Raw genomic sequence first — 141,220 nt, 5'->3', positions numbered from 1 at the left:
AAGATAAAAGAAGAGATGGTGAAACATGGTAACATGGTAAAACTCCCCTCTTGAGAGCACACCTTGGCAAACCAGCAGCTTGTCCAATATAGAGAATTACTGTCTAACAGAGGTTGATTGTTTTGTGAATTCTTATTGTTGCAATTGTTCCACTTGGAGAAAAACATTCCTTCCTTTAAGTGAGTTTATTCGATTATGAGAAGTATGCTGGAACAATAAAAACAACATCCATGCCTCTCCTTGGTAACAACCTTTTTCACTTATGAAAAGCACTTTTTTTAAAAGAAGGTAATTGATTTACTTTGCATTCCTGTGTTGGTACACTTACATTAACTTATGTTGTCCCTCAGTGATGGAGTGTAAACTGTAGTTGGTGTTTTTTGTTTTTGTTTTTTAATGCATTTGATTATTTTATGGCTTTATAGATACCTTTGCTTAAAGGTTTTCAACTGCTTTTTAAGGTGTATGTTGTATGTTTTAGAATAAAATAAAAATATTCAGATTTCTAACCGTTTTTAAATGTTATGTTATATTATGGACTAGTTTTAAAATAAAAAAATGGTTATCTAAGTATTTTGTCCTAATAAATTGGTCCTAATTTGCTAGCACAATATAAAGTAATTTACCACATCCTGTGGCCCTGAAAAATCATTAATAATTTATAACTTATAACACCTGCAACAAACTGCAATGCACAGTGTATTCAGACACTTTTCTATCAGAACCAGCATTAATTTTTTTCAGTAGCTCATCTGTTGGGTCAGACCACACAGGCCGGCCTTTGCTCCCCATGTGAGTCAGTGAGACCATGACCCTGTCGCTGGTTCATCACTGTTCCTTCCTTTTGATAGATACTGACCACTGCAGACCAGGAACACCCCACAAGAGCTGCAGTTTTGGAGATGCTCTGATCCAGGGGTCTAGCGACCACAACTTTATTACTGAACTCAGGAAAAAAAAAATCCTTTCATATTTCACAGATTGGCTAATTTAACCAAGAAAAACAACATAATTATGTAAGGCCAGAGTATGTAACAGCTGCTTTTCAGCAACACACAAAACTGCAGTATTTTATTAAAATAAAAAAAGCTATACCAGTCTTACACTGTTGTTATTCAGATATTTACATTACCTTCACCAAGAGGAGAATTAAGAGGTTCAAACACTGCCTTACCCAGTAGATCAATATTTTGACATCCTTAATTTCATTATTAATTTTTTTTAATATAAGCTCTCGAGTGTTTAATTTTTGTTCTTTGGGCATGTTTTGACTTGGTTGTATTTTAGGTATATTTTCTTGTTTTACACACACACACCGGTTTTAGACACTTAGATAATTCTTATCCATCACACTATACTAGTCACACTATACTAGTGCACTAGCACTAGCAAGGCCAGATATATAGTCATATAGAACCACGTACCACAGGAAGAACAGATGGCCACCACACACCCCCACACACCCACAAGTTCACCATTAGGGAGTCAGAATAGGGTTACTTGAAAAGACAGAAGATTCTGAGGATGCTGAAATCCACAAAAGAACTCTTGTCATTTAATTTGGTGCACCTTGTTTAAATCTATCAAATCACTTGGAGTTAGTCAGGGAAATATATATATATATATATATATATTTAACTATCTTTGAATCCTCTTTCGCTAGTTTAAGCTGTATGTGACTTTTGCATTTGCATTTTATTACAGTCTTTTAGCTTTGAGATGTTATGACAGTGCTTGGAGTTTGCATATTTTGTCTGTGCCTGTGTGGGTTTCCTCCTACAGTCCAAAGATGTGCATGTTAGACTTGTCTGTCCCTCTGTGTCAGCCCTGTGATGGACTGGTAATCTCTCCATGGTGTGCTCCTCCTCTTGTGAGGTGTCAGCTGGGCTAGGCTCCAGCACCCCCACAACCACAGGATAGTGAAGAAACTGAATAGATGGATGGATGGGGACCTATGCACAGCAGTCATTTTGATGCCTCATAGCAGGGGCAGCACAGGCGTTATTAATAACATCAATCACAGCTTCATTTATTGATCTAGACTGAGGGCCTTGGTATTGCACAGTGAAGAGGAAAATGGCTACTGTTGATGCAGTCATTTGCTCTGGCTACATTTCTGCCATGACATGTCGTGTTCAGCAGATACAGGAAGGTTTAAACTAAATCAATAAGAATCCTGAGTCGCTGATTTAGTCTTACAGCAACCAACAGTTCTGTCCAGATTATCCAAACGTTCAGCAGGAGAATGTGAAAAATGGCAAATCACAGGATCTCACATTAATAGCGTGACAGCTTTGTAGACAGACACAGCTGGAAGCTGCATATGACACTGAGCGTACATGTTTAATGCAGGAGTACATACATGTACCACATTTCTATTGGATAAAATGTGACAGTCATTTCAGGCTTGCCTGCTAATCTTTTGGTGATAGTAATAAATGTTATATTGAAAAATTAAGAGGTAACAATGCTTAAAAATAAAATTTGCATCAATATTTTTCGATATGCAACATATAAGCAATTCATAAAGAAAAAACAACGACAAAAAGTGACTTCTATGAATAAGCATTTCCACATAAATTTCAGCATGACATGCATTTCCTTATTTGTAATGAATTTTAGAGACTAAAAGAAGCAATCGGTGTCAATTAGAAAAAATTTAGATATTCTGAAGTGACTATTTTGGCTTTATGGATATTATTGTGCAAAGGTATTGAGTCAACCCTCTTTTCATATTTTAGAAAAATGGGAAATAGGCACAGTGATTTATTGAAACATACAAACATACATAGAAATACAGTGTATAAGGCAAAAACAGAGTTTGTACAATTCTAACAAGCTTGAAAGTCAATATTTGGTATGACCACCTTTATTCTTCAGTCTGAACTCTCTTTGGCAGCTTTCTTGTCATTTAAGTAGTCTTCGGGAATAGTTCTCCAGGCTTCTTGAAGGACATTCAAAGCTCTTCTTTGGATCTTGGCTACCTTTTGTTTTGTTCTCTGTCAAGATGATCCCATACTGCTTCAACAATGTTGAGGTCCGGGCTCTGGGGAGGCCAATCCATGACTGATAGCGTTCCACTCATTGCTTTTCTATCCAGGTATGCTTGTACTGCATTGGTAGTATGTTTGGGATCATTGTCATGCTGAAAAATAAAGGATTTACCAATCAGATGCTTTCCAGGTGGTATTACATGATGGATCACAATCTGACTGCACTTTTCTGCGTTCATAATTCAATTCATTTTTTACAAGATCTCCAACACCACTGGCTGAAATGCAGCTCCAAACATAACAGAGTCTCCACCGTGTTTTACAGATGGCTATAGACACTCACTGTTGTACCTCTCTGCTGACCTCCTCCGTAAATATTGATGTCAATTTAAACCATTTTTTTAAAATTTGGATTCATCACTCCATAAGACCCATTGCTACAGATCTTTTCTGCTTGAATTATTCATACATCAGTTTTAAGTGTCTTAAGAACAACAGCAGCAGCAACACAAAATCAAAACAGAAAACAAACATTGCTATGAAAATGGTTAGGTCCAAGGACTGGATTGAAAATGACTGAAAAAGCAGCCAATGCCCAAAGAAAACCTTTGAAAGACCTTCAGAAAGTCCGGAGCTCAAGAGCACTTAAAGGTTACAAGAAAGTTTGGCTCCTTGGAAGCAAAATATAAAGAAACAAGGGGCTGGTCAAGACTGCACATAATCTTGTTTTATTACACTGAAATGTGTTCATATGCCATTCTTGCAGAGTTTTAATGTCTGTTTGGCTTTAGAATGGATTTGAATGGCTTCAGACTTTTGCACAGTACTGTGCTTTATTTATCCCAAAAGATGGTAAATTATTGAGTCACAGTAGCCAAAACATTGAAAGAAAAAACAGAAAAAAGCACAATAAAATAAATGTAGTACCACAAAACAGCTCAGAAAGGTAAAAAAAAATGACACAAAAGAAGATCAACAAAATACTATGTCCCGCAGTAGTTGCTAGGTGGCGCTAAAGCGCTGTGCCGCTTTACCGAACAAGAAGGTTTGTCCAAACGGGACTCCGTACTTACTAGAGCGTTCAGGAGGAAGCATGGCGGCCGCCTTGGCACGGAGGTTGTCAGGTGTGTAACTGCAATTTGGCATTTATATATTTTGATTTCACCCTCTTGATACGGTGCACGTTTGTTATCTGTGTGTTACCGAACAGCACAGACAGCAGCAGTAGTTGAAGTCGGTTTTGTATTCATGTGTTTTCCTGTCGTTGTCCTTGTGTTTGACCAAGGGCTGCTGAGGCCGCTGTCCGTGTCTATCTGCGCCCGGACCCCGCACACCTGCCGGCTCTCCGGCCTTATCCACCCCGCCCCACTCTGCAAGTCTGCTACAGCCGCTGTCCGCGCTCCTCTTCGGGGCGCAGTGTGTCAGACACCCCGCTACAACCTCCTGCAAAGGTAACGCAAATACGGGGCTCACTCTGTCCTCCAACCGAACTGGAAGATTTCTAGTACACGTTTGAGAAACTGTTTATGTGAAGTTAAAAGTATTTGGAAGTAAAGTTGCATCCTTAATTAAGTGTGTTTGAGTAATTACGTTCCCCCAATGTAACAGGTTAGGTTACATTGCACCTAATCGTGATTAGGTGCAGGCTTTCCTCCAGGAAAAAGTTTCACTGAATTGGTAATCCGAACTAATCTCATCTTGTGGCACTTGTTAGTGGTCGACAGCTGGCCCACTTATTAAATACAGCACAGAGGGCTTACAGTAACAGAGCTGACTGTGAATTTGGTGCTTTGTTTCATTAAGTTTTGTTGTGACTTATTTATACGGTTGGCAAAGGCTATAAAATACCAAGAAACTGAGATGAATAAAATGCGACCTCATCAGCTGCTAAATCAAAGACTCTTTATAATCAAAATGCTTTGCAGCAAGGTCTGAAAAATAATGCTGGCATTTTTTTTTATGCTTTAAGCACCTTATTATGTGCACGAGTAGATGTTAGGTGTTACAGTTTTCTTAATTACGAGATGGCCATTACTCTGTAGTCATTGGTCACTTTATTGGGTACACCTTACTGGACCCAATTTTGCCCTCAGAGCTGCCTTAATTCTGCGTGACATAGATTCAGCAAAGTGCTGGAAACATTCCTCAGAGATTTTGGTCCATGCTGATATGATAGCACCACACAGTTGCTGCAGATTTGTCAGCTGTCCATCCATGATGTGAATTTCCTGTTCCACCACATCCCAGTCTGGTTATTGTGGAGGCCGTTTGAGTACAGTGAGCTCATTGTCATGTGCAAGAAACCAGTTCGAGATGATCTGAGCTTTGTGACATGGTGCGTTATCCTGTTGGAAGCAGCCATCAGAAGATGGGTACACTGTGGCCATAAAGGGATGGACATGGTCAGCAGCAATACTCATGCAGGCTGTGGGGTTTAAATGCTGCTCAGTTGGTAGTTTGGGGCAAAAGTGTGCCAAGAAAATATTTTGGTGAGCCAGTGCAAACTGTAGCCTCAATCTTCTGTTCTTAGGTGACAGGAGTGGCACCCGGTGTTCTACTGCTGTAGCTCTGCTGCGTCAAGGTTTGACATGTTGTGTGTTCAGAGATGCTCTTCTGTATATCTTGGTTGTAGTGAGTGCTTGAAGCAGTCTGGCAATGCTCCTCTGGCATCAACAAGGCATTTTCACCCAGAGAACTGCAGCTCACTGGATATTGTCCCTTTTTCAGAACATTCTCTGTAAACTTTAGAGATCGTTGTGTGGGAAAATGCAGGTAGATCAGCAGTTTCTGAAATACTCAGACCAGCCTGTCTGACACCAACAGCCATGCCACATTCAAAGTCACTTAAATCACCTTTCTTCCCCATTCTGACACTTATTTAAACGTCAGCAGCTCGTCAGCATGGCTAAGTGCTGCTATGTGATTGGCTGATTAGATATGTGTTAATGAGCAGTTGAACAAGTGTACCCAACAAAATGAGTGTATGTTCTTTATAACAGCTGTTCTGCTTCTGTGTCGTTGCAGGGTGTCAGCACTTGTTCCTAGTCTAAGTCAGCAGCCGAGCAGAAGTCTGACGTACTATAGCATCAAGAAGGGGAAGAGAAAGAGTGTCAAATCTGTCACAGACAGGTTCATGAGGCTGCACTGTGGCCTTTGGATCCGGCGCAAGGTGCGTGCATTTTACAGTTGCCTGAATAGTGTTTACTTAAATTAACATGTTTAAAAACACAGTTTTGTCAATCTGAATACTTTATTTTTAATGCGAACAGGCTGGATACAAGAAGAAGCTCTGGAAGAAGCTGCCTGCCAGACGAAAGCGCCTGAGGGAGATTGTATTCTGCAACAAAACACAGTGCGGGCTTTTAGATAAAATGACAACCTCGTTTTGGAAAAGGAGAAACTGGTACGTCGACGATCCATACCTGAAGTACCACGATCGGGTCAACCTCAAACCCTAATTTGCTGATTCATGTAATAACATCTCATCTTTTGCTTGTAATGTAATGATGTTGTGTATGTATCAAATAAATCCCTGTGTTTTCGAATTGTTTTCAGTTTTCTTTTAGAACATGTAGGCAAAAAAGAAAACACACAAGTTTTGCTTTATATTTAATGGTTGCAAATTGATTTAACCAACAGAAAGATTTAAACGAGTGAAACAAATTGATAGTCATAAACCAATATGTCATCACATCACTGCTTTTTGTTTTATATAATTCACAATTAAGTTTTAAGTTGAATTAACTTCACATTCTGGCCTGCCAGAAAAAAAATTGAGGATACGTTGGTACAATAAATTGTCTCCCCGTTAATAAAGTGTTAAGTGGCTAATTTACCAGTTAATAAGACATGTTTGTATGTGTGTGTATATATATATATATATATATATATAACATTTCATTTTTTTTTCAAATCAACTAAAAATAAAAAATGTTTACCAGCAAGGCATCTGAAGACACCAACAGCTTCACACAAAAATACTTAAGAAATCAAATTAACAAAACATCATGCAATGATGAGTTTATCAATCTACACACAAGTATACAAATCTGCAACGTTGTAACATTTTTTTCCTGTTTTGCTTTGCATGAGTTTTAAAGAAATCACCTCCAACACTACCACAGATACTACTAATGCTTAAACACATTTGATTTTTTTTTCTTGTTTCTCCCCCCCATTTAATTTTTTTTAACCATTTATCCATTAAAAGAGCATTTCATGTGCATAAGTGTATCTACAACATCAGACTGAGTGACGTGTAAACAGAACAGTTGTACCTGAGAAGCTTTTGTTTCAAACCACCTTAAATGATGCGGATACATAGAGGAAGGTACGGTGGCCCTGACAGGTCAAACACACTGCAACTTAAGAAGACGCCAACAAATAGTAAAATAAAACACAACGGAAATAGAAGCAATTAAAGTTGAATAAAACACAATAGAAATGTGAAAAAATGCTGTAAAAGCTCATAAAAACAAACTCACGAAACAATGGAAGTGGGTTTTGGGGAGTCAATAACGTGATGGAACAGCTGCATAAGTGACAATATAACAGTAAACAGCTAATAGCAAACATGCATCAGTATTATATGAATCGTGATTAAAACACACATTACCCTTCATGTTTTTCTCTCTCCGCTTCTTTTAAGCGCGTCTCGGTGCGATCCTTCGCACGTTTTGCTTTTTGTCACTTCCGCAGCTGTTCTGTCAGGTTATTGTCTCCCCAGAAACACTGCTGTTGTGTTTTTTGAGACTTTTTGCAGCATATATGCCGGCGTTTTCTTAAGTTGCAGTGCATTTGACCTCTCAGGGCCACCGTAGGAAAGTTAGAAATCTACTGCGCAAATTCATCAATCAACAACCAGCACAGTGATACTTTAGTGTAGAATGTTGCCAAGGTTCGGGCTCGGTGAGTAATGTTCAGGATGAAAACAAGCAATGCTTCACCACGCACTACTAATTTACAGAAACTGTAAACCTGAAAAACACTGTAGTCACTCTCATGATTTTCTAAATAACAACAGAAGCGAATAACGGTAAGAGAGTCAGGTTTAGTGTTGCTCAGTTCACAGCAGAACATTGCACAGTGATTTTAAACATGGAAAAAGAACCATGTCAATATAGAGTTAATGTTTAATCATGTAGTATCCTACTTTTGCTACAGCAGAAAGTGACTTAATCCTAATTGCACTAAAACTGCCAAATAAATGACAAAACATGCTTAGAAACTAAACAGATTGTCAAAAACAGTCTGCTCCACTAACATAACATCTTATGCAGTGACCTCTTTTTTTTTTTTCTTTTTTAATCTGTGATACAGACGTTACACAAAAACAATTTCTTTGCCACAGAAGAAATGCACAATAATAAAAGTGACTGATGATAATGCTTTTTTCTATTTTTTTTTTGTGATTCTCTTTTATTGTTTTTGGCTATTTCAGATTATTGAGGGCAGTGATTTATATTCTAAACATAGTGCATATTAACAAGAACTCTGCTGGAAATGCTTTTACCACACATAGTGACATTTAAGTCTCTGCTATCTTTTTTTTTAAGGCTTTAAGAGAGAGGTAATTAACATAATCGTGTCTGTCACTGCTATCTAACATCTCATAATGAAATTTTCTTGGATAACTGAATGATTTATCAATACTTTGATGCGATAATTACTGAGTGCAGAAAAGCTGCTCTCCAAGAAAACAGTTTAATATGGGTTAAAAACTGCCTTGCCTATTCTGTTGATCCTCAGCTTCTTTCACATTCTCTTGCAGTGACTGTTGCTCACTGTGCCCGCTGTAATATTCAGTGACAGTACATTCTGTTTAATAACAGTGGACTGATGCCTGGGAAGACACACATGCAATTGCCTGCCCAGACTGGATAGATTAAAAACAATGAAATCATAGAGATGAAGTACACATAAACTGTACATAAATACATATTCAATCACCAACAAACTCAGTGTCTATCAGCATGGCACCCATTCACTCTTTTGTCCTACTTCAACATTTTAAATCATGAACCACTTGCTATATACTGTATATAGAGGGGTCATCATAGGTCACTTTGGTAATACCTTATTCCAAAGCAGGGCTGCTTCAGTCATGTAGCTTTTGGCCATTCAGTATTTTCTTTTACTTCTTGCAGCAAAGGCAGCTGGAGTAGTTTTGAGGACAGTTTCACATGGCTTCATTGTTCGAAGAAAGAACACTCCTGGATCTTGTGAGAGGCCTTAAGACTCTATGAGGAGGCTAGAAGGGATGAGAGAAGTGAACAGGGAGATGGAATTTAGTCAGCCAATAGCTGCAAGGAGCTGCGAAGTATTTAACGGATAAAAGCTGGCATTATTTTCCGTTTTTCTTATTGTCAGAAAAACCCAAGATGAGAGCAAAAATAACAGTGTGTTTGCCTGTTTTTCAACAGTTGCCTCCAATTTGCCTCTCAGACCAAAGCCTGTTTATTTCTACTGAAGTACTTAACAGGAGAGGAGATTGCAAATATTTACTTTAATTGTTTTCAAGGGGGAGACAGCAATTTTTAAAAAAATGGACTGTAAATATTTGGAAACATTACAAAACAGAAGTAAACATTGTTTTAGTGACTATCTTCTTCTCTGGATTAACCCCTTCCAGCTCAGTGTCCTGGGACCAGACTATCGTAAAAACACAACACGCAACATTTTCAAAGGTTGCCAAGTGTGGAGTTTTTACCAAAGAGGCTGCCTAGACCTGCTGTGACTATGAATGTAGTAACTGTTGCGTTTAATTTACAGTCTTCACACTTTATTAGGTACATCGGTTCAACTGCTTATTAACACATACATATGAGCAGCCAATAAACATGGCAGCAACCCCGTGGATTTAAGAAAGACATCCTGCTGAAGTTCAAACCGAGCGTCAGAATGGGGACAAAAGGTGATTTAGGTGACTTTGAATGTGGCATGGTTGTTGCTGTCAGACAGGCTGGTCTGAGTATTTCTGAAACTGCTGATCTGCTGGGATTTTCCCACACAACCATCTCTAGAGTTTACAGAGGATGGTCTGAAAAAGAAAAAATATCCAGTGAGCTGCAGTTCTCTGGGTGAAAATGCCTTGTTGGTTTCAGAGGTCAGGGGAGCACCACCAGACTGCTACAAGCTGATAGGAAGGAAACAGTAACTCAAAAAGCCGCTCATTACAACCGAGGTATGCAGAAGAGCATCTCTGAACGTACAACACGTCAAATCTCAAAGCAGGTGGCCTACAGCAGCAGACGACCACACTGGGTGCTGTTTCTGTCAGCTAAGAGCAGGAGACTGAGGCTGTAATTAACGGGGGCTTAGAAAAATCAGACAATAGGAGACTGGAAAAATGTTGCCTGGTTTGAAAAGTCTCAATTTCTGCTGCAACATTTCCATGTGCAACATTTCTTGGCACACTTTGGGTCTCTAGTGCCAACTGAGCATCACTTAAGCACCACAGGCTACATGAGTACTGTTGCTGGCCATGTCCATGTATTTATGAGTACAGTGTACCTATCTTCTGATGGCTCCTTCCAGTAGGATAACACACCATGTCACAAAACTCAGATCATCTCAAACTGGTTTCTTGAACACCACCAGTAGTCCAGTCACCAGTACAGCCCCTTTGGGATGCAGTGGAACGGGAGAGTCACATCATGGATGTGCAGCTGTCAGATCTGCAGCAACTGTGTGATGCTAACATGGACCAAAATCTCTGAGGAATGTTTCCAGCACCTTGTTGAATCTGTGCCATGAAGAATGAAGGCAGTTCTGAAGGAAAAATGGGGTAATAGCACAGTGTACCTAATAAAGTGGCTGTTGAGTGTATGTTGCATCAAATGTGACACAGAATAGCTTCAATAACATCAGTGTTTACTGACTGTTAAAAGGCTGTTAATTAGTCTAATTAATAGCTTTGATTAGGAGCTTAGAAATAACAATTTTGCCGGAGTCTTTAAAATTGTAATTTGGCCTGGTGGTTGGGAGAGACTCAACAGAAGAGTAATGAATAGGTACATTTGGCCTTGCATCCATGGAGCGGTTACTAACTAAACCGGGGGAGGATTTTTTTTTTTTTTTTTGCTTTGTTTTGTGTTCTTTTGAAGAAAAATAGGTCTTTAGGCATCAGGCTTTGGCTACACAGACAATACTCATTTGTAGTATCAGTTCATTGTTGTTTTTATTTTTATGTAATCTTCTGACAACTAAAAAATATTGCCAGCTTTATCCTTTAAAAAAATGCTGCTTTATTTAGCTGAGCACTGGGAATGCCAATCAAAGGCATATTAGATGCTGAAATTTATGAATGAGTACTAGTTCATTCCAGGGAAGGATTTCACACAAACATTTACACATCAAAACTGAAAGTTATTCTAAGGGGTGAAACACACTGGAAGGCAATCCATGTAATTTTGTCAACCATGTTTAATATTTTCAAAAAAACCTGAGTCACTCCAATCACACATTCATTTGAACTAAATAATATTTCTACCATGTTAATGCATGATTCAGTTTCATCAGTGCAGAAATTCTATTAGCAATCTGGCTCTCCACCATTGCATAAGGTACTGGACCATGATGATTTATTTAGACACGCAGCCGTAGAAATTAGTGAATCAGTGAGTAAATCACCACTCTCAAGGGACAGTTAGGATCAGACAGCAGCTGAGCAGCCACGTTCACAAGGCAGTATACCTCAGGAGCCTTCCGCTTAGTCAGCCTGAGCTGAGGAGAGCTTGATGCTGCCTGCACCTCTTTCCTCACCTCCTCAGGCTGCTCCTGAGTCACGGGAGTGGGGGGCAGAGAGGGTGCGGAGGGTGGGGTGGACTGGGGTATCATAGTGGGTGTCATAGGTGTGGACTCAGACTCAGAAGTTGAAGTGGTCTGGGACAGAAACTCCTTGGAGTCCCACTGGTCCAACCCCAACACCTCAAACTCAGTCATGTCAAAATCCTGGCCTGTACCGTGGAAAAAGGTCGGTAGCAGGAAATGAACAACCAGTGAATCAGAAGCCCAATGCTTTCCATGTCATTACAAAAGAGATGGAACTCATTTGGTCAGCTGGGAATTATGAATGTTCACATCATAATGCATTAGCGTCCTGCACGCCACACGGCTGAAGTCAAACAGAATGAAAACCGGAACCAATTTGCTGCAGCAAAAACAAGCATAGCAAGGCTGTTCTTATTAGCTCTGCTTTGTTCTTCTTTCCATTATTTGAAGAGTCAGAGTAAACCTTCTTAGCCTATTTTCCATGTCAAATGCTGCCATGAGAGAGAGAAAAAAACACGCTCTTCTAATGTAGCTGAGAAATACTTCAGTAGCTTTGGTGCTTTTGTGTTTTGGTGATTTTTGTTGTAGTCAACAAATCCAATGATCTCATAAAAAGATCAAACCCAGAAACGCAACTTTCTGATTCCTCTGTGCCTTAAGCTCCACTGCTGTACATAAAGTATTAAAAACACATTCATGAACCACATCTTAGCTCTGGGTGACATTTATTATGATTCATATTTATTTTAACTCCAGCCCAACACCACTGTGCTGCTCCAAATACTCAGCAGCTCGCCAAATGTGTGTTAATCCACAGCTGAAAATAGTCCCCCAACAGGTCTTTCCAAATAGCTACACTACCCAGCTGTTTAGGAAATTATTTAGCCGTATAAACAAAACATGTGCAGCCTTAATAGGAACCACGGACAATGTCTAAGTCAGAAAGTAGTAGTTTTGGTCTTTTTAATTGGATTTGTTGGCACTAACAAACATCCTCAAAGTTGGGCAAAATTCAAACATGGAGTCAGATGTTTACAGCAGTTTGGTTTTAGTATTATTTTACAAATATTAACAGAAACACTGTCACCAAGAATCCATGTTTACTAAGGAGGGTATGTTTACCTTTACTCCACAGTTGTTATGTCTAAATGTAATTACAGAAAAAAAACTATTATCTGAAAAATATGACACCAAATTAGGACAAACAATAACTGATTCCATTTGAAAAAGTTGGCGCAAATGCCTCCAGCCACATGCGAGTTTTGTCATGGTGAGCCCTGTGAGGCCTGACGTGATCCAAACAGGAAGGCAGAGCTGAGGTTATGAGGCCACTCAGGAAAGCTGAGGTACTAAACAATATCTGTGGGCTTAAACGAGTTTGAACAGGAAAACAGATATCGGTGTGATAATCTGTCTTGCACAAACTGAACAGGCACTGCTACTGCATTGTAATGGCTCCAACAATGTGCTTATGGAGCCTATATTTTCATCGGTACATTGTTATGAAACTGATTTTTATTTTATAAGGTGGTTTTATAACTCTGTTATTTCTTAGCTGTTGCTTCAGGCGAGGACGCTTTAGTTTTCAGGGCTACTGTAGGTGGCGGGAAGCAGTATGGAAATCATGTCTCCTCACCCTTGTTGTAGCTCTCTGACTTGCTGCGCATCATAGGCCGGGTCCGGTGCTGCGCTGCTGCAGGCTGCGTAGTGTCTGAGCTGTTGTCAACAGGGTCGGACTGGTAGGAAGAGAGATCCTGCATGCTGAAACTCCTGAGTCTGTCTGACAGAACTCCTTGACCCTAAAGCAGGAAAAGCTAGGTTTTAGTGTCAGCAGCAATGTGAGACAGACTGGGGCTGACATGGCATATTTACATGCATAAATAAATAAACATTACAATAATCTGCTGTATCCTCTGCTTTAAAAACAAATGTTCAAAGCGTTGTGAATGTGAATGGCCATATGACCTTATTTACAATGTCTGAGCACTGTACCCCCCCCCCCCCCCCCCCCCCCAGGTCAGTACAAAACAAATGTCCAGAGTCTGCATTACCTTTGTTGCAGCCATGACTGCAGCTGTGGCTGCAACATTCAACCCTTTTCTCCCAAAATGCACCAGTGTGTCATAGCTTTTGTCCTTTGCTTGGCAGATATACTCATCAATGTCCTAAACAAAGAACAAAAAAAAAAAAAAAAAAGAAATCACATGAATATGGTGCCTCTCATTGGCATTGTGTAATTGTTGGACAGCTGTTTCATGTGTTGCTTGATTGCACCATTTCATTCAGTGACTTTCGATCTTCAGAAAACTCATTTATCCGTTTCCTGACTCACAGAGGGCAAAACAGTGAAAAGGAAAGGTGGAATGGAAGAACACTGTGACATTTCTTCTCTCCTGTCCAGCAGACACATTTTTTTTTAACAGCTTAAGTGGGAAAGTGAATTGGCACAAAGGCACTTTTGTTCCCTAGACTGTCTCAAAACTCAAGTTCTTTAAGATACAAAACCACGCATCCTAACTTAGAGACTAGACTGAACATTTTCCCCTTAGCCTTTCCTTTAACCGCACCAGAGGAAATAAAGGAAGATATGACAAAAGGAAAGGGATTTCACCTTTTCTTTTGAGGAAAGCGTGGGATGGACAAATTTCCTGTATAGCACACTGGAGCCTTTAGTGTAAGGGGATAGCAGCCACACCACAAAGGCTATCTTTAGTTCATAGTAGAAAGGAAGCCTGCAGTGAAAACACAGAATAGCAGTAAAACATCATAATATAAGGATTTTTTAAAAAAAGATTGTAAAGATGATAACCCAACAACAGTCAAGTCCAGAGGTAAAATATTTTCCCTGGAGCACTTCCGTATAATCATTCACACAAAACATCTGCAGCCACCTACCAACAAAGAAACATGTCTGTAAATACTTCCACAGTAGTGAATAGGGCAAATATTATCCAGTACATCATCCATTTCACCTGCAATGTCATAGAAAAGTTAAATCTGTTAATGCAGATGCACATAAAACGTTTATATTTATGAATATGTCATGCTCTCATTATTTTACAGCTAAAAAATGCGGGTATTATACTCACGTATTCTTTCACATCTTTTGATTTCACAGCTTTATAAGAAGAGTATGCAGGATATAGTGTACCAAAGACAAGTCTAAAAGACAGAAAACCATTCAGTTCCATTTTAAGACCAAACAGATGTTTAAAATGTGCAGGAATGGCAGATTGACACATTTCCATGTAATAAAACATGAATATTAACAATAGAGAAGTTTTGAGCCACCCCTCTAACTCAAGGGATGAACCAGTGTTGTGTCATTCACACAGCCAGGGGATACTTTGGCATGCAGACTGGAGCAGCCAGTCCTAGCAAAATATAAAGAAATAAGGATGGTTCGAGACTTTTGCACAGCACTGTGTATTGTGGATTAAAGTAATCCATGTAGAGATATTTAAAAAAAAATTGTTTTGTTTTTTTTTTGACATGCTGAGTGTAACTATTTCTTCTGAAGCATTTCCATGTGCATATATTTTAAATCTTTGGACCCCCTGTAGCCAAAGGAAAATGATGGACAGGTTGTCAGGTAAGGTGAGGTCAATAATAAGCTGTAAAGCCTAAATGTTAGGCCGTGGCTAATACAAGCTTGCCAGCTGACAGATAAGATCAAGTAATTTCAGGTAAAATTAGCTCGCATATGTTGTCTTTAAATTTCTCCTCTTGTGCAAACACCTGTGCTGCTGCTGGGTGTCCGGACAGAGACGTGCTACAACCAAGCAACAGCTGCGTTAAGTGCGACCTGATCAGATTACTGACCCACATCATGTTGCTCGGGCCTGGCCAGCTAACTCGGAGTTTAGAAACACAAGGACACTTAAAATATCAGGTCTGGGCGACGCATCTAAACCTTTCTCCAAAATGACCTACATAGTCAGGTTTTGAACCGCCAAACCTCTGGTCGTCCAATCAGTCCAACAAATTCTTGTTATCGAAATGTAATTGCTTCACTATTTTGAGATTAGAGCTTGCTGTAGGTGTACTTTACACGGTCTGCAATGGTGCTGATTCATACTTTGTGCGGGCAAAAATAGCCATAACCTACTGTAATAATATGAAATAGGTTGCTATATGCATGCACTCCCAAAACATGAAAAGCTCTAGCATTGTAACCTGAGAAGGGTGACCCATCCCTTTTGTTTTTTTCCAATGTGGGACATCAACACTCAATATTGCTCCACTCAAAGACCGCTCCTGTTGTTCATGCACCTCGCCACTCAGTGACATTTAGGGCTTCTGGCTATGAAAGAAGCCCTTGATTTCAAGATCGGACTCATTTTATCATCTCATATGATGATAATACATTATTCAGTCAATCACGTCATCTCTTTGTCTAGAATGAAAAAAAAAATCCACTTGAAAAACACAAAGAGTGCCAGACTGCTGCGCGCTGCCAGCCTGTTCAGAAATACAGTAGGTCTATACAGGCCCGGCGCACATTCCTGCTGAAATGACAAAGTACAATCCCCTAAAACACGAGCTGTTTTCAGTCAAAAATGTAATAGTGCGACACTTGCTCTCTATTTTGAGGTCTGATTTTGATTAAATAGGCGGTTAGACAGAAATGCGGGGGCTTGAAAAGCGCGCAGCTTTTCCATGGTTACTGTGAGTCTCAATATGCCACCTGCAACAAATAGACGATGCAATCTATTCACATCCATCTATGACAGAGAATTTGAAATTAAAGAAAAAAGAAAAAAAAAAAAGACTTACACCACAAGTCTAGAGATGATCCAGGAGACCATTGCGCTGGGAAGGCGACAGGACGCGTTGTCTGTGGGGAGGAGTTTCCTCCAGATGACAGGCGCGTCCAGGCGGCTGCGTCTGGACGCACACAGGCGGCAACGTGATGCGGGATAAACAGTGAGCGGCCCGCAGCTTATATCCATAGATGGCAGTGTTGCATTGCACAGACAACAGATCAACATGCCGGAGCGTACAGATGAAGCCTCAAGTCCACACGGGTGTCTAGATGTGCTGATTTTATGCAGGAGCAAAATAGCTCCCGTTCGCCCACTCCATGCTCCCTTTGAGTGCGTGTATTCTGTAATACAATTAATAGTGCCTCCCAATTACTGTAGAGCTACACGGCCAACATGCGTTAATATGAGTCGTTTTCTGGTAATTGTAATAAATCAGCTATTTATGATTATACACACACTTTGCTCCAACATTTTAAATACAGATTTACCTACAGTTTAACTTCTTGACTGGGTGTTCTGTTAACTGTAATTTCCCCATTGTGGGACTAATAAAGGTATTCGTATGTTTTGTTTATGTCTAAATAATAAAGAGTATTATCCATTACACTATCTCAGAGCCAAATGTTTTAGTCTAAACACTCTTCAAAAAGAAATTTATTTTTGGGGGTTAAACAACTGTAAAGAGAAACTAGAGAATGGTTGGTGGTGTTGTACAGTAGCTGATCCACCCTAAAACAATGAGCAAGGAGCCAAAATATTTCAGATTCAGCAAAATTGCAGTCATGGCAAAGAGGAAATTTAAAGCCTGATTTCCATCTAGACCTCAAAAACCCCATTAAAAAGACCTCATAAAAAGTTTTGAAAAAAGTGACAAATGTGGATAAAATGTCTGAGATATTGCCTGGCCTTGAAATTCTCGTGCCCTGGTAACAAACCTGAGAGCACCTGCATTATTAGAGCTACAGTACCTCGGCTTTGTCTAGCCTTTCACCTGCAAACTGAAGCCAGAGAACAGAGTCGAGGTTCGGTTACAATCCAAAAAAAAAAAAAAAAAAGCTGCCAAGGGAGGGCTGTGGCTGGCAGAAACCTGACCTTTTTGTCCATTTTAACAAAATGCCCCCCCCCCCCCCCCCCCCCATACAAAACAAAACAAAAAAACCCCAAAAGAAAAACATTTAAAAACAAAAAAAAACACAGGAATTGGTTTGAAATGGGTGAACTGAAAATATAACCCACCTAAAAAGTATATTTCTGCTTCTTTAAAGAGAAAAAACAGGCAGGTATTAGTTTATCATAGTTTGACTCAGCTTCTGCATTTCATTGGACTGCAGTCTTTGGACTAGCCTAGTCTTTACTGTTTATATACAGTTTGTTTGTTTTAATCAAAGTGCCAATCACAGACAACAGATACCAACCCAAGTGACATTTCATCTGCCAAACAGCATTAAATTGACTGTGTGCACTACAGTTTCTGACCTGCTGAGTGGGATGATGCTAGCTGGCTGAGTCACATTTCCCAAAAGGCCTACTCTAATGAGAAGAGTCCTAACATTTAACATTTCCTGTGATGCCAAAAAAAAAAATAATTTACATAGGTTAGTGTGATCAATACTGCAAGCAGAAATGGGCAAAAACAAGTTAGTGGTAACTGTCACCTTTATTCTTAAAAGTTCATTTATTTTTTTCTCTCCAATGACATAGAAAAAATATACACACGGTACGTCCACAGTACATACGTTCTGCACTAACCAACTTATTTCCTCTGCACGTTCTTGTGGAGGAAGGAGTCATCGCAATGAACTCAAACATGTAACGAGCTGAATGCCGATGTAGAAAACGTGTTAAAGTAGTATGCGTGCATTTTTCTGATCAGTGTACTTGACATGTATAATCACACATCGAACAGATATATTTTGACTGTACAGAAAATAAAAAGTGAACTCCACCCACCACCTCTAGTGTTTTGGATTTTGTAGGTTAATTCCAGGTGAACAGAACAACTGTTGCTTTAAAAAAAAAAAAAAATAATAATTTGATCATAAGAGATTAAAGCTACAGCTGAATGGTCGTCTAGAATGTGACTTATCATCAACAGTTATTCAATCAGTTTGGATCATAAATACCCAAATACCTCCACAGCCAGTCCACAGTAACTTTGGACAGAAGAAGAAGATTATGATGAAGCACTGTAGGCACAGCAGGCATTTCTTACTTACATTATGTACACCTTCTTATGCTTCTGCTTCACTTTGGATAATAAAGACTTACCAAGGGTTACCCCTGATAATTACACACAAAAAGCAAAACCTGGCTGAGTAAACCAGATGGCTATTAAAAAAAAAAAAAAAAAATGAACTGTCATAGCAAAATGTTAACCCCAAACGATTATGTGAATTCATAACATGAAGCAACGAGGATGCTCAGCACTGTAACCCCTGCACCAGAATCAACTCTGTCCTTTATGGAGTGAGCCATCCGACTTTGACAGGCAGAACAGTGGCAGTTCACCTTAGCTCCTCAGGGCTGCCAATCTTGACTGCATCTCTTCAATGTCCTCCTCTGACTCTTCATCTGAAGCCGCAGTGGCTCCGGCGGGCTCCATATCAGGCAGGGCGTCTGTGACTTTGCTCGGCGCTTTGCCAAGGGCACCTGACAGAGGAAACAGAACCAGACGTTTCAGTATTTTTACTTCCCGGCCTATCCGGGGTTCAGACTTAAACTCCCTACAAAAGAAAAGCAAAAACCACAAAGCATAAATGTGACCATGAGCTGTGATTTTGTTTGACAAAGCTCTTTACCTGCTGTGATCTCGAAGAGGATCCTGTCAACTTCCTCCTCTGCTGCTTCCTCCATCTCCTCTCCATCTTCCATGCTCTCAAACGTGTCTTCCAGCATTTCCTCAATGATGCCAGCCTGAAAGGTGAATGAGTGTACATGATGGCAAGCTTTAGCAACATTGTTCTTCGAAAGAAATATGACAAGATAGAATGCTATTTTGTTAATCCCAAAAGCTGTGGAATTTCTTTGTTACAGCAAAGTTAAAAGCTGAACAGAACTTATAACTAAATATCTGAAACGTGTAGAATAGTGTATAGCTCTATTTTATAAAATGTATTATGATGTAACTAAAGTAAATACAAATTTAAATAAAAATGTCAAATTTAACAAAGCAAAATAAACAGAATTAAAGTATTGGATGACATTAAATTGGCATAGTATAACAATATAATGGCACATGGAGAACAGAGTGACTGCTGACCTTCGTCATCTCCTTTGATAGCTCCCTCATGGTGGCCTGGATCTCTGGGATTTTGACTAGATTCTGCATGGCTTTCATTACATCTGTGCTCTTCTGCAGGGCTCCGGCAACACGTGCCACAGCTAGAAGCACACCAGGAGATTTCCTCAATGACAAAGCTGAGCAGTGATAATCACAGAGCAGGTTCTCTGATGGCATTAAGTGACATACTAAATATCCCCACCTATCTACTGAACTGCCACACTCACCAAGCTGATTCTTCATGCTGAGAACTACAGAGTTCATCTGGGCTTTGGAAGCATGAAGTTTTGTGATAGCTCGTTTGGACTGAATCATCTCCTTTGCAAGCACCACACACACATCTTTCTGTCCCTTTTTGGCAGCATCTTTGATGGATCGTTTAACTTTTTCTTGTTCTCTTTGAATATCTGGAACAAAAAGGTGTGTCATTGTCATTACACAGACAACAACACATAGCCTATTGTTCTAATCAAGTCTTTGACTAAAGTACATTTATACAAAGCAAATCTGGCACCCACTTAGGGAGTATGCAACTAATGATTATTTTACATCTTTCTGACCACTATTCCACTTTGCCACAGCAAATGCATCCTTGTCATAGACTTGTAACCCTCCTCCATTTGTTCATCAGACATCTGGAAATAAGGTGAGTGTGATAATAGACTGTCTTACCTCGAATTTGTCTGTCAATCACTCTCATTTCCTTCCTGATTTTGTGATTCCACTCTCTGACCTGAAACAGCACATTCCGTTACTACAACATACATCAATCTTTACTTCCTGATCAGCTACAGGCTGTATGTAATGTTCGCATTACAATAACGCAAAATGTCCTGCTGCTAATTTGTAATTCATCATGATGTCGGTTAAAGTGCGGACAATCAGGATTTGTTTACATGAAGACTTTTATTAGCAGGTATGCTAACTGGCGCTCTACTAAAGAAACCACAAATCGGTTAATAAAGATTGTATGCAAACGTGTCGCGTTAAATACTGTGAAAATAATGTAGCCTAATGTCACAAGCTTGTTTTTAACAAAACTGTGAGTTGGCTACTGAAGTATCAACAGACTGGACGGACAAACCCTAGCTATCTGACAGCTAGCGTTAGCGAGGTTAGCTGAAGGCAGTGTCTTTATTTTCTCTGTCTTAGAGACAGGTCCTGGTCTCCATCGGTCAGTACTCACTAGGTCAGCTGGTGGTTTCTCCTGGGATTTCCCGAACAGTCCCATCGTAAGTACTGAGTTTAAAGCCAAGCTAACCTATCTGAGTAAAACTAGCTGGCTAGCAGAGCTTGTTAAACTATCACTTCCTGTTCTAGCTCGGGCGCCCCGGGCTGAGTCCGAACATGAGGAAACATTCGTATCCTTAACAAGGAAACGAGGGGACACGGACAAGTGTTCAAGTGAAGCTGAACCCAAATGAGACCATCAGCAGTGACGTGTTCTTGGTTTGAACCATAGATATGACTATATACATGCTGAATCTGATCTGTTTTGTGGAATGCTACAGTTTAAAATGGTTCTGTCTGGTAGGCTGCTCGCATTCGCTATCCTAATAATAATCCTGTAATGGCAGAGCTGATCAACCTGGTTAGCAAACTTTTTTTTTCTTTATTTCATTTCAGTAAAATCTACTTAAATCCAAAAGGGATAGTGAAAAATGCACCTACATCCCACAGCCCTGTTGTAAGGATTTTATAGTTTAAAAAGTAATAAAGTTGTATTAATGGTTTTATAAATCTTCTCCCAGACACCTCACGACCTTATCACCATCTACAGAGTTGATCCTCTTCAAAAGCAAATCCAGACTCTCTTCTAAGAGATAGATTTCATGTGTGTTACATTCATTCTGTGTCTAGATCAGGTGGAGGTGAGGGGGAACAGCAGCTTCACCTTCAGTGAGGAGGTGGAGCAGATGAATGGTGTTTTGTCTCTATCATCACATTTCCAAACCAGGTTAGTGGCTGTTTACTGTGATGCTGATATCTGTATTTGTAATCGTCATGCTTTGTCACTCCAAATTTGAGCATAATTCCTTTTACATGTTCCTATGCCCAAGTTTGACCACAGCAGGGCTTCATGTTTGTGGGATGTAACATTTTGCTTTGTCTTCTAAAATGCACACATGCACACACTCACAGTGCAGTGTGTGACATTGAACAAAGTGAAAGAGCACAGCATGCATAGTATGCTTTGTAAAATATTCCACAACATAAAGGTCTCGGCACAAACCTACACAAAGAAGGCAAATTTGAATTTTTACATGTTCTGTGAGAATGTGGAAAAGTGAAGGAGAGCCTTAAAGTCCTTCAGTCAGAGCTGTGATTGGATGTGTCCATAAAGTTTGTGTTTTAATCTGCTTACTTAAGATATCATTAACAGTATCCATTTGTTTTTAAAGGATCAGGAGCTCAGGGCTCCCTGATGGATTTCCAGGCAAAGATAGAGCACCTTCATCTGTGTGTCTAGCAGACCAGAGTCTTTGCAAGAAAACAGGTACTTAAATGTGTCAGTGGTCATAATGATTTTTATTGCAGTACTATATTGCTCCTGTTTTGTTTTCACATTTTATTTGCAGGTGTGTGTTGGTGGTATGTATATTTTTCCTTAACAGACCAGTAAACAGCAGAAGATGTTTTAGTGATGAATTAGAGGCAAAAACAAAATCGTCTCTGCTTCATGAATCGATGCCACGGTACAAGCAATAGAAAGAGTGGAAGTCTTCACTGCAAGTTGTACTTTCCCATGGCAGCTGCTCTAGAAAGCCATTGTGGTATACTTATACTAGATTATAATATTTTTATAATATTTTTATTTTTATTTTAGAGAGTTTGATTTTCTGTTACATGGCACTGAACAGGAGTGGCCCTCCAATCTCATTGTACATCCTGTATAATGACAATAAAGGCATTCTATTTTATTCTATTCTATTCTTATGCTTGTATGCATAAGAGAAACCTCCAGTTTTAGCTGTTCTTCATGTGCTTAAAACCTGACTTTCTCTAGTTTCTTTCATGTGGCAGTTTTATCATGTGAGAAGTGATTAAAGGTTCCCGACTGACCTGCTGCGCTGTGCTGCGTGATTCAGGTCTGTGTGCACATTGAGCTGGAAGCTAATCTGCACATGCAGGTGATGGGCGTCAGAGGGGAATACCTCAGGATCCACACTCCCGGGATCATGCAGTGACTTAGTGAGCTGGTGGTACCTCCCGCAAGTTATGTTACGTTTAATGTTATGCGCCACCATCTCTTCACACATTAACTAGATATCAGTAATGCTGACGTCATGGATATTACAGTTATATAGTGTTCATTTTGAGGCACGTGAGGCCTAAAGGTGGAAACTGTACCTGGCAGGTTAAATTTAGGGCAAACCGCACGCAAGGCCCCTGCCGCTGATTACTGGTTGTGACGTACACGACGGTCCCCTTTTCCAGGGGGTTCTAGATTTTTCTGTTATCGATTGGTTGTCGCACCAATCACGTGAGGACATTGGGTGTGACGCAGCCAATCGCAGACGAGTGTGGGCGGGCCTGAGGAGCTACGGTCCGTCAGAGCCGCTGGGTGATGCTAGGGCTGCTTGGGAGTGGGAGAATCCGCTCTGGACATCATTGCTCTCCGGGATTACGCTGAATGAGTTTGCTATAAACAGCTTTACTTACATAACAGCTAGTAATTCAGTTGGTGCACTCTCAGCTAGCTGTGTCGTATATTTTCAGAGCAGAAGGACACGGTTAAATAAATTTAGAAATAGACCGCCGCTGTAAATAACATTTTTTTCCTCCTCTTTGGTGAGAGTGCGGTCGCTGCGGAGGATAACTTGGGTGAATTTAAGAGCGCTCAATATGTCAGTGGTAGGCATTGATGTGGGCTTCCAAAATTGTTACATCGCTGTGGCAAGGAGCGGTGGCATTGAAACCATTGCCAATGAATACAGTGACAGATGCACGCCGTAAGTACAGCCTAAATATTGACAGACATCATCGCCGTGTAGTGTGGTCTGGCTGTGAGTTTGTTACGCAATGTTTGCAACTGGAGGCGCACTGGCTGAGCGCTATGATGCACAGGAAGGCAGTGGGGATGGTGGCGGTAGAGATGAGGGAGGCCTTAGAGCGTTCCCCGTCACAGCAGGTTTTTGTAGGTCATTTAAAAATTTTTTTAATGATAATTTATTATCAAAGGCTGTTGAGATAAGCTCTCCTGGTGATCACAACTGAGCTGCGCAGTGCATGACTAAGTTGACTTAATTAACCAACTTAAACGTGTTATTTATTTTACTAGCCATATACTGTAAGCTGCACAGGATAATAAATATATATATATATATATTTTTTTTTTGACGTGACATATAGATAATGCGTCAGTTGGGGCCTATCTACACGCCACATCTTTAACGTATGCAAGTGCTTGATCAGAAGTGACAGTGAATTCATGTCCCAGGGTCTGCATAACGAGTCAACTCATCTGACAATAATAAATACTCCCCAAGTGGGCCTCCGTTTCTGCAAACTGAGTTTGCTGCAGCATCCTGCAAACAGGGATGTGCAGCTGGAAAGGAGAGCGAGAGGAGCATTGCACCTTTAAGTGGATGAGGATAATTTTTTGTGGCAAGGTGAAGCTAGCCAGTGTGAAATGGATCCTTGTGTGATCAGAAGCGTTCAACTTTGTCAGTAAACACAATGATTTGCTGTTGTTCTGCTCCAGAAATTAGTTTTTTTTTTCTTCTTCTTTTGGACAGGACACTCCCCTGTGAAATCTCCCTTATGGCAACACTCAACATTTCAGTTTGTAGCTGTCAATTGGCAATTCACCTGCCACATCTGTTAACATGAATACTTGTGTTTGTTTCCCATTAAGGGCCTGTGTGTCTTTGGCCTCCAAAAATCGCATGATTGGAAATGCAGCCAAAAGCCAAGTAAGATCATCCATGGAATTTTGTTTTTGCAGATGTATTACACATTCAAACAGTTGTCTTGTTTTTGATAAGTGTTTCCTTTCTTCCAGATTATAACAAACTTCAAAAATACAGTCCATGGCTTCAAAAAGTTCCACAGTAGAGCATTTGATGACCCATTTGTCCAAGCAGAAAAACCAAAACTGCCTTACAGCTTGCATAAGCTGGCCAATGGAAACACCGGAATTAAGGTAAAATGCTTTACATCTCTACATCTTTTTCACAACTTTCTGTTTTTATTTTTGTCCTTCTTGGTTCTTTAAATCAACGTCCAAGCAGCTGATCACCTTCACTTCAGTTTTTAATTTGTCTTCAGTCATCCTAAATCCTGGCATGTTTTCAGGTGCGTTATTTGGAGGAGGATAAAGTGTTCACAGTTGAACAGATCACGGGGATGCTGCTCACCAAGCTGAAGGAGACGTCAGAGAACGCTCTAAAGAAGCCAGTGGTGGATTGTGTCATCTCTGTAAGTGATGAAGACGCTACACAGGACTGTCAGTATAATTCAGAACGTGGTTTGAGGAAACATAGTAATTTGCGCTCTGCTTTACAGGTCCCAAGTTTTTTCACAGATGCTGAAAGGCGGTCGGTGTTTGATGCTACTCAGATTGCCGGGCTGAACTGCTTACGGCTAATTAATGACACCAGTGCAGGTCGGTGTTCTTGGATAAATTGGCAACTTTATGGACTTTATGAAATTATTGTGTGGGACTATTTTTTTTATCCTCCTACACAAAGTAAAGTGATGATATTGTCATCATACTGTCCATCTGTCCATCCATCTGTCATGAGGGTTTACCTTTCTGGTCTATAGACTCCAAAACCACAAGGAGTTGAGTCATGAAATCTGGCATATGTGTTCTTTACCCTTCAAAGATGTGCAGCACAATATTCATATTCCTGGATGTTTAGTACCCTTTGTATACTTTGGCTGTATTTATCTGAAGTGGTGAGTAAGCAGCATGGATTTCAGGCTGCTAATGCTATGATAATATATGCTAACAATGTGCAGCCTCTTTCTCATGCATGATTGGCTTAGCCTAATCATGTGATCATATTGTGCTGTGTGATTGGTTGCACCTATTTAAATTATTGACTGAAATAGAGAAATTGGGGATTCCTCATATCTAGCAACTGACCCTAGGTTACTGAACAGCTGGCAGATTGTGAGAAACTGGGGAATCTCATATTTCTGGGTAAATAGCCCGTCTCTTTATAGTAAGATCACTTCTGGACTTATTGATTAGCCTGTGATGCCAATGTCTGGACAGGGATGACTCGTGGCCATCAATAGTACAGACTATGACTGATCATTGAGCAATATTAAAGCCTTACCTACTGCTCAGCAATATTACTCAAATGTAAACAACATGGTTGCATTATGGTTTTTTACATGGGTGCCTTATGATTATAGTGGCATTATACATAATACAGCAGATTCTGTAGTTATACTCCTATACTGAAGAGTTTTCTATTAGGAAATAGGGGCTGTAATGTTCTACATTTATTTTATATATTCATGAATCGCAGGAGGATAATCCCCATCAGTGATGGGTCTTGTTGAATGATGCCAAACTTTGCCAAGGTCAAACACTGAATGCTAAATGTATGAGACATTATATAATGTATGTTTAACAGAATAGGTTGAAAATTAATCTTCTCCTTATGAACAGTGGCTTTGGCTTATGGGATCTACAAGCAAGACCTACCTACTCCAGAAGAGAGGCCAAGGAATGTGGTATTTGTGGACATGGGACATTCATCATTCCAGGTTTCTATCACTGCCTTCCACAAAGGCAAACTCAAGGTTAGCTTTTTGCCTTCCTCTTCCTGCAGCTGTACCTACACTTATGTTCTTAAACTCTAAGCTCAATATCAGTCTGGTTCTTCAGGTTCTTGCCACAGCGTTTGACCCATACCTTGGAGGGCGTCATTTTGATGAGGCATTGGTAGATTACTTCTGTGAGGAGTTTAAGGGCAAGTACAAGCTCAATGTGAGGGACAACCCGAGGGCTCTGCTGCGGCTATACCAGGAGTGCGAGAAACTGAAGAAGCTCATGAGTGCCAATTCCTCCGACCTGCCTCTAAACATAGAGTGCTTCATGAATGACATTGACGTTTCCAGCAGGATGAACAGGCAAAAAAATGTTTTTTTTCATCTTAATAGTGCATGTCTAATGTGGAAATCTGGGATTATAAATGTTTTTTTTCCTCCCTCATTTAAATCCTCTAGGTCTCACTTTGAAGAGATGTGTGCGCAGTATCTCATGAGAGTTGAGATTCCATTGAAATCAGCCCTTGAACAATCAAGTATGTCCCTTAGAGTTATTAATTAATTAATATTAATATTAATATTAAATAAAGGAAGAATTCACTCAGGAATGTGTGTTTTTTTGTGGCAGAGTTGAGTCGGGATGATATCTATGCAGTGGAGATAGTTGGAGGAGCCACAAGAATCCCGGCTATCAAAGAGAGGATCGGCAAGTTTTTCTGCAAAGACATCAGCACCACACTCAATGCAGACGAAGCTGTAGCAAGAGGCTGTGCACTTCAGGTTGGAGTATTCTCAGAACACCTGTAATATTTCTTTCCAGTGTAATATACGAAAAAGTCTGCAGTTGCTTATGATAAAATGCAGTAAATATGTGTTTATCTGTGGGGTATTGTTTGTGTGTGTAGTGTGCAATTTTGTCACCAGCATTTAAGGTTCGGGAATTCTCTATCACTGATGTGGTTCCCTTTCCCATTACTATGCGCTGGAAATCACCAACAGAGGACGGATTGGGGTAAAGACATCCTAATTAGCAACAGTATACAAGAGACAATATTTCTTTTGGGTTATGTGTTTGGAGGACAAAAAGTGGTTTATGTATGTTTAAATAAATATATGTATTTCTACTCCTGTAGTCCTAACCTACAGTACTGTGCAAAAGTCTTGAACCACCCTGCAATTCTTTATATTTTGTTGGGAAAATTTGAAACATGTGCAGCAGTACATGAAAATACAGTTCATAAATGCAAAAGCACAGTTTGTACAATTCTAACAAGCTTGAAAGTCCACCTTTTATTCTTAAACACAGCCTGATGGCTGTAGACATTCACTGTTGTACCGCTCTCCTGACCTCCTTCATACATATTGAAAACAATATGAAGCAAAATATTTGACATTTGGATTCCACTGATACCTTCCACTGATACCGTTTCAAAAAGACCCGCTGCCACTGATTTTCCATCCATATCTTGTGTAATTTGGCATACCTCCGCCTTTGCTCCCTGTTTCCCTTGCTTCTTAACAGCCGCCCTTCCACTGATAGATCTTTGCTGGATTTTGTTTGTTTTTTTTTTTGCTATTTCTTAAAAATATGATTTTAAGATACTGTTCATCTGCTGTAGAGAGGTGTTTTTTAGGCCTGCCACCTTTTTCTTTTGTCTTCCACTTGTCCAGTTTCCTAATAAAGTAAAGTGCACACCATCCTGAGATAACAAAGTGCCTAAAGATACAATTTAAAATTGGTTCTTTGCCAAGTTGTCTGTTATGTGTAGACACAACACTGGTTCATCACTTGAGTTAGGTGCCGTTTTTATGCTTGAATGATTCACAGCTCAAGTGTTAACTGGTTCATCAAACAAAAATATTACCCTGAAAATGGTCAAGGACTGAATTGAAAATGAGTGAAAAAGCAGCCAATGTCCAAAGACAAAAAGTTGACAGACCTTCAGAAATCCTGGAGAACTATTGCTCAAGACTTTGCACAGTACCGTAAATAAAAAATGTAAATGCTGAAGTAGCCTATATGAAAATTGGTATATGGAAGGCATTAATCTAGTGACCTTTTTCATTACCAAATATTATACTTTTTTTTTTTCTATTTAAGTATTGTTACATAGTGCTCTCCAAAATGTTTGGGACAAAAATAAAATTTTTGTAGCTTTGCCTCTGTACACCACCACAGTGGATTGTAAATCAAACAATCATATTGTAACTGAAGTGCAGACTTGCAGCTTTAATTTAAGGGATTTTACAAAAACTTTACATAAATGGTTTACTGACACAGCTGCAATAAAATACCCCTGTGTAAATACCAGTAACTAGAATTTTATATTTTTAACCCAGATATTTATATATTTTTGATCTTGTGTACTGTGACGTGTAAATTGCATATTTTATTCCTATTTATATATTTCCACAGTGTGTGAGTTATTTTTATTCTTATTTATAGATTTTTACTTTTTACTATTGGTCACAGGTACAAAATACATTTCACTGTGCATTGTACTGTGTGTAACTGTGCATGTGACAAATAAAGCTTATCTTAAGACCATTTTCTTTTTTACACAGTTCATTTTAAGAGGTTCAAAATTAATATGACAGTCTAAGCATAAATTTAAATATAAACACTCTTCTTAATACTTGGACTAAAAAAGTTTGCAGTTAATGTCTGCCTGAACTTTAGAACCCATGGACCTTTACTGTAGCCACCTTCAGTTGCTGCATGTTTGTGGGTCTCTCTCTCAGTTTTGTATTTAATGACTGAAAGGCATGCTCCGTTGGGTTGAAATGAAGTGACTGACTTTGCCTATGAAGAAGATCCCATTTCTTTGTCTTGAGAAAGTCTTGGGTTACCTTGTTGTAAATCCTCTGTATTTCCATTTATGAAGTCGTTTCTTGATTCTAAACTTTGACAGTGATACACCTGCCTTCTCAAGAGTACTATATCTGCTTCATTTTTCATAAAATAAGGGAGCAGGCCTCACCTGGCCATGAAACTGCTTGTCAGTCAATTGTTCCTTTAGTTTTGGACCTCTGAAAATAGTGGACTGTGTATAAAAATGGCTGTAATTCTTAAACAGTTCATGCAAAATTTTTGTAAAACCCCTCAAATTAAAGCTAAAAGTCTACACTTCAGTCACATATTGATTGTTTGATTTACAATCCATTGTGGTCGCCTACAGAGGCAAAATGACCAAAACTATGTCTTTGTCCCAAATATAATGGAGGGCACTGTATGTATACTTACCTGTTTTTGCTCCTCCAAATAGGCGAGTCAGTTCTAGGACACAGTATCTGCTGACTCTGATTACTTTCCGCAGCCTGACTTTGCTTTTTTTGGCTAATTTGTGTTCCAGAGAGTGTGAGGTGTTCAGTAAGAATCATGCTGCTCCTTTTTCCAAAGTGATTACCTTCCACAAGAGAGAACCCTTTGAACTTGAAGCCTTTTACAGCAACCCTCAAGAGCTCCCCTACCCAGACCACAGGATAGGTAAACGGTTGTTGCTTAGTTTTACATAGACACTGGATGTATGCATATATCAGGTTCCTTTTACTGGCTGCACAAGTCTGCAGAAACAGGTGACTGATGTGGGTACACCAAGTAGCTGCCCAACAAATTGGATGGCAATTAGGAGTAAGGCAAGCAGGTTCTCGTGTGACTCAGCCAAACAGTATAATTATCTGTATTGTGTGTGTATCAGCATGTGGTGGGTGGGTATGTTTTCTCAAGTGGGATGTAATTTTTTTTTTTTTTTTTTGAAACTGCCAGTGTTCTGTCACAAGAACATCTTGAGGTCCTATTACAGAAGCCGCTCATTTTCTTTCCATCTGCTTCCAGGTTGTTTTTCAGTACAGAATGTGGTTCCCCAGCCAGATGGTGACAGCTCTAAGGTGAAAGTCAAAGTGCGTGTCAACATCCACGGCATCTTCAGCGTGTCCAGCGCTTCTCTGATTGAGAAGCAGAAAGGCGAGGGAGAGGACATGCAAACTGATTCAGAACCAGTGGTGCAGAATGAAGGCAGAGGAGAGGAGCAGGTAGGCTGACTGTTGCCACCGTTGCTTTTGTGATACCACACACGTCACCAAGTCAGTCTGTCTGTGCCACACAGAGTAAAAGCACCCTAGTTGTTGGATAGATTGTGATGAAAATGGGTACTGTTTCTCAACACTAATTAACAAGTTGCATAGCAGTTCTGATCCTTATCATATTAGTGGATTTTCAGCCATGCAAAAAGCAGCTGTGTGCACCTTGCATTCACATTTTTTTAAGTAGTTTGAAAGATACTCTCTCTTCTTTAATTGATCTTTTACAGGCAATTCAAATATCAAATACTGCGGCACTCGACGTCAATCTTGCATAAAATAATTATGTACGTGTCTCAGACCAAAATGCAGGTGGACCAGGAAGGCCAAATGCAAGGGGACCAGCAGAATGAGGACTCCAGTTCCAGCAGTAAGGTTAGTCAGGCTGAGATTTAGGGATGCTCTAAAACTGCATGTTTTTAAGACTGTCCTTGTTTGTATTTGCTCGTAGCAAGCAAGATCCTGATACTGATATCGTAGGGCCACACATTAACCTCTTGAGACATGGAGGTGATCGAATTAAGTATTTTTGTGCAAAATTATTTCTGTTTCATTAGTTTTCATGTATTGTCACAGATTCTGTGCGCAAGCTGCTGAATTCATGTCAGCGCTGCTTATCGATGCGTCTGTGCTACAATTACATGGACTCATCCAGTATTAATTAGTCAAAAAAAAAAATAGGTGATTATTTTGGCAGTGTGCCCCATATTTGAAAAATCCAAAAAGGCCCAATTATGTTCTCTGGTTTCCAAATTTAGGAGGGAGCAGCTGGCGAGAAGCAGGACCCAACAGCAGGAGGAAGCAAGCTCAAAGTCAAGGTGAAGAGTATCGATCTCCCCATTGTGATCAACAACATTCGACAGCTCGACAGTGATGTCCTTTCTAACTTTGTGGAGTATGAGGTGAGTGCTGCTGGTGGCCTTTGATAAAAGCCGAGTCATGCTCTGATTGAAATGCTGATTACCATAAAGGGTAAAGAGCAGTATTAAAACATTGACATATACGTATGAGCATCTACTATTGTAACATATTTATAATAGAAAAACAGAGTGGCTTTATTTAGGTATATTGTAATATTGAACAGCATCTGCTCGGTTGGTTCAACTGTAATATCTTTGTTTGTGTTTTTTCATCACAGCGTCAGATGATTATCCAGGACAAACTGGTGAAAGAGCTGAATGATGCAAAAAATGCTGTGGAGGAGTATGTATACGATCTGCGGGACAAACTCTGCGGGATCTATGAAAAGTATGTCACTGAGGCGGTAAGTGCTACCTTTTCTCCACACGTCTGTAACAACCTATTATTATGACTGAGGCAATGTACCAAGAGAATGATCTTTATAAACATTTTATATTTGTCCAAAACAGGACAGTAACCAGCTGACACTGATGCTGGAGGACACAGAGAAGTGGCTGTATGAGGATGGAGAAGACCAACCCAAACAAGTCTATGAGGAGAAGCTAGATGCACTTAAGGTATGTTTGCATTTATTACAAGAAGGAGTTTTTTGTTTTTTTTTAAATTTCAGATGTCATTTTGCAGACTACTAGAACATTTGTTCATTTTGCCCAAGTCACTCAAGGCAGATGCCCCTCTGTCTGGTCCTGCTAGGGACCATTTGCTAAGTGCTGATTCAAAGGATATCATTATATAATCCTGTAGATTGTAATTTATGCTGTGATTTGAAGCCATATAAAAAGTTTAGTTGAATAAAGAATATATAGAAATCTACATATTTTAAAGTGGCAGCTTTCACCATTAGCATAAATGTCATTATTTTGCAGAGGTTGGGTCAGCCCATTCAGGACCGGCACAGAGAGCACGAGGACAGGCCGAGAGCATTTGAGGAGCTGGGAAAGAAACTGCAGCTTTACATGAAGTTTGTAGACTCTTACAAGCAGAAGGTAAACCCTCTTCAATCTGTGATGTCCTTCAGTTAGTCCTTCACAGGCAACAGACAGAAGTGGGAATTGTGTTTGAAAGTGATGCAATTTGCATGTTTTGTACAGTGCTTTACAAATCCTGCTTTACGCGAACAGGAAGCATGTTAATCATCTATGTACACATAGATGATTGATGTTATGATACTTATAAGAAACACCTGCTAATGATTTTTTTTTTTTTTGTTCAAAACTCCCTCACAGGATGAGCGATGCCTTCACTTGAGTGCAGAGGAAATGAGCACTGTGGAGAAGTGTGTGAATGAAAGCATGGGCTGGATGAACAGCAAGATGAATGCGCAGAGCAAACTTGCTTTAACTCAAGATCCAGTCGTTAAAGTAGCAGACATCATTGCTAAAATCCAGGTGTGTGATCAGCTGTTTAAGATATAATCACCTTCCTCCTTTACTAAGAATGACGGCTGCTGATTCTCCTTCGGAAAACCTGCTTCTTTCCTTACCAGGAGCTGGAGGACGTCTGTAATCCAGTAATCAACAGGCCAAAGCCCACAGTGGAGGAGGCCCCCGAGGCGAACGACCAAAGCAGCGGAGCTCATAACGGCCCAACGGCTAACCAAGGAGGAGCCGAAGGAAAGAGAGAAGCAAAGGGAAGCCAGCAGACGAAGCCTGGCACAAAAGAGATGGAGGTGGACTGAGATCTGTGTCCGACAAGCAAACTCCGCAACAATCGCTGCGTTTCTCGACACACAACAGCTAGACAGACGCAGAAAAGTCAACACCCGGGATCATTTCTCAGTCCTCATCAGCCACTTTTGTCGGTCAGGTTTTTTGTGTCCCACCCATTGGATTTTACCATTTGAGGTTTTTGTTTTCACCCTTATGTGTGACACTGGTGTGCTGTAGTCTCTCAAAGGTTTGACATACTAAATAAATTAAAGAATGGCGCAATAGATTAAAATATGAGTCTGTCGTAAAACTGAGTCCTTCGTACCTCGCAGGAGGGTACGCTTTGTATTTGCATTCCACGTGTCCAAGTAAGTGTCCAATATCGCCCATAAGAGAGATAGAAAGTGCTGTCCGTACCACTGCTAGTGCAGAAGTTTTAGTTAGTATACAATAATACAAATTATATTTGTATTGAATGGGTTTGAAGAGATGTCCTGTGTCTACATACTGTAAATATTATTTGAGTAAATAAAAGCAGCCAGCATAGATATGTATATAGAGAACATATTCCTAGTGTTACAATGGAAATGCTCGACACACCAAATTTTCTTTAGTGGTTGGTTGCCTATTTCCTTTTTTTTTTTTTTTTCTTGCATTTTTCCATATTTAAGTAATAGGCTTTAAAGATGGAAAAAAATAAATGCATTTGTCTGTAAGACAAAATTTTGTACGTCTGAAATTCTTGATTTTCAGAAGGTGAATTTGTCCAGAGAAAGTGACAATACCTATGCTGTACTTATGTCCTTGGATCTGATACAGATAGTTAAAAAAAATGACATTATTAATTAATTTTAATATCTCCGCTCCCTAAAAAGAATTTGCATTTTGGATCTGTAATGATCTGTGGCATTTTAAACTTTGGTTTAGCCAGAGTAAAACTGTTGAAACTAAGATTATTAAACATGCATCAACCTGGCATGTTTATCGATGGCATGAGAAACCAGAGCTCCTGGAGAGAAGAACATGAATAGTCCATAAAGAAGGGCCCTGACTGGGTTATTTTAAACCCGGGATCCTCTTGCTCTAAGTTTTCCATTTAGTGGACTTTATGGCTCATCATTTTTGTTTTAAAACATCCTTTCTTTGTCAGCAAACCAAGACAAACATGACAGATCAAGTCATGTGTTTAGAATTGACAACATTTCCAAAGAACTAGCTGAATTTAAAGCTACTGGGTTGTTTCAGAATTTGATTACCTTTTATTTAATAATTTATTTACATTTTTTTTTATTTAGACCGCTTATTTTTTCTACTCTGGTTCTCCAAAGTTCAGCTGACAAAATTTCAGGCAAAAACTTGTGTGCAAATGTGCAAATTTACTAAAGTTACCCTGTATTTCTTAAACCTTATTTTCGTCAGAAGCACTTTTAATCAGTTTTTTTGAATACTAACCGGTGATTCCATATATGCAGTTTCTGTATCTCGATGACCACTGAAATTAAATTCATTTAGATAACAAGGGAGTCATGTAACTCCGCCGCAACCATGGGAACCATGGAGGGGGCGTGACAAACTTGAATGCTGTCAAGTGACGCGAGGTGTGACGTGTACACGGAGTAACGGGCGGATATTTTCAAAATGGAAGATATGGCAAAGTTTTGGAGGGGAACGCGAGAACAACATGTATTCGCCCTCTGAGGAATCCTGCAGCGGCTATCCATGAACTCTGCCGATCGGGGAGCATTACTACGAACCTGCACGCATATGCGAGGCGAAAACCCGCCACGATGAGTGTTTCGATCGGCGACAAAATTGAGGTGAGTGCTTTTGTTGGGCCAGCGCCCACAAGCTAGCGTTGACTCTGAGTGAAGGCTTTTTCTCGCGTTAAGTCAAAGGCTGGAGATACAAGTTAGCTGCATAATATCTTGCTGAAAGGGAAAATAATACTCAGCTTGCTAAATTTAATGGGGATATGTCAAAACTTTATTTAGCAATAGCTAAATATTGTACTACTAATAGCAATTACTGAGGGGATAGTCCAACTTTTCGTCTTAGCTTATTGTTTCTTGTGTCTTTAAAAGGTCGCTCGTTGCCTAAAACTATTATTATTACTAGTAGTACTAGTATTATTATTATTGTTAGTGTTGAAAGTGTCAGCATCGTTTTTGTACCCGGTGTGTAACCTTACCCAGGCTCCCCCAGGACGAACAATGTTGTCTCTCCTCAGTGCATCAGTTTGGGGACCCGTCATGCTGCTTGGAAACGGCCACAAGTGGGTCCTCATTAGCGGGAAGAGAGCCGGGATAATTAAAGGTTTTGGTTGGCCATATGACAGCGTCAGGTGTTGGTGGCTTGTTTGACAGTTAACGTTTGTTGTGGGAGGATTTCTCCCGTGTGGGGTCGTTAGTACCTGGTTTGTTTGTTGTGCTGTCCATCCAGCATGTCGCAGGTTACGGGGAGCATGTTTGATCAGGTTATTCATGGCTTTCACAGCCTGTCTCATGGCTCCCATACCAGCAGAGATGAGGAGGGAAGTTTTTCTTATGCTCAGGAGCTGAGGATTGAGGTATCTGGTTTTAAGGGTCCTGCTTGCCGTGGAATTTACACGGAAAGATGAAATCAGAATCATGTTTTCCCGCAAATTCATTGATTGTACAACTTTTCTTCTTGTGCATGCAGGACTTTAAGGTCCTCACTCTACTCGGGAAAGGCTCCTTTGCATGTGTTTACCGGGCCAAATCGGTGAAGACTGGTCTGGAGGTTGCCATCAAAACGGTGAGATAAACTACATCTTTATCAGTGATGCTGTAAAGTGTAAACTGGGACTGTTGGATTATGACATATGTTGCCTCCCATGGGCTTTTTGTGGTCCGTTGACCCGCCCCGCAGATGAGGTCCCAGTGTTTCATTACCATTGTGGGTGACAGACTGATTATTAGGATCAAACCAAAGCACCATGCGTCAAACTGTACCCCGTTGCACGTTGATCGTAGGGATGACAGGTGTATAATTAGCTCTGTTGTTCCCATCTGCAGATTGACAAAAAAGCAATGCACAAAGCTGGTATGGTCCAGCGTGTGAGGAACGAGGTGGAGATTCACTGCCGACTGAAACATCCTTCAATACTTGAGGTAACGCTGACAAGCCACCGATAACTTCTTGTGATGGAGCATTGTTTGCACTTATACGCAACACCAAGCCTGCTTTCTCATTTAAATATGTCTTTAGTGTATCCATTCAATATAAATGTTTTGTGTGTACAGTACACATACAGATCAGCCTGTTTTGGAAACGATAATGTAAGATATGTGAATACTTACTCAGTGAGTTTACAGTTAATGTTAACATCAGTGCTGCAGGGTTTCCTGTGTTTTTTGGGACTGTTGTGCTTGATTGTGTATATATCAGCTTTCTGTATTGTTGTCATGGTTATATAGTGCGTCCTTGGTAGTACTTTGTGTAAGGCACTCCACCAGTTTGTTTCCACTTTACTTAATCAGTATTCTGACTAATCTTCAGCTTTAAAGATTAACTAGGAAAGCAGGCAGTGGTGGTCTCACTAATTTGACTTTCAGGACCTCATTTTAAAAACCAGTCAAATATATTCTATATTCTGTTCTTTCTCATATTTTTTTCTGTTTTGACACAATGGTAAATAAATGATGTTGTTATGTCTTTTGTTTTTATAAAAGCTTTACAACTACTTTGAGGACAGCAACTATGTGTATTTGGTGTTGGAGATGTGCCACAATGGAGAGATGAGTCGGTACCTTAAAGAGCGAAAAATGCCTTTCTCTGAAGATGAAGGTCAGGCAGAAGTATTTTATTTAGAAACCTAAGTATGAATTGTGTTTTCAGCTTTGTGAGTTGCTAGTATTAATACAAAAAAACCCCACAAACTTTCTTTTTGCTCCACAGCGAGACATTTCATGGACCAAATAGTGAAAGGGATGCTTTATTTACATGCTCACGGCATCTTGCACCGAGATCTGACCTTGTCCAATCTTCTGCTGACCAACAACATGAACATTAAGATAGCAGACTTTGGCCTGGCCACGCAGCTCAAACTCCCAAACGAAAAGCACTTCACTATGTGTGGCACACCCAACTACATCTCCCCAGAGGTGGCAACTCGCAGCGCCCACGGGCTGGAATCCGATGTGTGGTCACTTGGTTGCATGTTCTACGCCTTCCTGATGGGTCGCCCTCCATTTGACACAGACACAGTAAAACACACTTTGTCTAAAGTGGTTCTCGGGGAATATGAGATGCCTAACCACGTTTCTTTGGAGGCTCAGGACCTGATTCATCAGCTGCTGCAGAAAGACCCTGTGCAGCGGCCCAGTCTCTCTGCAGTACTGGACCACCCATTCATGACCCAGAGCCTGCTGGTCAGGACCAAAGAGCTGGGGCTTGGGGATGAAGGGTCCATTGACAGTGGCATTGCCACCATTTCCACAGCCTGCACCTCCTCCACTTCAGCCAGCAGCGGCAGCCGTCTCCATCGGCGAACCAAGCATATGATAGGCTCTGCCCTGCCTAATCGCATGGCACCCATTCCAATTCTTTCACGGCAGCCTGACAGTGTCTGTTATGAGGACGGAGACCAGTGGCAGCATCAGCAGCCACCGGACAGATTCTACAGAGAGGGCAGGAGCAGAGCAGTCCACGTTGGAGAAAGTGGAGAGCCTCATTCTCGCTACCTGAGGAGGACTCGCTCTTCAGACCGCCCCAGTTCTACTTCAACAGGTGCAACTCACGCAGAGCTGGGCCGATGCCACTCAGAGGAGACTCTAGCTGGTGTAGGACGACCAGTCTTCCCCATGTCCTCCACTCCACACCCATTTTCAGAGCATGGAAGACTCCCCTCTCCGCCTGTCAAGCAGTCAGCAAAGTAAGCAATTGGTCTGTTTATGCTTTTCTTTTTCCTCTTCAGTTTTCCCCAACCTATTGTGATTAATAGGTGGCACTGTCTTTTTCAGTTCTGGGTATTTATCCACAGAGATAGCACATCCACCAAACTTGCAATTTCAGGACCTAGAGGGAGTTTCTAATTGGCTCAACACTGAAGGTAAAATAACATTTTATTGCTCTTTGATAGTTTTATTCTGAAATCAGTGACTTGGTTTGTGAACAGATTAAAACTAAGCTCACATATGCAAACCGTGATTACAGGTTTGTAAAATTTTCACTGAAGCAAAGTTTTCCAAATGTTGTGCTTTCTTTCTCAGGTTCTGGACAGAGGCCCGTAGATGGCAGTGCACACAGCAGTAGCAGCAGCTTCCACAGCAGTAGAGGTCCTTTAGGTGTTCACAACTCCTGGACAGATAAGCCCATGAGCCGAGGCGCGAACCTTCACATAAACCTGCACACGAACCTGCACCACCAGCTTCTTTCCAACTCCGACTCGTACAGAGAGAACATCCCTGGATTAGAGTTCCAGCCTCCTCACGACAGAGAGTTAAAGCTCCCTTCAGCCAAACCCAGTACAGATAAGCCGAAGAAAACGCTGAGGGACATAGTCCCACCTCTGTGTGCGTCCCGACTGAAGCCAATCCGACAGAAGACCAAAAATGCTGTTGTAAGATTTTTTTTTTCTTTTCAGTTTCTCTGTGTGAGCAGTTGAGATATTTGTAGATATCTGATTTCTTTTCTTTTTTTTTCCATCCAGGTGAGCATTTTGGACACAGGTGAAGTTTGTATGGAGTTGTTAAAATGTCAAAGTGGTCAAGAAAGGGTCAAAGAAGTCCTTCGGATTTCCTGTGATGGCTCAATGGTATGGTTGCTGCAGTGCAATTAGAATATCACGCAGTTACTGAGTTCAGTTTTCCAAAATGGAGATATTTACTCTTGTAAATGGTGGCTTATTATTACTGTAGGTGACAATATACCAGCCTAATGGTGGAAAAGGTTTTCCTGTGCTGGACTGCCCACCAGCTCCTCCAGAAGATATTCTTATTTGTAGCTACGAGGACCTTCCAGGTATTCTGATGGATGCATCACACCCACTAACATCTGCTTATATAAAGTTAGAAATTAAATCTTAATGGATATTTTTTTTTTTTTTGTCACAGAGAAATACTGGAAAAAGTACCAGTATGCCTCCAGGTTTGTTCAGCTTGTAAAATCCAAGACTCCTAAAGTGACCCTTTACACCAAGTATGCTAAGGTCATGCTGATGGAGAACTCTCCTAGCGCAGACCTGGAAGTTTGCTTTTATGATGGTGAGTCAGCGGTGTTTGAAGAACAGTAATGAATGAGGTAGCTAAGCCGATGAGTCTAAATTAATATGTAATAACTACGTCACGTAGGAGCAAAGACCCACAAGACGTCAGAACTGGTGCGAGTGGTGGAGAAGAGTGGCAAGTCGTACACGGTGAAGGGTGAGGCGGGGCTGAGTGGCCTGAGCCCGGAGAGCCGAAAGTATGTGGAGCTGTCTGACGAGGGCCACAGCATGTGTCTGTCTCTCGAGGCCGCCATCACAGCCGAGGAGCAGCGCAGCACCAAGAACGTCCCTTTCTTCCCCATAACGATTGGCAGGTGACAGGGAAATTCTGTCCGCTCTGTGACAATAAATTTTTTTTTTGCTTTCTCGTCTCACAGTACATGTTTGTTTTATTTTTTCCCAGGAGACCTGCCAGCTCAGACCCCCCGAGTTCGTCGTCTGTGCCTGCGCACCCGCTTCCTCCAGATACAGCATCACCTCCTAAACCTCCACAAATCACTCCTTCAGTAAGTGCTTACATTACTGGATGTATGAACTTAAGACTGACGTGGGATTCCACACCCAGCTGCTCAGATGTGTGTGCCATCAGAATTTAGGTGTTGACCAACCAAGGAGTCTTTACCAGGCTGACTGACCACAGAGGCAAAAACCTTTCATGTATGCGGTGCAAGAAGAAGTCAGCATTGCTTTTTATGGTTTTATGTCTCGATTCATTTGTTTCAGGTAGAGGGAGTCTTTCTACAGTACAACCAGGGCACTAAGAAACTTAACCAGTTCAAAACATAAAAATAGCACTTGCATTCATACTCAGATGTGAATCTAAGTGCATCTACAGACTATGATGAGATCTGTGTTTGATTTTTACTTATTTATTTCCAGATGATTTCCTACGACGGCTCTGACTTCACCACAGCCAGCCTGAGTAAGAAAAGCTCCCCAGTGCGACAGGACCTCATTCAGAGCACAGGAAAGGTGGTCAAGTCGATATTTGTGCCAAATGTCGGATGGGCATCCCAGGTATTTGCTGAATAATTAATATTCCATAACCGAGAAAATTAATTGTCTTTGTGACGAAAGCCAAAATCCATGTTTCTATAGCTGACGAGTGGAGAGGTGTGGGTGCAGTTCAACGATGGTTCTCAGCTGGTGGTTCAGGCAGGAGTTTCTTGCATTACCTATACGTCTCCAGATGGGAAGATCACCAGGTATGAAATATGTTAGTCTGTCTGCACACACGCGGCAAGCGCAAAGAGGCGGAGCCATTACCGAGAGGGTGAGCTCAGGTGGAGTGAAGGGAAATGTTTTTCTAGCGTCCAAAGCAGCAGCAGTGCTTGTTCCTGTAACTGGGAAACAGCTGGAGGAGCCCTTCATCAACCACCTGCAGTTCACATCTTTTGTTTGCATGTGGCAGCCAATCAGAAGAAAGTTTGCTTAAAGGGAAGGAGAAGGAGGTCGAGTGTGAACCAAATGAGGATTATTTTGAGCTATTAAAAGTCTGAGAGATAATAAAAACAGAGAACTGGGTTTTGTTTTTTTGTTTTTTTTGCTGACCTGTTTTCCATATGAATGAAGCCACAGGAAAAACTTTTCCATGATTAGCATTCCTGTGTGTGGCACAGAAAATAATGAATGCTGTGTTCTCTGCAGGTATAAGGAGAACGAGAAGTTGCCCGAGCACGTTAAGGAAAAGCTTCACTGTCTCTCGACCATTCTTGGCCTGCTGGCGAACCCAGCAGCGCATCACCTTCAGTCCCACTAAGACTTTGAGACCTGTCAGAACTGGAAGTAGCATTAGAAACCTTCATACCCTCATTTCTCTTGTAAATATCTTCTATTTCTGTTGTTTTTACGTGTACAGAAGACTGAGATTATGAAAAGAGATTTTTATTTTAATAAGCAGCAATTTTGTATAGTTTCTACATTAGCCCTGTTGGAAAACTTAAAATTTGTCCTTTCTTTTTTTTTTTTTTTACTGTTTCCTACTACTATGAAATGTGAGAGTGATACATGCTGAAAAAATAAAACATCTGGAGGCCGGGTGGAGAATCGCTGCACTTTGTTTTGCAGTCTTCTCTTCAGTATATTCATGAAGAAATTTTGTATAAAAGAAATTAAAGTATTTATAGCCTACTTATGGTTTTAGTAATAAAGAATTCATAAGCATGGATAATATAAGTGAAGCTTAGCAGGCAGTTACCTCTCGTTATGCATTTTCTTTTTAATGTAACATTCACACTCTGATAAATGCATCGGGGGCGACTCCGGGTTCGGTATCTTGCCTGTGGATACTTTGACACATGGTTTAGAGGAGCCGTTGATCGATCCACTGAACTTCTGGTTAGTAGACAACCTGCTCTACCACCTGAGATCGAAGAGAATTTATACCTGCCAATAGATGAGGTTAAGCCTTTTCCTGACTACCTGTCTTATACCTCAGCTTGCCACACTAATAAAATCAGGCTGGCTCAAATATTTACATCCAGAGTAGCTCCTCATTAGAAATGTAGTGTTGCCCTTTTTTTCAGCTGGACAATTTTATGGTCTCTAGCACACTTAAGATTTCCTATCACAACATTCATCAGCTCTAAACCAAAGTAAAGCCTTTCCCTCCTGGTGCTTGGAAAAGCTTTCCAGTGAATGGTATTCAAGGACATCGAGACTTATTGGTAGCATGTTAATCTCAAAACAGAAGCCTCCCTCAGTGTGACACTTTTGTAGGTCACTGCATGAAAAAACAATCAGTGCCTCCCAGCTCACCCGCTCGAAATGTTTTTCGTATAGCTTCATTATATAAGCCATGCCAACATCTTACTTTCATACCATGAAAATTTTTAATTTACAGGCCCTTAAAGTACAATAAATGGAGTTAATATCTTCCAGCATTTTTGGGCCCTCATAAGTATATTATTATTAGAGTAAGTTTATTATTAGTAGATGAAGGACTCTACCTCCTGAATTGTAGGATATGACTGCGACAAAAAAAGCTGCAAAACACATCCAGATTAGTTTCACATGTTTATTTTGCCCTGTTGAATTGGCCATTTAATTAAAAAAGTCACAAAATTGTCGATTTTTCTCAATTACAGAACTGATACAAAACGACATACTGTACGGATGTAAGCATAGGCCCAGATACACGTACTGTACAAGACACCCAAGAAGTAAACATTCAGGTGGAGCCCAGGAGCATGACGACACCATCTGGGTTGCAGAAATGACCAAGAATGGGATTAACCATTTATATTTCTCATTTAGAAGCACAGTAAGGAACACGAGAGAGGACACAGTATAGTGGTGTACACAGATATCAGCCTTTCCAAACTAAACAAAGACTCAATCGCAACGTTGCCCCTCTTCCTAGGTGAGGAAACACCTAGACTTTTCTGAATCTGGCATCGTACTTCTTAAATTTATTGTTGCTTCACTACACTTTCAATGGAAATTAAAACCTATGTAGTGAAGACCAACTTCTACTGTGCCGCTGCTATCCTTTTGTCCCAGAGAGATGCTGGTGAGGTGGCTGCAATGACACAAATATTTACGCTAACTGGGCAAGCAAGAGGACCGTCAGTCCCCTTGAATGCTGATGGAGGAAAGAAAACAGCAAGAGGAGCTCTCTGGGACAAGAGAAGGAGAAGCAGGCTCACCAGATTGCCGTAATCTGTATATGCTCCCGCTAGATGCTAGAGGGAGGCAACAACCACTCAGCTGGTCTGTCCCTTTCACACCACCTGTACAGCAAGACCCAGAATTTTACTGTCCCTCTAGTAAATACCCACTTGTTCAAAAACATCACTGCTTTCATTTATATAAAACATTTCCCCCATAAAATCTCAATAAAATAAAGTTGCTCTTAGTAGATGTAAGGACATATAAGATATTAACAAAATTGGAGTAAAAAAATCTCACAGTGAACACTGGGAACAACAGCTGGACCTCCTCCTCCCTTCACTTAGCATGTGACACAAATACAGCAGCTGGAACAGCAGACAGATTAGAGAATAAGGCTTGAAGCATATGAGTGGACTGGACTGTTGGTTTAGTTAACTGTAAGAAGCGCTGAGAAACAACAAAGCTGAGCAAATTACTCAATCATCTCAGACTGCTCAGAAAAATACTCAGGTTACCTGGGTATTCACACACGCGCACACACACACACACACACAACTGATTTTCTTATTATTGAAAAGTGACAAGCTACACAGCAGCCCCAAGTCTGTCAATCGATCGGTCGAGTTCGCCTCAGTTTACCCACGTGACAGATACAAGTGTTGAAGACACATGCAGAGTCTATTTAAGGAGACTACAACCCCATGAAAGAATGAGAGAAATCTCACAAGATCCCACTGGAATTCTGAAAAATCATGGAATTTCTTGGAAAACATCCACAGACACAAAAAAAAAAAAAAAAAAAAACAAAAAAAAAAAAAAAAAGGGGAATGTGATCCTTGTCTTCCTGCACTGGAGCAACTCGGAAGGATGTGGTGGTTTGTCCAACACCAAACCACCGGCATCTGACACAGGAAAAAAAAAAAAAAAAAAAAACACTCAAAAGACCTGCACACTCTAGTGCCACAACAATCATTAAAAAAAAAAAAACTAATGAACTTGGTCACATGGTCATGTAGATTTCATCTTAACATTCGAAAAGAATGCTCTTTTTGTTGTTCCTGCAGTCCTTCCTACACTCACACTGAATTTGATGGCACTCGGAAAATAAACTGCTCACCTGTTTGTTTAAACCAAGAAAACAATCTCATCATTCTCTGCAGTCTGTTGGCCACAGTCACATAGCAGCCTGGGATCTGTGGAGTAGTGTTCAAATGCCCAGACACCTCCTCTCTCCACACCTTTGTACACAGTACTCAGTGGTATTGACCAGAATACAAACACACATCACTGGCACAGTTGGCCACAGTGTAAATGTGCCTGTAGGAAGGTTGTGTGTGTGTGTGAGAGACAGATACAAGGGATCATACATTGCACATCTAGTGGCACGTCATTCTCCAGTCCTGATTAGGCCTTCCAACTAGTTACCTCGTCTGGACCCTTTCATTACAGAGACCTCACGCAAGAGAGAGAAATAAAATCAGCTATTAGGCAAAAGTTCCCAAAGTTCACATTACAGTACTGTTAAAGTCTCATTAGACAAAACGAAAAATACCAAAAAAAAAAAAAAAAAAAAAAAGGCAGAGGAAAAAAAAATAACAAAGCTTACATCCAATCACCATCATTTCCAATAACTATATAAGAAAAGGTTTGTTTCTTGATTAGATATATTATCATCATTAACATCATAATTACTATGATTATTATTTATTATTATTGTCACCACTGTCATCCGTTATTTGTTCAGGGATCAAATGGGGAGGTAAGGTGGCTGGGAGGGGAGGAAAATCAGTCACTGGGAGGAAGCCTTGGTGGCTATCGTGGAGACACAGTGCTGCTGGAAGTTGGGTGACACGGCCGAGTTGCAGCCCAGTCTCTGCAGCTCTTTTCCCAGCATGCTGCAGCAGCCCGGGGCTGGCGGAGCAGCGTTGGGTACTGTGGTGCTCACCGGCAGGCCTTTGGGCTGTTCACCAGCAGGAGCAAAGTCGGGGTTGTTGCTCTGAAGCACACTGATGATGTGGTTCAGGAGGTCGTTGAAGAACTCCGGAACACCTTCATAACCTGCAAAGAAGACAAAATATTTAAAAAAAAAAGAAAAGTACAAATGTGACTCCTGGATGTGTGCTAAATAAAAAATATTCTACTTAAACTGTTCTTATAGAGTTTACAAGAAATGGAGCACTGCCTAATTAATGACTTAATTACCTCAGAGATTCATGTGTAGTGTTAGGGTAGGAAATCTCATTGCAACATTTATTGATCAAAGTGTTGTTTCTGCCCATCTGACTGTACACAGCCACAGCACCCACTTGTTTGCAAAGCCTTGAGCTGAGTGTTTTTGCCATCGCTGCAGTATCTTTTTGAACAAGAACGTGAGAAAAGGGCAGATCTGATCGAGAAAACTGAGGAAAAGAAAACTGCACACTCATGGGGTAGAAGTTTGTCAGTGACAAGGTGGACTCACTCTAAAGCTAATCTGTGACCCTCTTAGCCTCGCTAGATTATTACAGAACCAAAAATAAAGCAAACAAACTACTCGAAGTTACAAGCAAAACAAGCAAAGATAAACTAAACTGCTAGCAAAACAAAAATAAACAACTAAAGCAATCAAACTTTCAACATGTAACTATTACAGAACGAATACATTTCTGTGACACTTTAGGATCCTTCTGGACATTAAGGCAACATTAAAAACTAAACTTCATACTATATTCAATAAGATTAATCAAGAGTTTTCCAAGGTCATGGCTTGAGGGAGTCCAGGTCAGTGTTTCTACAGACTTCCATACAACTGGACATCTTTTTGCAACCACAGGAGTCGCCCCCTCCTGGCCATCAGAAAGAATGCAGGTTTAAGGCATTTCTGTACAAGCTTCACGCTCCAGACACAGACTCTTGTGGGTAACACAAAGAGGAAATGCTGTCAGCAAAAACTGAAGCCCCTGCTAACGAAGAAGACAGACTGACTGCATGCATGTTTTAAGCCCCAAATGTTTAGAATTACACAGGTGACAGGAAATGGTGGCTTTATTACAACTCCGAGCTTTAGTCAGTGGCATCAGAGAATCAGTTTTATTCAGTGAAGTGAAAAACTGACGTTTACTTTCTACTTAGCGTGCAGATAGATTGAAGAAGCAAATTTGAACCTGTGTGTGTGTGTGTGTGTGTGTTGAAGGCTGTGCCTACCTGGGAATGCATTGATGTCAATGACGGCATGCTGGCCTGTTTGATTGTTGATGATTACATCGATGCCAAACAGGGATACGCCCAGTGCTTCTCGCAATGACCTGGACAACTCTCTGATGACATCATCACTGGGTGGCTGAGACACTCCCTCCACGTTCTCTCTCTGAGTGGGACAAATATTAAAATTTGCATTAGGCACACGGCTTCTAAAAGTCAGGCTTGCAGCCCTCAAAAGAACAAAGATGTTTTGAAAGAAATCACATGACATTTCATTCAGTGACATTTTGGACGTACTGAGGTCAAGTCTGAGGACGACTCTGGTTTGGAAACATTGTGGCTGTTGAAGAAAATGGCTTTCCTGTCTGGAACAGAAACAAAGGGAAAAAGTGAGGCAAATTTTAAAGAGTTTTGACTACTACGATCAGAAGCCCTCAAAAAAAAAAAAAAAAAGACTTCCTGTATCATCACTTTTCCTACCTCGATGGAAAATGTTCACCCCATGTGGTCCTACCATATTGTTTCATGCAGGTCGTATAAAACAGAACAACTGGTGAAAAATATAACTTAAGGCTGGATTTTTACAGAAAAACATTTAGGCTATGAAATGTGGAAAAAAATATGCTGCCACATTGAGATTAGTTTCTCATCCACTCCAATTATATCTTCTCTTCCTGCATGAGAGATTATGTTGCTATGAATTGTGGGATGGTATTTTCTTTCCCCTCATAAAGGATGGTACAGTGTACTCTCTGTCGAGGAGGTAATAAAGGAAGCATTGAAGCACCTTCGCTTGGTATTCATAGAGAATTTGCCGACATCTTATGAAGGCTGCCATGCAGACATTTCTGGGCGACCTGACTCAGTTAGGAACCTTTCTAAGCAAATTTTGACTATTTGACTGCAATCGTGGTCTCATAGTGCAGTTTTCTCTGCATTTTCCATCATCAGCACTAGGTGGCGCCACAGCTCAACTATAGCCTTCAGTAAGTGAATGTCCTGTTTTCTCATTTTAATACCTGGTGTATAAAAAAAAGAAAAAGAAAGAAACTAAACCACCCTGACATGTTCCCTTTTAATCTTTAAGTCTCTCAGTCATATCCACATTGTGTTGCGTTCGATAAACTGACATCAATAAGTTACTTATTTGCCTCCAGTGAAGGATTTTCTTCGATAAAAGTGACAGGATGGATTACAACATTTTTTTTGCCCTCCTTTTCTTTGATTTATAACTTGTAATGATTAACATGAGTGGGTGTTAGAGAGAAGGAAGCAGACTAGTGGAGTGGAGGGGAAAAAGTGAGTTCCATCACTGTCCAAATAAATCTGCCCCTCAGCTCGGCGAAGGTCGCTGTAATGAAATGTTCAGTGGATAGGCTCATTTATTCCCAGACTGGATGGGCAAAACTTCACTTGAAGGAGGAAGGCTGACTGGGACAGCCCATCTCTCACTTTCCAAACACTAACCCATACTTCAACTTTTAAAAGCACCCTTTTCCATCGCGTTCTAGGTACAATATATAAATGTATAGCTTCAGGCTCTGGACAACAATGACCTAAGCACTGTGCAGACATATTGCTGTGGTATGCGGCTTTATGTGTTAGACAAGAGCTGAGCTTTTCTGTTGTACCACCACCGCTGCAGCATTCCAGGCTGGAACCAGCCGTCCTTTCTGCACTGTTACACAAAGCGGACGACAACGCTGATGGTGAAAATGATTTCCATGAGGGCCTCTACTGTATCACATGCAAATACTGGAGTCAATTGTGTCAGGGGACAACCCTGTATTCAAAGACTCATCATGGGTGAAGCATCTGACATGTTTATGGAGAAAAACACCACTGCTCTTGTTTAGTTTTGACAACATGTACCAACAGAGTATAACTCAACTGCACTCTGCTTTTACCCTTTAAAAGGGCCAATAGGTCCGATGACAAGGACCATAAAGCCATTTTATGAGGTCTTTTATTGGGTAATTTGGAGAAGCTGTGCAGACTGTACAGATTGACCAGTGTGGCTATAAGCAGACTTCCCCACCTGTCTCTCTTTCTCTCTCTCTGTGTGTCTGCCCTTAAACCTCACCTGCAGGTCCAGCAGGGAAATTCTTAAGGGAAGGTCTCTCCACTACAGTGTAGGAGTCTCCCACCACGAACACCTTGTAGAGTACTGCATTATGGTTGATGAAACTCTGAATCACACATGGAGGTTTCACATCCTTCAGGTCCTCTTCACTGAAGATAATGGCCATCTGTGGGCAGGAAGACACATAATAAAAGACAAAGACCTTAACAGGAAAGATTCAGATCAATCAGCAGTTTGAAGCGAGCGGGTTAAAATCTAACTTCATTCAATGCTGTTGGTGCAGCTGAAATTGATACCCCTGGCAAGCTAGCCAAATAGACCTCATTCCTCCAGTGTTATGCCTACATGAGGTATAACATTTTATCACATTTTGCTGTTTGGACTAGAGTTAAATGACAATCCTAATATATAACAAGTGTTACTGCTTAGCCAGTGCAAACTTTTGAGGGTGTGAGTGACCTCTGAACCTCGTGGGCCTCGTACCTCATGGGAGTTGGTGCCATGAGCCACCCTCGTTTTGCAAACTGCAAGAAATGAAGACAAGAAAAAAAAACCTGAAAATTTACAGCAGAGTATAAACCCTCACATTTCTCCTATTTATGAGATGAACAAAGAAACACGGCAAAAGGTTTCAACAAGATTTGTGGTCAGTAGAATGATTTAAGATGACTACAGTAGAGCTACTTACTGAAGGGGAATGTGAGTCCTTGCCTCTTGATCTGCTCCAGCATATCTGGGCTGCACTCGGTGTTGAGGACCATGAATGGAGGAGAGCAAATCCTCTCATCTTTAAAAAAAAAAAAAAAAGAAGTGAAATCCAGCATTACCGACCAAGAGACAAAGAGAGAAGTACTTAGAAGTTGTTGGATGGTTGACCCCAAGTACTTAAACTCATCCACCTTGACTACTTCTCCTCCTTGCAGTTTCACTGTTACACCTGTCTCCCTCTCATTCACACACACACACGCACACACATACACGTACGTATTTTGTCCCGCTTCTACTGACTTTCACTCCTCTTGTCTCCAGAACATACCTCCACCTCTCCAGTCTCTCTTCCACCTGCTCTGTACTCTCACTACAGATCACAATGTCATCTGTGAACATCGGAGTCCACAGAGACTCCTGCCTGATCTCATTGGTCAACTTGTCCCTCACCACTGCAAACAAGAAGGGGCTCAGAGCTGATCGCTGATATAATCCCACCCCCACCTTGAATCCATCTGTCATTCCTCCCGCACACCTCACCACTGTCGTGCTGCTCTCATACATGTCCTGCATCACCCTCACATACTTCTCTGCCACTCCTGACTTCCTAACATCATATTAAAATATTTCTTCACTTTTAAAGGTAATGTAATGAACCGGTATGGAAGCCCAGCCCCCATAAAACAGCTTTGTTTAGGTCACCACAAAAAAACAAAAAACAAAACACACAAACACAATGAGGAAACACAGGAAAACATCGAATTTAATGAGGAACTATGAGGTCAAACCAGCTGAGGACGCACACAGTCATTGGACGCGTCACCTGACGGACTCACATGCCTGCCTGATATTTCACAACAAACATTATGTGTAATTACAAGAAAATTCTGCTTCTTTCTGACCCATCTCTGTGATATTTCTGTCTGTTTACATCAAGTTTTTCTTTTTCCATCACATCCTGCAGCAGCAGGTTGGTCAGTTCTGATAAGACTTCAGCATCCTGCAGCTTTGACATGCGTCACCACAACAGAACTGGGGACGCATCTATATTAATGTTTTGTCTTCTGTAATTTCCCCTCTGCAGTAGGTATATGGGGGTGACAGAGCTGACGGTTGGGAGATATCGCCACAGGAAATCATTGACTGGGCCAAAGCAAGAGCTGGCAAAATGTTAATGACAAAACACAATGGAAACATGCCGGTCTTTGTGTGCTGTGGGCCTCAGCAGTGGCAGGGCTCTGCTAGTGCTGAGGTCAGGAGAATCTCATTTGCCTACATTAAGTCCAGCACAGAGCGCTGAACTCTGGGTGTAGTCACGACCCCACAGAGATTTATAGGCCCCATGTGAAAGTGCCCAAAAGGAAGCAGAATTATCATATTGTGGTTGGATGCTTTCACCAACCGGCAACAGTTGTTTTTAAGACATAAACCAACAGAGATGCATGTGAGACAAAATGTCCATAGCTGACCAGAACTGGTTTTTAACCCCCAGTACAAAGCTCATGTGACATCAGACTAATATTTCAGTGCACTCAACACTAGCAAGTGGGCATCTTGTGTGCTCTATCCAGGTGGATCTGCTCAACTTAATGCTACAGAAAAAGAATTATGCTGCTGGTGCAGAGACATTATAACACCTGCTGCTGTGTGAGGTGATAATGAAGCACATACAGAAGTCTGGCAGTAAGGACTGTAATATCTCTGTGTGATGATGTTATTAGGGAGGTCAGCTGAATGGCAAAATTAACTGGCAACAATATATATTTTTTACATGATACAGACAATAAAATACAGGTATTTATTTTGCTATGTATCCTAAACGATGAATTAACCTTTATCTTCCTTTATAAAACTGTATGTTATAAACATACATTAGAGTTAAAAGACTGACATCTGTGTTCAGCTTTGACCTGCGGCATTTATGCAAGCAATTTTTCTTTGAAATCTTTTATTATAGTACCAACATTTCAAGTGCAATAACTCCACCCTTCATTAAAGTGAGTTATATAATCACGTCCAACCAGTGTGATCTGATGACAGTTGTACCACATGCAGCAATGATTTTGCTGAAATGATAGCTACAGCTATGAAAAATAAGGTCTTAATAACCCAGAAAAATCCTTTAGGCATGTCCATCTCATGATGCGTCTGAGAACAAGACATTAAACGTTCCCCTGCTCTGCTGGTGGTGAACATGTGTTTTCCACACTATTTAGAAAACTCATTTCCAGGAATGCTTTTGATTTTTTTTTTTGTGCATCCAAAGAAAATAAATCTGGTTCTTTCAAAAGTTTTAACCACCAAGGGTCTATTTTTGCTTGCTTCAATTTTTTTTTGCTGTTGTGTGACAAACACATAATAATCCTGTTCTCTTGTGCTGTGCACTACGACCTTTCCCTGTGAAGCTGGGTCTATTCCAGGGCTGGCTTTGTACTCGCGAGTGCTGGGAGCAGGCCTGGAGGGTTACCCATCAGTCATCTGTGCACTGCCTGCAGCAGTCAGTGCTCCCTTCTAGTGATGTTATTTTACCAAGACAAGAATAGCATCATTATTACTTTAAAAAAACAGTCAGACTGTGAAAATATGCCCATTACATCACCGAGTTCCCAAAGACTGACGGCGTTACATTTGGCCAAACAAAAAACATCAAAAGCCCTGATCCTTGTCGAGTGAGAAAAAAAATTCAGGCTCCAAGTTAAGAATTTATAATAAAGAGAGCAGGGGATGGTGGACACGAGCGAGTGGCCAAGTTTGTAATAGTGTGCATGCTTGGCTCTGGCTAACGCTTTAAGGGAAAGGGGGTGGAAGGGAGGATCAATCTCTGGCTCTGTCTAAACACTGCATGCTTGCAGCAGACCCAGAGGAGCCGAGGACAATCTTTATGGGACTCCGCAATGGACAATGAGGTGCTTTTTAAATGCCATTATAGAGTCACAAAGTCTTCACAGTTTCCTAATAGGACACCCCTTATATTTGCTCATATGTCTACTTTATAACATAAACATGCAGTCAAATAAACTCCAAATACATAGGCCATAACTGGTGAATCAAAAGAGACGCAAATTGTCAACAGGCCTGTTTTAACCCCTAAAACTCAGGTAATAATATTCTGTAGTTTGGGGACACAGGTGAAGAGAACTATAGTGAGCCAAGTTACATTATACTTGCTAAATTCTGGGGCCGTTTAGGTCAAAGGCAAGACTCCCTCGTTGCTATTTACAGTTTGTTTCCTAGAAACCCCAGCATCCTGTCTTTGCTGCTCTCTTTTCATCCCTCCAAGCCAAAGCAGTAGGATTTTTTAATATTCTAAATTGAACTCCAAACATAGCTATGCCCTGAGAGCATTGCTTGTGTCAATGTCATGCTCTAAGAGGCTTAAGCGCCAATTAAAATTATGAGTCATTTATTTTCAAAAGGAAAATGTGATTGCTTTCTCACAACATGTAAATCCAGCAAGTATTTGGCCAGGTTTTCACAAAGTATAGTAGGGCAGGTGAACCTGACAAGTAGAAACTCTTTTATTCAAGCTGGACAGTCTTGTCAGGCTCTTGGCTCATTGGACTCGCACAACTCTCTCAGTGTTTGCCATTCTCAGGCCACAGCTATGATTAAATATTGATCACTTGCATAAACTCGTTCTGTTGGTCCTTGCAGAGGTGGAGATTAATGCTGCAGCACAGGGAGAATTGTACAAATACCCGAGGAAGGGTTTGAGTTTGTTTTCATTTATCTTGAGCTGGAGAGGAATAAGCCTAATACACTAAGAGTTGGTGTGACGATGGTTTCTGTCTATAAAAACAGTCCAAGATATCAAAAGTCATGTATACACACTGTTACCTTGGTCAGGCTCACATAGGAAACACAAAACCAACTTAGACAATAGACTGGAGCCAAATTTCCAGTGACACCGATCCATTAGTGCTCACGTGGCCCTTGTCTGGCTGTTTTATATTAAACATAACATTAAGATGAGCTAAATCTTGTACTTACTTTTATATTAATTTAAACAGTTTGGAGAAGAACAGCTAAATGTACTGTGACTGAGGCCATTTAACAGTGAGAGGCCACTCGAGTGATAAAATAAGGCTCGCTTTTCCACAAGCGCACCTCAAGTGCTTCCTCCTATTGAGTACTATTCTGAGTCATACAGGCTGAAACATGGCAGGCTCTCTATGGCCTTTCAGTACTGGGTTGCCTTGGCAGCAGCTTCAGGACTCCATGGTCGCTGCTGATAAGGAGGAGGAAGAGGCTGCGCCTAAGAAAGAGAGGCTCAAGAAAAACTCAAATCTCTTACACTATCCTCTTTTTGACTTGAATCTTAACCAAGTTCTCATCTGGTCACATGCTGATTTTCTGAAGTCTAAGATTATAACGGGTTACACTGTATGATTGCTTAAAAACGGACTGTAATTGTCATGGATGTTCTGGCATGCAGGCCCAAGTGTGAGCAGAGAGCACCACTTAAATTAATGGAAGCAGAGTGGTGAACAAAAGAGCTTCCTAAAATGCAGCTAGTGAAGCGTCCTCCACTTCAAACCGATCGCACACAGTGAGGCAGAGTGATGCAGCTTATACTCGCTGTTGCGTAACAGCAATCGTGTCTGTTTGGATAAAAAGACGTCGTCTTCTCGTATTTCTATTTTAAGAAAGCACCAACACCGCCGACATGCTGAAACAGGCTCTGATTCGTTTTTCTGACATCAGACTGCAGCTCATCACACGCTCGAGCAGACTCGGTGAGATAATAATTAAAAAGGTTTACTTTCGCCTGCCATGTATGGGTATAAAGGAAATGTGGATGAGTCACAGGTGTGCTTACAGTGTGTGTCAGTAGGGAATGTCCCTCTGTAGCTAAAAGACATCGCCTGCTGGTAAGTTTATGTGATCAGTGACAGGGGAAGGTGCTGCTGGACTGGCTTGAAGGCAAGTATTAAATATACGATGTTGAGGCAGGGAGAAAGAGGAGAGATATGTTTGTCACATGTAAGAAAGGAGGAACTATGATATCACCAACATGCTCAACCCATGAAGTTTAAGTGATCACATGCATAAAGCTACACAGTTAGAAATGAGAAGCGTCAGCATCTCTCTGTGAAGAGGACCGTCAGAGGTCCTAAAGGTAACCTCAACTTCCCTCTTAATAATATTACAGACAGAAGGCTGTGGCTTTTAAATCAAATCAACACCTTCTTTTTACATTTGTTTTTAGACAGTTTCTCTTACCTCGCATACAGCTTTCTATTCTGTGGATGAGCTGGTAGGATTTGCAGCGGTCCAGCAGAGTTCGGATGGCTGGAAGCGGATCCAGGACGATAGTCTCAGGATGAGCATCAATGTAGTCCTTGAAACACAGAGACGCAAACATTTTAATAGTTTCTACATGCATATTTATATATTTATATTATGCACATCCAAACAGATGCAGTTTTTGACGCAATATAAAACCTATTTATTCATGATTCACAATATAGTTTATAGTGGCATGCCTACAGTGAGTGGCGATGACTAGAAATAAGATCAACTGAGAGATTGTCTGGATATTCTCAAAAAAATAAAATAAAATAATTGGAAGATATCCTGCCTGTGATTGCATAAAACCATTTATTCTCCATAAGTTAACTGATTGCTTGGAAAAATAACTGATTAATTAATAATGGAAATGGTTGTGGCTTTTTAAAATTTTTTTTTTTTTTTTTTTTTTTTTACACACGTAAATGTGCAAAAAGGGCAACCATTTGCCATGAAACATACACAAATACAGATTAGAAATGTTAAACAAACATATTTATGTAGACAAATCCAGACACTGAGTTGAAGGGTCAACATGCCTCACTCTGTTTTTGTGTGCAAGCTAGAGAGAGCATGAGATGTATGCCAGCGGGTCTTTATAGGTTACATCACTGCATCTCTGCATGACCTGCTGTTAGGTCAGCGTGAGGTTGGCTATTTTACATAACTGCACCCCCCCCTTCCTCTTCTCTCGTCTTGCCGGCTTTCCTCCGGCTCCGTCCTTACACCACCTCCTCTCCATAATCTCCACACTTGATTCTCTGCTATATGGATCTCTCTGCCAACCGTTCGTTCCCAGCAATTTTTTACTGACTCACAAACGCTGTCAGGTGGAGCTGGCTGGCCTACACATTACACAAACAGCCTGCCTGCTCGCATCACAACTCCGCGGTTGTATACATTTACATGAAATTGAATACATCCTGCAATATTAAACATGAAACACACATGTACAATGGAAAAAAAAAAAAAAAAAATGTCTATTTGTGTACTGACTCGCACACACACGCTCATGCACAAAGAATGTAAATTGACGCCTTTGCTTCGACATGGAGGACCCATCTGCAGGATTTGCCGGGATCTAACGGACAACGCTAATCAAAGCCAGCCGAGCTGTTATGCAAGTAAAATATGCTCCCACCAAAAAATAAATAAACAAATAAATCCAAACTAATCTTCCAGGAGTTCAGAGGAATACTCTGCTGATAGGAACTGTCACTTGCTGATTTCTGCATCTCAGGAGAAGAAATGCAGTTAAACAGAGACAAGAGGGGGAGTTGAGAAAGAGATCAACGCCTTTTAGCAGGTGCTGGAGAGGAAAAAGAGCCAGACGTATGTCAGTGTGGGTGTAAGAGAGGGCTGTTCGTGTCTCAGAGCAGATCTGTTTCCCGAGAATAATAAATGGTTTCACTCAGTAAATATGGTCAGAAGGGCACCTAATCTGTTCTGTTGATTGTAAGCCACGTCTGTGACGCCACAGTTGTCAAACCTGAAGAAAAAAAATTTTTATTTTTAGCATTTATATTCGCCACAACTACAACCAGATGGGTGTGATTTACCACATCAGTTCAGCTTACATAAAATGTCAAGTACAGAGAAGCCCGGAAAACCTAAATTATGATTGTAGCAATCTACATCCATTTGGCAGTGAGGTAAACAACAACAACAAAAACATGTCCACAAATGACCTGGTAATTAGCCACAAATGCCATTTTCCATTCCCAATGTAGTTAGATGCAAATGATATTTGTCCAAGGTCCACTGTGAACACAGCTCACACTTTGGGCCACTGATTCACCAGAGTGCAACTCAGGATGACATTTTGTTTTCATAAAGAGCTATTTTAGAGATGAAGGTTTATTCTCTCCACGACACAACTGGGTTATTTATGACCACAGCTGGGTAACATTAGAATTACGCCAACGTGTATATTTCCAATGGAAATGTAATCACAGATGACAGTTGTGTTCAGGTAAACAGGCAGAACTAAAGAGGGGAAGACTGAGCCACAAGACTTAGCTGCTGATTTACCAGATGATACTTAATTCAGCCACTAACTGCAGTGGGTAAATTTGAGTACTGACTAAAAGAAAGAAAATACTGGATTAAAACAACTCTTCCTCTGCACTGAGAAAACCCTGCCAAAATGTTATTGATGCTTGCAAAATGACATTTCTTTGTAATGCACACAGCCAAGTGGGAGGAGACCTTTCGATTGAGAGAACATCAACTGGCTGACTGAATAAACATTTAGTCCATGCAGAAAATACTGAAAATTTCCCCATCTCCACCAATAAAACTCATTCAAATTGTAGCAGCCAATGTGCACAGTTTAATTTTCTTTAGTAAATAATGGCATGAGTACTGTAAGGCACAGGGTTTGCATTAAAATGAGTGAAATGAGTCTCCATAGTTCTTATGAAAGGATCACCAACCATTCATAGGACCCTACACCATTTTTGTTTTGTGCAGAATGCCTTGCATTTGGAGTCAGCCTCAAGCGGCCACTATAAGAGCTGCAGTTGAGGTTTGTGGCTCGATGGCCACTTTTTGGTTACTACATGTCATCAGGCTGCTAAGAAGTTGGTGCTTTGATTTTATATTTTTGATCTAGCTTTCTAGGAGCGATGCATGGCGCTCATGCAATGAAATCTATAAGACGTGCAAATGAAACAGATCAAACATTCAGCTAAAAGTTAGCACTTGTGCCTGGTTAAAAAGGAAAAATTCCACTGCTTTGCACAACCATGGGAATTTGGAGCCCTTTTTGTCATACGGAGCTTTCCAAACAACAAGTCTACATGTACACTGTATCATGAAAACATCAAATGCAGGCCTGGGTTAATATCGACCAGGCTCTGCAGTCAAAGTGATTGCTCCACTTTGACATCCTGTTTGCCCTTCCTAATTGAGCAGTCGGTTACATGTTGACAGAATTGCGTGACTCTGATCACGATTGCAGTGCGAGAGTCACAGAGAGATAGAGGCAGAGAGGGAGATGGTTTAATAAAATACATTTTCACACCATCTGTACCAGATTAATGAATCCGCAGACCCAGAAGCATAGCAGTTTTCTGAAGTGCATTCACAGTGCCACATTTGGAACTGTGATCTCTTGTACATGAGACATTTCTCACTTCAGGAAGAACAAAAAGCATTTAGGATTTATGAGTCACCATGTGATCAAATATAGCTGCTAATGCATGTATGTTCCTGTGACCTGTCTGGCTGATTCTTTGAACGCATTATCTGATTCCTCGAACTGGATCATTTACAACTGTAAATGTAAAACTCGGTCACCCATAAATGTTTATTGCCTGTGCTAGGGCTGCAGACAAAGACAATCAGTGTTGCAAGACTTTTCTGCATTTCAAAGCAAGGTTTGTAGAGACCAGTTAATCTTAACAGCACTGGATATGATCAACACAGAGTGCAAGAGACAAGGGCTAGGAATCCTTTGAAATTTTTGGACACACAAATGTGTTTTTTGTTATTTAATAGGCAAAACAGTTTTTCTTACTATAATGAGATTATCAGCCATGCAACTGTTTTCATAATAGTTTTATCTAAATAGGGCACAATGAAATCAAGACAAAGTATTAAACAATTTTACAAAATAGACTAGAACCGTGTGATATTTACTGAAATAACAGATGGATGGATGGATAACAACTTGCCGTGTTTGCTAAGAAGATTCTGCCACATTTGTGAACTCTTAATATTTTTTTATTATGCGTCCAAGAGAAAAGCCCAAAAGGTTCATGTGTAAATGACCTTCTCTAGATCCTTTCCTTGCGAATACATGGGGGATACGGGGAAAGAGAGAGATACACACCTGTACTCTTTGCACCAACAGCACAGCCTGTGAATCATTCTGGTCAGCCTCAAGGATTAGGTCGGTCAGTTTGTGGATGATGACATCCAGGGGTCCCTGGTCCTCCAGAGGTTGGCTGAGATCCAGCTGAAGACAGAAGAATAAAATGGGTCAGAGATTATTGTGCAGCCGGGGGTGTATTTGCCACATTTTAAAACTGCTATCCATCAGCAAAACTAAGTTGTTAATATGAAACAAAATGTGATTCTTGGCCCTTAAAATGTATTAACAAACTATTAGGCCAGTGTTTTAAACGCTGTGGTTGTTTTGTTGTCTCTGGCAGAAAAGGATGAGGAGGAGGACAAGTGTAAAACCAGCATTACAGGAGATACAAATCAGCACTTTCACACATGCAGTATGCCAGATCAACATCAAGTCGATCCTGCAATTTGTTGAGGCCTTAAGTCACAACATCCCACATTTCCCTTAACACCTGCAAAGCACTATTGTCTGCAGATGGCTAACTATGTCATACAATTTCTGCTTGACCTTTGGGTTCATTCTTTACTTAACATAACACCATTTATTCCCACCACTCGCTTCTTGCATGCATGCTAAACAAATGCAAGCAGAAAATCAACATATTAATGCACTTGCAGATGCATCAGCCCAGGCAGGACACAGTACTGGTAAAGATATACACAAAGCTGCAATTATTGTGTGCATGTATCAGAATAATGGCTGCACTTAACTGCCCCGTTATTCAGAATCACTCTACCCATACAGAGTGAGGAAAAAAAAAAAGAACAGTATACAAAGTAAACAGTAGGTAGTTTAAAATATACTGTGTTTCATCCAAAACCCCTTTTTTTAAATATATTTAACTGCTACCCTTTTATAAGGATGATAAAGTATTTTTAAGTAAATGGTGGCTACATTTGGAAAATCATTAATCTGTCACCGTAAGGCTTATTTATACTCCTAATCTCCTAATAGAAGACAGAAATCTCTCTCCAATTTGATAGTTCTAGTCTAGGAAACAGCCATACATTTTATTTTCTGACTTTCTGGTTATAAAACCATCATAATGACTGATTTTACATCATGTTCTACCTCTTTATTTACAGCTTTAAATTTGGAACGGCAAAAGTTTGTTTTATTTGTTTTGAATGACACCGGGATTTATTTCTGGCATCATCTTTTAAACTCTAGTCTCCCTCTGGCTAGACCTCCGGTCTCGCTGAGCGTATTCGACAGCCTCTGAGAAACAGCCAAATTAGCATTTGTTTGAAGTTTAACAGTGATGAAAAAAGGCTGTCTGCAGAGGCCAAGTAGCTACCAAGTAGACAAAACAGGCCTCCAAGTTTGATAAGGCTTATGCGGGTTAGCACATGCATGTAGCAACATCACAAGTGACTTTCGCAACCAGTGCCGAGTCCTTTGCAGATGAATATGCTGAAGCCAGATCACAAAGGACCTGTCATTGTGTTAAGACTGTTACGACATAGGGAGTCAAGTTGGGTCTGTGTGAGATAACTTTTTTGTCATTATGACTCGTTTCCTGTTTTTTTTTTTTTTTTTTTTTTTTTTTTTTTTAAAAAAAGAGGTCCTTTTGATATGTGACTTGAAGACAGAGCAGGAAAAATAACTACAGAAAAGCAGCCTAGATGAATAAAGTTATGTTTTGATACACATTAATCATAAGAAAACTCTGGCTAAACCCCAGGCCATGTGTTTTCTAACAGATGTAATAAAACTCTGGCAGTCTTAAATATCTGCGGTAAACCCTTGGACATTTAACTTTACACATTATCAGTTCTTGAATGGTCTCAGTACCATATTTTGCACAAAGTGCTAAAAGAAAAAACATATGCGGGGACAGCACTAACAAGTAATTTGCTAATTAACTCATTAGCTAATCAGCAAATGGACATAACCTGATCATTACAGACAAAAACACAATTCAGCCACACCTGCGCAAACAAGCTAAGAGGTGGGCAGGACCCCAATATCCTTGCGCTATCCAGACATTTTACAAACAGAGTGAATACACCTTAGTCACACAAGTGTGGATCAATGCAAGAACTGTAAAACTGTACAGAGTTTCAGTTGGTTTAGGGCTGGCCGCAGCCAGAACCAACATCTTCTGGTTAATGATTGTTAGAGATGTGATAGTTAGATGACTAATTTGAGTACTTTTGGCCAAACCCTGGTAAATCAGCTGTATGGGGGTGATAAATTGTTTTATTCCGTTCTTTACGTTGGGGTAGCTGTAGCTCAAGAGGTAGAGCAGGTCATCCACTGATTGGAAGGTTGGTGGTTTGATCCCTCGCTGCTCCAGTCTGAGTGCCAAAGTATCTTTGGTCAAGATAATGAACCACAAGCTGTTCTCTGACACATTCAGCTCTTTGAGTGCTCGAGTAGAGCAGAAAAAACATTATATAAGAACCAGTCCATTAACAAAGAGCATTTTTCACAGGGGAAAATGCTATATGGTAAATGTCTGCATCTCAGTCTGATGTGGAAGAAAAGTCTTGCTGCAGACAATATTCCAAAGAAATGTCACAACACACTGCTCTTCAAGTTGAGATGAATTCCTTTAGGAGCTCATTATGTTGTATCAACATGGCATTTCTTCCTCTGCCCATCTTAACACTGTTGGATCTCATTGTTATTGCACTTTCTACTCGTGCCTGTGGAAACATGTCCTTCAGCTCACACCCTTCAATAACATGCCAGCATGAGTTGGCTTCAAAAGATTAGCAGTATCTGTGTTCACTGTAACTACATGACCTGAGGGCTTATATATTGGCCAACATAGCTGAACTTGTACAGTATATGATGGCATATGTTAACCAAAGAATTAGAATATCTGATTTTGGCAAAGTTTATTCAACAAAGTATTTCAGACTCAGCTTTGCTTAAAATGTCCTAAGAAGCTAAAGATGTCAAACTGTTGTCACAGGTGTACATAATCTTACAATCATCATATTGCCCACCTTAAGTCAAGAAATCTCTGGAAAACCTCAAGAAATCTGTAAGGGCAGAAGCTTTCTAATAAATATTACCAGGTTAAAAACAGCAAACTTTACAGTAGAAGCCGGTACAGCTTTTACATACTAGTGTCCTGTGGAGAAAACCAGTTTCATGAAGTGACATGTAATGCCATCATGAAAACAATTGATGATATTTTCTAACATCTGACTGGATTTATAATAAAAAGGTCTCCAAACAAACACCGCTTTATTGACTCGCCGTCCCATCTATCCAGCAGGTTTATCAGGAATCGTGCAGTCATAAGACACGTAGACTCAGCAGTGCAAACATATGGCAGATGCGTAAAACACACAAACACGCTGCCATGACCACAACGGTCCCGTGTTAGCAAGTCATACTCATAAAATGTGTTGTCACCTGCAGTCAAACAACTACTGAGTCTTTAGCACAAGCTGCTGTGAACAGCAGTGATGACAGGGCTGCAGCAGTGGCATCAAGAGCCTTTGTTTTTCTGTCTACCTCGAAGTGTGATGGGGCCTGCTGGATGGGAATTTGTCTGTACTCCACTGATGCACGGCTTTTAATCTTTTGCTTACATGACACACAGAGGGCCCATCCACAGTCTGGCCCCTCCACAAAAACCGGAACTCTAGATCATGGGGGTCAGCACCCACTGGCAAAGACACATTACAGATGATGAAGCTCTCTCCTCTCCCTGTGCACAGACAGAACGACCCTGCTTTAGAGCCTATCCCAAAACCCAGCAGTAAAGTCACTGATGTCCTGCTAAATGCTCAAAGCAGAAATGTCAGCTGACGTTTTTGGAAGTCCCCCTGGGACTGAGAGGTAGCAGTGGGCCATGATGGTGATGAGAGAAAAAAGGCTGGGTCCTGGAGGGAGAGGGTAGGTCAGGGCTAATATATTTTCAACTTTGATGTAGCACTGCTATGGGGCCAATCTCTCCCCTAAGGGAAACTAACACTGATGATTTTAAGCAAACAGCAAAGACAGACTGTGGAGTACTTTGCTTTTCAATAAGTACGCTGCACACAAATTGTGTGTACCACAGTCATTACTTGGCCATGCTTTTGCTTTGCTGTCAGGCAAAACCACAGACTATGTGCAGAACACAGACAGACATGTGATGAATCATTTATTTCGTATGCCGTGTGGCAACGATGGCACGCTAGGGTGAGCGTGCAAAAAAAAAAAACAAAAAAAACAAAAAACAAGCACATGCCTAAGACAAACTGTGACAGGTTTGACTTAACTGGCTCTGGAGGTAGCTTAAGAAAATTTTAGACACTTCCCATAACAGCTGGACATCAATCATGTGGGATGAAAATGAATACCCTGTCAAGGCCACATGAAGAAATAAAGTGTCAGCATAACTGTACCAAGCCACTGAGAAGGGCTGATAAGATAAAGGAGGCACTGTAAAGGCCACCTTGTTCAGACTGTTGAATACATCAGTCATCAACCCCACCCCTGACCTCTAACTACGCCACTACAAAACAGCACCCATCACTCTTAAAACAGGTAAGAATACTATAATTATAAAGAACTTAAAAATAAAATAAAATAAAAAAAAAAAACATCTTTCATTTGTCAAATTAACTAAAAAAACTTTATAATGGCATATATACTCATCTCTTGATGCTAATTTCCAGCAATGGCCACAAAGTGTCTGTCTTTGGATCATGATAAAGTGGAGGATCGACAAATACCTCCTGCGGAAAGTCTTCTGTTTGTCAGCGCCTACATCTTCAATACGGGGGTGAGATAAAGTAGCATGCCGGAAATTACCTTTAAATTTTTAAAACACTAACTAGAATAAAAACAGCAACTGATTACATTTCTTTGAGCAGCCAACTCAAATGATGACTCTTTGTTGTGATGAGAGCCTAAAGGAGCAATCACAAAGTCAAACAAAGGAATCTTTTTCAGTTCTGTCAGTCCTGAGGGGTACACATGCAGACGGGTTTCCCACACTACAAACAGAAATATAAAATGAAGTCCCTGGGGCTGCTAGATTTAGCAAAGATCTGTTTGCACGAGGTGACGTCACAACTACTTCTAACCCCGCGGGGAACACAACCTCTTGGGAAGTGCCGCTCATTATCTCTGTCACTTCAACTTTGGGGCTATTTTCTTAACAAAACAAGACAAAGAACACCTGGTACATAATACATCTCAAAATCCGATACTTTCACTGCGGGGCTTACGTTTTTAGCTACTTTTGTGCAACTGTCCAAAAGCCATACATACAGAAGTTTATCACAAAACATAAATAAAAAATGTTCTTATTTGAGAAGCAATTTGATTAAAAAATTGACTTCACTGATAGATCAAAGTAGCTGCTGATTAATTCTGTGGTGAGGGATTAATAAGTTAACTGTGCTAACTTCCGTACACTGCTATTATTCCAGAGAACCTGCAGTTGCAACACATTAAAAAAAACAACAAACTAATTTATGGTGTATTAAGGCTGTAAAACCACATAAATTAACACTTTTTTTTTTTTTTTTTTTTTGCCATTAGGATTCATTTATCCTTGGATTTCCAGGGTTGAGTTGATATCACCAGGGTCAGCTCATCTATCAGACCACAGAACAAGGTTAGCTGATTAAACTGACTGGGGGGAAAAAAACAAAAAAAACAAAAACATTTTGCACCAGCCAGCAAAAGAAGGTTAAATGGACTTGACAGCCACAAAAACAGCTAAAGTCGTACGCTTTCTCAAAGCTTAAAACACTGATTAAATGATAATCAAACAAAATGCAATCATTTTATTCCTGCTACAATTATTTCATGTCTGCAAACCAATTAAAGCAAATTAAAACAATTAATTAATTTACTTGCTTTATCTCTCTGTAGAAATCTTCTCCAGAAAGACTGGGATTAAAGTCCCTATTTTCTATCATACATACACCGTCCCAATGGTCTAACATGAGAAAATGTGTCATTTATTTGCAAAAGAGAATCCCCAGGCTCTGAATTCAGTAGTGCAATTGGAGACTGAATCTTTGCACAAGGTCAAAACAGGACAACAGCTACCATCATCTTTGTTTCTGATGTGCCAACGACACACTGACAGCCATTGGGTGCGTCACAGGCACCCAAATCATCAGTGTGCATTCAAAAACACTTTAGGCTCCTTTAGTACACTTAACTGTTGCAACTGGCAGTGACAGCCCAGATAAAAATAACAACTTTGTGCTGATTTGTAGAAGGCGAAAAATCAGTGAAAAGCTGGTAATTGCGGGAAAAAAAACAAAGAGTAACAGAAGGTGGCAGCACTGTTCCAGGCCCCTGGGTACACCCTAACTGAAGGTCTGTAAGGATCTGCTGTCTCCCAGGAGGGGCTGAATGCATAGTGGGAAACAAAGCCCTGCTTACTTTGGGACTATTCCCAGGACAAGACTCTTTCTGGGTGTGCTGATATTGTCAGCACAGTGAGAGGAAAAAAATAACCTCAAAGTGAAGGAGAAATAACAAGCCCACAAAAAGAAAAGAAACACAGAGTAAAAGGCTGAGAGAAAGGCGGGAATAATTTCCTTCTCAATTGCAGAGAGCACTTTAAGTGAAAGACACTGTTGTGCACTGAGCTCCCAGGACTTAGTGACAATCGTTACCATGTTGCTGAATGTGCTCTGCTTACTTACACTCTGTAGTATGCTGTGCAATAGCCACTAATGGCCTGTATTTACTGGGACATAACTCAGCACTCAGGGGTAAATAATTACTGTAGACAGACTATTATTCCTTTTTGCACTTCCACAGTTCCCAGATCACATTAAAGTGACTAACTGGTAATCTGTAAAGAGCTGCATCTGCTTGTATTTATGAAATTTTCCATAGTAAAAATACTGCTACTGATATGACTTCTATGAAGGGTCTGAATGATTCAACCCTCCACATAAACATGCAGTCTCACAAAATGAGTAGCTACTCTCCTAAACAGATTCTTCTGACAAACAACTCTGTTAGCAGAGCTGAGGCCAGGTGTTGAAATATCAAGTTGGGATGAGTTGCATCACAGCTTAACAAGGAACATGGACTGTTCTGGTATACTGTGACCACTGACAGAAAACAGCAAGACTGTGAGGAAACAACATCTTGTACGGAGAAGGTTACGCACGCAGTAATTTGGTGTGGAAATATATCAGAATTTAAGTGTTTTATGTGCATTGATTTTCAGGCTTCAAATCCAGATAGAATAGTCTCAGCACAAACAATACCTGGCCAAAGAAATAACTGTGTAGAGCACTCACCTGAACAACTTCTATTCCTCTTTTCCTGGGGGAAAGGAAAAAAAAGAACAAAAGAAAGAGTTATTTTTTTAGAAGAAATAAACTTAAAATGCTCAGAAACAGACATTGCCAGGTATCAAGGAACCTAAAAGCCATAAGATGTGTTATGTAAACATATATCATTTACTGTAGGTGGGGATGCCTCTGTTGTCTTTGAGTTGTATGCACGTAGGCTCAAAGATTCAGAGAAGACTTAAAGGAAGTCAAAAGCAGATAAAAAACCAAAAAACAAAGCTACATGATGTAACACATTTCTCTGATTTGAAATATTTATGCAATATTTATTTTTCCTTTTGTGTTATGCCCTGTAAGTCATGTTTCTCAATCATTTGTCTGCATGTGTCTTGCTTTCTAAAGCTGATGCATTTACAGCAACCTTTACTTAACTAATGCAATTTGGTCCTCATTTTTATTGCTAATGATTAAAATAAAAGATAAAAAACTGTGGTACATGGAGGTGTGAATTTTAGCAAAGTGAAGGTTAACTTTAACCCAATATAAATCTTTATTTAAATTCACATCAAAGTAGTTCCTCTCCATAAGAGGAATTAAAAAGAAACTCACAAAGCTCTCCAACAGTTTAACTTCATGAACAGTAAGACATGTGAACCGTGGACACATAAGCCTATCAGCATCTAGAGATAGGATTATTTTGTATTTATTGCCTAATTTATTCACTACATTTATCTGATAGCAGGACAGGAACGTAAGGTTATTATGATGGAAATACTAAATCCCACCCACAGACCCAGAGAAACTACAGTTCCTGTACTGTTTCTACCTTTCAGGAACAACACAAACATGCTAGTCTTTAGGTAGCAATCTTGGTACAGATCTCTTCTCCACAGTTATAACAGGACATGGCAGTAAGAAAATTTAACTGAGATGGCTTGCCCCCTTCGAGAGGAGCTTTAACAAATCTGCCCCCGCATGTTTAAACCGGCTGGATGTATGCTGGTCCTAACACCTAAGTAGAAGAGAGAGCATTTGTACAATCCAGGTTCAGATGGCTCGTTGAAGCTCCTCATTATGTCAATAAAACAATTTAGGCTTCTGCAAAGCATAAAACAGGAAAAACCTGAATGGCCTAAACAGCTGACTCCTGGTTGGGGAACTCACAAAGAGAACACAACCAGTCTAACACTACCACCAGTTCAGCCTGTCCAACCAAGTAGCTTCTGACGTTACAGTCCCATGGTAACAGCAGTGCAACCATTCACCGCTTCACAACAATGTGGATATTTAATACAGCAGCTGGTGTGTTTCATGTGCAATGAATGAGGCCTTTAGTTTCGTGAGATAGGGAGATCCTCTGCTCTCCGATATTGTTACAGCAGCCAGCACAGTGAAAGGGAAACTTTTCACACACAAGTGCTTTGACTATACCAATTCGGTACTGGCACACAGTGTTATACAACCATATACTCTAACCTACAAGTCTGGCATTTATGGTACACCACAGGTGTAACTTGTGCATGTCAGTATGTTATCAGCAGTTGCCAAGTTTACAACAGGGTGTGTATGAGGTGGTAATCATAAAGTAAACAAGTATTTTATGAGTGGTTAGTAATCCCTACAGTGAAGTATAGTGAGCATTTTAAAGCAGAAGCTTATATAATAATTATCAGGGAGAAAAAGTAGGCCATCTAGATTTTTACCTGTTAATATATTACTCCATGGGACTTTACTTGGTTGTGTCACCCAGGTATACTTTGCATTTTTTTGTTTGTTTTTTAATCTTAATCTATTTGAGACAAAGATTAGATGATTTACTAACGTACAATCTTTTAGCTCTTATTTTAAAAATTCAGTCACTGTTGGCCAGCTAGTTCTGGCAGTTACTGTCTAGTAAAGACCAGGAATACAACCCGCTACAAGTCCATCATCTTGAGCTACAGCTGGCAGCGGCAGTAGCTGTTCTGCTCCAGTGATTGGCCGCAAGCTGGAAGGCTTACTCTACCCAGAATCCATAACAGAAGCAGAGCTGGTGTCACTACACTGAGCTCAGTGGGGTTACAGGGCAGAACAGGAACTACAGTTGACAACAGAGTGGAGTTGAAGCCCATCCATGGGATGAAGAACTTTCTGGAGCGGTAGCTGATTTTTTGCTGCTATATAGTCAAAGAGTACAAAGCTTCTTTTGGCTGCTTTACTCACAAAGGGTTACCGCAGCAGACGGATCCACATATTTGATTTGGCACAGACTTTTACACCGGAGGCCCTTCCTGATGCAACCTTCTCCTGGTCTTGAACTAGGGCTCTTTTATGTGTTAAGTATACAGGGTATTAATTATGAGTTTCATTTTTAATGTGCAGGTGCTGCTGCCTCCCTCCCATCACAAATATTATTCTATAGAAAAACTGTACTGGGTCTGCTCTTTAAAAATGATTATCACTCAATGTATTTGCTTTAAATATTAGTGTTCTTAAAAAAAAAAAAAAAGGAGTAGCCTTAGCTCAACAGGACAAAAGCATATTTTTATATGATCCAATGAAATTCAGGGTTGCCATTTTTAAGGGTTTCACATTTTTCAAAATCATGGACATTTGTAAATTGATAAGACGCCTCTCAATTTCTGTGCAAGCTGATGTGAGACACACATAAACCCAACTGGCTCTGACCAGCAGGAACCCCTAAAGTCCAGCTGCAGGAGACAGGACAGACTCCTCAATGGTGCACACATAATGTCAGCTGCTCACCACATGATGACTGGGTAAATTCTGCCCAGTCACTGTTTAAATGTAACACTGACACATGGTTTAGCTTTCATAATAATGATGAACCAGATAAAAAGATAAATTTAAACTGTGAAGTAAAAATTGAAGGGTGATTAAATTTGGTATCACATAAAACTTAAAGGTTCCTCAAATGTCTCGATAAAGTTTACACTTGACACACCCTGTGCCTCTTAGAAACACGTGCCTTTTTAGAAAGTGTACATGCAGGTACCAAAAATAGGTCTTCTTAGTGCTACCCTGCCCTTCCTGAAAGATGACCTTTGTTTTCTAACATGCTATAGGACTGGAGAAAAGAAAAAAAAAAAAAAGAAAGAAAAAGGAGAAGTTGAAGAAAAGTTTCCCTGACTGGGAAAAGTAGTTGTGGCTTATTTTCAGTTATCTGTGCTGCTATTTGTTGTTGGTATTGGTCTCAAAGGCAATAGACCACAAAAAAACCCACTTTTGTAACAGTCAGCCCTTCATATTAAACATATCGAATAAACCTATATCCAGCTCATAGGGAAGAAGGTGGTGGCAGGATGCAGGGAGGAGGGGAGGTCTGCTTGGAGGTTTACGTAGAGATTAAAAATGTTTTGTGGATTACACTGTGGTAATCTGTGCTGACTCAATCAGGTTGCTTTGTGAAGCAACATGCTGTTGGAAAAGGTAAAAATCCTTCAAAAAAAAAAATATATATATATAAAAAAAAACAATATCAAAATATCTGATCCACTGGGGCATGATTGTCCTAAAATCATAGGATTAAAGATTATAATGTTTTATCCACTATCTCTCAGTTTTTAAAGCTATGTAACTGTGTGATAACCAGCCCTCATACAGTACAGGCAGGCAGGGACGCACCAAGCTGATACTTATACTGGATATTAGTACGATACCTACTCAAACAATGTTCAAATGAACTGACAACAGCTGTCAGCTTCTCTCACACTTTCATCTTGTTGTGTGAGATTCAACATTTGCGGGGAATCTTTTATTGCACATACTTTAAGGTTAACAAATCGTATCTACTTGATTGACTTCACCTATCACTCGTCTGGAGTGTCTGGGGAGCTGTACGCACTGAAAAAGACACCTACAAGATGAAACCAAGAACAGAAGACAGAAACTAATAAAAGCACACAGAGTTTGAAATCCTAAATCTATTAACACTGGTATCTGGTGCCCAAACCCAAAACATGTGTATCAGTACTGAAAAAGCAAGACTGGGGGTATCACTAGCAGCTAGGGAGCCCTGCAATGATAGACTATAAAGCTGCTGTCATGTCCTAATGGTCTCTGACAATCTGATATACTGTACAGCAGCTATTGTAAAACAGCGAGGAAGAGTTCAGATCTGCTAAGAAAATATAGGCCCTTCAGCTTATGTAACATTTGACTCTGCTGGATAAGATACAACAAAATAGTGTACACATAACACTCACATAGAGGCCTCTCTCAAGGCTGGGGGAATCTGAGCAAAGTCTCACTCAAGCAAATATATACATCCTTGAGCAAAGTCATGTTATGACGATGCATTTGGCAAAAACAGGTCTTTTATCTGTCGATAAACAGAGACAAAAAACTCAGATTGATCTCACACTGTTCCATCTACAAATGATAATAGATGCTACAATGGCCAGAGTTTAATAGCAAATGCTATGTTTTGAATATGTTAATAATACAAAAGAGATTTATTCCCTCAGTCTACATTCAGCTGCTTAAAGTTTAATGCTCGGGGACAACTGGCCTAATAATGAAACTGATTTTGTCAGCTTATCCTGTTACACAGTCACCACGCCCCAACACGCACTGTGTCACAACGTACACAAAACTTACAATAAAAAAAATAAAAAAAAAAAAAAAATAGCCATGTGGCTTCAGGCCATCTCAGCAACCTTAAATAACAGCCATTCACCCATTGATGTCAGGTATTAAAGTTTAAATGATCTCTGTGAGAGGAGTCCTCTTTGTTACAGATCAATTGTCACATAAAAAGTTAGTCATGTAGGCCAATTATGAGAATGCATGTCCCTATGTGGTTTGTGAGGTGTTCTTTAATCACTTTCTCTGCACATAATAAGCTGGAGTTCCAGTAACAAACCTGCACAGATCAGCAAAGGCCTGGAAATTCAGTTTCTTCATCTTCTTCTCACTGAGCCAGTAGCCGACTCTCCGGCCCTTCAGAAAAGTCTGCATTTCCACTGTGCTCCTGGGCCCTTTCTGCAGGTAAATGGTTCGACTGAAGACTCAACCTGGACAGACGAAAACAGAAACACCCCCCCACGTTAGTGTCACCACAGCCAGCCAGGGCGATGAGAGGAATAATCAAGTTCACCACTCGGTTTCTGATACGTCGCTCCAAAGCAATAAGTGGCGCCTTTCACCAGTCTGTCTCTTGGATCTTAACGCTGTCATGGTTAACATGATATGGTTTACAAACACCATATTACAGTGAATGTGGCAGAGCATCAGCGAACCCCACAGACTGCCCCCCCCCTTTTTTTTTTGCTAACCTCAACTGCTAGCGTTAGCTGGCTAGCTGTGTAGTGACAATCTCTACAGCTAACCGATGGCGTGCAATTAGGAAACGCGAGCTAGCTTCCAAGCTAAGTGGCTGAACAGATTCGCCCTACGTGCACGTAAGAAATGCGCGAATTGTTAGTCATAACAACCACTGGCTAGCTAAAAAATAAGGCAACTCCCTAAACTAGATAAAGCTGGCATTGGGAGGCTATAAGAGAGCTAACTAACCTGGCAGTTTTAGCACAGTTCCCCCTGAATTAATGTCCTCTTCGGAAACTAGCGCGGGTAGTTTCCCATTCTCAGTCCGTCCGCTGGAGAAGAAGTAACGAGCACGGTGACAGATGACAGGCACAGCTGGACTCACGTTGAGATGTTGCTGGTGTTTTCTCTCTCAGTCTCTGAGCTGAACTGAACTGCCCGCACACACCCAGGATCCAGGAGACTGATGCCGCCTTCACGACCCCCTCGGAAAACACCACCCCTGCCTGCCTGACTGTCGAATCGCAGCGCGTCTTGTTTTCAGCGCCTCCCTGCTTTCGCAAATTATTATCTTTCCTGCTCAGCTATCGACTAATCGATTCTTTGTAGGAAATGCAGGAAGAATCATTAATGAAAAACGTCTATATATTTCGTTTTATTTTAGCATTTAATTTTAGCATTTAGCATTTCAACCACTTATTTTGTCCCTCCATATTCGACACCTCTTTAGTTTCTTGATTGACAGCTTTGGAAGAGGCTTGTTGCGGTGAGAGAAGTTCAGCCTGTTCCCTGTGAGCGCCGCTTCGCTGCACGTCAACTATACGTGAAGAGGCTTCATGCAAACATACAAAATATGCATCAGTGCACTCGTTTATGAGTGCATATATAAAACCAGCTGCACCATTGAATGCATGTCCGTTGCAGCTTGAACAGTGACTGCACAGTCATGCAATTCTCAGTCTGGTCAGGATAAACAATGACTGTATATGTTTTTTTTTTTTTTTTTTTTTTCCGGAGGAACAGACAAGAGAAACATGTCACAGTGGCGCCATCCGTTGGAAAACCACTGAAACATACAACATGTTTTCCCTATGCTTAAAACTAAAAACTAAAAAGACAGCTACTTAAGATTCAAAGCAACAACAAAAGATTACAAAAACATTTCTATAGGACTGATAGGATGTTTTCATCAGCAAAAAGCACATTTAAATATAATTTTTTTAAATCAGAATTGGTAGAATACGGAGGTCAGTGTTAAACAAGGAGAAATTAAGAAGATGGAGATCATCAGAGAGAGCACGAGAGAGACAGGAAGGAGACAACAGCACGTGTTTGTCTGCGGGTGTTAACCACAATAAAAAAAAGTTGTTACTGTTTCAACCTATATTCAATATCAGATACTTTAATATTTTGAATGAAGCTGCATTGTGATGATTACTTTACGGTGTTATCCATAGTGATTTACAACTGTTGTACACATGAACACACACCTCTAGTCTATGAAGAAAGAAAAAGCGGGCCATGGCCCTTGAAACTTAACATGCGTGCCTATAGGGATCTTTATTCTGCTATGCATTTTATCGCGTCTTGTCTTGACTACTGTGAACTCCTTCACGTGTTGATCCAATGAACGAGCACTTTCTCGTTTGCATTTGCAAAGGTTCAAAACTGCACGTATTTGGACTGTGGGAGGAAGCCGGAGTACCCGTAGAGAACCCATGCAGACACAGGGAAAACACGCAAACTCCACACAGAAAAAAAAGGGAATTTGCCTGCCTTAGCATGCATGAATATCCACACATGCACAGGTATTTTTGGATTTTCTATTGTTTTAATTACAGGCTATATTGTGATCTGTATAATTTTGAGACTGTTCACATCATGTCCTTTTTCATGAGTGGGAAACACTTTTGTATATTGAGATAACCCTAGACTTGCAGTTACATTAAATTAACAAATAGCAAGGTTTTAACATCCATCCATCCATCCATCTTCTTTCGCTTATCTGCTTGTCAGTCCCTATGTGTTGGCGACCTGTCCACGATTTGACAGAACTAGAATATTCGTAATTCATTAAATTCCACGAGGTTTTGAAATTTGAAAATATGTATATATATATAAAAATACACAACAGAACAGAGGCTGCTCAAGTGGCTGGAAGGAGGACTGACCACAGATTAAATCATCAAATAGGGTAGGCTATGTAAAGTTTTGTAAACTTGAGGTCCATCAGTCTCCTGCACCTTTTCTTTTTCTTCTTTGCAACCAACTATGCTGATTTTCACCATTTTCAGTGGGGTAGATAAGTTTTTTGCCCCCTTATAATAATTCGCACCACGCACAGATTTACAACTTGTTTCTATTTTGAGAGAAAGACGCCAGCTAGTATTCAAACTTAATCATTGCCCTCGTCCACAGGCGTTTCAGGCAAAACTAAAGGGAATCCCCTCCCTGTATTTGCACATTCAGTGAATTAACACTAATAGCTTTGATTAATATGCCCTTTATTTTCTGATTCATGAGTCGTGTAGCTGGGATGGTTTGTGCAGCAGCTATTGCTTTGTAAACCCCAAACTGGAAAAAGAACCAACGTGGAAACAGTTTTCATTAAAGGGGCCATTTATATCAGCTGATGTTTAATTCATGTTCCCTAAATTAGCTCTAGGCCGTCATTAAGGGCAAATTACTGGTTGTCAGGTTAGGAAAACGTCTTTGCTGATGTTTTTGTTCTGTAGTTGTTATAAATATTTTTCTTATTATGCACTATTTTATTTACTTATTTTGTTTAAAGTATTATTTTTTTGTTTAAGGTATTATGTCACAGGTCGTGTTTAACTGAATTTTAAACTGCTGTAACCAGTGGATTTTCCAACTTTTGGGATAAAGTATAATTTATTTGATCTTATTTGTAAGTTGAGCAAAAATAGATCAGTATAATATTTTTTAGTGAACCACTGATAATGAAACAGTAAGACTGTTTTTTTGTTTTTTTTTAAACAATAGCAGGTGCTAGGCTGTGACTAGGTATCTTACGTCACTTCCTCCACGTGGTCTCGGCCTAAACTCCCGCCAGGAACAGTAATTTGTCAACAGTGTGGCGCTACCGCAGCTACTGCTCGGTCTGCAGTCTTTCATTGTTTGTATTAGGGTTCTCTTTACTCTCGTTTCCCAGAATGGCAGCAAGAAAGGGCGACGCGGATATTAATAATATTCTTAGCAGCGAAGAGGAGCTCGAGGAGGCTTTGTGTGTGCTGGCTGGGAGCGACCCAGAAAACTGCTCTTACTCCAAGGTAGGAGAAGCTTCCTGCACAGCAGCCCTGCAGCCTCTGCGCGCCCATTGTGCGCCTTTCTCCAAATTCTACATTGTAGCATTGTCTGTGCATTGTGACTGTGAGCGTTTGTGTTTCTTTGTGTCGTATGTTGCAATTTGTACCAAAAGGGTTTGTGTGTAGTTCTCATCACTGAGCTTGTGGTGAAACAGTATCTTAAACACACTTTCTATTTATTGCAGATGCCATGTCAGTAATAATTTGTAAACTTCTGTGTGTTGATACCACCTCAGGGTTATGTGAAGAGACAGGCGGTGTTTGCCTGCAACACCTGCACTCCCAGTGATGCAGAGCCTGCTGGGGTTTGTCTGGCCTGTGTGAATAAATGCCACGATGGACATGATATATTTGAACTGTATACCAAAAGGTAAAAAGGAGAAAGAATCTTTATGCGGTGTACTGACAGTAGACTGACTATACAATATTTAGTTCACACTTTTCCAATCTTTCTATTTTCTTGCAGAAATTTTCGCTGTGATTGTGGAAATAGAAAGTTTGGGGGTTTCCAGTGCCAGCTAAATCCTGTGAGTTCTTTAAATCTGTGTCTCCAAGATTTGGCTGCCACTTTATCTTCCAGTTAATTCATTCCCCCTCTTGCTTCTTAGGGCAAAGCTGAGGAAAATCTTAGAAATCTCTACAGTCACAACTTCAGGGGCATCTACTGCACGTGTGGCCGTCCGTACCCAGACGCAGATGACCAGGTGCTTATTTAATTTCAAAACCCTGCTGTTTGCTTTTCTATTATCTGTGGCTGTATATAAATAAATCTGTTTGACAGGATGACAACGAGATGATTCAGTGCGTCGTCTGTGAGGATTGGTTTCACAGCAGGGTAAGCGTGCAAGGATTTCTGATTTACATGTTACCATTTCCGTGAGTCTCCTGCTCTTCCTGCAGTGATTTGTTTATTTATTTGGTTGTTTGCCTTAAACAGCACTTGGGCTGCCCCGTGGCTGAACCCGAGGAGCTTCAAGAGATGGTGTGTGAGGCCTGCATGAACAAGGCTCCTTTCTTGTGGACATATGCTGCTCACATTGCAGGTAACTATTCAACACCCACACCTGTGGCTGACCTTAGCAGCAAAGTTAGAGAGTAATAAATGCATCTTTCCCCTTTAGTGCCGCCTGTGATCCATGTCAGTGATCCTGAAGAGGAGGTACAGGTCGACGTTGAGGGGGAAGACAATGAGGATTGTCACAGAAGGGGTGAGGAACCATCCTTCAGTAAAGTGCCCACAGAGCCAGAGGTAAGAAACAGTTTTGGGATGGTGGAGGGTAAAAAGGAGAACTAAAGATGGCTTTATGTGAGTTACATTCCGCTTAATTTGACTTTAGGTTATGTTTACATATTTATTCTTTTTGGCTGTATTTTATTAATCTCATTATGTAAATATTTCATTATTTAAAAAAAAAAACAGCCCTTTTTTACAGAAATCATTTAACTTGACTTGAATCCATAATCTATAATTGCTGTTTTTCCACTTGGATATTTTACCTCCTTTATGTCTATTTTGTGATTTCATGTGGAGCTATTTTAACTTTTTTGGATGCCTGTGTGCCACTAGGTGGGGCTGGAGGGTAATAAGCAGATTATAAGCCAGACAGCAGGCACCAGCTCCTGTTATCGTGCTTTCCCCTCCTCTGGGGTAATTAGAGAAGAAATGACCCATGAGGCACTGCTTCCGCTGCTCTGTAGATGGCTTTGGCCAGGCTTCACAGGCTAGCTTACTGTAAACTGGCGATTTTCATCGCCCAACTGTCTCACCAGCGTCACTCGCCTTGAGACTTCTCGGGATGCCTCTGCATTGCTGCATATGTGGAAATGCTTTACAAAGCCCAGGTGTGCATGCGTGTGTGTTTCTTGTATAATGCAGTAACTCACCCTGTCTCATTTGTGTTATAGGAAGCTGTAAACAGGAGTTCCCCTGGCAAACGAACCCATGAGGAAATGACGGGCAGCCCTGCGAAAGGTACAACAAAAATTGTGGCGTGTAAACTGAAGGAGCTGCAGGCCCGGGGGCTTGAGAGGCTGAGACAGGGAGCAGTGTTCTGGCCTTACAGCTGGCGCGCTGAGCTCTGCACCTGCACAAGCTGCAAGGTGGGCCACAAATTTTAGCTCCAAAAACTCACAAAAGCTGGTACTCTGTATATTGTTCCTGGTTCTGAATGTTCATCCCCTGTGTGCTGCTTTTGCTCAGAGGGCCTATGTTGCTGCTGGGGTGCAGTTTCTCTTGGACCAGTCTGATACTATTCTGGCATATGAGAAGAGAGGCTTGGAAGAGCCTTTTGGGCAGCACCCCCTGATGGCATTGATAAACTCGATGGACCACGTACAGCAGCTGGAGGTCATTTACGGTGAGGATGGGGCGGGAAGATATGGAGTCGGTTTTCCTCCTTAGATGTAATCGTATAAAGTAAAATTCACGCCGACTTGATGTGGCGAACTAATTAATCTTGCGTTCTTCCCTCAGGTTTCAACGAGCTGACGACCTCAATCAGTGAATTTTTATACCAGTGTGCCTCTGAAGGAAAGGTGAGAAGTGGATGTCTGTGAGTCACATCTTTTTCCTCTGTCCATGTCTCAGACCTAACACTTCTGTGTCTACATCAGACAGTCACAGTTGAAGCTGTACATCAATTCTTTGAGGAGCTGAAGGCCAGAAAAAGACGCAGAACCAGTGATGGAAATCAGTGACGAGGAGTCAGCTCAGCTGCCACCGTACGCCACGTTCGTGAGCTGCCTGGAATGAATCTGTCACGTAGAGGGTGACACCTCTCTCTTGAATAAACCGTTGTGCTGCAATCAGTGTGATCTTTGAAGTTTATGCTGTGAAGAATTGACGTTTGAGTTTTGTGTCTAGTTTTTTTTTTTTTTTTTTAAATACTGCACACTGGTGGTATCATCATCATAGGTATTGCACACTGGTACATTTATAAGAGTTCATGTTAAATGAATATGATAGTTCTGCTACATTGGATGCCATTGCTCTTATATTACTAAGACAAATATGTCTGTAAATGTTGTGAAGAATCACTGTGATGTAAATACTGATTAAAGCTCAAAATAAAGTCATATTTACACTCAAGAAATCTGCTGCCAGGTTAAATAAGACTTAAGACTTCCAGTATCCCACAGCCTGGATTTTAAATTTCTTCACTGGTTTTGGACCATGTGGAAAGTCTGTTGCTTTCAGAAGGTTTCCCAGATTGAAAGAAATCATGCCTAACATTCGTCCTTGTTTGGCAAACATGGTAAACAGCTGACTCGCAACTTTGATGTACAGTTGTGTTAAAAAATAGCAGTGCATTTAAAAGCGCGAGTAAAGCTCGGAATCCTTAAATTTTTTATTTCCAGGCATTGGGAACACTGCACATTCTATTCTAAATCAAAACATGAAGAAAAATGTATAATTTTTCCAATTAACAGGAAATGAAGAAAAATGAATGTTGGGCTGTTCAAAAAAATAGTGTCTGAATTTTTCTTTATAAACTCAAATATTCACTTTATGAACTGAAAAATCTTTAGGAATTAGCATTCCTGTGAATCACTAAACTAACATTTAGTTGTATAACCACTGTCTTTGAGAACTGCTTCACAACTGTGTTGCATGGAGTCAACCAACTTCTGGCACTTGTGAACAGGTATTCCAGCTCAGGATGATTTGACAAATTTCCACAATTCCTCTGCATTTCTTGGTTTTGCATCAATAACAGCATTTTTGATGTCACCCCACAAGTTTTCTATTGGATTAAGGTCCGGGGATTGGGCTGACCACTCCATAACTTTAATTTTGTTGGTCTGGAACCAAGATGCTGCTCGCTTACTGGTGTGGTTGGGGTCGTCTAGTTGAAACACCCATTTCAAGGGTATTTCCTCTTGAGCATAAGGCAACATGACCTCTGCATATATCAAAATCCTTGAAAGCTGATCCATGATCCCGGTTATGCAATAAATAGGCCCGACACCATAGTAAGAGAAACATTCGAATATCATGATGCTTGCACCACCATGCTTCACTGTCTTCAGAGCATACTGTGGCTTGAATTCAGTACTTGGGGGTCATCTGACACTGTCTGGGGCCCTTGGACCAAAAAAGAGCAATCTTAATTTCATCAGTCCACAAAATGTTTCTCCATTTCTCTACAGGTCAGTCAATGTGTTCTTTGGCAAACTGTAACCTCTTAGCACATGCCTTTTTCCCCCCCCCCCACAGTGGGACTTTATGGAGGCTTCTTGCCGACAGATTAGCTTCCCACAGGTGTCTTCTAATTGTCACAGTACTCACAGGTAACAGACTGTCTCTGATCACCCTGGAGCTGATCATTGGCCGAGTCTTTGGCATCCTGGCTATTCTTCAATCCATTTGAATGGTAGTCTTATGTTTTCATCCATTTCTCTCTATCTTTGCTTTCCATTTTAGAGCACTGGAGATCATTTTAGCCGAGCAGGCCATCGTTTTCTGCACTTCTTTATATGTGTTCTCAACATTTTAAAGAACGCTTTTCTTTTGAACAGTGCCTGGAACGGCCCATTTTTCCTCAGGTTTTCAGTGAGAAATGCATGTACAACATGTGTTGGCTTCATCCTTAAATAAGGACCACCTGATTGACACCTGTTTTTTCACAGAATGAATGACCTCACTGATTGGACTCTACATTGCTCCTATTTTGAAGACATCCCTTTCAATTAATTATTCAATTACACAGACTCAGGAATATGCATATCATGAATGTTGGGTCTGTTGGTTTTCTATGACTCTACTACACCTACTGGTAAATTGTTTTTGCCATGTAGTAATATGATTTAAAAAAAAAAAAAGATTGATTGATCTGGTTACTCATGGTGGACTGCTATTATTTTGAACACAACTGTATATCCCTCCAAACTCTGGAAAGGTTTTGGGCACAAACTCAGTACTTCCTTACTATCACATCAGCCGCCTTCTTCCTCTTTAGTTCTTTTATATTTTAGGTATGCTTGCTTGTCTGTGTTTACCACAGCAGTGATTTTTCTTATGGGGTGGAAAAACGCTTTAGCACAGTAGTTTCAAGAAGGTTCTGGGTTTGAATCCATCAGGTCTTTGTGTGTGGAGTTTGCATGTTCTCTCAGATAAGTCCAGCTTTTTCCTGCAGTCCAAAGACAAGCTTGTCAGGAAAATTGGTGGTTGGCTATATCTGGGTTAGCCCTACAATGGACCAACAACCCATCAAAGTTGTACCCCACCTCTCACCCCATGACAGCTGGGATAAGCTAAAAATACAGATGGATGATAATTTTCTTAACTTTTTTTTTTAATATGCATGTGTGTGTGAAGTCTTCGAACCTTTACATGTGACATTTGAAGTGAACAAACAACCCATATGAGAGCAAATTAATTCCATAATATCAAACCAGTTTATTTTGAGGATGCCCAAGTTGACCACTGTTACGCACCGCTTTGAGGTGACAGTAGAAAAATAGATTCCGTGAAACTAAATGCAACGTAATATCAATCTACAAACATGGTTTCTATGATACCATACAGGCACAATGTACCTGTTACAATTCAACACAAGCAATCACACATTTCAGATGGTTCAATTTCAAAAGGTGCTAAATAACACTATGTACACAAAACAAGCTACATGAGATTTCAAAGAATTATTTGATGCAGGCTGGTAAGCTGGTAGAAAAGAGCTTGCATAGACATCAAAGTCACTTCTCCAATAAAAGCCCAGCCGCAGGCAGGGGAAGGCACTGACTTCTCTACAGCAAAGAGCAAAACAAGGACTTTTACTCAATGGAACATTGTCCTGGAAAATAAAACAACCACCCAACATGAACATGGGGAGGAATCTGGAGTTTTGCATTTTTTCCCCATGAAGCAACCAAGATGGAAAAATGATTTTTCTGCTTGGCAACTCTATCACTGCTAAGCATAGAGCTCAATCTCTTCAGATCCTCAACATATTCCTGTTACTTTTAAAGTAAAGGAAAGGGGGTGAAATGTTCTCTACAAAACATGGCAATCCACAGCACCTACTATATCAAACAAACTGCCCTAAATGCATAACATTTAAGAACAAAATAGATTCTGAGACACAATCTTTATGTTTATACCACACATTCTTAGTGAGATTTCATGACAAAGACAAGTACACAGTGTTGTCCACTACAGTAAAAACACAGACCTTCAACAACCACTAAAATGTGATAGAAACCATTAAAAATTCATCATGTGGAACTCAATTCATTATATATACAATTTTCATTGGAGATATGAGCCAGCAATCGCCAACTTTTCTTCAATATAAGATTCCTTTTGTTCGAGATTCATTTGTTCCTTTTCCCTTCAGCTAATAAACAGACGGCTCCTACAGTGCAATGATACTCGTATGTGAGGTCGTATGCCAGCTGTCGGCTGTTACAGGCTTTTTATTTGTGTACTTGCAGGGTTGTGGAGCTACAGCTGCTGCGGCTCATTAACAGTATATTTAACAGCATCAACACTGCCTATGCACATCCACAATCTCCAATGAGCTGGCGAGATGGAGACGCAGTTTAAGCATTTGGGTTTAGTGGAGTCCACCTCCACCAACCAGAAAAACTGCAGTGTATGTATCCTTAAATGTAGAGAACAGTCAAATAAGCAGTTAACAGGGGGGTGGGTATTATAGAGACATCATACTTGATTGAATAAAGGTAGCTAAAACTGAATATTCCAAGCACTAGTTAAGGCTTTAGATTTGATTACTTAATGTGAAATGGGAGGAAACTAACACACTGACCATCTCTGTGCCAAAGACTGCTTAATTATTTCAGACTCTGATATGTACAAAAAGACCCGACCAAACATGGGAGTGTACAGTACTGAGATCCTGTGAACACCTATGTGTATCAAGTTATCCTTGCACACAGACACACTCTCACACACACCTGGTCTAGCTGCAGATCCAACAAATCCCGAGCGCTTGATCTGATCACTGTACAGACATTTTCAGTAGAATAAGGTCATCCAAAAATGTCCTTTCTCACATGTAAGCACACGGCAGGAAACAGTCTGCTTCAGATGTATTCACGCTCCTGGAAATACTCTGTGGTTTAGGCAACAAAGCTGCCTGGATCTGACATCACACAAACTGTCTAATACCCCCATATGACTGACTCAGGCTTTTGCCTTCACTTGCACCTCTGTTGCATGATGTCTAGATAAATTCAGGGCTGCAGTGCATGTGTGAAAACGACTTATGTCGCGGCACCCTGATATTTTCACGCTGTATCTCAGTGATGAACCTGCCCATGATCCTCCTGCCCCACGTGAAAACACCAGACTCTGCCTTTAAGCCAGACAATGAGGTTGTGATAGGTTTACACCTGACACAATCAGATGTGGTTACTTGAGAATGACAGGCTCTGATGGCCTACTTCCAGTCAGATCCAATTCCTGCTTTGTGTGACCAAGCCATGGTCTTTTACTCGACATTAGTGCAGAACCAGAGCCAGGAGGAGAAAAGCAGTCAGCTGAGCTATAGCCATGCTAAAAGAAGAAATGGAAATACCAGTTCTGGGAGGGAAAGAACACTGTCAGACATATTTACATATGATTTTATCACAATACTCTATCCCAGACTGTGTGCCATTGTTCATTTGTGTAAACTGAGATCTTTATCCTGTGATCTTCCCATTCTGTGCAAGAAACAATAGAGTCAAACAATGTAATCTTTCAACCATCATTTTATAACTGAGCTTCATCTAGTGTTGCGACTTCCTCACGCAGAATTCATGCAGCATAGAGCTAACCTCTTTCTTAAGAAACTCAAGAGACCAATCCATCCATGGAGAGCCTAAGAAATCCTCTAAACCTGCAGGACTAGGCAGACTTGCATCGACAGCTAACCTACAGTTCTTACTCTTTCCATGCTGACTGCGTGATGGATAGCACAGTGTGATAGAGGTAGGACAAAAGGACAGATTCTATAAATAGCAACCATCGACCACCCCTTTTCCCTGCTTCTCTCTCTCTCTTTCTCTCACACACACACACACACACACACACACACACACACACACACACACACACACACACACACACACACACACACACACACGGGCAAACATTTAGTGCTTTGCCATCCATTATGATAGACAGCCACTCATCTCTTTTTCCCTTTTCTTAACCCCTGGTCTTTTAACTGGGGTTAAAGTGCAGATTTCTTATAGGGGTAGTCAGGTTTGCTAGGTGACCTGCGGTCTCTGACAATCTCTTCACTGACACTGTTTCTGTGAGGCTGCTGGAGTGGCCCTGGGCCTGATGATTCTCCAGGTAGACCCATCTCTTCTGGGGTCTCTCTAGGTCCTGTGTGCCTCTCCTCATAGTTGTCCATATTCCCACTGGGGGACCGTAAATGGCCTAAGCCATGAGTCAGGTCTGTCTCATTTGATCGCCCCTTTGGAATATGTCCCATCCTAGGTTGGGCTCCAGAGGGGCTGGCAAGGACTCCGTCATGCCTCTGAGAGGTTATACTGAGGACATCCAGTCGTAGTGGGTCTGGGGCAGTCCGTCCCTGTGTATGGCCTTGGGACTGAGAGTCAGAAACATAAGGAGGAGGATAGGCTGTGGAGGCGGTGCAGCTGTGGCTGTAGAGGTCTGGTCCAGCAAAAGAGGGCAGTGGGTGTGTTGGGGTTGCAGGTCGACAGGAGAAGTCATACAGGTCAGGGAACTCAGCTTGAGCTTCCAGTTTGGGTTCAGGAGCATGTCTCTTGCAGGAGTGGCCATGTCCAGGACCATAGCCATGGCTTAGGCGGGAAGAAGGGCAGGGCCCATGGGGCAGGTGATGGCCCGAGGGGCCCATGGGGCTCTGAGGGCCTTCCCTCTCCACTTCTGCCATGTGCTGTTCCCTCAGAGACATTACTGAGACACCTAGTGCAATGTCAGGCATGAACTCCCTCATAACAGGCTCCATGCTCATCTGCATTGGAAAACAGATAAAAATTTATGACAACCTGACAATCAAGATATTCATATTAAAGGGACAAGCCACAAAGAACATTTGAATAAAACAAAAAATGTAGCACAAGGACACACACACACACACACTCACCGCTTGCTGGTCTGAAAGCAAAGCTCGGCCCATAGCCTGTGGGTTGGTGCAGTCAGGGGGCTGGGGCCTGGGCACAGAGGAGTAGTCTGAGCTGCCATGCTTGGTGGCTGCATGGCGCTGGATCAGGGTGCGGTTGCAAGGGTAGGAGAAGGAACGGGTGGGGGTTGGCATGGGCACACGAGGTCGCCAGGCACCCTTGAGCTGGGCGTGACTAGGTGTGGCTGGGGGGTGGTATGGGGGAGGTGGAGGAGGTAAGGGAGGGTGGAAGCCTGCTACTCCTTCCAGCTCTGTGAACATGCTATCCATGGCTGGACTGCTGTTTACCCGACAACGACCCACCTGGCGGAGGGCCAGTATTGGACTCTCATCTCCAAACCGTTCATCTGGGAAGAACTTGTATGGATTCTGAAAGAAAAAAAATCCAGACATTTATATTTTTATTTTCATCTTATTCTGCCACTTAGTATACAAGCCACACATATCTCATCCTCCCCTAACCCCTGGGAACACACACTTCTTTCTGCTTACCTGCAGCAGCTCAGTGGCTCCGTCTGCCAGCCCAAACTCCCTCAGCACCCGCAGCTGCAGCTCGTAGCTGACAGTGGCTCCCTCGCCACAGTTAAGAGCATAAGCTCTCTGAACCTGCTCTGTGTGTCGTAGTTCATGCAGCCTCCGGATCATCTCCTTTACCACAGATAGCTGAGGCACTGAAAAGTGCCAAGAATACAAAGTCAGACATTAAATGACTTTTTCACATCACTTTACTATAAAGTCTTTATAGTTTGCGTCAATATAGTGTTGTGATTTACTCAGGGTGCTCAGAGCAGCTACTGAACAACATCGTTATGTTTAAGATACTAGAGCAGTTTGTTGTTAGTCAGCAGTTTCTTATAACATTTAGTCAACCTTAACCGTATAGCTTCCATGACACTGTTCCTACCTGGAATTTCATTTGCCACAACTGATGGAGCTGTGGTCGAGTTGCTTGCCATTTGCTGGTGGTTAATCATGTGACAGCACTGAGGCACAGCGTTGTTGACCATGTAGAGTGTGTCCGGGACGTTGGACATGCGTACTAGTCGCAAACGCACCAGGTCTGTCTGCTCAACCATCATTTCATCAAGAACAGACTGAGGACACATTAAAAAAAAAAAGAGAAAAAAAAGTCCTATGTGCAACTCAAGGCCATGGGGAACATTTTTGCAAATTAGTTCCACTTGACTGACACTTCATCTAATTATGACTCTGGTCTATGGATACGTTCAGAAATATGCATGGCCTTGGGAAGGCCTATAAGTTATTAGGAAAGTTTGCAAATGGACATAAAACAAATTTCAGTCAAAATGATGGAAGCCACTATTGAATACTAAATGATGAGTATGCGTAGCAATGTGGCATGGAGAGTTTTAGCATGTCTCAGCTATAAACAGTTCCTGCACTCTTCACAGAAATGCTGCCCACTTTGGTGACAACTATATGGAACACAAATATTCCACTGGTTTCTGCACAGTCTATAACCCCCATTTAATCATAAATGAATAAACCTTACCTTAGCCTCCTCCACGTAAGGAGAGAAGAGGCGTGGACGCACATAGATGCCTGCATTTTTTTGCCGTAACCAGGCATTAGCTTTTCCCCCCTCAGCTGTGGGTAGCATATCTGAAGGAGGGGTGCTTATCAAACCCCTTTTAAGCTGTGAACAGTTAAGAATGTGGATCAATGGTCAATCTATGAAGGTCACAATGACTCAGATACACCACACATAAAAGCACAGCAGTCGAGAAAAAATAGATAAGTAGTACTGACCGCGTCAGTGAGGACGTCACTGTTGGGAGGTAAGATGTGCTCTGTTCGGATGAAGGGCAGGAGGGGAGACAGGATCTCCTTCAGCTCCTCTACATCCAAGTCTCTTCTTTTCACTCCCCTCTTGTTTACGCTGTGGGCTGTACCACTCAACAGGTTGGGCTCTAGATAAACAGGAATCGCAATGGTTAGATTTTATACTTATTGTGAATACACAGTTGTGGTCAGAAGTTTATATACACTCATCTTGGGCATGAACATCATGGTAATTTTGGGCTTTTAATAATTTCTTTGAACTGTTCTTTTTCCAGAGTGGAATGATTGTACAGCATCTTTAATAACTTTAAAAAACAAAAAATAGGTTGCACAAGTTTACATTTATTTTGGATGTTCTCTAATCCACACTGGGTCAAAAGTATACAGACAGGTTCAAATACCCCCCCAAATATTTGGTTAAATGTCCCTTAGTAAGTTGCACCTCAACCAGATGCTTTTGGTCACACAACAAGCTTCTGGCATAATTCTGGTTGGATATTTGACCACTCTTCTTGGCAGAACTGGTTGAGTTAATTTAAATTGGCTGGTTTCCTGACACGAACTCGGCTTTTAAGCACAGTCCACAAATTTTCAACTGGGTTGAGGTCGGCGCTTTGGAAAGGCCATTCCTAAAGTTTAATATTAGCCTGCTTTATCCATTCCAAAACCAGTTTTGATGTGTGTTTGGGATTATTGCCCTGCTGGAACACCCAACTGTGTCCAAGTTTCGACCCTCTAGCTGCTGATTTGAGGCAAAGTTTAATTTGGACGTAGTCCTCCTTCATTGTTCCAGCCGCTTTGTGCAATGTACTAATACCACTGACAGCAAAACAGCCCCAGAACATGATGCTACCACCAACATGCTTGACAGTTGAGCCGGTGTTAGTTTTGAAAGCCTCACCTTTACTTCTTCAAACATACCTCTTGCCATAATGGCCAAATAGCTCAATCTTTGTCTCGTCTGACCATAAATCTTTCTCCAGAAGGCATCTGGCTTGTCCATGTAGACAGTGGGAAATTTCAGCTGAGCTTGAAGGTGTCGGCTTTGGAGCAGTGGCTACTGGTTAGCACCCTCTCAGTTCATGGCAATGTAAAACTTGCTTAACTGTGGACAGTGATGCTGGTGTTCCAGCAGTTTCCAGCTCATGGCAGGCTTGAGCCTTGGAGGTTCCTGAACATCCTAACCAATTTAATCTCCTCTGAGGCTGACATTTTGGGTCTCTTTCCACATCTTGGCAAAGCGGTAACACATCTGAATAATATGTTCTTGTGTACAATTGTTTGAACTGACGATCTTGGATTCTGCACTCCAAGAAACCTTCCCAACTTATGTAAATCTACAATTCTCCTTCACAGAGTCAAATAAATTCTTTTATAATGACAAAGAGAAACTAACAGTTGTAGTCAATCATGATCACTAATGAGACATTAACAGGCCTTGGTCTTGTCAAGTTAAGACACAGTAGGACCCTCAGCACCACTTAAACTATTTAAGTGAGTATGTATCAATTTGACCCCGTATGTGTAATTTTGACCCTGTGTGGATTAAAGAAAATCCAAAATAAATTTAAACTTTGCACCCGAGTCATTAAACGTGCATGCTGTACAATCCAGGGTTCGTACACCTTTTCCAGGATCAAATTTAAGCACTTTTTAACCACTTTCAAAGTCCATTTTCAAGATTTTCCAGCACATTAAGGGGTCATTCACTAATATCAACATTCTCCAAAGTGTACAAAGAGTACTCTTTTTCAGACCCCCTCCCCAAAAGTGTATAAAGAAAATGTTGATCTTTTTTCACGACACTTAATTTTACCCGGTTCGTTGGTATTTTAATCTAACAGTAAGAATTAAAACCATGCTGGTGTTGAAAAACTCTGGAAATCTTGGTATCAAATATACTCTTTCCTATATTAAAACACTGCATGTATGCAAAATTTACATGCTGCCACACTGTACACAGTGGCAGTGGAGCAATTTGTCATCTCAATAGCCGGTCTTGTACCAAAAAGTGATTTCTGGTATTTGCCAAAAAAATTATTGCTTGTATTTATATTGTTGTAAATGACTTGTTGACCTATAAGCTGTCAAGCATATCTCAAACATTCTCTCTTATGAATGATATCAATCATCAATCATTCCTGCAATCAGTTTTTGACAACACCAGGGTCCTTCAACACTGGCAACAAAGTGTTGCCAAATTAGTGTCTTTGTTGCTGGTACTTTTCAGCCCCCACCAGACGCCCCCCCCCCAAAAAAAAGTGACTAGCAACAAATTTAGGACTTTTTCCAGTGTCATCAGGGACTTTGGGAGAGTTTTGGAGATATTCCGGTGTCAAACATCTCTCATGAATAATATGTCATTTTGAATGAGAAACAACACTCCTGTCACAAGGTAGAAGCTGCAATCACTTCTTGGCAAAGTGACTTTCATAAATTCTTTATTAATGAGGGTAACAATTATCATTGACATTAAAAATGTCTTTTTACTAAGAGATCTGGCCGAGAGGGCTGCAGAAATTGCAACAAATATAACATTACAGTTCTATAAAGAGTAGACAAAAAGGACAGGGTTGATTTGATAAAATAATACAGAGTCATAATTATATATGCAAAACAATTCATTTCCTCATTTTATATATAAGCCCTTCATAAATCCTGTGCACCACAGTCTATTTACTAATATAAGCAAAGAAAAAAAAAAAAAAAAATTGAAAATCACTTTTTGGCACCACACCAGAAACCTGAAAACTTGTCTGTCACCATGTTTTCTGTACATACAGCGCTCTTGCATCACCTGGACCTTGCTTCGGCATCGAGGGGGACACCCCACTCATCCAGACCCCACCTCCACGGACCTCGATTCGTCATTGAGCGACTTCTAGCGACTTTTGAGACAGTCGACAGCTAGTTTTCTTACAGAAAAGTGAGTGAGTACACAAAAGTTTTCTTATTCACATATATGTGAATAGACATATGTCTATGATAGAATTCAGCTCCACATGTGTAAAGTTTCCTCACAAGAGCGTGAACCTACAGCACTGCAGCAGTGCGCCCACAGCAGACACTCATGTGCGTGAAGTTTCTTTGTGCGCGGCTGCTGAGTTCTCCGTTGTTGAGTGCGAGGAATGAATACCTCCGCTCGCATAATGATTTTTTTTTTCTTTTCTCGTGTGTGACTTTTGACCTAAATATAATTCCATGCTGGTCTTATCCACAATTGGATTTTGAAGTTTTCCAACGAACACTCATTAAAACGGCGACACTCTGTCTTTGGGGGAGGGGCAGGGCCACAAACAGACTGACAGGTCACATGTAGCCGTGCAGGCCAGGCCCAGGTGGAGAAATGTTCATTTTTAGAATTTCCAACTCATTTTCTTTCTCCATTTCATAAGCGAACTATTGAATCAGATAGTTATTTTATTATTAAAAAAAAAAAAAAAAAAAGCAGTTACAATTTCAAGCACTATATCCAAAATTCAAGCCCTTTTCAAACCTTGAAAGGACAATATTAAAATCCAAGTACTTTCAAGAATTTCCATGAACCCTGACAATCATTCCACCCTGGAAAAAGAAACGTTCAAAGTAATCATTCAAAGCCCAAAATTACCATGACATTCATGCCAATGACAAGTGCATGTGAACCTCTGACCACCACTGTAAGTATGATTATACTTTTAATGCTTTTACGTCAACCTGCTTCATGTTTTTCAAACTTTTTGCACAAGATAATTTTGACAAATTATTGGCAGGTTGAGGAATCAGGCTGTTTGCCCTTACAATATGACAACTAATAACCTTGATCATGTACCCCTCAGAAGAGCATTAATTATCATTGTAACAACAATAATATGACAAAACAGAACTGAGCCACTTCCTGTTGAATTTATTGGGTAAAGTTTGGCACTTTTTTTGCTTTTAAGTATATTCTGAAGGCTCTAGAAGGTGGGTAATTTCCTCAGAGCAATTAGGGGGGCTGCTCAGAGGGTAATTATAGAGTGTATTATCTTACCCCTGTCTGCCATCCTCTTAATAAGCTGCTGCTCGCCCCACTTAACAACATACTTGAGAATGTCCTGTTCACTCGCCTGACAGAGAAAGAGAGATATAGGACAGAGAGAAAGCAAAAGACAAAAATAATATCAGGACAAGGTTAGATATAGTCAAGAACAGAACAGGGAAGCTATTAAATGAGGATAAGGTGAAAATGCAATATGTTCAGGCAATGTCCCAGCAAAGCTCAGGCCTGGTTTGTTTGGGTAGTTGGATTACAACACTTCACCTCAACCATCTGGTGTAAAGCCCAAGTTGCTTGGCAGTGCAGATGACAGCTCAGCTTTGATTAGGTTCTGGGTTTGAACGCATTTACCTCTAGGGAACTGTTTTTCAACTGTGGAAACTCGGAGACTTGGCGTGTGCATGTGAATAGCATCGCACATGCAAACAGTGTGTGACTGGGGCAGGGACTATGTTCACTGTGAACTAGTCATGCACATATTGCAGATACCCAAAAACAAGCCCCCACCCCACATTATGAGGTGTCACAAATTGAGAGAGGTTTCCTTACCTGTAGGTAGTCAGACTGAATCGCACTGAGAAGGTGTTCTTTGCTAAGTTCGTAGAGAACATCCGAGGTGACAACCTGACTGAACTCCTCGCAGAGGAAGTGCATGGCCTGCCTGTGGACCCACTTGGACCCATAAGGTTGGGAGCTCCACTTGAGAATTGGGACAAGAGAGTCCAGAGACAAACTCTCCACAATAATGTCTTCACAGCCTGGAAGAGGCAACGAGACAGACAAACAGTTTACATCTGATCAAGTTATTTTATTGAGGAGAAATGTCTCACATTCTGAGAAGAAGAACATATATTAAAGCCAGAAAGTTAACATTTAACCTTAAAAGAAACAAAAATGTATTTAAATGATTAACTAAACAATTACTACAGTACGAGAAGTAATGCTGCCAAACCACCGTCCGTTTTGACTCATATTCACTGACCCAGGGAGTCTCCCTCTAGTAGCCCCCACATCCTCCATGCTGCGTTTCCTAAATCAGAGCACATACCAGAACAGCAGGCAGCGGCTTTACTCTGTAACACACCAACCCACAGAAATGCCTTTGATACCTTGATGTGTTTCAGTCTCAAGCTGCCTTCTCTTAACCGTGATAAGTAAACACAGCAGCTTGCGGAAATGTGCTGCCGGTGCACAAGCACACACACTTTGCAAAGGTGTACAAACACTTACGTGAATAAATCAAAAATGCATTAAAAGCCACAGAAGGCTTAGGGAATTATGCACTCGCTGCTCTAGCCATTTAAAAAAAAAAAAAAAAAGAGAACCAAGTTTTGCAAATTCAGCCAACAATGGCACTCAAACTCTTAACACTTAATCTAAAAGGGATCCACTTAGGCAGAACTAAAGCTCCCATGTCCACTTGGATTAACACAGGATTGGTTTGGTCAAGCTATCTATCCCAGTTCCTAACAAGACAGAGTCATAGTGGCTCATATTCAAAGTCCTTCTCCAATCATTAACACAAAGTGGACATTCATGAAGATAAAGCCATACTGACTGATGTCCAGTCAGAGCTGTTCTGAAGGGAAATAGAAGCATGCCAGTTTCCTCATTCCAGGCAGTCCAGTCCATCAGTTCATCGTTGTAACAGCAGCAGCAGTACTCCTCTGGGAAAATCTTAAACTAGCAAATCTAAGCTGCTCTTCCGCCCTCAAACCACCACTTTGAACATAAACGCTGGGAAATTGGACACCAGACTTCAGAGCGATGACCCCACTGATACTTAAGCTTCATATCCATGCAAGCTATGTGTACAAATCTTCTTTTGGATGTCTTTGTTTGTAAATGCAACTTAGAGAAATACAAAGCAGACGCCCGCACTCTTTTCAGCTGAGGCTGCATCACTAAGACAGATGTAGCTGAAATGTGGGCCTGCATGTTTGTCTCCTTTTTATCTGCTTTAAAACAGACTGAAAGAGGGAAAGGATTTCCAGCATTGGTCTCCTTGCTATTCTTGTTCTAGAAAGTCCTCCAGTTCAGTTCAATTTTTATTTTATTTTAATGTATTTTTTCACTTTTGTGTCTTTGCCCTCTGTGGAACGCAGACACACAGGCATCCATCTACAAAAGCAGACAATTCCCCAGTTGGGACTAGTGGCACAGGAAAGCAAACAGCTCTGCTCTGTGTTAGCCCATTCGAATTCTCAGTGACAGTCAGTCTTTTAAAACGAAGCGCTTTTATTATGAGGTGGAGATTAGAATCAGCATTATATCTAGTACTAACTCGCCTCCCCTTCTCTCCACGGGTGGTGCACCACATTCACTGGAGCTTAGTCGACTGACAAGAATATCAACACAACAGCAGGAACAGCGACAGTCAGCTCTACACTACACTAACTTTGGAGGACGTATGCATTTTGTCATGCTGTCGTTATTTGGAGCTCTGTGTTTATAGAGCAGAGTCTCCAAAGCCACTTAAAACATCAACTGCACTCAAAGGCATGTAAACAAGTGTGCGGCTGTAAATCATGTCGGATGATCAGTCAGGAACTGGGACTTCAGTCAACACAGTCAAAACACAAGATAGGGCACTGAAATCACTGGTCGGTCAGCAAGCAGGAAGGGCAGGCAGCAATGAAACCACACTGAAGGGCTATCATCTCTTCAGCGCACTTGAAAAATTAATAAGGCTTTTAATACTGGTTACTATTTGAGTGAGATGTAGTCATAAAGGGAAGCCCATCTTGAGAATTAATAAGGAAGAAAGACAGAGAGCTCTACAAAAACCTCCATGGGCCAAACCTCCTTATAGCCGGAGGGAAGCAGCCAAGGAGCATGCAAGGGGGTAGACAGTGTGACAGATGGGGGGGGGGGGTCTCTATATGAAACCCCTGACATAAGCCTCTCTGCTCTCTCCTGAAAAGACGTGGCAGCTACTGGGGGTTTGAAGCAGTTGGATGGATTCTGACAAATTTCTAGTTTCATAATTAACCCACAGATGCTAATATGTTTTTAAACAATTTTTCAAAATGCATAAAAAAAAAAGAATCAAGTAATCTTTTTTTTTTTTTTTAAATGGGTAATAACATGTTAATAACGAGGGTAATAAGTTAAAGAGCAGAAAGAGAGACTTGGATAAAATAGCATTAGGTTAACCTAAAATATTTCACCACATTCCACATTCAGGTTTCTCAGGAAATGATTTGAGCTGTGCAGAACAGACGGAAAGGGAGCAAAGGGGATAAAAATACCCCTCGATTAGGGGCTTGTTGAGGGGGTGTGGAGGGGAAAGATGAGGTGATGGTGTGTGAGGGGATGACACCATATGCCTCCTCGCTGGCTTAAGCTGCCAGAATGACCCTGAGTGTGACACCCTAAGCTTGAGGGTGGGAGCTGGTGTCTAAGCAGTTGTGTGTACAGTGCTATTAAAATCACCACACAGGTCTTAAAAAGGTAATTGATTCTCAAGCCTTCAGTCAGTATCAAAGCTACACAGTATAGATCCTCTGCTTTTACAAGATTTTATACCAGCATGTTTATTGCAATAAAGTGCGGTCTCCAAAAAAATATGTACATATATTACTACACTTCCTCTTTAAATAGGATGTATTGTTTCTGCTTACAAGTTTAAAGATCCACACCCACCTTTACCACATTAAGGTTATGTGACGCACTACATTTATATTAATACTACAGCATAAATTTCCATAAAAATCTTCTGGTTAATCTATAATGATTTCAGCTTAATAAAGCAGTGTGCTAACAGAGCATGTTGTGTGTCTGCAGCTGCTTCACCATAAAAGCCTTTGAGCCGCAGAGAAGCCGATAAATGCAAGGCAACACTCGCAGGCTTTTACTGTGAAACAAGTGCAGCGAGGCTTTCAAATCACAAAGCATTAATGAATGTATTTTGAATATTGTGGATGTAACTGTAACTAAGTGTTTAAAACTGAAAATAATACTGGTTTGATTTCATTATAAAAGCACAAAAGCAGTGAAACTGTATGCTCTTTATAACTCCATTTCAGTACTAGGTAAACTAATTCCCATTACTATGACTCTATGAAGATAGGATAATTACTGGCTGATGAGGCACCATAGATTGTGTTGAGTCACCTCTGGATTCACACAGACTAAATTCAATAGTTTTACATACATTTGAAAAAGACTGCATATTTGAAAAGGTTATTCTATTTAAAGTGGATTTGTTAGGCGTGTTGGAAACGGCAGAGTGCTCGGGCACCACTATGGTGGAGGTGCAGGTGAACCAGCTACATGTAAAAGTATGGCTTTAACCTTTGCTACTAAGGTCAAAAAAGACGTCTGCGTCTGCATGTAACAGACAGTGGGCTGTATGCCGTCAGAGGCAGAAACAAACCCTCTAGCCTACATCAGCCAGTTTCTAACACCCATCACTGCTAGTGAAACTGTTTAACTCTAGAGTGATCTGCAGCCATATTAAGTGGAGAATATCAAGACACTGAGTGCGATCAAAATTAACTGAATGCATGGAGACATTACAGTGGGCTTGAGTTTTGCAAGGCATCAACTCACACACAAAAAAATCCAGCTCATATTATTAATTTAATAGAAAATGACAATACAATTATGACAGGCTGGACAGGCAAATTGATTCTCAAGGCCATTGAACTACAGTTGGTAGGTGTTAAGGTTTTAAGAAATTTGCTGCAGAGACCTTGCCAGCACTTTGACTCACGTAGTCAGTAGACAGGAAGAAAGAAATTAGTAAGGAATGAAACTTAACGGAGATTTGTGAGGCAGACTGGTTATCTGGAATGCTAATTTCTAGCTCCATATTTTTAGTCTTGGACTAGAATCGCTCTACATGATCCACAGTTCAAAATAAAAATAATCCTTTTATTTATATCTCTATGTCTATGTATCTAGATATAGAGATAGATAGATAGATAGATATCAATAGAGATGGAAAAAAAGAGGAAATATCAAAACTTTGAGTCTATGATCATCCAATATTCCCATCATAAATTTAGTACAACATGCGAGAGATTAAACATGCATCAACATATTCACAGTATCATCACATTTATGCTGAACAGTAGCTCTGATGTCTTGTTATGAATTTAAATTCACACACACATGTAGTTGCTATCACACTCAATGTAGAGAGTGAAACCTGTGGGTTTTTTTGTGTGATTCTGACTTACCTTGAGCTAGCATGCTGAACTCCAAAAACAGAGCGATATGGTACAGCTCCATGGCCTCCTCAGTGCGTGTGCTGGCCCCACGGCTCCCTGACACAAGGGCTTGCACCTCACCAAGGCTGCCTGCTGAAGGGCTGCCACGCAGAACCAGCCCGAGCTCGACGACATCTGTGTACATGCAGTGGAGAATGACCTGGACATATTTCCGTGGGATTATGGACTCATCCAGCACAATGCGGGTGGGTGTCTGTAGTGTGCGCTCTGTCATTTCCTCTCCTGTGCGAATACGTCTCTGCAAAAGGTTCCTAAAGAAAGGAGAACGTGCCGAGAGGATAGCCTTGTGAGCCCTAAGGTCCTCATCTGGGGTCCCTGCAGCCCCTGGGACCCCACTGCCTCCTTGACTCACTGATGGTAGTGCAGCCACAGCTCCTCTCTCATTACAGCTGTCTATCATTTCAGAGTCTGAAGAGAAGCTGAGCAGAGCGTCATAGTAGCACATGTAGTCAAACAAGCCCTTCATATCTGCCTCCAAAGAGTTAGGTGTACCAAACTCCTCGCTTAGCTGAACTAGTACATCCACATTCTGAAGCCTTGTATCCTCTGTTCCACCCACCCCAAACTCCCCAGTGTACAAGTAGTGAAGTAGGGCGGAGAACATGGGAATATCAATGCCAGCTGTGTCAATGTCCATTAGAACCTCTGCTCCATACCCAGGAGATGAAGACAGCAAGGTCTTAAAAAAGGGGCAACGGGCAGCCAGGATGGCCCGGTGAGCTGGAAAACAAGTACCCTGGAAGATGAGGTCCACATCAGTGCAGTACTTGTGCTGATAGAGAGCAGCCAGATCCCGCTGCAAGCTAGGAGCCTCTGGACGTGCAAGGCTGGCCTGGAAGCTCAGCTCCTTGAGGGCTGCTGTTCCTTCATACTCCTCCACCAGGGCGTTTGTGTCACGAACGTCCCACCCTGACAAAAGTTCACGCATCTGCCGCGCGTGATCTGCTGAGCGGCTGGACTTCCTCCTTTTGATGAACCTCCGTTTGAGGGTTGCCAGACCAAGGCTTTTCTTCTTCCTGTCTGTGGGCCGCTCATGGCCGTGCTCCAGGCTATATAGCTTTGACTCCCAACCATATCCCTGCTGAGAGTAGGATGAGGTCCCTGGAATAAAACAAACAGTTGAAGGTTACCTTAAAAAAAAAAAGTTGTGTAGTAAATACATAAAAATTTAATAGAAAGAAATTTTATATTATTGAAAAACTATAATGGTGGAAAATGTGTCCATGCCTTGGCACCAGTGCAAAAACCATAAACAAACATTTTCATTTAGCCTTGCAGCACCCCTGATAACACTGGGTCCAGTTTGGGAATTGTGGAGGGAAAAAAAACAAAAAAAAAAAACCCCAAACAAAAAACAAATGGTGGCATATGCAAAAGTTTCAGTGCAATTTAGCCACAAAGTAGGCAGCTGAACACCTTTTGCTGCCAGCTAAAATACTTTCTATTCTTAGTTGAGCAATTTTCAGCCACTCTTGCAGATCACTTCCAGTTCTTTTTTAATGCTGTCTTCCACACATTGCATGTTAAATATACCCGAAGATATTCAGTGATGTTCATGTAAGGGGATTGTGAGAGCTTGATAAGTCTTCCTTGTAGACAGTGTATATGCATCATTTTCATTCCTGTCAGCCCAACCTTCCTGCAGCTTCTTTTGCAGTCATTTGGTTTTTCTGCTTTGCCTTTTTTTTTTTTTTCCCCCCAGCAGACAAGCAGTTTTTCTTCTAAAAGTTTTCTTGCTCTTCATATTTTGTTGATTTTCACATTTCCCTTTAAATGCTATTTCTTAATGCCATTCCGGACAGTGGAAATTGTAAGCTGGAAGCGCTTTGATATCTTTTTATAGCCATCTTCTGCCTTGTAGGCGACACATAACTTCATTTTCTCATCCTCAGTCTTTGTTAAGAGGAACCCACAGTTGCTGAGTCTTGGGTATGTTTGAAGAATTAGAAAATGTATCAAACAGAAAGTCCTAATGGCAATTCTTATCAAAAGCCTAATCGAATTCTACAAGTAGAGGGCTTCCATAACTTTTGCACTAGCAAGCCACATATGCAGAAGAAATGGATGGATGGATGGAATACTGCATTAAATTTTGAAGAGAGACTCATTTTAATGCTTCTTTGCTGCAAGCGTTTAATTTCTTTTACATAAAAATGCATTCCATTTTTCCATTTCAAAAACAGCCTACACCAGTTTACTGTTCTATGTCTGTGGTGTGCCCTGCTTTATCATGCTAAGGAAACTCACGCCTGACCCAGCTACCAAAGCATCTGGATCTAGTTCAGCAACTGAAAAAGAAATAAAAAAATAGACAAAATGCCCATTTTTATTTTCTTTTAGACCAAACCATAGTTCATCACAGACTAAGCAACAATATAATCCTGTCCTACTTTACACTTCTCTATAAGCTTAGGTCCATTCACATATTTACATCCAATCAATTACACTAAATAGCAGTTATCTTTGGCTTGAGAGGCAGGACTTGTACGTCAGAGGAAGCTCTGCCAAGGAGATCCTCTCTGTCTGCCCTTCTCTCAGCATCCATCAGTGTGACCCAAATAGTAATCATTCTAACACTGTGAATAATCTATGGCCCCAGCCAGCTCAACCAAGCAGCTACAGAGCTCAGAGCAAACGGAAGAGGTCTCAGGGGCTACTGAGATAATTTGGCTCTTTGCAATACTTTCACTTTGAAGTAGAAAACCACAAAAACCACAGACTTAAGTCATTCTGAAACTGAAATAAACATTTTTTTTTGTTAAGAAAAGACTTATTTAAATTAATCTCTGGAGCAGCTCTCCAAACTCTCTGGCAGTCGGGACTGCAGGGAAAGATTTAAGAGCCATAAACCAGACTCTCTCTACAACAGCAATCAAAAAGGGTGCTGAAATGCTGACAATATGTACATACAAGCAAACTAATATACTCCATGTCAGACAGGTTTCCTGTGGATACAGATACTAACTGAAGGACCACAAGGACAGTGGTAAAATTGAAACAAGAGCAAAAGGAAGGGGGGGGGGGGGCACTCCACCCCACATTAAAGACTCAGACTGCAGCTGTCAACCCATTCAGTCCAGAAAACAGGCTACAGTCAATCACAGGGCTCCCATCCTGTCTTCAAGTTATATTTCAATTCTGACAAACCATACTTTAAAGTATTAGTTAAAGAAACATGTTAAGAATAATTGCATTAAGTCCATATGGTCCAGTGAAGTAGATGCACTGCTTTTTAATGCATTGGGTCAGCTGTAGTCAACAGCTCTGTTTAAGAGCTCTCATGCACAAAATATTCACCTATTGCACCATTAGTTGCCATGGAAGCAGGTTAATATAATGTAATGTGAAGAGCAGACCCCCACATTGTGTGTTTGTAGAGAGTTTTAAAGTCAGTTTGATTCTCGACTGTACTTTGGACATGAAGAGAAATTGGGGTTTTGACCAGTAGTTAATCAAAAGCTATTTCACCATAAGCTAAAATACAAAATTATATAGAAGAACTGAAGGATGACACACTTAATTAACATACCTATAAAAGTCTGCTGTGCCTGGGAATTTCCCCCTATCCGTGGGGAGCACGAGTGCTGATAGCTGGATCCATTGGCACCCATCCTCGCTTCTCTTCACTTGCTATTTGGGGGTCCCCCCTCCTGCTGAGTCATTCTGCTCAGACAACGTATTCCTTTCAGTTGTCAGTTGTGGGTCAGGCACGGATACCCTGAAGCATCCTCAGAGATCCAGGCCCGAGCTGCCATACCTGGAGCAAGAAAGATGAAAAAGAAAAACACACAAGGAGATATATTAAGCTAAAGTGATTGCATTTAACCATTGCTGATTATGCATGCTGACTACAACATGGTGAGACAAGACCGTTTGGAAAGATAATGATAGCCAGATGTGTCAGTGTTAAGGAGACCAACCAGAGGGACATTTACTATTATCTATCACACCATTTCAGCCATATTGATTTCAGTGCACTGATGAATCATAGCTGTCTTAGCCATTTTACGGGTTTGAAGTGCAAAAATTGAGTTTTGTTTCTTAAAAAGAGGCTTCAAGGGAAAATTGTGAGTCTATAATCTTCAACAGTGACTCCAGTTAACAGAGACTTCCTCATCCTCCCCTCAGGAAAATGACAGGCAGTCAACAACAATGTAATGCAGATGTTAGGGTGGCTTTCAGAGGAAGGTACAACCCAGAACCCACGATGCGTTTGCCTATTCTCACCTTAACCTGTATGTAATCTAAGAAATGATTTGGATACTTTTCCATTTTAGTTTGTAGCTGTGTCATCCAGTGAAAACTTAACTTTAGATGCTTGAATACAGACTTAGTCTGGTATGTTCCATGGGGTGGGCAACATTACAGTATATAAACATAAACTAAATGTCTCAACAGTGATTTTACAATGTAACTTATACAGCGATTTCTTTCTTTTTCAATCCTTTTTGAAGCCAAACAATTGGTCCAAGCCAGTGCTGACTTGTTTTGGCACCCAGAACCAGTATGCTCACATGGCTACAAATCAGTGTGGACTTAATGAGGTTATACTCAGGTGGATGTGTTGGTCTTTAGGAATTGCAAATTCTGGTGGGTGCTCCAAGGGATCAGAAGAGCTTTTTTTTTTTTTTTTTTTTTTTTAAATACATTTTTATATCACTTTAATTATTTATCCTGATGACAGAAAGCTAATATATGACTGGATAGTGGTTGTTTAACTGGTTGAACTAACCAAAAACAGACAATAGTTATTTTATCCATGAAGAGAAAAGAGAAGAACCCTCTATCAACATTTATGCATTATTATTAGATTATATAAACCTTAGCAGCTGATTTTATTCAAATCACAGTTCTCTAATGTGCCACAGATTCTATCGAACAAGACATTTGATCATTCAGTGGGTTGTTAATTCATATGTTTGGGGAACTAAGTCATTATTCGAAGACAGAAGCTGTGCTGCAGATGCAAAGTTGAGCAGCTTTAAGTTGCTCCATACAGTCATTACCACAACTTATTGCTGTGAGCCATGGGATTGGCCAAGGCTCTCTCAGTAGTTTTCCCTCTTCCCTTTTTGTGCTGTCACAGCTTATGATCTAAGAGAAAACAGGGCTCCTCATTAACTGAGTATACTGTCGACCACTCAGTCTCAATTTGCAATTGTTACCCTATCGGGCTTCATTTCGACAAGCAAGTAGACTGAAGGTATAGACCTGGAAGGAAAAAAAGTCAAGACTTTATTAAGATTTTGTATTCATTACAAAAGTCCCACAAATCCTTGAGGTCAGAACAAGCTGAGAGGGTGTAGAAGTCTGCAGGCGTCTATGTGGAATAGAGGAAGTATAACAGTGGCTGAAGTCTCCCCTTGGCTGGTGTGAGCAATACCTTTATCAGGAAATTATAAGAAGCATTATAGAGATGCAAAAAGTTGGAAAAGACTATATAAGCATTTCTAAAGATCTCAGTCTTTAGAAATCTACAATAAGACAAAAAAAAAAAACAAGTCAGGACTAGTGGTGTTCTCCCTAGGAAGGGGGCATCCAGCAAAGATTTCACCAAAAGCACAATCCTAAAAGAAACAAAAGAAACTCAATAATATAGTGTTCACTTTAAGAAAGAAGAAGAAGAAAAAAACAAAAAACAAAAACAAAAAAAACAAAACAAAACAAAGCAAAAAAAAAAAAAAAAAACACAAAATCAAAATGGTATTATTAGAAGAAAACCACGAGCCACTGCTCTATGAAAAAAACAAACAAAAAAACAAACAAAAAAACAGTTGTGAGAAAAGGCACTGCAGTCCTAACTTCAACAGTGTCCAATGTAAGTAGAAAGCAGGTTTGGTTTGTCTACAACTGTAACTTAGATGAAGGTCAGACTGCAATTTATAAGTAATCAATTCAACAATCCTGGCAAATCCAAAGATTTTGCAAACTACTTCCTGCAACCAAAGTGGAGGGGCATATCCTCATTTTTCCACTGCACTTACAGCTTGGCATAAATACGTCTCTTTCTAAATATTACTAATAGACTTGGAAATGTAACCCTCATTGTGGCCCTTTAAATAACTCTATACAAAAACAGTGACATGTATATATTCTCATTTAGTCTCTTTTGTATGTAGGACCAGACTTAGAACTGGAGTGTGATGGGAGATCTGTTTTATCTCAGACTGCTAGTTTTCCTGCCTACCATACTAATAAATCATTGTGTCTGCCCCTGTAGAGCAGCACTCCACAACCTCCCAAGGGTTCAATGGAAAACCACAGCCTCTTACTCCACACACAAATAGTCACCAGGCAGTCACACTAGAGCACTCCAATAAAAACGTTGGTTGATCTTTATTTCATTAGACCGCTTTAAATAAGCCCCATCTTCAGAGGGAATTAATTTGGACAGAATTAGAAATTGAATTTGAATATGTAGGAAAGGGGAAGCAGCCCTTGAGATATATACTGTCTTGTTTACAAAAAGGCAGCAGCAGTGGTGGTAGTGGTTGGGGTCCTCAAAGGAGCACAGCAGAGGCAGAATAAAACAAAGCAACTAATGCATCCATTGAACACCACACCAACTTCCTAGCAAGGCAGATTTAATTCATTCAAATGAGTGAACCAAATTTAACTTTAGCTGCAGTGCTGAATTCTAAAACCATAATTTAGGATAGCTTTTTTTTTTTTCTTGACTCACAATGTTCAAGAAGCATTTCGGCCAAACATTAAGAGACTTTTTCTGCAGTTTAGAACGAAACACTGCACTCCTCCGTTGTTGCTCAGGCTGGGAGCAGAGGAGGGCGATGCTACAGACGGGGGAAGGCAGACACCAGCCGAGCTGGACTATGCGTCCCTAATGAGAGGTGACAAGAAACACTCCCTGCCCCCACCTATCTCTATGTACACGCACGCACAAACACACCGGCACGAACACATATGCACCCTTTCAAACCTCTCACCTTGCCTAAGTCACCTGGATCACTTTTATTTTATTTAAAAATAAATAAATAAATCTGCCACTTACAGGGGTTTAAAAAAAAACACAGAAGACCAGCCTTCCACAGAACATACAAAAATTACTTGGCATAAGAACAGGACCGATGTATTATTCAAATCACTGTCAGGGCTCTTTATTAATCATTTATGTGGATATCCTCATCACGGCTAGAGAAAATGGACGAGGTGGGTATATAGGTCTTCAGTCCTGTATGCAAACCCATATTTTAGCAGCACATTTCTATTATTTCAGCGCAGCCTTGCGCAAGTCGTTTCCATAAACCGAAGCTCATCTGCTGGAACACACGCAACCAACGCCTGAAGTCAAAGTGGCAGCGGTAATTAAGCTAGAATGGACTTGACAAGATTTCACCAAATCAAAGATGATGTGGAGAATCACTCGGGCAGCGTGGCAGATGATTGAGAATTGTCTATTTTATTCCTTCTTGGTAATTTTATAACAGCTTACTAATCTAAAAAGGTGCACACGTCTTTGCTCAAACAGCTTCATGAAACCTACGTGCTGTGTACTCTATTAGCCCAACTGTGAATCCTGTGAATGAAACTGTGCCCACTTTTTGATGGATGTCTGTGTTGGGTTCAGTGGCTAAAGGCCCTAATCTTCTGGAAGAGAGCCAGTGTCACAGTCAGGTCTGAATCAAACACTGAAACACTTTCCTGTCTGCAATTACACAACAGCGTCACAGTGATCTTTATGCATTAAAGCTCTCACACAATTTAATGCTTCCGAAAGGTATTTTTTACTACTCCAATGCTGGTATATGTATGAAATCATTTCACAATGGGAATCACAGCAGGAACATAAAATGTATTTTTTCTGATTCACATACTACAAAAAAGAAAGCCCGGGAGGCCTTGGAGGATGAAAAGAAGTTTTGCTGTCACAGAACCTGTTAAATGGCCTCTGGGGACAGTTGGCCATTACGTGTTTTGCTTACCAAGCTGTACAGAAGTACAGCTTTCAGTTACAGATGGTCTGACTCTTGATATTTGATACAATCAAGGGTGCTCTGAAAGGTCATAAAATGCAATGCGGCAGTGAGCAGAAACCAGAACACTCTCACACAGAGTGACCTCCATGGCACTGATGTGTCTGCACACATCCCACCGCAAGATACACAACTGGAACAGCCACTGAAGGTTGGCGGAAAACAAAATAAAGTGCTCTATTTAAAATAATAGTCATATTTAATCTGAAATGATTACTGGAGAGCCAAAATTCAGAGGCAGAGCTGACCGCTTACGTCGGCAATGTTTTTGCCAATCAGGTATAACATTGCACTGGGCCATTCAGCTGATTACAGACTCTGGCAGGAGAGCCACAGAAAATGAAAGAAAATCAGAACAGGCTAGAAAACAGACAACACAGTGATATGACAGAAATGGAGAGAGGAAACAAAAGTCCCCACAATGATGACTCATGGTGAGCAGCCTCAGGATTAGCCTGTGTCAACTAATATGAACCGTAATGGTGCATATTTGACATTTTACCGAGTACGCTGTCAGCTGATTACATTTTGCTCTGGAGGCCATGAAAGGCCAAAATGGCAAATATAAACCACAGTTACCTCAGAGTTAATTTGTTTTCTTTTAGACCTTTGATTGAAGGCAACATATCTGACAAACACTGAATAGATGAATGTCATCCCTGTAGGTGTGCTTGTAAATGAAAACCGAAGAGAACCGTCATGTCAATAAGGAGATGTTAAGTAGGCACACACTAATGACTGTACAAACACAGCATGGTAGTCGATCTTCAGAGAATGAATGGCAACTCAGAAAACAATGGATGCTTATTTTAAATGAGATGTCAAAGCTCATTGTTGAGTTCTCCATCCAACTGGCCAGGGTAAACAGCATTCACGGCAGTGTATAGCTCATTCAATCACTCTGTGGCAAGTATTTGCAAGCTCACTGCCTTTCATGCCAGTCATAGACTTCTGTAACTCTGATAATTACATGTCATTATACAGCTCTGGAGCACTGACAAACACTTAACCTGGCAAAATGGTAAACGTAAGCACTAAAAGAGCACAGGGAAGGCATCTTTTTAAGTGAGGATCTGCAAAGACACAGGTTTCATTTTAGAAAAAAAACAAACTGCTGAGTCTAACCGCAATTTCAGTGAGATTACCACGGGATTATCACAGACTGCATATGGCTCCTCATCACTTACACGGATGGCGATGCCAACAAACATCACATACGTTGTTAGGGGGAAAAACAAAAACCTCTTGCTACAGCAATACCAGTCTTCTATCGGCTGGGTTAATGCAAGATACCCACACAATGCAAAGCTGATATGTGCAAATTTACAGCAATTACTGGCCTCTAAATCTATTACGATCATGACATGACTAGTGGAAATTAGTATAAGACTTAGCCACACGATAAATCTTTATCTTTGCATACCGACTGCAATTGCAGTTTAAGCTGTTCCCAAAGCTCAGTCTGTCAACTACTGTGTCACACAGATGCAATAATCAGCAACATGTAGGTTTTTCTGCAAAGTGAAAATTTCACATTTATCCTGAACTTTTCTACCAATCTAGCCAGACACACACAAAAAGAAACAGGAGTTCACTTCTGCAGCTCGTGTGAAAATAAATCTAATTATTTGCAAAGGCTTTGTTAGCCTGCCGTTATCGCGGAGCTATTGTTGCTCTCTGGGCTATCGTTGCTCAGCGGAAGCCTTGGTTAAAAGTGCCCGTAAGAGCAACCACACACAAAAAAAAAAAAGAAAGAAAAAAGGGGGGAAAAAACAAGCGGATTGTTTGTCTCGGCTTATAAAAATGGGAAGTAATGTCCAAATTGTTTGGCGACAGCCCAGCCAAAGGAATCATATTCACCACAGCCCTGTAATTAGTAGCATATCCTAAGAGGCTAGGGTAAGCTATCTCTGCTGTGTCGCTTTGACTTCACCCCTTGAAAATTTACTTTGAGCAAGACGCGATGCAACTGTTGAAAAGCGGGCGTTGAAAGATATTTACCAGAAAGTGAGGAGCTTCGTAGGCATTATTTTTTCTTCGTTTCCCCTCGTAGTTTAGGCAGCACTCCGATCCAACTTGTCTCTGGCAGAGAGAAAGAGGGAGAGAGAAAAAAAATGCAGCTCAACACCTTCTTTTCCCAACTCTGCTCATTACGCACGGCTCGACGTCAACCTTTGGTCTCTGATGTGCAATAATTTCCACTTGCGTCGACTTTCCGGTGATTTTTCTGCATCTACCTCGACTAAAAACTAAACCCAAACCGTTTTTAATCCCGGTTCGGTTCGGTATTTCCCCCTTAGTAGCACAACGCCTTGTTGGGTGGTTGTTATGGCCTATCCCAACGTTACTCGTTTCAAGCTAGCCGAAATAAGAAGGAAACGTTCGGTAATATCTTTCAAAATAAAACCTCCGAATTTGAGAAATGTGCATTTTCGTTGCGCAGTAACAAATATGGCCAGTAAAAATACAAAGGATTTCACGTCCTGTGTTTGATGTTCAAGTTTTACACAAATTCTGCAGTAACTGATGAAATACCCGTGAAATTTTAAAGGCACGCTTTGCTTGCGCTATGAAACACCTTAATTTTGAAAGCAAAGTCGGTCTTTCTTTGAATTGAGGTCAACTTAACGCTCTCATTGCTGTACGCCGACTGTTCAAGAGGCCCGTCAGTACTCAAGGCAGATTGTGCAATATGTCATTTGCGAGCGCCCTCTAGCGATTAATTGGGGGCTGTAATTTGAAATGGGCTACGTACGTGTCAAGATCATATGGTCAAGACAGCACTCAGTCTCCCTTTACGTCTTATATACTTGATGACATTACCAGTAATACCGCAGATGACTCATCAGCTATAAAGAACAGTGGCATGCATTTTTTTAGTATAATATTATCTTAAATAAGACAGACAGTGCGACCCAGTACATGTTATATTGTCTATGAACCGTAGCCTCTTTCATTTAGAGGCAGACCTATGAGATTAAGTTATTATGATGCAGGCTGCACCACCAGTTTGGGCCTTGAAGCAAACGGCTGCAACACATCTTCGCTACACATGCAGTGTTTGTATGCAGATGATCTCATAACACAGTTTGATTTGGGATGTTATTCGTATTAAATGTCGGTTATTATATTAACAGGTATGCTATTAGTAAAGACTTTAGGAATAAAAGTTGGTTCTTTTCTTCATCTAGATCAAGTTCTTGCTGCATCCTGTTGAGGGCGACAGAATACTAATAATGAGAGCCGAAACCCTTTTGGTACCCTCATTCTAGCTAATAAATCATAAACAATGGACACTGAATTGATTTTTACTTTTTGTCTAGTTAATTTTTTTCCATAAACAGATTATGTGGATTTCATGCACTAAAAGCCAAATTAACTCGTCATATTAACATAAATCTGGAATTACCCTGGATGGGGAATCTTTAAGGAAAACCCTTAAATGAAAAACTCAAGCTGCACACGTCTCAGTCTGTCCTCCAGTCTATCAAATAGTAGGGGAAATATGAGAGATTGAATCCAAGAACTGGATGGCCCTGTCTTTGTGTTGTCTTGTGAAGACTATTTAAAGATTTTTGTAACAGCTCCCAGTTTGGATTCGGGAGACAGACACCCTCTCTATTTTTAAGATCAGGCTTAAAACTTTGCCTTTTGATTAAGCTTATAGTTAGGGTGGGATCACGGGGCCCTAAACCGTCCCTTAGTTATTCTGCAATAGGCTCAGAATGCTGCTTGACTCCATATAATACACTGAGCACTTGTTCTCCACTCACCTCTTTTCACTCTCCATGTGTTTATACACACTGCAGCATGTCTCCCTTTCCTCTTCACTTTATTCTCTTCTCGTTCCCCCCACCCCCAACCCGTCACGACAGATGGCTGCCCCTGCCTGAGCCTGGTTCTGCTGGAGGTTTCTTCCTGTTAAAAGGGAGTTTTTCCTTCCCACTGTCACAAAGTTTCGTTGTTTCATTGTTTCGTTTTGTTTTTTTTCCCCAATACTGTAGGGTCTTTACCTTGCAGTATAAAGCACTTTGAGGTGACTATTGTTGTGAATTATTGCTATATTTAGTTATTGTATTATCAGTATTAGTTACATGGATTGTCAAAAAGCCGTCAGTTACATATTATTACTTCAGAACTTTGTGTCATGTGTAGTTTCTGAAGAGAAATCCGTTGTATATTGCCAACAAATGATTGTCGTTTGCTTTAACAAGGACTATTCAGCATTCAATTTAAAAAGACACTCTGGGTGCTTATTCAAGCTTGAAATCAAGTTTTGCAATCAATATTTTCCCCTTTTAGTTCACTTTCATCTTTAGAGACACAACCAAGACCAAATTTGCTGTGATGAGAACTCATTCTGTATGTTTACATGAGTGTCTTTTGCCCATGGAAGTAACTCCTCCCAGGAAATGTGATGGGAATTAGATAAAAGTGCAGGCTATCTGTCAGTATCTCACAGGATGTGAGGAGAAGTTTCCAGAGACACATTTTTCTTGTGTGAAAGAGATTTGCTGTAAGCTGACTCAAGGAGGATGTCCTCGTTTTTTAGGAGACATTCACTGACCAGGTTTCTGCTGGTGAACAACATTAAACAAAATCACGGGTCAACCATCTACAGCAAACCACCCAAGGAAAAGATCGGGCCAGTGGTAGGACTGATTATCTTTGTACTTGTAAATGTACTTGAACAGGCAGACATCCCTGGATGTCTAAACTGTATAACATCCTGCAACAGAAGCAGGAATTGTAGTAATATTTTGCCTGCACTGACTGAATGCTAAACCTCAAGTAATGCAGTTTTAGGGACTATGCTGTCATAAAAATACAAACAATACAAAAAGTCAGTGTCTATGATTGTTCAAATGGCCCTAATGTGAAGAATTCAAGCGAACTGCATTCCCCAGCCTGCAGAGTGGAAGAGATGTTTTATTCATTTGTTATTTATAAGTCAGTGCGACGCTCTGGCCTCTGTAAAGGGATCCTATGATGGAACTGCAGCATGCCACTATAAATCTGTTAATCTGTCCTAAGGGACATCCATAGGGCCTTTTACAAAGCTCATCCCAGGTTAGGAATACTAGAGTGGAGAGGTACAGAGGGGATATCATGGTAGGAAGATGGGGGGGTGGGATGAAGTTATATCACTCAGTGAGTCACTGAGTGGGACTGAGTGGGACCCTCTGTTGTGTTCACGGGTCTTTAGTCCTCTCCGTTTAACTTAGCTGATGACATAAGATGGTTGTGAGCTCTAAGACGTACCTTAAAACGTGCATTAAATCTTGTCTTTCATGTAATTGGTTATATTCACATCGTCTGTGAATGAAACATTTATGCATATATTTTCTTGGACTTTGTTACAGCAGTCTATCTTTGCATTGTGTGCGTTTGCTGTGACTCTCCTGGCCCCGGCTGGTTGGATCATGCATCACATCCCAGAGTATCGACGGCAGTTACCCCGACATGACTGATTTCTGCAGGAGCTTTGCATTCGGACACCAAAGCAATGTCATTGTGTGACATTTTCTCCAGTGTGCAAAATGTCATGAAGACAAATAAAACCTCTGATAAATCTGAAGTGCGACCAAGCTTTTTTTCCTGTATAAAGAGTTACATGTGATAACTGTTGTGTGTTTCATTTCTGAGATATGGCAAGGGTCATTTTGAGGGTGGTGTTTGAAAAATTACAAAATTTGTGCTTTAACATAATATGAGCGTGCTGCCTCTCATCAGTCAGGAGTACAGAGACACTAAATTCCTGGCAGAAACCATGATGGGAGTGGGTGCCTCAGACCCTAGAGTCTCTTTATCTTTCAGTCCCACCTCTAGTAGAGGATGTAACACTTAACTGAGAAATGCTGCATTTAGGCACATATTTAAATGATGATGATACTTTATTGATCCCACAATGGGGAAATTGAATTGAAATTGAATATTCCTATACATACACATTTGTAGATTGAAAGTGTCATTTAAGAACAATTTATTCTTTAAAGCTCTCAGCTGATAGTGGAGAGTAATTTAATCTTAAATACAAACTAAATACAGAACAGTATCACAAATATTAGGACATACCGCCCATCAACTGTATTTATATAAAAGCAGAAGGATAGCGTGACAACCATCTGTTGCATGTTTAACATTTCATGCATTACAAATGCAGACATGTAAAACATTACTGAGGCAAATACGCGGAGATGCTCATTATTTCCCTCCTATAATCAGCTCAAAGTGCGCTGATAGGGTTGTCGGAATTCTTGAATGACAATTTGTCAAAGCCGGATCAGTCCATTTGGAAAGGTATGGTGTGTCACATATATGTCACCACCCCTCTCTGCAATGACAGAGCAAAATCCCCCAAAATATAGATAGAAAAAGGATTCACAAAACAAGTCCTCCCTTTATTTTCGTTGAATGATCACGAAAACGACCGAAGCACAGTTAAAAGCCACGGCGCGTAAACCCGTCGTGCAAAGTGGTACAATCAAGACGAGCCTGGGCTGCAAGGGGCCATAGTCACTTTTTCACGAATGAGGGAAACACAACGCCGGGAAGGGAAAAACCTACCAAAACAATTGACAGTCTGGGTTTTATGTTTCCCCAAGTGTCTGCGAAATGTCTACGAAGGCAGAGCAGTGTAAGTACTGTGTCTATCCGTGTCTGTGTGTGCTTCTGTTTTGACATGAGGGGGTGGGTTGGAAACTGATTTTTGGTTTAACCAAGAAAGCGAACAAGGGGAGCTGTCCTTGGTGATGAAACCGCGGTTGCCAAGGCAGGTTGCAACACGTCCTCTCACTGCAGAGGATGGCTGGAGGTCTCGGTACGCACAGAGAGCCACTGAATCACCCCCTATTTCTCTCTGCATGGTGAAGGAACAATTTCATGGCTGGATCGCACAATGATCGGGTTATTTATTTATTTATTTTTCTGATTGACGTGGCTGGCTGAGGTGCGTGGGAAAAGCGAGGTGCAATGCTGATCTCAAGGTCGACCTGACAGGCTACTGAGCAATATGGTGGCTTTATACCGATCAATCATGGGGTCTGATAACACTCTATTGACGTCTGTTGTTAATTCCACTTCACTGCTTTTGAAACAGGTGGAAACCAGTTACCGTCTTCACGTTCGTTACCGTAAACAATAGATAAAACACGGGGTCAAACTCAGTGTTAGGGGTTCCCATCCCCATCACTTGGCTAAAAGTTGGGTGTTGGTCCCGTTGTTTGGTAACCTAACATGAACAGAAAAAGATGAGCATGCTGTTGTGATTAACAGCTAGTAAATGATTTTCATTTACTAAGGTGTTTTTTTTTTTTTTTTAAGCAAAATGTTTTAAAATCAATACTTTTTCGTTCAGGATGCTTAATTTTATGATGAACGATTCATGCTGTGCTACAGTATTTACAGGCTTTGAGCAGACATCCTCCAACCCTGCAGCTGTTATTTTTATTTTGGGGTTTGTCATTTACAGGTCAGGGAGGAAGCTAAACAATACTGCCCAAAGTCACAGAAAAATGGGTCAGCAATCACCCACTTCAACATATTTTAAGTCCTAACAACAAACAGCACAGTCATATCTGAACCTACAGAAGTTGCTTCAATATGGAGCAGCCAGCTGGGCTCATTACAGAAATATTCTTCTGTGTTGCTTCTTAAGCCCACTTTCATGTTCACTATGACCACATTTTCCCAGCTTGTCTTGGGACTTTCGTGCATGAGCTTGTTTCTGTAAGCAGTAGGTTGCTACCTCCTCTAGGGCTTCCTGTGACCTGCTACTATATGAAAAAAGGCCACCCGGTGAAGGCCAGAGAAGGGCAGAGAACCATGGGAAAACAGACTGTTTGTTTAATTAATAACTGAAGGATCCATGTTAAATACTGCCCAACAGCTTAGGTGAATCTTATGCAAGCAACAGCAGAAACATGCTTGTTCAGTTATGTGTCATATGTCTTTGCTGCTGTGCATCATATCTCACTAGTGTTGATTTGCTTGTTGCTCTGCTCTTTATTTTGTCCAGTTGCCTCTAAGATACGATACTTGCAAGAGTATCACAACCGTGTGCAACACAATATTTACCCTGTGCCCTCCGGAACAGACATTGCAAACACACTGAAATACTTTTCCCAAACCCTGCTCAGGTAAGTAAACTGCTCTGGAGCCACCAGGTGAAGTAACAGACTGTAGAATGTTTGATATTTAGCTTCCTTCATGATCAGATGAGATTAATTACAGTAGGCTGCTCTGACACACTTTCTGAAAGGGATGACAGTGACACCATTCGATGTCTCACATTAATTTATGATGGCAGCAGGAAGTTAGGGAAGTGGCCAGCATGTCAGATATTGCCTTGCCTGTTCTGCTTTGAAACATATAGACTGTAGCAGATTTCCTGTGTAGTTATGGTGTCGTTTTAAAACAGCAGCAGAGATAGAAGGCTCAGTGATATTTATTGATTCAGTGGTCGGTTGCTAAATGAGCGCTTCCCCAGGGTGGTTTGCTCTGTCCTTCCCAGAGGGACTGGCGGAGTTCAGCTCCTCCGGCTATGCAGTTGCAGGGTCAGCCTGCTCTCTTGGGTGCTGTGAAAGGAACAGCATGTTATTTCCTCTTCCAGCATAGGTCAAGTAGGCAGCCATTTTGGACACGTCTTCCTCTTTTTTTTTTTTTCCTCCAGTTGGAGCTTCATTTGTGTTGCAGAGATGGGATGTTTCTTTTGGTTTTAGTATTACTGCCTGCTGACTTTAGTGAAAATAGCAGCACTGTCTTTACTTAATAGCTAATTTATAAAAAAGGGTGGGATTACTGGAAGCTGCACTTGTGTGCCTCACTTCTATCATTATTATCAGCTTAGGGTGCAGTCTATTTGGGATTGGCAGCTGGCCTCAATTCTACACAATTCCTCAGCCCACATAGGGATTATTCCCCTGCTGTGGTGCTCACAGTGTATCCTGGACACTTCATACTTTGTTGAAAGGCTGTCCTGCACCAGCAGTCACTGGGCTCCTTTAAACATAGCCTCTCAGGGCACAGATTGAGAGTGACAGGGGTGGTAACTCTGGGAATCGGCATTAACTCAAGTGACGATTATGTCTCTGTGGGGCAGTATCATGCAAGTGAGAAAAGAGTCACTCAGTATGATGCCACTGTTAACAGTTCTTTGATATTTTCCCGAAGCACAGTCTCTTAGCCTCAGATATGCAGAACTAAATCACTCTGCTCACCATTAGAGGAGTCTGGATTCCTCAGAGGGGACTCCAGGATAATCCATACACCTGTGCTTTCAGAAGCCTGGGGTGAAGAAATAGAAGAAAAATCAAAAGGGAGAGCGAGTGGGAAAGTGGGAGTAGTGAGCAGAGAAGTGAAGCAGGCATGTGTCATCTCTGTGGAAAAGGAATGAATAGCCAAAGGAGGAGGTTGTTGATTCATACACCAATTTTAGGTCAGCTAGAGGGTTACATTATCTATTTACCAGCAATTTTATTCGCTTTCTTGAAGATGAGGCACAGTTTTGTCAGACTGATCACTCTGTATCAGTGACTTTATGCCAGTGTGTCTCATCCAGTGCTGTATAGCCATTATTTTAGATGCAGCACAGTTATTTTGTTGTTGTTTTTACTTCACAAACCTATTAACATGTTAATGCAGGAAATATGTGCTATGAATAACTGATACACACATATAGTCCATGATTTTGTAATGACAGTGCAGGGTTTAACAGTAAATGTATGTCATGTGTCTGTATCAGTGCATTTCTACATGTGTTTTATGTGTTGTTTGTAATTTTCTCGTGTCGTTTGTATGTATGTGTGCACATATGAGTGTGTCTTTGCGTGTATCTGTTCAGTGTATGCGTGTGAGTGTGTCTGATGTTTATGTCTATGTTCATTGTTCAAATTAATGATGTTTTCTATATGAAATATGGGCAGTGAAAAAGTCATACTCTGAGATACAGTCTTGTTGTTGTCTATAAGTTCTGTTTGAGTTTATGCTGTATAATAACAGCTTTGATTACATAGTTTATTGACTCTACACTGACTTAAATCCTACAGAGTATAACTTTGAGGGGATCAGTCACATAATGGTATGTTATGCTGCTGAAATTATACCTCTTATGCCATGTTAAAAAATCTGAAAGAAATCCCCTTTCTCACTTGCCATGTAACTCCAAATGCTGTAGCTCTACTTTTTGTGCGATCTTTCAAAAAAAAAAGAAAAAAAAGAAAAAAAAAAAAAAAGAAACAATACATCAGCATTTATAATCTGGGCTCTCATGATAAATCCCAGTCATTTGCCTGATAGATCAGCTTAGCTCTTTAATAATGTGCAGTAAAAAAGAGCAATGCTCTCTGGCCCTCCCCTTCCTCCCTCCTCCACCCTAGACGCTCCACACTCAACCCAACTAGTTTTTGCTTTTGTTCTTTTTTTTTCTTTTCCTCTTTTAAAATTGAATATGTCCACCACCTTCCCCAGGGGACAGCAAACACAATTGTCCATCCTGCATTAGCTCACAAACATAATGCTACCAGTCATCTCCCCCGATACAACCTATTCCTTTGTCATTATAGTTTCTCCTCTACTGTAGATTAGTTGTTACATTTATTTTAGAAACCTGAATCCATATGCCTGTTGGATCTCATTATTTCTCCTGATGATACTGGTACAGTATCATAACGTATGCATACAGACATTATTTCTCTGGTGCAATAAACATGTGCTGTGACCTAAGAGCACTTGATCTAACCTCACACACATGTTTATTACTGGCTGAAGCATGTTTCAAAAGTGTCACCTCTGTATTTTCCCGAACCAATTTGGTGTCACTCCCATCCTTGACAGCCCCACTAAAGACAAGGAAATTTCATTTGAAAAATATACTCTATGGCTCATTGGCCTTTTTGCATGGTAGCCACTGACCTTGCTGATTGGAAGCTGGCAGCCATCGAGGGACAGTCATTTGAGCTGTCCCTTTTTGGAGAAGTATGGGGTTGCCACTGAAAACATGCCATTTTTTATATTTTTGCTCCTTGTCACCAGATACGCATGAGATGCAGTGATCATTGCAGTTTGTGCTCATGTTTTTTTTGTTTTGTTTTCCAAGTGCAAATGTAGACAAAACAAGATAAATTCAATTAAAGTCACACGGAACAGACAACGCAGGGAAAAATTGCCCGTGCCTGCAGTTATACAGTCAAATAGTGAGACACTGCATCCTATGTGGGGTTTATCTGGGTTTGTTTTTTTCTATTTACGCTGTCTCTGTAGTGCCATTTCAATGTAATGTGCTGTTTTTTTGTGTCTTTGTTGTCTCTTTTTTTCCCTTGTTCCCCTCTCCTACCTTCCCTCCCCTCCCCTCCCGCCCCGGAGCAGCATTCTGTCCCGCACAGGCAGGAAGGAGAACCAGGAAGCTTCCAATTTGGCCGTGCCCATGACCATGTGTCTTTTTCCTGTGCCATTCCCACTCACCCCATCTCTAAGACCACAAGTCAGTTCCATCAACCCTACAGTTACTCGCTCCCTCCTTTACAGCGTTCTGCGCGATGCCCCGTCAGACCGCGGGGGGCAGGGGCAGCAGAGTCGGGACGCTCAGCTCTCAGAGTACCCCTCTCTGGACTATCAGGGCCTCTATGTGACCCTCGTGACCCTGCTTGACCTGGTGCCCCTGCTGCAGCACGGTCAGCATGGTGAGTCAAGGCCCAGTGCACCACTGTTTGTCATCATCATCCCCGAACCGTCTGGCCTGCATGAAGCCACTGCTGCTTTTTTGGCCTCTTTTGTAACGGGAGGAGAGAAGTCCTGCTGAGGATCTTGAGGGATGCATGGGGTGATTGGGAGCACGCTGGATCCTGTCAACTTAATCGTTCATAAGCCATTGGATACACCAGACATAGGCCTTCTCTTCTGTGTATCATACTTGACTGCATGTTTGTTATGCAAAGTGGGAGAAATGTTTTACTTATGTTGTCATGTGCAAATGTATAAGTTGAAATGCACATAGGTGATTGTAATGTTGTAACACATCCAGAATACATCTGGGAATGATTTTTATAGCCACACGGTTTTTCATAGGCAGGGCTGCATCACAGTCAGTGCTCTTATTTTCATGAATATTTGACCATTGTTAAAATAAAAAAAAAAAAAAAACAACCCTCAAATGCATAAAAACCCATCTGCTTGACTAGATTTCGCTATTTTTCCTGAGGGTAAACTTTACTTCAGTGGCTTTTAAAGAACGCTCACTGTGCCCAACAGAAGCTCACATTCCAAATGTTTTTGTTTTTTTCAGTTATACTATCAAGTGACTGAAATTTCATGGAACTATGCCATCTGTGGCTGCATACAGTATCTTTATACTGTATGTACAGTTGATTGAAGGAGTGTCTGTGTATCTCTCTTTGTCTTTTTGCCTTTTCCCTTTCTTATCAGATCTGGGACAGTCCATTTTTTACACAACAACTTGCCTCCTGCCTTTTCTGAGTGATGATATTCTCAGCACTCTACCCTATACTATGATCTCCACTTTAGCCACATTTCCCCCTTTCCTCCACAAAGACATCATTGAGTACCTGAGCACCTCTTTCCTTCCTATGGCTATATGTGAGTATGACCTGTCATAAGACTGTTGTAATGAAATTGCTAAACAATATGTCCAGAAAGGAAAATAAAACTTTTATGGCTTGCAGCTATTTTCACTGCAATAAACAGAGCTAAGAAGTGATGCTTCATATTATCGTTCTTTCTCTTCTTTGTTTGTGCACAGTGGGCTCCAGTAGGAAGGAAGGGGGAGTGCCAGCCTATGTCAATTTGTCCGCCTCATCCATGCTCATGATAGCAATGCAGTACACATCAAATCCAGGTAAGCTGTTCAGAGCATTAAGATATTCACATGCAACTGTAGTAGCTGCTCTCCAGTTAATCTGGTCTCTGATTTTTCCCTCCTAGTTTATCACTGTCAGCTGCTGGAGTGTCTAATGAAGTACAAACAGGAAGTGTGGAAGGTATTTCCCCTTTAGATACATAATGCAGATATAAGGCCCCTTGTGTAAAGCACAGGTGAATGTATTATTTTTATTTGGAAAACTATGAAATTTACTATGTCTTGCTTAAAAGTAAAATCTCTTTCTTTACTTTTCCATTTGTGCTAAGTGTGAAGCTAACAAGCAGACTGTTCATCTAGCAAGAAGACTAGAGGAGTTATTTTACTTTGCTAACTTAACAATGCTTAGCTTCATATTTAACAAACATACCTGGGAATGGTATTAATAATGGTATGAATCGGTTTTGTTTTTCAACTGACCATCAGTTATTTTGATTATAAAAACAACATGTAGTCAGAATATAACTAATGTAAAAGTAATAAGTTTAAATTGTAACTTAAAATTTCTGGAGAAATTGCTGTGGGATTGTTGCTACTACCATCCTTTGTCTTTTACTTGCTGCTAAATACGTTGGCTGCTCGTTACTGTTTCCTAAATCTCTGCATTTGATTTTTCATGTACTGCCTGTCAGTAAAAAAACTACTTTACAGTCAATGTTCAAATACACCTAAATATTACAGCACTTTTACGCACATTTGATGTTTATCTTGTATGCAGGACCTGCTTTATGTCATATCCTATGGCCCATCCCAAGTAAAACCTCCAGCTGTGCAGATGCTGTTTCATTACTGGCCAAACCTGAAGCCCCCAGGGGCCATCAGTGAATACAGAGGCCTGCAGTACACAGGTCAGAGTCTCTTCATGCCACGTCTCTTGCTTTATCTGTTTTTGGACTAATCAGCGGTTTAACCTGGCAAATCTTTTCTCTCTCTCTCTTCCATTTCATCGTCCAGCTTGGAATCCTATCCACTGTCAGCATATTGAGTGCCATAATGCCATCAATAAACCTGCTGTCAAGGTGACTGTGATCTTATAAAACAAAAAAAAAAAAAACCCTTAAATATTATTTTTCCCCTCTTTACTACATTTATGGTTATGGGATGCATAAATAGGTAGAGCCTGGATTCTTTCCTTGAGAAATTCATTGGGAATTCATAGCGGAATGTCTTAGATGGCCTTGCTGAGATTGCCATGTCTGATTCTAACAGTTACTGGTGCTCTGCTTTGTCAGGTCTGTCTGCCTTTACTCAGCTGTGCATGAAACTGACAAACAGAGTAGGAACAGGCACATAGAAAGGGGCTGGGTTTCAATTACCAGTAGCAAGGAAGGGGGTGAGGGGGGGTGGGGGGGTCTTTAATTGAAAGTGGTGACCCCATGCAGCCCTCGAGGATAGGGTGGCATCGAGTGAGCACAATAAATTACAGTGCACCATCTGAACATTGAGGCCATGAGCACTGCCGTTTAGCACAGGGCCAGGCACAGGTTGCAAGAGAGTGGAGCAGCATATGCACGCAGCCATCCACACAGAGGCATGGGGACACAGGTACATGTGTCGCGTGATTTGTTTGGTGAAAGCATGATATACTGCGCCTTAATATGTGACAGGGACACATGGAAAATATGGGCTTCGGTAAATAAAGTGTGTAATATTCCAAGGAACTGCACAAAATTATTTGCATGAAGGGAGTTAATAAAAGCTAGAGCTGGGAATTACTGCTCGAACTTTTATGGTGATTTGTGCCTCTATGAAACATTACTACACCATGTTAAAATATCTTTGTGTTGTGCTTATAAATGTCAAAATGCACCCACTGGCCACTTCATTAGGTATACCTGCTAACAGCCATGAAGCATCTCAGTGTATTTAGGCACCAGCTGAAGTTCAAACCAAGCATCAGAATGGAGAAGAAAGGATTTGCGTGACTTTAATGTAATGGGTGTTGATGTTGGGCGGGCTGGTCTAAATATTTCAGAAACTGCTGATCTGCTGGGATTTTCCCACACACCACCATCTCTAGGGTTTACAGAAAATGGTCTGAAAAAGAGAAAATATCCAGTGAGTGGCAGTTCTCTGAGTGATAAAAGCCCCGTTGATGTTAGAGGTCAGAGTGGGTGGCTACAGTCAGTGGATGTGGGCTCCAGTAGCGGATGACCACACCGGGTGCTGCTCTTATCAGCTAACAACAGGAAACTGGGACAACAATTTACCTAAATTGGACAACAGAAGATGCTTGGTTTGATGAGTCTTGATTTCTGCTGCTACATTTGGATGATAGGGTCAGAATTTGGCATAAACAGCCTGAAAGCATGGATCCATCCTGCCTTATGTCAACAGATCAGTTTGCTGCTGGTGGTGATATTTTCTTGGCACACTTTGGGCCCCTTAGTATCAACTGAGCCTCCTTTAAATGCCACAGGCTTCCTGAGTATTGTTACTGACCATGTCCATCCTTTCATGACTACAGTGTCCCCATCTTGTGATGGCTGCTTTCAGCAAGATAAGACGCCATGTCACAAAGCTCAAATCATCTCAACCGGGGTTGAACATGATGATGATGAGTTCACTGTACTCTAATAGCCTCCACATTCAGCAGATCTCAATGTAATAGAGCAATTTTTCCAGCACTTTACTGAATCTATGCCTCCCAAAATTAAAGGCAGTTCTAAAGGCAACAGGGGGTCCACTCAGGTACTAGTGGCCGGTGAGTGTAAATTACACCAGTAGTGGTATATTACTTGACTCTTTGAAACATAAAAACCTCATTAAGTTTCAGATGGTCTTGTATTTCCTCTTGGGTGCAAATAAAACATAAAAAAAAAACAATGTTAATTTTTAAAATATCACATCCATTATCTCACTCTACCTGTATTACTTTTGCAGATGTGTATAGATCCTACTCTTTCTGTGGCCCTGGGAGACAAGCCCCCTCCTCTTTACATATGTGAAGAGTGCAGCCAGAGAATAGCAGGGTATGCATCTGTTTCACCTCTTTTCTCCATCCCCCAATCCTCCCCCTCCTTCAGTGGGATGCTATTGCAAACATCACCTACCGCCTCCCTCATTATTCCTCTCTTTAACCCAGGGGAAAGACATTGGCATGGTTACGTAATTCCCTTGCGCCAATAATGAGATCATCATCATCACCACAAAACAGCACATCCACTTGTTTCTCATTTTTCCAGTGTGGAGACTATTATAATTTCATAGCTTTGTAGTTTTCTTGGCTATTGAGAAGATATTTTCATGTTGCAGCTCTGTAAAGGAAGCTGATACTGATGTGTATACACCGGCTAAAGTGATTATATATTTGTGTCATATACATAAATCATGCATTGTTAAATATTTTCTTGACCTTTCCAGAGATCACGCTGAATGGCTTGTTGATGTACTCCTGCCCCAAGGTGAGCATTTACAACCAAAAAGGTGCTGAGTAACGATATAATATTACATGCAGTGTATTGAATAATTTATTAGATGCTATGAGTTGTGATCTAAGCTGCGTACTCTATATTGAGGGGCTATTTTACAGTGAAAATGTTGACCAGTTTTGACGACATATTTATGTTGTCTGCAAACAGTTTTTTGCAGTAATATTTATTTTCCTTGCAGCAGAGATATCTGCCATTTGTCAAAAGAAGGTAAGATGTTTACACTGCAGCACATTAGTAACACTGTGTACTCACATTCATTGCCATTACTTATTAACCTGACTTCCTCAGAATTATAAAAGTCTGCATTAAATAGTACACTAGTAAAACATAAGGAACTCGTCGTCCTTTCACTGAAGCAGCTCACTAAAGGCCTTCTTTTGAAAGAAGCTGCTGGGGCCTGATGTTTGTTTGATGTTGCTGAGTGCTTCCTGCTGGTTTCCTGGGAGACACTGGGAAAATTGAGTGCGCAATGATGTCAGGTATTCCCGTCAGGTCAGCGGTTGCCTTGCTTTGTCCTGTGAAACAGCTGGTCTCCGTCATGATTTGTCCAGCAGTTTATGATCCACCACCTCCCATTTTGAGCAGCCTTTGTTCCAATCATTTGCCCACCTGGATTTACACTAGCTCTTTCACTGTGAGCTGAGATATAGCATTAATAACTGAGACATTGCTTTTCATTTGATAGTAGCTACTTTTTAGTACACCATGATGTCTAAGAGATATCATGTAAAAACAACCCTATATGTATTATCAGAGTGGTCTTTCTTTGCTGTTGAAAGCAGCATGGGTGAATAAGAGCACTCCCCATCAGAGGCCAGATATGTTAATTTGATAGGGAGCAATTCATGCCTCTAATGGCACAAGATTAGAGACTGATCAGATTAGGGTGGTTCTCTAGTGCCCATGCTTTTTATTTTTAGAAACCCGAGACACCGTGGGGACACATAAAGACTTGTTCTATTGGTGCAGATGTGGACAGATCCACATCTCCTTGAAGAGGATGATATTCACTGTCAGAGTTGTCTTTTAGGCCTGAAAAATGTTTATTTTTAGAGGACTATCATCAGGCATTATTGGAAGTATTTCAGTTGGCTACCTACCAGAATAGAAACACACTGATTTCTCCTCCTCTGCTCCTCCTCTGCTCCTCCTCCTCCTCTCCCTTGTTCCCTGGCTTCAAACTGTAGAACTGTAGCTCTCATGTTAGGAGGGCCGTGGTCACCTGCTTTTCAGCTGGCTGCTGCGGGCGTCATGGCAACCGGCCTGTCCGCTACTGCAAGCGTTGCCATGTCAACCACCACAGCAGCGAGGTGGGGGCTGCGGCGGAGACCCATCTGTACCAGACCTCGCCCCCTCCTATCAACACCCGCGAGTGCGGCGCGGAGGAGCTAGTGTGCACTGTGGAAGCTGTTATCAGGTATATGCTCACCGTTACGGAGTATATGCTCCCGATTCTTTGAAGCACACTTCAACACAAATATACAGGCAACAATGCTGCTTCAGTCCTCTGCTCTTTCTCCTCCGGTATATCTCACATACGACCTTCTCTCTGTAACTCCTTATATCTCTCCCATCCTCTGTGTACATCCAGCCTTCTGAAAGAGGCAGAAATTCATGCAGAGCAGCGTGAGTTTGAGCTGAATCGGCGTCGTCAGATGGGCCTGTCTGCCTCCCACCACTCTCTGGACAACATCGAGTTTGATAACAAGGAGGACGACCAGCACGACCAGCGCCTTCTCAGTCAGTTTGGCATCTGGTTCCTGGTGTGTAATCACAGGCTGTCGCTATATCTGCCAGTAACAGGCAGCGGCCAAAAAGCATGTATATGGTACATTGGCTATTCTCACTTCACTTCTCTTTTGAATTCCAAGTTTCTTTGTTCACATCTGCAGGTAAGTCTGTGCACACCCAATGAAAACACGCCCACAGAGAGTCTGGCTCGGCTGGTCAGCATGGTCTTCCAGTGGTTTCACTCCACCGCCTACATGATGGATGACGAAGTTGGAAGCCTGGTGGAGAAGTTGAAGCCCCAGTTTGTCACAAAGTGGCTAAAGACAGTGTGTGAAGTACGCTTTGATGTCATGGTCATGTGCCTCCTGCCCAAACCTGTAGAATTTGCAAGGGTAATGTATTACAGTGTCATCATAACATAATAGCATTTTAATACCTTACATGAAAGAGAGATTTCACAGAGGTTATCTAAGTCAGTCTATGCATACTTTTTTCTCAGGTGGGTGGTTACTGGGACAAGTCATGTAGCACAGTGACACAGCTGAAAGAGGGTCTGAACCGCATCCTGTGTCTAATACCTTACAACGTCATCAGTCAACCACTGTGGGAGTGCTTTATGCCTGAGTGGCTGGAGGCGATCCGCACCGAGGTGCCCGACAACCAGCTCAAAGAGTTCAGGGAAGTGCTCAGGTATTTCCATCTCCTTCAACTGTTCATTGCGTATATTGCATGCCTTCCAATTGCGTGATTTTCTGAAAATATATAGTATGGTTTACATAAACCACAGGCAGTAGGATTGCAATAAAACTGGAGCACAAGAAAACAGCACTGAAAATATCACAAGTTAACATCACTGATTGTGTAACAGTGTCAAAGGATTGCTACATAAATGAATTTATATGAAGCTGCTATTATTCTGTTTACAGCAAGATGTTTGATATTGAGCTGTGCCCACTTCCCTTCTCGATGGAGGAGATGTTTGGCTTCATCAGCTGCAGATTCTCCGGCTACCCCGCGTCTGTGCAAGAGCAGGCTCTGCTGTGGCTTCATGTAAGCGTGCACACACACAAACACACACAAGCACGCTGTCCTGCGTCAAGGTCTCATCCTGCCGTTCTGTCCACGGTGCGTGTGAATTGTACAGGTTGTCGTAGAGTGTGAGAGTCTGGGCAGGGGCCCTGCTGAATATGGATTTGGGTCACAGAATGAGACGGATAGAGAAGGGAGGGATTTTGCCTTTCATCCCATATGCACTCACAGCTTGCTGCCCTGTATACATGGATCAATTTCAAGTTTTCTGTCACAACTGTGATCAAGAGATTGCATTAATTTAGCCTCAGTAAATAGGTCACATTCACAACAAGTAGAGAAGTTGAGCCCAGTTTGATGTTTTCTCTCCTTGTGGTGTGATAAAGTCACACAGGTAACACAGGGCACAGGTTTATATTACTTTAGTGCCATTTCACTCAAATCCCCATATACATAAATTTCTGCCACACATGTAGCTTTTATATTATTAGCCAGAGGTTTTGACACAGCCCAGCAATCCAAAAAAAGACATTTCCATAGTTTCTAAATAAAATTATATAAAAAAAACTATGGAAAGGTCTATAAATTTAATCATTTTATCAAATTAAATGTATTCTAAGTAACTGTAATGCAGAAATGCACAAGTGTGTTTTTTAAAGCATGATTAAAATGTAATAATCAGGTGTGTTGATACTTAACCCCAACACAAGCCTATGTTTTGGAGAAAAGCAAAAAAGGCTGTGTACTAGTTCAGTGACTCTTTGTCCCCAGATTGCCAAGACCTTAGAGAACCATTTAAATAACTGATATATTCTGACAGCATAGGGTTGGGCTTATGGTCATCAGCTATGATGATTTGAACCACACAAGCATAAATCAATTCAAATTTTTGTGTGTCTTATTGGGGCTCAGGTGCTGTCAGAGCTGGACATCGTGGTGCCTCTTCAGCTGCTGATTGGGATGTTCTCCGATGGAGTGAACTCTTTGAAGGAACTGGCCAATCAGAGAAAGGCTCGGGCTTCAGATTTGACTGGCAACACTGGAGCTCGCAGGGTGAGGAGGACTGCTATGCTGAAAATACTCCCAAAAATAAGACAAAAGAATTTAATGCCCATTTTCGACCTTTTGTTGCCATTTCTTTTGGTGGCTGTTGACAGTAATGCAGCTCAAAACAAATCACCACACTGTTCTCACATCATCAGCTGACTAGCCGTTAATAATGCTCTGTCTGTCTACCTATCTATCTGTCTGTCTTTTAGGGTGTACACATTTCTATTCTTGTTGCTTCTACTGTTCATTTGGGATAGACTGTATGTTACCATGGCAACCATCAATATCTAAATATAGCTCTCTTCAAAGGATTAATTGAACTTGGCTGCAATATAAATTTGTGTTCGAAGAAATCCACACATCCACACAGATCGCACCAGATTAGCTGATGACACGCGCGGCTGATGTTGCAGTATTGTTTCAAGTGCAGTTTTCAGGGATATAGGCACGCTTTGCTGTCATTCCTTGCTTTTTTAGGATGGTGTTTTCCATTTTAAAAGACAGGCACAAGCAGCTTGATAACATTTGTGATTTGAAGGCAGGGGCTCGGCAATGGCTTGCTAGTTGAAGACAGAGCGGGTCAGGCTGCTGGAGGCAACGTGTGCATGGAGCATGAGCTGGTATTTCTGAGTCACAAGGAGATAGAGAATTTGTTCTGTTCAGCAGAATACACTAGGAGTCAGTTTACGAGGTTTCAGGATGCCATTGTGCATGAGATTAAGTGTACAATCTGGCAGATTTTATATGCTATGTGAGTTTCATTAGTGAATGGGTCCCAGTTGTGCCGATGAGGCATTAAAAGAGGAGAGTTGGAGCACCACACTCTGGCAGAAACACATAAACACACACACAAAGGCTGACAACAGGATATGTGAGGGAGAGAGAAATTAACATGGAGACAGTAGGAACGACGAGATGGCATAGCACTGACCACGGCATAAATGTTGTATAAAAGCAGCAAATGCTCAATTTAGAATATTTTGAGATCTACTGTCAAATATTAGTTAGTACTGGCTTCACTATTACTTACTATAAATCTTTTGGTTACACTTTCCTTATGGTGCTATTCATTAATGTAACATAACATGAAAAAGGGTTAAATTCCTGCGTGATGTACATTAACAAAAACCAGTGTGTAACTGAAATTTACAGCCTGGCAACTCTGCATGTGTCATTTTCACATGACCCCCAACAGCTGAAGTGAAACACATGAATTTTCTCTTTTCTTACAGGTGAGTGTGGTGTCAGATCCAGGACGTCGTGGGCAGCACAACACCCTCAGCCCATTTCCCAGCCCCTTCAGGAGCCCGTTCCGCAGCCCTCTTCGTTGCAGCCCTTTTAAAAATCTGGGTCATGCCACTGGCCACTGTGCCCTGGACCTGGACTGTGACGATGATGACATGAACCTTGGCTGTTTCATTCTGATGTTTGACCTCATCTTAAAACAGGTAACCACTTTTCTCGTGAAAACTGTGAAAGCATGTTTTTAAATTGTGTTTATTGGGGCTAAGGGTCCGTCTCTGATGCTCTGTTGTGTCCTCTTGGTGCGCCATCATATTGTTTCTCATCAGTTCGTAATATTTTTCACTATTCTTGCAGGATGTTTAAAAAAAATCAGCATATCTCCTGTCTTATTGTGTAGCCATCAGACAGTATAGATTAAATCCATTCACTCTTCTCGGTCATTCATATAGAGATACGATATATGATGATAATAATACTCACTGGTGGGATCTTGAGATTTGTGTGTCATGCTCTAATTTTTGTTCCTCTATTTTTATGGTCGTCTCCCTCCCACTGTCCCAGATGGAGCTCCAGGATGACGGTGTGATGCTGGGTCTAGACAGCAGCCTGGGGAAGGATATCGTGGGCATCATCAACAATGTCTTCCAGGCCCCGTGGGGGGGCTCACACACCTGCCAGAAGGATGAGAAGGCCCTAGAGTGCAGCCTGTGCCAATCCAGCATCCTGTGCTACCAGCTGGGCTGTGAGCTCCTGGAGAGGCTGACCCCCCGGGAAGAGATACGCCTGGTGGTGAGACACACAGCATGCATTTTTATGCATCAAATATGAATTAACCTTGTGCATTAGACAGGCAGGGCTTTGAAATGAATGCATGTAACCCCCATATCCCAAACCACATTGCAAAAAAACAACACAGCGTGTCAGGTTGAGCTACCTTTGTTTTGGATTACACAGAATGTAAAGTATGTGCCTTTCACTCATTCCTCCACAGGAGCCCACAGATAGTTTGGAGGAAACGCTGCTCATGCCTCCACCTGATTTTTCCATCGGGGTGGAGAATGAAAGCGAGGAAGGAGACAATCCATGTGGCACCCACACTGACAACCCCAGCAGCCAGTCTCCTGATCATGCATGTGCGTATCAGTTTTGTACTCAATGTTCAAATACAAAAATACCCGCCAGATGACTATCAGTCATCATTAAGGGATACTTGGACGTTTTGGAGTAGATTTTTAATGTATCTAAGCTAGCTGCTGTTTGCGACTTCATAATTTACAGAATACTTTGGAAATACAGATATTTGTTTGTTTTTAAAGAGTTTTCTAGTGGAATAGTTTGATAGCACACTCATGTACAGCCTCACTCAATACACTAGGAGGGGTGCCTATCCAAAAAACAGTCATGTACACAAACCCCTATAAGATGGAAACTTTTTAACATACCCATAATAACTGAGATATTATGGGTATGTAGGAAAGGTTGGTAGCTACTGCTATTGATGAACAGTCTTTTTGCTGCAGTACAAAATAAATTAAAATATCAGCTGTTTGTAACGGTTCTCCTTCTTTCAGCAATGAAGACCAACTCTGATAAGAAATTCTCCTACCAGCAGCTCCCTGTGTCTTTGAAGCTTATATACACCATTCTGCAGGTGCTTGGTCTGAATAACTAGAGGCATTCAAAAATGTTTCTTGTGATTTATTTGAGTGTACATGTGATACATTTCTCTTCTGTATTTTCAGGAAATGTCCAAGTTTGAGGAGCCTGATATTTTGTTCAACATGCTGAACTGCCTTAAGATCCTGTGTCTCCATGGAGAGTGTTTATACCTCGCCCGTAAGGATCACCCACAGTTTCTGGCCTACATCCAGGAGAAGATGCTCATCCCTTGGTGTGTCCAATAAACACTCTTCATAAAAGATGCAGGGAAACCGAACCTGTTCATGGAAGCATTTGTTTGCAGCTTTTGATTATGCTTACTCCCTGACTGCCGTTTGTGCTTGTGTTTATTCCTTTTTTTCAGCCTGTGGTCGATGCTGAAATCAGAGTTTTGCCAGCTGGCTTCGTTGGCTGTGCCCCAGCTTCTCCATGCCCTCTCTTTGTCACACGGGGCAGACATCTTTTGGAACCTCATCAACACAAACTTCAACAGCAAAGACTGGAAAATACGATTTGAAGCTGGTGAGCGATAACGTAGCAGTTTAAATTTCACGCTGTATGACTTCTTAGGATGGTCATACACAATATGTGTCTTCATATGCAGATATGCTCACCAACAATTTAATTTTTTTGGCTTTATGGTTTGTCTTTGTGGTTGTGATTGTAAACGAATAAGAGGAGGTTCTGTTTATATAATAGGCTTCCCAAACCACTGCCTGCCCACATCTTCCCTATGTGTTGCCATGGTTACCTTGGTACAGGCAGCAAAGGGGAATTGTGGGATTAATGAGGGTTTTTTTTTCTCCACCTTTGCTGATTGACGAAGAGGAGCTATTTGTTCTATCCATGTAGTCAAATGATGCATCACAATGTCAGCTCGAAATGCTGTTTATCTGTGTCGTGACCATGAGCATTTATAATGTTATTATACCCATTTAGTAGGGTAGAAATATTGGTATAAATCTACAAATGCATGTAAATATATTCCTAAATGAAGTCAACTAGTGTTCTGACTCTCACTGCACAGTCCCACACTCACCCACACGACACCTAGCAGTCAACACCAGAGCGGCTGAGAGCTCATGGATAAAAGAGTACAGCATCTATTTTTAGATTTTAATCTGAGTCATGACAAGTAAATCACTTTATTGAAAGCATCTTCTTTGCTTAAAGAAAAATCCAAATTGTTTCACCATTGCATTATGCAAAGACAAGTATATGCAAAGACTACTACTACCTAGTAGCTAAGTCATACATTAACTCATCTTAGTCATCTTCTTCCATGACCTCATAGCTGATTCTGTTTATTAAATCATGGTAATTATATCAGGACATCTAGCAGCTCAGTTGCTCTGTCTTTGTCTGCAGTAGTAATTCATCTTCTCTCTATTCTCACGAAATCCTCACAGTCGAGAAGGTGGCAGTGCTGTGTCGTTTCCTGGACATTGGTGCAGTGACCAAAAACCACTTGCTGAAGTATGCTTTGGCTCACGCTTTCTGCTGCTTCCTGGCCTCTGTGGAGGACGTCAACCCAGCTGTGGCCACCAGAGCCAGACTGCTACTGGACACAATCAAGAGGCCATCCCTGCAGGTAATCTGCTCTTGAGTCTGACAAGTTTTAAGCAGCAAAATTTCTGTTTAGGAAATAATTGGAATTATTTTTAAATTAATAGGGAGTTTTTGCATAATGGAGGATGAATGCTAAGACAGGATATCTTAGTGTTTATTTAATTATAGTTCAGTATTTTATATATATATATATATATATATATATATACTTTCAAAATTGACACATTAACTGGAGAAATGCTGTGAAATACTGTGAAAAAAACATCTGGCGTTCATATTTATCCTGCATGTCTGTTTGTGTGTGTTGTGCATTTTTAGGGCTTATGTCTGTGCCTGGATTTCCAATTTGACACTGTGGTGCGAGATCGCCCCATTATTCTCAGTAAACTCCTACTACTGCACTTTCTGAAGAAAGATATTCCCGCCCTTAGCTGGGAGTTTTTTGTCAATCGTTTTGAAACATTATCTCTGGAGGCTCAGCTACACCTGGACTGCAATAAAGAGTTTCCCTTCCCTACTAGTATGTATCTGCCATGTCCCCATTCAGATTATTTTTTCTTTTACACCCGTAAGAGAAGATGTATAACTTACCAGTGCTTCAAATAACTTTTGCAATCCTCGCTTTCTGACAGCCATTACAGCTGTACGCACCAATGTAGCTAACCTTAGTGATGCAGCAATGTGGAAGATACGACGGGCCCGTTTCGCCAGGAATCGCCAAAAGAGTGTGCGTTCCCTCCGTGACAGTGTGAAAGGAGGCACAGAGGCCCAGTCTAAAAGAGCATTTTCACTCCCGGAGTCACTGAGCAACCGACTACGTGAGTAGCAGAAATCAGCTGTCAGTCTTCATTTTTATTCCTAACCTGTGCCAAAAAAAGGCTGTTGTCAAAAAGTGTTTGCAAATAGCGTTTGAGACTTTTTAAAGTGCTTTGGCTGAGATCATATGACATAGAAGTCCATCAAAGTATCTTAAAATCAACTCTCTGTTTGATAAATGACCTGCCGTTTTAGTTTCTGTCACAATGCGGTGATCATTGCTAATTTCAAATTCCTTGTGGGCAAAAAAAAATCCTTTTCTATTTGCAAATACTGTTTGACCAAAGTCCTGCCCCATTTTCCTAATGTTTCTCCCTCACTTATATGTTCCCAGCGTTCATTTCACTTAAATGTTTTATCTGTGGCACTCCACAGAAGGCTGTCTGAGTTTCTGAGATTCTGGGATGTGAAACTCGCGCTGGCTTCAAATACAATGGGTTTATTTGGCTGTTAATCTTGATAACATTTGGATTTCATACTTCCTTTGTGCGCACATGTGTTGGATGATGATGAAACTCAGACATGTGTCCTGTGCTATCTCCCCTGTACACTGTCTTAAATTATGCTCTTCATATGTGGTTTTTAGCTCTAAGGCTTACGAGGCAAGAGTTCTCTGCCCCGACACTGGGAGATATGATAGAGAAAGTCCTGCCAGGTAAATAACATTCCAAATCTTCACAGTCACCTCATATTGGAGAAAAAGTGCAGTAAGACTATCACAAAAATGGACTATGTGAAAATATGAAATGTACAGCACTGTGGAAAAGTCTCATTTCTTTATATTTTGTTTCCAATGAGATGGACTTCGGTTAATTTTTAAAGTGCTGTTGAGCAGCAGTACTTCAGGCTTTCAAAGTCCAGTCTTTGGACCTGACCATTTTCAGAGGAATGTGTTTTTGTTTGTTAAGCCTTTCAACACTGACCTATGAGTCAGTCAAGCATAAAAAAAATGCACCTAACTCAAGGGATGACGCAGTGTTGTGTCTACAAATAATAGACAGCTACATTTTAAATTGTATCTTTCGGTACTTTGTTACTAGCAGCCTGTTGCAAAAACATATGATTTGTTCCCATTTCTTTGGTTGAATCTACAAAAAATGCTGAAAAAAGATCACACAGTTTAAACAGGTCACTCCCAAAGAGCTATTAGCTGAAAACCTGACATATCTCAGCATGGTGTGCAGGATGTTCTTAAAAAAATCTGAAGAAACTGGACAAGTGAAAGACAAAAGAAGAAGTGGCAGGCCCAAAAATATTTACAGCAGATGAAAAGTATTTGAAAGTCATGTCCTGAAGAAAAAAACAGCAAAGACCTGACACAGGACCTGAGAGATGCATCTGGACCTTCAGTCAGTTCATCTACTGCTCACTGAAGCCTCATCAGAAATGGTCTCAGTGGAAGGGCGGCTGTCAAGAAAGCATTTAAGGAAGGGAAACAGGGAGAAAAGGCTGAGGTACTGTATGCCAAATTAGACAAGAACTGGACTGAAAATCAGGGACATCAGGTCTTATGGAGTGATGACGTTTTTGGCTCAAATCTTTGGCCATACGTATGTTAGTCAGGACAGAGGTACATCAGTGAGTGTCTACAGCCATCTGTAAAGCATGGTGGAGGCTCTGTCATAGTTTGGGCTGCAAGTGATGTTGGGAATCTTGTCAAAAATGATGGAATTATGAATGGAGAAAAGTACAGTCAGATTTTGATCCACCTTGTAATACCATCTGGAAAGCATCCGATTGCCATGTTTGATTTTTTCAGCATGACAGTGATGCCAGTGCAGTAAAAGCATACCTGGATAGAAAACCACACAATGGAACACTATCAGTGATGGATTGGCCTCCCCAGAACTTGGACCTCAACACTACTGAAGCAGTCATCTTGACATAGAACAAAAGGCAGCCAACATCCAAAGAAGAGCTTTGAATGTTCTTTAAGAAGCCTGGAGAACTATTCCTGAACACTACTGAAAGAAATTACAAGAAAGCTGCCTCAGAGAGTTCAGACTGTGTTGAAGAATAAATGTGCTCATACCAAATATTGACTTTAAAGCTTGTTAGAATTGTACAAACTGTTTTTGCTTTGTATACTGTATTTCCATGTAAGTTTGCACATGTTGCAATAAATTACTATTTTCCCAGCAAAATATAAAGCAATGAAGGGTGTCTCAAGACTTTTGCACAGTACTGTAGATTCAAAAAAATAATGTTTGCTCTCTAGTGAAAGTCATTGTTGTTTCATCCTGCCTTCTGGCCTAAAGCAATTCTGACAAAGGAAAGAACAGTTAGTCTGTTGTGTGTTTATCCCATTTACACATTCCATGAACACATTACAGTGATGTATGCATACAGCATGATGATGGCTCCAGTTCTGTGGGCAGAGATATGGACAGGATGAGCTGACACCCCCTCACCTCTGTGCTGTTATCCTCCCTGCTACCGCACCCCTGCCCTCTCCCCGTTTTATGCCCCTGTCTGCAGCACGTTTTCTCCCGCACTTTAACCCTGACGCTTCAGCCCCTCTTGCAGGCCAGACCCCTTCTCCCGAGGACGACACCATCATCAGAGACCTGCTCCCTGAGAACGCTGGCGTCGATCACCAGACGGTTCACCAGCTGATCATGGTCCTCATGAAATTCATGGCCAAAGACCAAAGCAGTGCTGAGGCAGATATTGGCAGTGCCAAGGCTTTCAACACAGTGAAGCGTCATCTGTATGTGCTGCTGGGCTATGATCAACAGGAAGGCTGTTTCATGATCGCACCTCAGAAGATGCGCACCTCTACCTGCTTCAATGCCTTCATTGCTGGCATTGCACAAGTGACTGACATAAAATCTGTTTTCACATTTTTCTGAATATATGTTTGTACTTGCATGTTTGGTTTATTGTGAGAGAGTTTACCTGTACATCATACCTGCTAGTGAATTTAACTGGTGTTTGCTCACAGGTACTGGACTACAACATTAGTTTGGGAAAGCAGCTGCTCCCCCTTGTGGTCCAGGTGTTGAAGTACTGCACATGTCCCCAGCTGAGGCACTATTTTCAGCAGCCTCCTCGTTGCTCCCTGTGGGCCCTGAAACCACACATTCGGCAGATGTGGCTCAAAGCACTGCTAGTTATCCTTTACAAGGTACTTAATCTTTTTTTATTGCAAGGGTAGTTGTACATGCAGTCTGGCAGATAATGTCAACTAGCCTCTAAGATATTTCTTATTTTTTTTGTAACATAGTTTCTTCAATCTTATAAATGACTGCTATACAAAGTGAACTTGCCTATTTTTTATGCACATTAGTACCCTTACAGAGATATGGATGGCAGTAAAGTGGTCCTCCATTTGATCCACATCACCATCAACACACTGAATGCACAGTATCACAGCTGTCGCCCCCATGCTACAGCAGGACCACTCTACAGTGACAACTCCAACATAAGCCGCTATAGTGAGAAAGAAAAAGGTGGGAGAAGTAACAAATGTTGTTTACCTCAGCAGCAGACTTCTCTAATGCTTAGACTATCTTACTGTAGTATATCTCATAGATCTTAAAGCTGCAATAGGATGGAGGAGACATCTTATTTAGTCAGGTTTAGGCTTTTTAATGCAACATAAATGCAGTTCTCATGGACATTTTACATATTTTTCCTCAATATTAGAAGAGGACAGTGTATTTGATGAGTCAGATGTCCATGACACGCCGACTGGTGCTGCTAACAAGGAGTCACAGACCTTCTTTGCTCGCCTGAAGAGGATTGGTGGCAGCAAGTCTGTGAAATACCAGCCGGTAGAGCTGAATGCCAAGCGAAGTAAGAGGCAGAGGCTTTCTGGTCAAGTGCTGTATATGTTAAACATATCGATTCAATCTTTTTCAGCAGTTTTTTTTTTTTTTTGTGACTTTGTGGATTGTTACTTTAACTCTAATTTTTCTTATTTTTATCAGGTGAAATTGAGCTGTCAGAGTATCGTGAAGCTAGTGCCCTTCAGGACAGCATCCTGCACTGTGTGAGGGAGGAGAGCACCAGGAAGAAGAGGCTACAGGCCATCCACAAGCAGAAGTCTTTGGATATTTCCAACACGGACTCCATTCTCTTTAGTCTGGATGAACATCGGCGTAAGTCCTGCATTGATCGTTGTGACCTGCAGGCACCACCTGTGGTTCTGCCCCCATCCTCCACTACGCCTCACAACAGGCATCATGGGAAAGGATCCTTTAATGGCTCTTCAGTTCGAGTTGATCCTGTGGACCGACGGGGGTCTCGAGGCGGCCAGTCTGACATCTCTAAGCCTGTCATACCAGAGGTCCGCCTCAGCTGCATGGAGACCTTTGAGGACAAAGCAGATCAGGGCTCTTTGGAGGGATCAGCTCAGGGGAAGGAGGATCAAGACCTGATTGACCTCTCCTCTGACTGCACCTCAATTCCAGAAAAACACTCACTGCTCTCCATGTCTGACAGTGACTCCTTGGTCTTTGAACCGCTACCACCTCTGAGGATTGTGGAGAGTGATGAGGAGTTTGATCTTAACACCATCATAGGCTCCAAGTTTAGTGGGAGTCCAAAAGTCTCAGCTTCTCCTGCAAGCAGCAACACTTTGCGACTGTCCCCTGTTGTTCAGGTGAGTGTGGAGGACTGCTCCACTGACAAAAAGACCTGGGACCTTGTGGTGGGAGAGGGTTGCTCGCAGCAAACATTTGAAGAAAAGAAGCCTAACCGTGTGCCCTACAGCACCTCTCTGGATCTCCCTGACCGATCAGAGAATGTCTCCCACGAAAGCCCCATGACCCTAAAGCAGAAGAGAGACCTGCTAAGAAAGTCCCCACATGTCCCAGTCACCTCGCTCGATGACATGTCTGTGACCCCTGAAGAAATGAGGACACTTTTGGGACCCAGCACAAGTCCATCTGGGAGGACTATCTTCCTTGACATCCCCGAAGACAAAGCAGAGCCGCTTTCCTCACCAGAGAAAAGCAAGAGTAACAGCAACGATGAAGAAGGAGATGGAGATGATGAAGAAGAGGATGACATGGGTGACGAAGTAGACAGTGACCCCAAACCTGACAACGCCGATGAGAATGACGAAGCTGAGTTTAAAATCCAGATTGTTCCCCGGCAACGTAAGCAGAGGAAGATAGCCGTGAGCGCCATCCAGAGGGAGTACCTGGACATCTCGTTCAACACATTCGACAAGCTGGGTGGTGAGCAGACCACAGAAACAGGTAAGGAGGAAGGATACATAAACACAAATAAGAAGTTTAGAAAGCAAAGCGGTCCTTATTTACAGCAGTTATCTGGGCACATTAGATTTTCCAGTGTGCTGGTGCTGATTTCAGACAGAAAATCTTGTAAAACCTTATTTATCACTTTTCGTCCAAGTGTGGTCAAAAGTGAATATTTTAACAGATCGAACTAGAATAAATTCCTCTAAACTCAGAGCACTATAGCCCATTTACTACAAATATTTTCTACTTTAAGGCAGAGAAAGACTTTCCTGAGGTGTTGTCACAGTTTATTTTTATTCTCCTGACTCTCACATCAGCTGTTTCTTGGTGCTTGACGTAAGCCTACAGAGATGCTGCCTTTAGTTAATATACCAGCAGCTTAGAAAAATAGCTTGTGACCGTGAACACTGCTTACAACTCTTAACTATATTTTACCTTAATTCTATTCATCTTCTTATTTCACTATTATTTATCTCTCTGGAAGTCTTTATTGCTGTTTTAAATGTGCCATTTTCTTACATTTCTTTCTTTATGAAATGTTTATTTTATCATCAGAGTAAAATGATCATACCATTACCATTATCATTATCAGTGAACTAACTACTCCAGCCTGGCATTGCCCTGTATGTTGTTGGTTTTTTGTGTTTTGTGTACTTTTCCCATTACACAAACACTTCAACAGAAGACCGAGGCAGAATTTTATTGTATTTTTATCGCTCGTATGGCACTGAATTGTGCCACTAGTGAAGGTTATACATTTGTTTATTGTTTTGCTGATTATTATTAGATTACTACTGGTATATATTCTGATGCCAATGCCCCGCCCATCATTCATGCACATTGCCTCGCAGATCACAAAGTTATGTCTACTTTGGAAAAGCCGCGAGAATCTGCCTCAGCACCAACTCTCGAAGCTGCTATACCTGAAACAAGTCATCGCTCTTCAGTATCAAGTACGAGCCAAGCACTTACTCCATAATCTTTTTACCAAATTCAGTCAAATAGTTTTTTTTTTTTGTGTATTACTAGTTTTCTGTCTAATATATTATAACCTATAATTTATGTATTTTTCTTTACAGATTCAATTTTATAATGGAGTTTGAAATGCCGAATAAATATATTTGGATATCTTATTCAAATTTCTGAGAACATTTAATGTTTTATGCCTTAATTTCTAACTAGTTTCACTCGAAACTGTTGCAATAAACGTTTAGTTCATCAGGACCGTCTCCCTCGGTTACACATGGCCTACACGCAACTGTTATTGGTACAGCTGAAGTGAGTTAAACCCAGGTACTGTTTTCTTTGTGTGACCTCTAGCTCAGTACCGGCAGGTGAAACGAGGCTCTCTGGGAGCTTTAACCATGAGCCAGCTTATGAAGAGACAGCTGGAGCATCAGTCCAGTGCACCACACAACATCTGCACCTGGGAGACGGGTCAGTAACAGACATTTTTTTCTGTTATGGCTTTTTGAGGAGACGCTGTGACATAGCGACACATGCAAGAACACCAGACACCAATGACAATAAGCTGAAATCAAAAGAAAAAGATAGTAATATAGCCTCTAAAAAATGAACATGAATGCTTTGGTATTTAGTTCTTCTATGAGTTTGAAAAACTTAGAAGGAAACTTAAATCAAATTCATTGAATTGAATTTACATCTTTTTTACTGAACTCATTTTAGTAACATATTATTTTAGCAATGATGTAAGAATGATATTTTTAAATTGCCACAAAAATCCTCTTATGTACATGCCACATTTCCTACATTATTACATTGGCACCCCCAAGAGGCGGGGTACACCCTGGACAGGCCGGCAGTCTGCCGCAGGGCTGTAGTTGTGTTATTGTTCCCCTAAATGTTATTTTATGACTGATATTTTTCCTTGGTAGGTCCTACAAAGACCAGCCTCCTCTCAGCGCCAAGCACAGTCAGCATGTTTGTCCCTGCACCCGAGGAGTTCATTGATGAGCAGCCTACCACCATGTCTGACCGGTGAATTAATCACTCAGTAGCTGCATCCATCAAGTCATAGTAAAAACACTGTTACACAGGGTGTGATTTGGCAGGGAGATGGGGTCTACAGATGTGGGTAAAAGAGGGACAATGTGCTGAAGACAACTCTACAGGAAAGCAGAAAAATTAATCTGTGGAACAGTGGAATATTTAATGATTTTTTCTTTAAACTGACAGTATTTTGTGCTTTTGCATTTTACATTATTTCTTTTAGAAGTTAAATGGTGCAGCTGGTCAAATAGCGATAAGTGGAAGGAGGATTTAATTCTGGCATATTAAGCCATTTGTATTGTTTGGTTGTGAAGCACAAGACTTGGAATATTGTGTATATTATTTTTTCATTTCATTAAAAGCTCCGGCTGTGAGCACTGTTGAAACAGTTTGCAAGGGGCAGCCAGTCAGGAGAAAGTGGGCTCAAAGGGAGGAGAGTTAAAACTGCTTGTTCCAGACTCTGGATGAACTGAGGGGCTGAACAGAGCTGTAAATAATGCAAAGGTTTTCTAGTGGCATCCAAAAAAAAAAAAAGTCTGGAGCTTGAAATGAGCATGATAGATCTGCTCTAATGCTAAATCTACCCTGGTGTATTTCTATGTGATGTTTCAGGTGTCGGGATTGTGCGGCTGTTCTGGAAGAATATGACGAGGAGACCCTCAGCCTTGCTGTGGTAGTTCTCTCCATGTTCATTCACCTCAGCCCAGATTTGGCTGCTCCTATGCTTCTCGACATCATGCAGTCTGTGGGCAGGTACAACAGCTCCAGTAACCGTCCCTGCAATCTCCATCCACACAGCACTTCACCATTAAATGAAGTTTCATAACTCACTCTTAGAGCTCATGCATAATTCATCTCCGAGTCCTAATCCGCTGCTTTGACTTCTCTCAGGTTGGCATCTAGTGGCAATTTTTCTGGACAAGCTGAGAGGTATGAGACATAAAAGCCATAACACCAGTGTGTTCAGATGTTCACTGTGCTTATAGATGAATTTAATAATATACGGAAAGTGTAACTGCCCTTCCAACACAGCCACTCTCCCTGTGATGTCTTGCAGTATGTTGATTCCCGGGAATGTAGCAGGTGTAGCCAAGCAGTTCCTGCGCTGCATGTTTCACCAGCTGGCCCCTAACGGCATCTTACCTCAGCTCTTCCAGAGTAACATAAAAGGTCTGTTTAAAAACCTTAAAATGTGCATTTCTATAGGGATTCACTTTGAACTTTTTATAGCAGGAATTATTTTGTAAGCTGTAGGAGCTGCTATGATACAGTTTAACATCATAAATTCCCATTGTACAAACTGTTTCCTTCTTTTTTTAACAGATGGAAGTTTTCTGAGAACACTTGCATCCTCGCTGATAGATTTTAATGAGCTGAGCTCTGTTGCTGCTCTCAACATGCTCCTCGAGGTGGGATTTTTCTTCCCTTTTGTGTGTTGAGCCGTTGAACCAGCAGAAGGCGCTCTTGTCAAAGCAAAAGATTTTGTGTCTCCGGCTGCATGTGCAGCATAGGGCCATCTTAAATAGCACATTATCAGGGCATTTCAAGAAACCCGCTTTGATCTGCACACCTTTACGAGTTTATTGCTTTTGATAGCTAAATAAAATGCACAGCTAAGAACCTATTCATGCATGGGTTCAACCAAGCAGTCATCTGTCCTTCAGTGTCCTAAATCCCCTGCTCTCATTATGAGTATTGTGACTGATCAGGAGTGAAATGATGGAAATGTCTTCACTTATAGAATTTCATTATATAACTCTTTTATGGTTTATGGCTCCCTGCACTCCAGGGCTTGAACAACAAAAAGAGTCTTCCAGCAGGGGGCACAATGCTGCACTGCTTGGACAACATTGCCACCTTCATGGAGGCTCTCCCCATGGACTCTCCTAGCAACCTGTGGACAACCATCTGCAACCAGTTCCAGACCTTCCTCACAAAACTACCTTCTGTGCTTCCTCTGAAGGTAGATATCAACTCTTCCGTGCACTTAGTCATGGTCTGATATGCTTTAATGTGATTATGGTCTGAGGAAAAAGCATCTAGTGGTGCCCTTGTCGGGATAAATAGGACAGAGTCTTAAAATTGTAATTGATTTCACTCTGACGCTTTTACCTTCAAGGTCAAATTAGCGTGTAATCAGTATATCTCTTGCATTGCACCATGCAATCATTTGCAACCTTAAAAGCATGGGGGTCAAATTATTTTGCGATATGTGTCTCATTAGTGTCCCATGGATTCCAGTTTAAGGATTATCATTTGCCTGCTGAAAATCCCAACAATAAATGCAACTCGGGTGAGTTCAAAGCAGAACATCAGGTTCTCCACTTTCTGTCCTTTAATAACTAACCTTGCCTTCTCTTCCTCCATCTCACAGAGTCTCCTGGAGCCCTTTTCCAAGCTGCTGAGCTTTGTCATCCAGTATGGCACATTCAGCCTCTCCTACCTTGTAGAGCTATGCGGACTTTGTTATAAAGCCTTCAATAAGGTACTTTTGTGTGTCTGCAGCTTGTATGAAGTTCTGAAAGAGTTAAACCCTTCAAACTAATCTGCAGTTTTAATATTTGAGCTCCTGTTTGCTGGCCTCTCCGTCATCGGTGCTACACCTACTTCCCCGACTCTACAGTCAGCCAGAAATATGGCTTTGTGAGTCACAGATGATTAAATAGGCAATCAGCCAGTATTGATTAACATGATTAGTTGGTGTGCTAGGGCCGAGAATATATGGCGCGTTTCTCAGTGGCTACCTCAGACGGCGATGGAGCCAGGGCTGTCTGCACTGTTCAGCCAGATGGATCCTCAGTCCTCCACCACTGTCAGCGCTGCATGGTTTATACCTCTTGTGGTATTGATTTTTTTTATAGCCGCTTTAATTCTTGACCTTATAATATCCACATTTCAAAATTCAGAGTTGCTCTGAATGATTGCGTTTGGAACTTGCCCTGTGCAGTTTTTTTTATGGCAAGGTGAGGCGTCTGCGAAGAGCTGATTTTCCAGCCGGTTCAGTTAATTTTGGAGGTCGGGTGTTAAGGAGACGCAGTTGGGCTCTCTGGACCTACTAAATCTGGTGACACCATGCACCATTTATCACCGCTGCATTGCACTATATGTGGCTGAGCTGTCTAGCTTGAGAACAGCCTTTTAATTTGCTATTTGCCAAACTTACATGCTCCATTAAGTTTTAATCATGAGAGTGCTGCATACAGGTACGTGCATTAACAAGCCACACAGTGAGAAATGTCAGAAGCAGCTCTGCATTCTGCATGAGCACAAGATCATGTGGCTGCTCCTAACATAAGCAAACATGACTGCAAAGAGGAAGCGAGAGACAAACTGGAAGTCAGAAGATGACAGTGTGGTTTGTAAACAGGCAGCTGGGCTTTGTGTGGAAGGGATGAACAAAGAGAGCAGCCTGTCCTCAGGGAAGGGAGAAGGCAGCCTGACAGCCTCATCTGAGCTGCCTGGGACTCTGGGAGGAGAGATCTGGACTGGCCTAAATCTACTCCTCAGCTTTCACTATTCTCTGTCTCCCAGCTTCCCTCCCTCCCCTCTCGCTGCCTGTCCTTCCCCCTCTATTCAAGCTACAGAGTTTATGCTCTCCGCACAGCATGAGTAAGGGAGAGTGATAATAGAAAAAGGCAGTCTTGCTGCATCAGTACATTTACTCCACTCTCTATCTTCTCGCATCCAGGAGAGAGATAAGTTCTACATGTCCCGCATTGTGGTGTTAGAGCTCCTGCAGGCTCTCAAGTTCAAGTCTCCACTGCCTGATACAAACTTGTTACTCCTGGTTCAGGTAAAAAAAAAAAAAAAAACTCTCTCAACCATCTTGGTTTACAAGAACCAGTAAATCACCGTGTTTCAACCTGACTGCAATTCTAAAACTCACTGTGGATTTTGCCAGTTTGTTTGTGCAGATATCGGCACACGGCTAGCGGAATCCACCATCATCCAAAAGCACATGATCTCAACGCTGCCGGGGGTGAGACTTAAATCGCTGTGTGCTACAATCTTATTAAAATCTGCCTCACAAAACAGCAGGAAATATAGATAGGCTCCACTGTGATTCCTCTTGAAGGGTAAACTGCTGTTTCTTTCTACAGTGCACGACGGCAGCAATGGAATGCATGCGACAATATATAAGTGAGCTCTTGGACTTCATTGCAGATATGCACACACTAACCAAACTTAAAGTAAGTCTTGTTCTTTGTGTGAGGGCCACAGGTTGTATTTGTCTCATATGTAGAATTTTTTCATCCTTATCTTTTTTTTTTTTACTCCAAATCTGCTCTTCAGAGCCATATGAAGGCTTGTTGTCAGCCACTGCATGAGGACACTTTTGGGGGCAACCTGAAAGTGGGCTTGGCACAAGTCGCAGCCATGGAGATCAGCAAAGGCAATCACCGCGATAACAAAGCTGTGGTGCGTTATCTTCCCTGGCTTTATCATCCGCCATCCACCATGCAACAAGGGTAAGAATGACAAGACTAAGAGGAGGACTGACTTCATTAGAAAAAGTAATGGTGAAATATTTGGATAGACTGTAATGTGAATTGATTTGTTAAGCTCATTTGAATTTCTTTCTTTCTCTGCAGGCCAAAAGAATTCATTGAATGCGTGTCTCATATTCGTCAGCTGTCCTGGCTTCTTTTGGGCTCCCTGACACACTGTGCCCTGCACCAGGGCTCCACCTCCTGCATGCCCATCCCTCTCGACGCTGGCTCCCACATTGCAGATCATCTTATCGTCATACTGATTGGCTTCCCAGAACAGTCGAAGGTCTGGCACACGCAAATCTCTTCAATTGATCATACTTATGTTTTTGCTGATGTGATCTGTAGCACCCGCAATGGCCTTTTCAGCTTTGGTCTTGGTCTTTGTCCTTAGACGTCGGTGCTGCACATGTGCTCCCTGTTCCACGCCTTCATGTTCGCCCAGTTGTGGACCATCTACTGTGAGCAGGCAGCCGCTGCTCCGTCCCTGCAGAACCAGAACCAGACAGAGTTTTCCTCCAGCGCCATCCTCACCGGTCTCGAGTTCTGGAGTCGAGTTACACCCAGCATCCTGCAGCTTATGGCCCACAATAAAGTCGTAAGTGCTGTGCCATATCCTTTGGAAACATCTATCTGAGATGGGCAGGATTGTGGCTGTGGAAGAATGGAGGGGGGCTTGTTCATAAACAGAATGTGATTTTCTCCTTTTAATATTGTGAATAAACGTTAAATATGTTACACAAAATTAAGTCTATTTCATATTTTTGTCTCAGATGGTAGAGATGGTGTGTCTTCACGTCATTAGTTTGATGGAAGCCCTGCAGGAATGCAACTCAACCATCTTTGTCAAGGTCTGCTATAACTCCAGCATCGTTCCATATGGACAGTACTGTATATTGTCTCCATAACATGTAGCATAATATTTATTCATTCATCTTCATTTTTTTCTTTAGTTAATTCCTATGTGGTTACCCATGATTCAGTCAAATCTTAAGGTAAGGCTTTTTAAATCATGCAGATTAATGATAATTACAAGTAACTACTGACTGATTTCAAACTGAAACATTGTCATTATCTCTGCTTTCCACTTTAAGCATCTGTCTGCAGGGCTGCAGTTGCGTCTTCAGGCCATCCAGAACAGGGTGAACCACCAGTGTCTGCAGGGCCAGACGTCTGGAGCCCCTCCATTCGCCCTGCGCAAATGGCTGCAATGCACCCAATTTAAGATGGCTCAGGTGGAGATCCAGTCATCTGAGGCTGCCTCACAGTTTTACCCTATGTGACCTGCTCTGTGGTCAGCTCTGCCTCACCTGGGTCCTTAGGCCTGCATGCATCTACTCTGGCTGAATGTGATTTAAAAAAAAAAAAAGGACTCTTACATAAACTGGATGCTGTGTGGGATTTGTTTGAAATGAATCATTTTCAGAACCTTTAGTATATGTACAGTAAATCTATACTATTTTAAAATACTAGCACTGGAACTGGACTGTGTAGAAGAACTGTGTCAGGTGCCCAATCTGTTGCATTCAGCAGATTTGAAGAGTCAGATGACTGTAGAGGATTTACACAGACCCATGTTAGTAACAGCAAGGGTCCGAAAACAAATGCTTGTTTAATCTTAGATATGTTCACTCTGTGACATTCATATCCTATCACTTTTTAAGTTGCTTGGTTGCAAGCTGAATAATAAAAGTACAAGTTTTTCTAAACATTGAGACGCTTTGACATTTCAAATGAATTGCCGACCCTTTAAAAATTCAAATATGACATTTTCTGCCCTTTGATGTCCTGACTGATGGGGAAAATGCCCAGCTTACTATAATGTGGATGGTAGAGTGATAAGATCAGCTCTGCTGGCTACTCCTCTGAGTGAGAAAAGCTCAGGTGTCTACGAGAAAACGACATGACATGCATTACCCAGCTCCTGGCTGAGATTCTTGTCAGACTGTCAGTCATGCTGCCTTTTGCCATCAGAGCTTG

General features: G+C 41.2%; 10 protein-coding genes across 13 annotated transcripts in view; 6 read left to right on the top strand and 4 right to left on the bottom strand.

Annotated features, from left to right (window-relative positions):
• LOC115772636 (laminin subunit gamma-1) overlaps nt 1-539 on the top strand; it is a 5,296-nt gene extending 4,757 nt beyond the window's left edge. Inside the window, exon 9 of the mRNA XM_030719000.1 lies at nt 1-539. This exon is cut by the window's left edge and continues 164 nt beyond it. The gene's annotated coding sequence lies outside the window, so the exon portion shown is untranslated.
• Nucleotides 540-4,043: 3,504 nt separating this feature from the next.
• mrpl35 (mitochondrial ribosomal protein L35) lies at nt 4,044-6,538 on the top strand. Its single transcript, XM_030719323.1, has 4 exons — nt 4,044-4,117; nt 4,279-4,444; nt 6,018-6,162; nt 6,263-6,538. The coding sequence occupies exons 1-4, from the start codon at nt 4,087-4,089 to the stop codon at nt 6,449-6,451; spliced, it is 531 nt and encodes a 176-aa protein (XP_030575183.1). The 5' UTR covers nt 4,044-4,086; the 3' UTR covers nt 6,452-6,538.
• A 51-nt stretch (nt 6,539-6,589) lies between these two features.
• On the bottom strand, nt 6,590-16,621 carry reep1 (receptor accessory protein 1). Of its 2 annotated transcripts, XM_030719321.1 has the most exons (8): nt 16,542-16,621; nt 14,855-14,927; nt 14,661-14,737; nt 14,377-14,497; nt 13,817-13,930; nt 13,402-13,564; nt 11,688-11,950; nt 6,590-9,243 (listed from the first exon to the last, which is right to left on the bottom strand). In XM_030719321.1, exons 1-8 carry the CDS (start codon nt 16,571-16,573, stop codon nt 9,172-9,174), a joined length of 915 nt encoding a protein of 304 aa, XP_030575181.1. In that variant the 5' UTR covers nt 16,574-16,621; the 3' UTR covers nt 6,590-9,171. The 2 variants fall into 2 exon arrangements, with proteins under 2 accessions (XP_030575181.1, XP_030575182.1); XM_030719322.1 differs by lacking the exon at nt 11,688-11,950.
• A 1,548-nt stretch (nt 16,622-18,169) lies between these two features.
• Nucleotides 18,170-21,268, bottom strand: chmp3 (charged multivesicular body protein 3). 2 transcript variants are annotated; one of them, XM_030718780.1, is made up of 7 exons: nt 20,998-21,023; nt 20,484-20,544; nt 20,213-20,218; nt 20,039-20,156; nt 19,791-19,912; nt 19,330-19,444; nt 18,170-19,180 (listed from the first exon to the last, which is right to left on the bottom strand). In XM_030718780.1, the coding sequence occupies exons 4-7, from the start codon at nt 20,124-20,126 to the stop codon at nt 19,041-19,043; spliced, it is 465 nt and encodes a 154-aa protein (XP_030574640.1). In that variant the 5' UTR covers nt 20,127-20,156; nt 20,213-20,218; nt 20,484-20,544; nt 20,998-21,023; the 3' UTR covers nt 18,170-19,040. The 2 variants fall into 2 exon arrangements, with proteins under 2 accessions (XP_030574640.1, XP_030574639.1); XM_030718779.1 differs by having other exon boundaries at nt 20,039-20,218; nt 20,998-21,268.
• Nucleotides 21,269-23,392: 2,124 nt separating this feature from the next.
• On the top strand, nt 23,393-33,842 carry hspa4l (heat shock protein 4 like). Its single transcript, XM_030718776.1, has 19 exons — nt 23,393-23,764; nt 24,670-24,727; nt 24,817-24,957; nt 25,110-25,232; nt 25,320-25,419; nt 26,440-26,573; nt 26,659-26,903; nt 27,000-27,076; nt 27,169-27,320; nt 27,446-27,552; nt 29,894-30,027; nt 30,376-30,572; nt 30,921-30,995; nt 31,379-31,522; nt 31,759-31,884; nt 31,991-32,098; nt 32,408-32,527; nt 32,768-32,929; nt 33,028-33,842. Exons 1-19 carry the CDS (start codon nt 23,658-23,660, stop codon nt 33,217-33,219), a joined length of 2,502 nt encoding a protein of 833 aa, XP_030574636.1. The 5' UTR covers nt 23,393-23,657; the 3' UTR covers nt 33,220-33,842.
• Nucleotides 33,843-34,806: 964 nt separating this feature from the next.
• Nucleotides 34,807-41,420, top strand: plk4 (polo-like kinase 4 (Drosophila)). 2 transcript variants are annotated; one of them, XM_030719024.1, is made up of 16 exons: nt 34,807-35,007; nt 35,418-35,756; nt 35,870-35,965; nt 36,226-36,321; nt 36,883-36,997; nt 37,109-38,084; nt 38,173-38,261; nt 38,422-38,771; nt 38,862-38,966; nt 39,070-39,172; nt 39,265-39,414; nt 39,502-39,730; nt 39,820-39,922; nt 40,296-40,433; nt 40,515-40,621; nt 41,064-41,420. In XM_030719024.1, exons 2-16 carry the CDS (start codon nt 35,631-35,633, stop codon nt 41,173-41,175), a joined length of 2,895 nt encoding a protein of 964 aa, XP_030574884.1. In that variant the 5' UTR covers nt 34,807-35,007; nt 35,418-35,630; the 3' UTR covers nt 41,176-41,420. The 2 variants fall into 2 exon arrangements, with proteins under 2 accessions (XP_030574884.1, XP_030574885.1); XM_030719025.1 differs by lacking the exon at nt 35,418-35,756 and having other exon boundaries at nt 41,064-41,419.
• Nucleotides 41,421-43,946: 2,526 nt separating this feature from the next.
• itpk1b (inositol-tetrakisphosphate 1-kinase b) lies at nt 43,947-71,089 on the bottom strand. The gene is made up of 11 exons (XM_030718790.1): nt 70,882-71,089; nt 70,232-70,382; nt 65,374-65,398; nt 58,124-58,249; nt 54,223-54,340; nt 48,980-49,078; nt 48,775-48,815; nt 48,292-48,457; nt 46,506-46,573; nt 46,212-46,374; nt 43,947-45,086 (listed from the first exon to the last, which is right to left on the bottom strand). Exons 2-11 carry the CDS (start codon nt 70,324-70,326, stop codon nt 44,818-44,820), a joined length of 1,170 nt encoding a protein of 389 aa, XP_030574650.1. The 5' UTR covers nt 70,327-70,382; nt 70,882-71,089; the 3' UTR covers nt 43,947-44,817.
• Nucleotides 71,090-72,386: 1,297 nt separating this feature from the next.
• On the top strand, nt 72,387-77,006 carry LOC115772839 (putative E3 ubiquitin-protein ligase UBR7). Its single transcript, XM_030719250.1, has 12 exons — nt 72,387-72,440; nt 73,805-73,922; nt 74,195-74,328; nt 74,425-74,485; nt 74,567-74,662; nt 74,740-74,793; nt 74,896-75,001; nt 75,080-75,207; nt 75,864-76,058; nt 76,159-76,315; nt 76,432-76,493; nt 76,572-77,006. Exons 1-12 carry the CDS (start codon nt 72,415-72,417, stop codon nt 76,653-76,655), a joined length of 1,221 nt encoding a protein of 406 aa, XP_030575110.1. The 5' UTR covers nt 72,387-72,414; the 3' UTR covers nt 76,656-77,006.
• A 2,335-nt stretch (nt 77,007-79,341) lies between these two features.
• btbd7 (BTB (POZ) domain containing 7) lies at nt 79,342-104,517 on the bottom strand. Its single transcript, XM_030718540.1, has 11 exons — nt 104,128-104,517; nt 97,665-97,892; nt 94,085-95,236; nt 89,448-89,656; nt 88,893-88,968; nt 84,848-85,008; nt 84,591-84,734; nt 83,982-84,171; nt 83,570-83,748; nt 83,042-83,446; nt 79,342-82,909 (listed from the first exon to the last, which is right to left on the bottom strand). Exons 2-11 carry the CDS (start codon nt 97,744-97,746, stop codon nt 82,139-82,141), a joined length of 3,369 nt encoding a protein of 1,122 aa, XP_030574400.1. The 5' UTR covers nt 97,747-97,892; nt 104,128-104,517; the 3' UTR covers nt 79,342-82,138.
• A 4,126-nt stretch (nt 104,518-108,643) lies between these two features.
• On the top strand, nt 108,644-140,955 carry unc79 (unc-79 homolog, NALCN channel complex subunit). The gene is made up of 51 exons (XM_030719494.1): nt 108,644-108,763; nt 110,144-110,264; nt 113,491-113,804; nt 114,547-114,717; nt 114,881-114,976; nt 115,063-115,118; nt 115,716-115,845; nt 115,952-116,016; nt 117,881-117,969; nt 118,361-118,401; nt 118,610-118,638; nt 119,619-119,848; nt 120,023-120,194; nt 120,324-120,554; nt 120,662-120,852; nt 121,089-121,212; nt 122,104-122,244; nt 123,474-123,689; nt 124,048-124,275; nt 124,478-124,619; nt 125,058-125,137; nt 125,229-125,377; nt 125,510-125,667; nt 126,555-126,736; nt 127,033-127,234; nt 127,347-127,532; nt 128,117-128,185; nt 130,009-130,346; nt 130,475-130,657; nt 130,820-130,982; nt 131,179-131,328; nt 131,463-132,737; nt 133,592-133,693; nt 134,061-134,177; nt 134,636-134,738; nt 135,363-135,503; nt 135,642-135,680; nt 135,808-135,920; nt 136,074-136,159; nt 136,540-136,713; nt 136,975-137,043; nt 137,125-137,235; nt 138,439-138,543; nt 138,652-138,729; nt 138,851-138,940; nt 139,044-139,219; nt 139,343-139,526; nt 139,635-139,838; nt 140,014-140,091; nt 140,194-140,235; nt 140,335-140,955. The coding sequence occupies exons 1-51, from the start codon at nt 108,742-108,744 to the stop codon at nt 140,521-140,523; spliced, it is 8,145 nt and encodes a 2,714-aa protein (XP_030575354.1). The 5' UTR covers nt 108,644-108,741; the 3' UTR covers nt 140,524-140,955.
• The last annotated feature ends 265 nt before the right edge of the window (nt 140,956-141,220 follow it).

The sequence above is a fragment of the Archocentrus centrarchus genome, chromosome 22 (genome assembly GCF_007364275.1).
Source record: "Archocentrus centrarchus isolate MPI-CPG fArcCen1 chromosome 22, fArcCen1, whole genome shotgun sequence".
NCBI lineage: Eukaryota > Metazoa > Chordata > Actinopteri > Cichliformes > Cichlidae > Archocentrus > Archocentrus centrarchus.
The sequence above is the reverse complement of the archived record's forward strand: the minus strand, read 5'-3'. Positions and strand labels throughout refer to the sequence as shown.

Excerpts from the sequence above, each read along its gene's own strand:
- btbd7 (XM_030718540.1), bottom strand. The coding sequence starts at position 97,746 with ATGGGTGCCAATGGATCCAGCTATCAGCACTCGTGCTCCCCACGGATA. Across the intron at positions 89,657-94,084 it reads GTTCAGCATGCTAGCTCAAG|GCTGTGAAGACATTATTGTG; the intron begins GTAAGTCAGAAT and ends TGCCTCTTCCAG. Across the intron at positions 84,735-84,847 it reads GTGACGTCCTCACTGACGCG|CTTAAAAGGGGTTTGATAAG; the intron begins GTCAGTACTACT and ends AACTGTTCACAG.
- chmp3 (XM_030718779.1), bottom strand. The coding sequence starts at position 21,042 with ATGGGACTGTTCGGGAAATCCCAGGAGAAACCACCAGCTGACCTA. Across the intron at positions 20,219-20,483 it reads GATTGACAGACAAATTCGAG|ATATTCAAAGAGAACAAGAA; the intron begins GTAAGACAGTCT and ends TTTTTGTTCCAG. Across the intron at positions 19,913-20,038 it reads CAGCATGAAGAATCAGCTTG|CTGTGGCACGTGTTGCCGGA; the intron begins GTGAGTGTGGCA and ends GTGTGCTTCTAG.
- itpk1b (XM_030718790.1), bottom strand. The coding sequence starts at position 70,326 with ATGCAGACTTTTCTGAAGGGCCGGAGAGTCGGCTACTGGCTCAGTGAG. Across the intron at positions 54,341-58,123 it reads TGTTGGTGCAAAGAGTACAG|GACTACATTGATGCTCATCC; the intron begins GTGTGTATCTCT and ends CTGTGTTTCAAG. Across the intron at positions 48,816-48,979 it reads AGGACTCACATTCCCCTTCA|TTTGCAAAACGAGGGTGGCT; the intron begins GTAAGTAGCTCT and ends CATTTCTTGCAG.
- LOC115772839 (XM_030719250.1), top strand. The coding sequence starts at position 72,415 with ATGCATGAATATCCACACATGCACAG. Across the intron at positions 72,441-73,804 it reads GAATATCCACACATGCACAG|AATGGCAGCAAGAAAGGGCG; the intron begins GTATTTTTGGAT and ends CTCGTTTCCCAG. Across the intron at positions 76,494-76,571 it reads AGTGTGCCTCTGAAGGAAAG|ACAGTCACAGTTGAAGCTGT; the intron begins GTGAGAAGTGGA and ends TGTCTACATCAG.
- hspa4l (XM_030718776.1), top strand. The coding sequence starts at position 23,658 with ATGTCAGTGGTAGGCATTGATGTGGGCTTCCAAAATTGTTACATCGCT. Across the intron at positions 26,904-26,999 it reads GTTTCCAGCAGGATGAACAG|GTCTCACTTTGAAGAGATGT; the intron begins GCAAAAAAATGT and ends TAAATCCTCTAG. Across the intron at positions 27,321-27,445 it reads CAAGAGGCTGTGCACTTCAG|TGTGCAATTTTGTCACCAGC; the intron begins GTTGGAGTATTC and ends TTGTGTGTGTAG.
- plk4 (XM_030719024.1), top strand. The coding sequence starts at position 35,631 with ATGTCGCAGGTTACGGGGAGCATGTTTGATCAGGTTATTCATGGCTTT. Across the intron at positions 38,262-38,421 it reads TAATTGGCTCAACACTGAAG|GTTCTGGACAGAGGCCCGTA; the intron begins GTAAAATAACAT and ends TTTCTTTCTCAG. Across the intron at positions 38,967-39,069 it reads TTTCCTGTGATGGCTCAATG|GTGACAATATACCAGCCTAA; the intron begins GTATGGTTGCTG and ends TTATTACTGTAG.
- mrpl35 (XM_030719323.1), top strand. The coding sequence starts at position 4,087 with ATGGCGGCCGCCTTGGCACGGAGGTTGTCAG. Across the intron at positions 4,118-4,278 it reads CTTGGCACGGAGGTTGTCAG|GGCTGCTGAGGCCGCTGTCC; the intron begins GTGTGTAACTGC and ends TGTTTGACCAAG. Across the intron at positions 4,445-6,017 it reads CGCTACAACCTCCTGCAAAG|GGTGTCAGCACTTGTTCCTA; the intron begins GTAACGCAAATA and ends GTGTCGTTGCAG.
- unc79 (XM_030719494.1), top strand. The coding sequence starts at position 108,742 with ATGTCTACGAAGGCAGAGCAGT. Across the intron at positions 115,846-115,951 it reads CAGAGGCCTGCAGTACACAG|CTTGGAATCCTATCCACTGT; the intron begins GTCAGAGTCTCT and ends TTCATCGTCCAG. Across the intron at positions 135,681-135,807 it reads TTTTCTGGACAAGCTGAGAG|TATGTTGATTCCCGGGAATG; the intron begins GTATGAGACATA and ends GATGTCTTGCAG.
- reep1 (XM_030719321.1), bottom strand. The coding sequence starts at position 16,573 with ATGGTCTCCTGGATCATCTCTAGACTTGTGGT. Across the intron at positions 13,931-14,376 it reads CGCTTTCCTCAAAAGAAAAG|GACATTGATGAGTATATCTG; the intron begins GTGAAATCCCTT and ends TTCTTTGTTTAG. Across the intron at positions 13,565-13,816 it reads CAGTCATGGCTGCAACAAAG|GGTCAAGGAGTTCTGTCAGA; the intron begins GTAATGCAGACT and ends TTCCTGCTTTAG.